The sequence below is a fragment of the Ipomoea nil genome, unplaced genomic scaffold, assembly GCF_001879475.1.
Source record: "Ipomoea nil cultivar Tokyo-kokei standard unplaced genomic scaffold, Asagao_1.1 scaffold2565, whole genome shotgun sequence".
NCBI classification, from domain to species: Eukaryota; Viridiplantae; Streptophyta; class Magnoliopsida; order Solanales; family Convolvulaceae; genus Ipomoea; species Ipomoea nil.
The window spans coordinates 1,171,718-1,315,896 of NW_017618993.1; the positions used below are offsets into that span (position 1 = coordinate 1,171,718).

Consider the following 144,179-nt stretch of genomic DNA (forward strand, 5'->3'; position numbering starts at 1 on the left):
CGCCAGAATAAAACATTGCGGGAGGTCAACTTAATGGAGACGAAGTGATGCGCTGAGGAGAAGGATACCCCCGACTGCAGTGGTGCAACAAGAGCAGCCTAAAAAACAGTCCGTTCGGAGCTACCAACAAAATCGTCATCAGAACCGAGTTGCGCCATGTAGAGAGAAAAAAAACTGCTGGTACCAGATGAGGATACGACATATCTGAATAATCAATGAGTCTGTACAAGAGTATATCTAGTAGAGAATAGTAAACCTATTACAAGACGAATACTAATAATAATAGACAACGAATACTCATGATAATAGACTTCTAATAGTAAATGCTTGATAAATATTCACCCCACACATATATAGAAGAGTTGAATTATGAACAGGACTTAGCTAAAAACTGCTACTAATATGATATTATGATTTGGGTAGATCAACAGTTGAAAGTTGTTAAAAAATAAGGGGGGAAATGATGGAATTAGTTTTATAAATATTATAAACTTAAAAATTTATAATAACTAGTATTTGTCTCGTGCGATGCACGGAAAATATGTTGTAAAAATATACCCTATATGAAGTTTATTCTTATATAAAATTTTTGTTATTTAATAATTATTATGTGTGAATTCCTATGATAAAATTATGAACATAAATATATTTACAATTAAAATAATATTTAAGGTGGGTGATTACTACAAATTTAAACTATATTAAAAATTTAGTACATAGTATTTAATATTACAAATTTTTAAGAACTTAGTAAACTACAATAGTAATTGAATTACAATTCTAGAGTCACCACGGATCAAAATTTTTAGACCTTTGATATTTTTAACTCTAGATGTAGCAACATACAATTGACCTTTAAAGACCAAACAATCACAATCTTAGTTCAAACATTGATTTTTTCTTCCAAATACTATCGAATTAAGTGTGTAATCAATAAAAGATGAGAACTAATAATTCGAGAATATAATCTTAATGTTACTAAGCCTACTTCACGTCAATTAAGTTGGAGAGTGTTGTTGGATAGTATCCGATGAATCCACGAATAACGCATCCGATGAATCCACAACCGTAGTCCTCGATATGCACATCAACAATCTTAAATATTAGGGCGCCTAGCTATGCTATATATTAATTTCAAACTTATGGACTTTGGGGTTGCATGTATGATGTGCATGCATGCTTCTTAAAGTCATATGGTCTTGTGAAAATTAAATATTATTAATACCAACAATTAACCATTAATATCAACATTTAATTTTCACAAGACCATATGGATTTATTATAATTAAGATTATGGCCCTGTTTGGTAAAAAATTGGCCTATAGGCCAATTTTGGCTTATTTGATCACTGTTAATTGTTTGATTTAGTTGAAATATCAATATAAATGTTTGGTTAGTTAGCTTTTTGCAACTCCGAAAGGCTAAAATTTAAAAAGCTACTCCTAGCAACTTTTTCAATTAGCTTTTTGAGAAAAAAGAAATTATACTAAACAGCTATCAGCTAACAGCTAATTTACCAAACATTTTTCTACAATCAGCTAATGTTATCAACTATTTATACCCTCTAATTAACACAATCAACTAACAGCAAACTGCTATCAGCTAACAGCCATTTTACCAAACAGGGCCTATAAAATTGAATCTGTGTTTTTTTATTAAAAAAAACGTCATCATTTTTTACTAAATGTTCTAGTAAAAAATAGTGAGAAAGAACTCAGAGAGAGAACCGAGCATAAGAGAAAGATCTAAAAAATATCTTTCTAGTAAAAAATAGTGAAAAATATTTTTTGCAAAACTGGGTCTCTTCTTGTTTGACCAAAATAGGTTGATTTCGTTCACTTCATTCCCCTTGAAAAGCTAATTCAACATTAAAAGAGTCTAGAAAAATGTTTTCAAAATTCAATTTTTATATTTTCAAACAGACCTAAACTGACATTATAATGAAATAGTTAAAATTCTTATTTATTACAAGTGGTTTGAGTTTTGTTCAACAAATTATGCCGAATGAACGTGGTTTGATGCTATCAAATCATAAGATATTTGGTCAAATAATTTGAGTTGATATCATTATAAATTATAGAAAATAACCGTTAGGTTTATTTCAATGACTTTCTATAACTGTAGAATATTCCAAAATCCAAATCTTTTCTTTTCTTATCAAATAAATTTTAAATGACGATGTAATTTCATAAAATGGATGGACAGTTAAAGTTATTTTATTTATTAAATATTAAATGCTTGAATGTGAATATTTTCATATTGATTATTGGATAATATGTTGTTTTATTTTATATATTTTAAATTTTTAAGATTACATGGTAGATCTAGACTCATGGTGAGACTCTCACCATGATCACACGTCCAGTAGCATTTCCTAAGTAGTTATTTTTTTAAAAAAAAATCATTCTCCACTCTCTCTCCGAGAAAACCTCTCCAAACATTCCATTTGTGTAAGAGTAAATATCCAAAATGGTCCCTGGACTATAGCTAAATTCACAAATTGATCCCCGACTTTCAATTTCAACCAATTAAGTCCTTAACTTTGTAATTTTGACACGATTTGGTCCTCCATCTATTTGACCGTTTGTTGACCGTGATCGACGATCTCCAGAAGAACCTTCAGCTCTCGTCGAGGCACGTGGAGGCCTCCAGGATGACGTTGCACTGGTTCGGAAACACGTCGTCTTCTTCGCTCTGTTACGAACTCAACTACATTGAATCCAAAGGGAGGATGAAGAAAGGCGGCCGTATTTGGTAGATTGCTTTCGGCAGTGGATTCAAATGTAACAATGCGGTCTGGAAATGCAACCAGAACCTTAAAAAACCGACGATGGACCATGAAATTACATATATATCCTCAAAAATCACAGTCAACAAACGGTCAAATAGACAGAGGATCAAATTGTGATAAAATTACAAAGTTAAGGACTTAATTGGTTGAAATTGAAAGTCGAAGACCAATTTGTGAATTTAGCTATAGTCGAGGGACCATTTTGGGTATTTACTCTTTGTGTAATCAATACAACTTTGAAAATGATCTGAAGAACATTTCCATATTTCATCATGTAATTTACAGATTTCATTTTCCCTAGTTCTTAATCAAAGCTAAGTCTTTTTTTTTTTTCTTTTGCATATTCTTTCTTCCAATTGTGATTGCAATGTCTCTTATTTCATTTGATGTTTTCATTTAAACACATTCTTATGATGAATAGCAAGATTCAATTATGGCCCGTTTGGTTCACGGAATAGGCCGGGAATGGCATAGCATTCCCAGGAATAGGGTAATAGGCCTATTCCTTTGTTCGGTAACCATTTCTATTACCAGGAATAATATTCCTGGTAATAGCCTATTACCTCAAATAAGGTAATAGCTATTACCAGCCCCCCCCCCCCCCCCCCCTTGGTATTAGCCTATTGCTGAACGCTCAGGAATAGATTTTAAAATCTATTTTCTTTATTACCCCTTTCTTTAACCTAATTTTTTTATCCTATATATAAATTTATCCTATTTCATCACCGTTGTCGCCACCATCGTCGTCGCCGTCGCCGTCGCCGCCACCACCACCACCATCGCCACAATCGTCCCCGCCCACCACCACCACCGCCCCCACCACTGCCACCGTCCCTACCACCACTACCACCCCAGCACCACCACCACCACCATCACCACTACCGCCACCACCATCGCCGCCGCCACCACCGCCACCACCATCACCGCCGCCGCCACCACCACCACCGCCATCAAAACCACCACAACCACCACCCAGCAACACCACCGCTACCACCACCACCACCACCGCCACAACCGTCGCCGCCCCCACCAACACTGCCACAACCGTCACCGTCAATCGTCACCTTCACCACCACCACCGTCGCCCCCACCACTACCACCGCCACCACCACCACTACCACCCCAGCAACACCACCACCGCCACCACCACTATCACCACCACCACCACCACCACCATCGCCACCATCACATATTTTTATAAGGGTATTTATGTCTTTTAAAACATATTTCATTTCTATTCCTTAAATCAACCAAACACTTTAATATAATTCATAAAGTCTATTCCTTCCGCGAACCAAACAATAGAATACAATTCATATTCTATTCCTTGCCTATTCCATTCCTTATGGAATAGCATTCCTATTACCTCAAAATTGATTCCATGAACCAAACGTGTTGTTAGGGATTAGATTAGGTCATCTTTTGTAAATGATGCTATGTGATTGAATTGAGTTATAATTAAGCTAGTGTAATGACTTGATGATGTCTATAGTTGTTAGTTTGGTGCAGTGGTTTGTATTGACTCTTGTATGGTTTTGGCCAAATTATGCAAGAGGTACATGGATAAAGTGTTGTCACTACGAGAATAGAGGAACACCTTAGCAAAACCTCTCACTAGTCCAATCTCGCTTGAGAAAAGGGAGTTACGTGGAAGGAGACATAAACATCAGATCACAAGTAATTTAAGTCACCAAGAGAGTGGAGCCAACTTCCAATTGAAAGTCCAATGTCCACGAGAGTGGCCTTGTCATTTAGTAGTGTCTCCCTATTAGTTCCCATGTCAGGCATTACATAGTTCAATCCCTTAGTTTTACTATGTCAATGCAGTACATAGTCCAAGGCCTTAGTTTTAGTATTGATTATTAATCGTTACTTGTTCTTACTCTTTGAGACGATATCTGATGTGAGGATACTCTTACACACACTCCATTCCATCCCCTACCATCAGGGACGGAGCCAGAAATTGGATTGAGGGGGGGGGGGGGGGGGGGCGAAGAAGTAGGACGGATTCAGAAATTTTTTTCCAGTAAAAGCGAAACATTAAAACAAAAGAGATAATTTAAAAAAATAAATAAATAAATAAATTACCTAAGAATTTTTTTTAAACCATTACTTAAGAAATATAGTTGTAAATATTGTTGGATATGTGTGAAAAATAAAATACATATTAAATATTAAAAAAGTGTCTGTGTTGAAGCCATAGGAGAAGGACTCAAAAATATGTAAAACTATGTTAATACAAGGATTTGAACCCAAGACCTTTCCCATTAACAAACACATGCTTTACCAACTAATCTAACTCTTTACTTGTTGATATTTACTAGTTTTTTTATACTAATACTAAAACAAATACTATATATACATATATACATACAAAGATTATATATGGGGTGGTGGTGGTGGAGGTGGGGTGAGGGGGGGCAGCTGACCCCTGCCCCCTTTGGCTCCATCCCTGCCTACCATACATTACTCAACTTAAGTAATATGTATAGGTAGGTAGTATCTATTCTTATTAATCGTTACGTGTTCTTTCACTTTACTATTTAACACGTACCCTTTTGGTGTACTCTTTGAGACGATATCTGATGTGAGGATACTCTCACACACACTCCATTCCATCACCTACTTTACTCAATTTAAGTAATAGGTATAGGTAGGTAGTATATGTTATACACTTTCTCTATCTGTTGCAGTCCAAAGAAGTATCTGTTCTACACTTTCTCTATCTGTTGTAGTCCAAAGAGTCAATACCCCACCACCGGGGTTCAATCCCGACCACCTGAAAGTGATCTTAAATCAAGTTGAAAGCAAAAAGTGGTCGGAAATAGCAATAAAGAATTTTCCAAATACCAAAAGTGGTCAGAACAAGACTTTGACTTGATTTAAGATCACTTTCAAGTAGTCAGAAATTTCATGTGAGCAAAAAGTGCTCGCCTGCTTCACAAAACAAATATTAATTAATTTCTAAAAAAATTATTGGTCTATTATTCACTCATTTAGATTTTACTAAAATCGATAGTGTTAAAGTGACATTGCAGTGAAGTCGTAGTTAAAAATCTAATTTATTATGGAGTATATACAAGTCACTCGGGTTCAACTTTTGAAAATTATGGTAGTACGCTACTTTTGTTACATTAGTTTATATAGCCAACTAGCGGTATTAATATCAACAAGTTGCATATATGAACCAATTGCCAGAAATTTATGGGCGAAGACTTCCGTAGACTACTAGTGAATAGTGAATACTTCTGTCGCATTCCACGCGGTAAGCTTGAAGATGTTACTTAAAATTTGCAGCTTTTCCTTCAAAGAAAATAATGAATTATATATATAATAATGTACCAAATTTCACATAGTATTATGGACCCTAGATCGAAACTACAAGGTACATAATCCATTCTTGTAACGTACATAATTTCATAATACACGACACAAAAAATCACAACACAAGACACATACACATGTTATATATTTACTTATATTTTTCAAATTTGATTTAGGTACATAATTTGTGTAATAGGAACAAAATTTTTTCACAACACAAGACACATAATTTCATAATATAAGCACAATTACTAATTTGTTTCAGGTATAGAATTCATACTCTGAAATTACAGAATTTTATAATACAAGACACAAAAACTCACAACATAAGACACATACACTATAGTCCACAGTGCACTGTGAACTTTGGTCCATGATATAGAGATTGAATGTTGGCCTACCCATGTTTGAGCGACAAATTGCAAAATTATTTGTTTTAATATTTTATAATCTTTTATACTAACTCACGAATTGACTTATAAAACACCAATCGGTATAAAGTGAATTAAGACTAGAGAAATTTGACCCACATATTTAACAGTCGTCCAACCAGTAAAAAACCACAGAAATGGTATAGCAACCCATCGTGAGGTAGATAAAAATAGGACATTACTGATATATTGTGCACCTAATGCTAATTAAAATGGTTCAGGAAATTTGGAGAAGTTGCCATTACTGTTATTAAAACTGCTAGCTAATACAGATAGGTTGAGACTTGAGATTATAGGTTTATTATTATGATAAAAGTTGTAACTAATAATGAAGGTATAATTGTACGTATAGGACATTGTTCAAGTATAGGGATGTTTTATGTGAAAGATGGAGTGAGATCTGAGCCGATAATCAAATATAATCTAGATCAATGGCTCAAATCAATGAAAATTAAAAAATAAAAACAAAAAAAAAAAACAAAAAACAAAGTGTAAACCACACACCTTAAAAAAGAAAACCTTGCAAGAAGGAAAACCAGACTGACGAACACATTAAGTTTCAACAAAAATGCACCTTAAGTTCTTAACTGAAGAACTGATGCACCTTAAGCACAGAAAACAACGCACCTTAAGAAGGAAAACCATGCGCCTTAAGTTTGACCTAAACGTAAAAAGACCAAATTGCCACCGCGTTTTTTTTTAATATGCGTTCAATCTGGACGGTCCTTTTTAGCGAGATCAACGGCTATCATTCAACTTCATCTTTCTCCTGAGCACAGTATCCACATGTGATCTCTTTATATATATATATATAGGCTTCGAATCTGATGCAACCCCTATACTAGATGAGATCATGATATCTATTGATTCATTTTCCATAAATGGTTGAGATTATAAGAGATTGTAAAAGTAATTAAGGATATATTTAAATCAAAAGGATTAAATAGTAATTGTAGATATATGTTTAATTATGGATATAATTCAATTGGAATCTTAAGCATTATATTAGGGGATTATGAATGAAAAATGATATTTTAAATTATGAGGGACCCTATCAATAGTAATAATTAATTATATTTTGTACATCTGAAATTTTAAATTATGAAAAATTTTACGGCGGTATGTGCGTGGATGTGGAATGGTGTGTGCGTTTTATAGTTTGCCATGGTGTACACCTCCTGTTACAGAAAACCACACACGCCATTCCACGCCCGCGCACACACCATCGTAAAATTTCCCACAATTTTAAAAAAAAAAAAAAAAAAAAAAAAAGAAGCCCAATACTATATCTACTACGCACTGATTAGCTACTCGAAATTCAAACGCCGATACCCAAATTAGATTCGTATATTTTTGTTTTCTTTTGGATACGTTTCGCACACGCCCGAAACTAGTAAAACACAAACCAAAATGTACATGCATGTATCACGAAACGCACATACCAAAACGCATAATTTTATGAAAAAACCAGCACGCCATGGTGTACGAGCCCTGTTACAGTAAGACGCACACACAATTCCACACCCACGCACACACCGCCGTAAAATTCCAAAGAAAATCACTAAGAGAGAGAGAGAGAAATATTGATTAAGGAGAGCTGAAATAACAGTACAAATCTTTATAAACATGGAAATAAATGAAATGGAAAGTAATATATAAATATAGTGCTTAAGGACAAAAAGACTCATGCTTCATCTAAAATCAGTATAACATGGGATCCAAGTGGTAATCAATCTGAATCATCAAAAAATTAAAATCAACGATCAGGGAGTGTGCTCACGGGCTCGGCTGACTATGGGGTGTGCACCGGATTCAAAATATATATATATATATATATATATATATATATATATATATATATATATATATATATATATATATATATATATATATACACACACACACACACACACACATATTTATATATTTCATATTGTACCCCTAATTAAATTTATTTCCTATTTCACTACCACCATCACCGCCACTGACGCCACCACCACCAGCATCACACCATCGTCGCCGCCACAACCACCACCACCACCACCACCTCACCACCACATATTTTTATAAGGGTATTTATGTCTTTTAAAAGATATTTCATTTCTATTTCTTAAACCAACCAAACACTGTAATATAATTCCTAAAGTCTATACCTTCCGCGAACCAAACAATAGAATACAATTCCTATTCTATTCCTTGTCTATTCCATTCATTATGGAATAACATTCCTATTACCCAAAAATTCATTCAGTGAACCAAACGTGCTGTAAATACTTGAATAACTAGATAAGACCACGTGCGGCCTAAAAAACATCTTTGGTACGAAAATTAACTTTTTGCCTACTTAATTATAATATCTATAATTAATGTTAATATGTAAAATCTCTTATAAGATCAATACGTGAGACTTGTCAAATTTTTCATATGTTAATTACATTTTTCTTCATAAGTTTTACAATTTTTCTCATGAGTAGCTGTGGGTGTCAGCTAGATTGGTCGAGTTTAGTCCTGCTCGATTCGATACGTGGCGCTGTGATTTACCATGGAATAATATGTTTAAGGCCATGTTTGGTAAAATGCTTGTTAGCTGATAGTTGTTAGCTGATAGTTGTTAGCTGTTAGTTGATTGTGTTAATTAAAGGGTATAAATAGTTGATAACATTAGCGGATTGTAGAAAAATATTTGGTAAATTAGCTGTTAGCTGATAGCTATTTGGTATAATTTCTTTTCTCATAAAGCTAATTGAAAAAGTTCCTTGGAGTAGCTTTTTGAATTTTCGGAGTTGCAAAAAGCTAATTAACCAAACATTTATATTGATATTTTAACTAAATCAAACAATTAATAGTGGTCAAATAAGCTACTAGTTTTAAGTTGGATATGGTAAGGAGATAGCGAAGGAAATTTGACAAGGAAATTTAAGGATGTTCGCCTATAAATACTAACACATTGAGAGCCTGCACATCCATCCTCATTAATCAAAACACATAAATCATTCCATCACATATACTAGCTATCTCCTATGGCGCTCAACTTTCATTTCAGATTAGTTGTTCTTGCAGCCCTTTCCTTGTTGGGGTTGTTGGCATTGGCATCTCAAGCCACCGCCCGTACCCTCGAAGAAACTTCCTTGCTCTTGCGCCATGAGAAGTGGATGACTCGCCATGGGCGTTCATATAAAGATGATGTCGAGAAAGCAAAACGGTTCCAAATCTTCAAAGAAAACCTAAAGTTTATCGAGTCTTTCAACAAGACTGGTAACCTTTCTTACAAACTTGGCACCAACAAGTTTACGGATCTAACTATAGAGGAGTTCCGAGCCACCATGCTTAATGAAGACAAGTCATCACCAGTCCCTAAGACTTCAAAACCTGCTTCCTTTACGAATGAGAGTTTGGCTCAAATTCCATACTCTTTGGACTGGAGAGAGCATGGTGCTGTGACTGGTATCAAAGACCAAGGACACTGTGGTACGGAACTATTAACAATTATTGCATAACTTTATTTAATTTTGGTTTTAATAAAATGTCATTTTCAATTGCTCAAGTGTGGACCACAAGTATTTTGGTTATTGTCTTACCAGTGCATTTTACATGGTTTTTGAAATAGTAGCAAGTTTTTGGCTGATGGAAACTATGATTTTTGGCCAATTTTACTTCCCGCAAAACAAGAATTTTTCTAGGAAGAAAAAAAAAAAAAAAAAAAAAAAAACAGCGCGCTAGCGCGAAATAGCGGGTTTAGGCGCAACTTCGCGCCTGCTGAGGACGCGTCAGAGTGGCCGCCTGACTGAAACTAACCCTTTTATATGCTGTTTTTTTTTTTTTTTTTAATTGTCAGAATATTTTTTTTTTCTTTTCACTTTCTCTCCTATTTTTGTCTCTCCTACATGACATTCTTAAAAATTGTGCAAACTCCTATGGATGCTCGGATTAGGTTGTTGCTGGGCATTTGCTGCGGTGGCGGCTGTAGAAGGAATAACCAAAATAAAAACAGGCCAATTAATTTCCTTATCCGAACAACAACTCGTCGACTGCGACCCTAACAGTAGCGGCTGCGGCGGCGGAAACAGAACGGAGGCCTTCCAATTCATAAAGGGCAGCGGCGGCCTCATGGCGGAGTCCGACTACCCGTACGAGGGTGTCGAGGCAAGTTGCAACACGCAAACCCTTGGCAACCCAGCTGCCACCATTGCAGGCTATCAAAAGGTGGAAGCCAGCGAATCAGCTCTCCTTGCGGCCGTCGCAAACCAGCCTATCTCAGCGGGAATCACCCTTGACGGAACATTGTTCCATGGCTACTCGAGAACAAACGGAATTTTCACCGGCTACGACAACACCGGTGATTGCGGGTCCGGACACTATCATGCTGTGACGATCATTGGGTACGGGACGAGCCATAAGGGAATGGACTATTGGTTGGTGAAAAATTCATGGGGGACCGATTGGGGTAAGAATGGTTATATGAAGATGGCCAGAGGGATCAATGCTGAGGGAGTTTGTGGCATTAACACCAGCGCTTCTTACCCCATTGCTTAAATTTTTCTAAGAATTATGTTACGTTTATGTCTGTCGTTTGTTGTTGTTTTTATTACCATAAAATTATCCTATGTATTAGGGTGTGCTTCCAATTGTTATTGCAAATGTCTTCAATTTCAATCTAGGTTTAGTTAGATTCAATTAGAGATTGGATTAAGTCATCTTTTGTGATTGATGCAATGTTATTGAATTGAATTATGAGCTAGTGCAATGACTTGATGATGACTCTAGTTGTGAGTTTGGTGGTTTGTATTGACTCTTGTATGATTGATTGATTGTGGCCAAATTATAAAAGAGGTACATGGATAAGGTGTTGTCACTATGAGAATAAAGCAATACCATAGTCATATCTCTCACTAATCCAACTCACCGCTAAGAAAAGGGGGGAAGAAAGGAGATGTGGACACCACACGTTTGATAAAACGATTAAATGGCTTTGAGTTACCATGAGAGTGGGGCTTGAAGCTAATTGAGAGTCCAACGGCAACGGGAGCGGTGTTGGCACCTAGTAGCATCTCCCTTGTTCCATTGTCAATGCATTACATGACCTCTAACCAATGATACACTATACCTTATACTTAAATGGCCTAGTCCAAACCTTAGTTTTATTATTGATTGTTAATTGTTGCTAATTGTTATTTCATTTATTTTGCTTTTATCACATTAACTAGCATTTTGTACGCGCGATGCGCGAAAATTCATGCCCAATATTAAAACATTGATAAATACAAATAATTAAAAATTATAATCGAATTATATATACACAAATAATATATGTATTTTGTACAGACACATATATGATTTACAATTCATAGAAATTTAATTGAAATATAATCCACCATTAAATTAATTTTGTCAAAAAAATCCATTAAATTAATTATATAATGATTTTAATAAAATGATAATTAAAGAATAGGAAAAATATATGATAGATATAGGTGCATGGTAATAATGATGTAGTTATAAATGTTAACGAATTAAAAAAGTAACGGTGTTATAACAGTGTAAGGGTAGTTTTGTCTATTAACATTGAAGTGTACAATATTTAAAGTAAAATGTATACATCTATTAGCATATAAAAAGAGGGACATAAATCAAGGGTATAACCTTGATTGAGACTTATTATGTTTTTAGATTAATCACATCTATTTCTTTGAACTAGCTTCCAAACACTCTACACTCTTGTGATTACTATTGCTCAATCACATACATGCGCATTGTGTGAATAGGCTAATGCCCAATGTTTATATTTAAATAAATATTTCAAAGCATATCAATACAAGATTAATTATTTAAGAGAAGTTCATACATAGGCAATTCAAACTATATGAATGCAAGATAATATAGGAAATTCATTATAATTGTCATTAAAATAAATGTTGGAAACTTTGTAAAATAGATAATCTAAATACTTAGTCTAAAAACGATAGTCTAAATAAATACTACTTTTGATTTTGAATTTCTCTAGGTCTTCTTAATTATCTTTTGGGTAGTATTGTCATCGTCTCCATCTTCACTATTTGTCTTTTTTTTTTTTTTTTGGTAGTGTATTATTTGCAATTGAGTTATTGGTGGTAGCATATATAGATTAGTAGCGTCATGCAATGAGAACTTAGTTGTACTATGAACACTTGATCTTGCAAGCGCAAGTTGATATTTTGTAGTGGTAGTTTTTTTTCATACACGTTTTATGTGGAAGTATTGAATAAATACTAATATTTATTATATTTGTAGAAGGTTCATGAGCAGGCCCGGTCCTATCGTTTTATAGGCCCAGGGCGTATAAAAAATAATGGGCCCTTATTAAATTAATATATATTTTTTATAACTAAAATTTAAATTAAATAAAGGAAAAATGCTAATGTCAAATAATTCACAAGTTTTTAACAATTATACATACACATGAAGACAATTCTATATGCATTCTTAAATCCAAAATAATCAATAATTGCATTGCTTTCATAAATAAAGAATTATACTTTATAAAAACGAATAAATAATTTAAAACCAAATGAGTTTATAGAGAATAAATCTTAGTTATTGGGAGCAATAAATCAAAATACCCTAAACGTACGTGATAAAAGATAAATAATATTCATAATAAAATATGAAATATAATTAATTGGATAAAATAGTTCGAATAAAAAAGACATAATAAATCACACATCTTCTTTATTGATATCAAATTTATAAATACTTTTTTCTTTTAGTTAAATTAATTTCATATTTTTCTTTATTAATATGAATACGATGACGCACAATAAGACTTCTAAACCACATTGACTAGATTTTTTTTTATTTTTTTTTTGAAAGGACATTGACTAGATAATTCATAAAAAAAAAAACTAAATTATCTTTTAAAATATTTTTCATAACTAAATCACAAAATATGTTACATATAAATAACTCATTATAAAGTTCACAAAATAACACATTTCTTAAATATAAGTAGTAAATTACTCGAATGAAAATAAATTCAAATTTTGATATTAATCATAAATCAATCTATATTATAAATCTCAATATATATATATATAATTATAGAAAGGAAATAAAATATTACAAAGTTACAAATTAAATTTGAAAAATACGAATTAGAAATATAAATAACTCATTATAAAGTTCACAAAATAACACATATTTTAAATATAAGTAGTAAATTAATCGAATAGAAATTGATTCAAAATTTGATATTAATCACAAATCTCACTATAATTATAGAAAGAGTGAATTCCATTTTTGGTCCTACTGTTATAGGGGCATTTCCAATTTTAGTGCATCTTAATTTTTTTTGCCACTTTATAACCACTATTATTGAATGTGTTCCACTTTTAGTCCCACCGTAAGTATTTTCATCAAGAGGCCGTGTAATCTAGGGTTATTTTGACCTTTCTTCTCATCCAAGACTATGTTTGACTAAAGAAATGAGAACATTAAACCTAAAACCTAAGAAACCTCGTTGGCCCATGTTGGAACGAACGAAACAATGTAGCTTTGGCTTCCCATTCTCGTTTTTCGAAGAGCCATCTTCGAATATCGGAGGAGGAGGACGAAGCGCCTGGATTAAAAGAGAAGAGACAAACATAAAAAGACCAAAATACCCTTTGATTATACGGCCTCTTGATCAAAATATTAACGGTGGACTAAAAGTGGAACACATTCAATAACAGTGGTTGTAAAGTGGCAAAAAAAATTAAAGTGGACTGAAATTGGAAACGCCCCTATAACAGTAGGACCAAAAATGGAATTCACTCTTATAGAAAGGTAAAACAAAAAATCGCAAAGTTACAAATTAAATTAAATAAAATACAAATTTAAAATATAAATAAATTTCATAAGTTATCATCTAATGTGGCTCGGTGGTGGGGGCTTATATTCTTTGGGCTGACAAATATTATCATATAAAAAATTATGAGTATTTCAAAAATTTCATAAGTTATAATTTTAATACTATATATATAATACGGAGTAATAATGTCCCAAATTGAATTTTAATACTATATAATATAATAATATCAATAATATTCCAAAATTTATCTACTAAAGAATAAGGAAGGAAATCTTAATGCAAAATTAGACATAAACAAGTTCAAACCATTTGACTTGACACATAGAAACCAAGAACTATACCAACTCAGCTAGCTTTCAATTCAATAACACAAATTATAATAAATTATTATAGAAACATCTACAGTATATATAAAAGGTAATTGGATAGCTAGGGTGGTGGGCCCCTTCCAAGTGTGGGCCCTGGGCAAGGGCCCAGCCTGCACTTGCCCAGGGCCGGGCCTGTTCATGAGTAGTACCTCTTGTTCTATTTTTATAACTTATTTACTTGATAGTAACAACAACTGTGCAGGTAGTCCGAATACTAATGCTGCAACGTGTCCAGTTTCATCAATAATTTCCACACCCATTTTGCGCCTATTCATTTTTAAGTTCATATTTTTGAAATTAGTATGAATGAGGGTATAGTAATATTTGATTTTGTGTGTGCGCTTTTTTTTTTTTTTTGTTTAAATTGTTTTTTTATTGAATTGATACTAACCTTGGAGTTAAATTGTTTGTCACTACATAAACATTTGTTAAACAGTGACTACATCCTATATACTAAATGTTTTTGTTGTCAAGATTGATACTGATTTTGCCTTTAATCTAAGCAAGTTGAGCCTCGAAGATGAAATTAAATGTAAATTTATATTAGTTCTAATATATTTAATGAATGCACAATAAGTATTTTACATACAGGATCAATAAATGCATCAACGACGGCTAGTTTGAAATTTCTTCATTTTCTAGATTTGTCAAATTGATTGCAGTATTGTAATAGTCTCGGCATCTTTTCAATGCGTCAATTAGTGTGTCACAGTGTTCTATTGCACAAGGATTCATTGAAAATTAAACAAGAATTCATCGGTATGTATTATTGTTATCGCACAACACCACGATCATTATAGGAATGATATTTTTATATGTGTTGGGTGGAGTCCGTTAAAAGGTCAAGTTCAACAATTGGTAGTTAAGATATCAATTGTTGGATGAAAGTCGGTGAAGGGTTAAATCTAGCACACTACCTCTCGAAATGTGGTAGCAGTATAAAGTTGTGCCTTTGTTGTGAGCTATAGCTTTTGGCGCGGTGATATATAAGCGCTTGATCTTAACAAGTACATGGTATCAAATTTAGGTCATTGGTTTGAGGCAAAGGCTTTGTAGTTAAGCTGCATAAGTAAGGCAACAGGTGGAGACCCATTCAAATTTGCTAATCTATTCAAAGAAAAGCTAGGAATTACTCTACAAAAAGTGGATGAAATGAATTACTCTAGAAACAGTGGATCTATTAAAATTTTCTGCTTGAGGTAGGCTTTTAATAGTAGGATGTATCTGGTTAGTATTCTGCCTTTGGTTGGTTCTCAAGGATTCCTCTGTGCAGTATCATCTTTTATTCTTTTGTTTTCTAGTTTATGTGTGTGTGGAAGAAACCTGGAAAAGCTGTTCTCGAACAGATCGAGTTCTTCGAGTTTGGTTAGCTTACCTATGCTCTCTGGTAATGAACCACTGAAGCTGTTACTAGAGAGCCTGAGGATTCTGAGATTGTGGAGCCGAAAAACGTTTTCCTCACCGCAGCCCCATCGGCAGAAGTAGTTGGTGACCGCAATGCCCATGGCGGTGTCATACCAGCAGCAACACAGCGGAGAACCGAAGCCGCAGCCCCACAGTCAGCAAACACAAAATCGGATGACTTTTTGCCCCCAGTTTAAAAAAGTTAGGATTAAATTAAGTAGGCTTAAATACTTAATACTTGGGACAAAATTGAGTATTATTAGCTAATAATCGGATGATCATTTTGGGTATTAACTTTAAATATTGTTATAATATTGCCAAGCACATTGTGCTTAGATGGTATGCATGTAATGACTCTTCTATATGGGAGGTCATGAGATCGAGCCAGTGTTGACTTTTTGTGTTAGAGTCAATAATGCTAAAAAAAAATTATTATAATGAAGTATATACTTATAATATGGTAATTTAAATTTTTTAATTTATAATATTTTTATTTACAAATTACTATTACTTTTACTAGATAGTATTTTCGCCCATGCGTTGCACGAGATGAATTTGTTATAATATTTTAAAAATATTTAGATCGATATACAATTGTATATATTATAATAACATTGAATATTATATAATATAATTGAAGAATTGAGTTGCACCGATTATGTTTTCTGATGTTGTCATTGCTTGAATTTGAGCAAATAATTACTCAATTAATAGCTAACGTGTAGATATACGCATTCGGTGCTGCAACTTTAGATATTTTATATATCAGCGTTTAGGATTTGTATTAATTGGGCTACTTAGCTCGTTGTCTAGCAATTTAGTTATAGAAATTATTTATATGGAAGATATATTCTCTATGTAGATATATAGCAATTTTGTCATCTTTGTATATATAAAAAAAAAAACATAATATCATTGGCTTGAATTACACATTATTGAATATCTTTGTAGAGGGACATTGATAGTAGTAACAGAATTTTATCCATCCCTGTCTAGAGTTAAAACCATCAGACCGTCAGGATTGGTGACTCGGGAAAAAAGCCATGTACAATTAACCGTGATTAAAGATTGATTTTCTTTCAGTAATAACTCAACGTGAGTTAGTGTTTGACCATGACTTTTGTTGATAGTCATGGCATATGCGAGCATCAACGTGAATTGTTTTTGTTAGAACTTGAACGGAAATCTCGTATCAAAAGGGTGAAAACATTTTAATTAAAGATTTTTACTTTTATTAATAGTATAGATATAGATTGGTGTAAATAATAATTAATAAATTATTATTTCCTTATAAAATTACATTGAATTTCAAATGGATTTTCTCATTTATTACAAAGAATTTGTTTCTGTTATTCTCACAATTATAATGGTTTAATTATTTTTAGAATTTGATAACCATTTTCTATTTTTAAGTACATATTAACTTTAATTTGTGATAGAAATTCATTAGATATTAGTTAATATTCATATAAAACTTTGTTACCAATTAAGCTTTATTATTTTTTTTTACCAATTAATTAATATTCATATTAATTTGGGCGGGAATGTGGAAGAGTAGGATTTTACTTTTATTAATAGTATAAATTGGTGTAAATAATAATTAATAAATTATTATTTCTTTATAAAATTACACAAAATTTCAAACGAATTTTCTCTTTTATTACGCAGAATTTGTGTCCATTATTTTCACAATAATAATAATTTAATTATTCTCATAATTTGATAACCATTTTCTATTTTTTTGTACATATTGACTTTAATATGTGGTAACAATTCACTATATATTAGTTAAGTTTCATATAAAATTTTGTTACCAATTAATCTTTATTAATTTTTTACTAATTAATTAATATTCATATTAATTTGGGCTAGAATGGTGTAAAAGAGAATTTTACTTTTATTAATATTATAGATAGATTAATTTCATTTTGAAATCATTGGTTCATATATTTCAATTATTTATTTTTTCTTTAATTATTCTCATTGTAATCATAAATGATATTGCAATAATTAATTTATGATATTTATCAAATTGTAGTAAAAGTATTATTTCGAATTTGAGACATCTGATTTAGGAAGCTAGTACTGCAGTAACACATCGGGAGTTTCGGAGCAAAATGGATAGAATCAGAGCGGATTGGCCAGCAACATACAATTACCTTGAAGCAATCGAGGTCAAGAAGTGGGCATTGTCGCACAATGGTGGTCATCGGTATAGCATAGTGACAACCAATTGATCAGAATCGTTCAACAATTCGTTGAAGGGATGTCGTATACTGCCGGTTGCTGCACTTGCAAGGCTCACTTCTCACAAAGTAAGGCTAATGTTTGCTTACAGGCGAACAGCGGGGTAGAGGATGCAGGAGAGAGGGTTGCGTTGGCCTACAAAAATTACTAAGCACTTGACAACACTAGAGCAACAAGTGTACAATGCCACCATTGAAAGATATAATGACTCAATGTGATTGTACGGGGTTGCTCTGGAAACCCGACATGTCACGCAACGTCCCAAACGGTTTTTTAGAGTTTGTTTGGCAGATCCTTCCTGCGACTGTGGACACTGGAAGGTCAACAGTTTACCATGTGCACATATCATTGCTGCATGTCAGTTTCAAAGAGTTACGTATGACTCATTCGTGCCGAACGTTTTCTCATTAGAGAACTACATAATGAGTTATGCAGGTAATTAATTTTATCCACCAAACTCTGAAATTGAATGGAGGAGTGAGCACATTATACTTCCACCATATTCTGCTAGGTGAGATTCGCGTCCTGGACAAAGACAAACTCGTCGCTACCCAATGGAAATGGACTATGGAAATACAAGATCCACGCGACGATGTAAGTAGGATAGTTATGCCATGGAACCGTGCACCGTTATCTTTTTTTTTTTCCTTAATTAACCGCACGACTTTTCTTCTTCATTTTCACATTTTGTGGTTTCACTTCCTCTTCGCACAAGCTTCTTCAACATAATCTCATAAAAAGAAAATTCATAATTTCATGCACATTCATAAATCCATGCCTGCACATTCATAATTGCGTGGATTTATGAATATGCAGTTATGAAATTATGAATTTTCTTTTATGAGATTATGAATTTTCTATTATGAGATTATGAATTTTCTGTTATGAGATTATGAATTTACAGTACATTCATAATCTCATAACAGAAAATTCATAATTTGACCAAACGCGCGCCGTTAACACCACATTAGCGAATTTTTTTTTCTCGTAAAAACGGCACCGTTTGGATCTGTGTTCACCATTGATGGTGAACATGTTTCCAGGGCATAATGCTGGCCTCAAACTCATGTTTCACACCAGTGCCCGACGTTAGTTAACCAATCGTAGTGATATTAACTAACTCCACTCCTTATACACATAACTTCAATGGAAATGCAGATGGTTTCAATGTTAACTTTTCTTTCGATCAAATATTATTTTTATAAGTTTCATTCATGATAATGTGTATGGTGAACTTAACGATTTAAATATATGATAATAATAATATTATTAACAGCTTTTGTATTTCATCTTTTTTATAATTATGTTTCATTTTTGAGTTAATACCCAAAATCGTCTTCGACTATAGTGGTTTTTCTCAATTTCGTCCTAAACGACTTTGGTGACCTAATATCGTCCCAGACTTTTGTGTTTCGCTCAATTTAGTCCCAGACTTTTGTGTTTTTGCTCAATTTAGTCCTTCATTTGTTATTCTGTCCATTTGGTGTTAAATAAATAGACAATTCAGTAATTTTAATATTGGTATCTCTTTACTCATAGACATGTGAACTGCGAAATCCTTTTTTTTTTTTTTTACGAATTACTCCCAGAATTACTCCTAAAACTACGAATATAAAATTTGATTTGCAGGTCCGGGAGTAATTCTGGGTGTAATTCGTACAAGAAAGAGGAATTTCGCACTTCACAAGTTGAAAGTAAAGAGAGATCAATATTGACATTACTGAATTGTCCCTTTATTTAACACCAATTTGACGGAATAACAAATGGAGGACTAAATTGAGCGAAACACAAACGTCTGAGACGATATTAGGTTACCAAAGTCGTTTAGGACGAAATTGAGAAAAACTACTATAGTCGAGGACGATTTTGGGTATTAACTCTTTCATTTTTACTTATTTAGTCAAACATCACTAAAAATTATTACTAATAATTACTTAATTATTACTAATAATTACTTAATTATTACTACAAAATCGGTCTTGATTTTAATTTCTTGTACAATTATATATACGTTCCTAGGGTCCGGATCCGGTGAGGACCTAATCTTAGGTGAGGACGTGAGGACTAATCTAGACCATTAAATCAGAATGATGTATGTCTGAGATTAAAAGGAACAAATCACACGGATTAAGAAAAAAAATCCCTTTAAACTATTAAAATATATAAATTTCGGGTAAATCGGTCTTATTAAAAGATGTGCATTCCTATACAAAATATTGTGCATTCTATACTGAGTGTTGTGCATCGATAACATTATTGTTGTGCATTCAAACCCCGCCAAAAAATCATAGTGGACATCCCAATGTCCCCTACGATGCACTGAAATATGTGCTATAATGCACAACTCTCTAGCCTGTAGTGCACAACTTACAACACTAGGTTGCACAATCAGCACACACGAATGCACAATCATACTACCCAGGCATTTATACATATACACGACAATCCAAATATATACAATATTATACTCAAAAGAACGAGCGAAAAAAATAAAAAATACTCATTAGTTTGCATGGGCGAACACTCAATCAATGATGAAGAAATCGCGGCTCCAAATTGCAACGGTGATGATCCAAGAAAATAGGAAACCAATTTGGCCAAGGATTACACATGCGTTCACACTTAAAAAAATAGAAAAAGACTCTACTACCCACTTTAACAAAAAAAATCAATCCATGTCATCTCAAGAACTCAAATCTGGGCCATTCAAATAAAAAACAAACGCACAAGATTAGTCCTCACGTCCTCACCTAAGATTAGGTCCTCACCTGATCCGGTTCCTACGTTCCTATTCTAATTGTATATACCTTTGTATTCTAATTATATACCGCTCGTATTCTAATTTTTTTTTCCAGTTTAAAATAATGTTGTCTTCCTCAAAGACATTATTATAGTATGATGTCTTCCCTAAAGACGTTATTCCTTTGTATGTTAGCCACAAAAGAAATTTCTCATTTTCGAATGCCGTGTGCAACAATATGCTGGTGAGGGTAGCAAATGTCGGGGCTTTTTGTTGGGTAATATGGTTGAAAAATCTCAAAATAATAGTTTTACAGAAAAATTATTATTGTATGGGAAACAGAAAAACTGGGAAGGAAAAGATGTGAAAAACTGGGTAAAGGTTAGCACGAGTTCGAACACAAAGTTCTTTTCCTTAAAACCTTATTTGCTACCTCCCACAAGTGCTAGGAGCGTTGTAGCCTAGGTTTCCCAGGATAAAACGTGCTACGAATATTTGTTTAAGCACCTAAACAAAGAACCCGGCAAACAAAGCAAAGCTGTAACACAGATTGGCTAAAGAAGAGAGTAGAAGCAGAGTTTTGAGAGGATAAAGCTACTGAAATTCCTTTGTTTCTCTACTGTGTAAAATGCTACTGCTCTACCTCTCTTTATATAGGGATGTTAGAGTGATAGCATTCAACATGGCCATTAAATTGGTATTAAAACCAATTGTGTAACACCTGTAACGGCCACCCACTAAGTAGGATTAAACTCAGATTTAAAATAGGAATTAAAACAGTGTTAATTCCAGTAACAGTTGAGTTTAATCTTCTGAACTTTTGGGTTTCAGACCGTTGGGGTGCAGGTTCACACGAGAGCACACGGACCAGGCAACACGAGAGTACATCTCTCATGCGCGCTGTGGTGCAACCCGAGAGTGCACCTCTCGTGATCACTGATGCACGAGAGTTGTGCTCTCGGTGCACCACACCCTCTCGTGCTCTCTGTAGCACGAGAGTAGGTGCTCTCGGTTTCGGTCGAACTCGGGCGAACCAAGTGAATATATCAGTTGGAAAATGATACCGAAGTTTGGCATAACTTAGCCCGCAAGGACAGCCAATTTCCGGACGACATTCGTGCCTGCAGGTGCCGGCGCACGCGAGCTCGGGCTTGAATCAAGCATTTTCGATCTCTTCTAGTTGGATTTTGATTTGCACCCCGCCCCCTCCCCCCGCGCGAGAGAGCCTCTATGTTATACAATTCAACAAGCATCAAAAGAGCTCTTGTACATAAGGGGGGAAAATCTTCTTTCCAAACCAATGTGGGACAAATACCACTATTTCCTTTCATTTCCCAACTCAAATGGGTCTACTTTGAGAATCAATATCTCATTCACCCATTATCCGTTTTGAGCGTACAATATATCAATCTTTTCGTCTCACTACGAAGAACCCGAATCCACTTTGACCCGACCCAAATCTGAAGTGGACCCCATTGATAATTGTACCACAAAATAGCCACTTAATATGTCATTTTAAGCTAATTTTTCCAACAATCCCCCACATGAATGAAAATTGATTTTCGGGGTAGTTTTAAAATCGGAAACAACTGTGTTCAACGGTCGATCCTTGCATAGGATAGGTAGGGTCACACCCTTTGAACCTTCCCTCGTGAAGATACATTTACTCTACTGACTGTACGGTAGAACGCGATGTCTTTAAATCGACTGACGTTTGTGTAGACGATGACATATCTCACACAGGAACCTCCCAACCATGCTTTGTTCTCATGACTGTGCCCATTTTGGTCGTGGGTCGCCATTCCTGGTTCTGCAAGAGTTTGTGAAGAATTATGCCCATCAATTCTCCTTTGAAGCTACCCTCATTTCTCTCTCACATAGGTGATTATTTCCCGAGTATCCCGCATACTCACATATGTCAACCGACATTCTGATAAGCAGTATTTATATATTTAATTTAGATTAATTCTTATAATAAATTAGTTTTATTTATTTAGTATTATATTTATTTTAAACTTTATTTTATATTTTGTACTAATATAATATTAGTTGAATAATTAGGCTTAATCAACAAATTAGTAAGTGTTGAGCTTAATTAGTTTATGGAAAAATTAAATAGGCTTAGTAGTTAATTGGCCCACTAAAATAAGCCCAAATTCTATAAACTAATCATCTTTTCTTTTAGGTGAATTATGTGCGCAAGAAATAAGACCAGAGAGCAGCTTCAACGGCACGACTTATTCTACGATTTCTCCGTGAACTTCAGTTACGTACGTAGACAACAAACGATGACTCCGTAGGCTGCTGCGATGAAGACAAACTGCGCGCTCCGTCCGTAAACTGCCGTCGACTCTTTCTGTGGATTCTTCAAATTGTGGTCTGCTGCTATACGGACAAATTAATTGAATTAGAGGTTGGAGCTTGTTCTACTAATTTTTTGTAGTTTCTTAGAAATTAGGAAAATAAAGATTATTTATTTTCTAGGTTCTATGTGGTTGAAAGAAATTGATTTTATTTGTGGATGTTAGGGAAATTAGGGCTATTTTGAGCTGATTAGGGAGCCTGAACTAGTATAAATAGGGATGAATTTTGCACTATAGCATAGTCAGTTTTGTTCAGAATCACTTTATTTTACTGTAAACACTCTCTGCAATGTACTGCTGAGTTCGAATTTTCCAATTCAAGGATTATTGAAGTTTGATTCTACAAGACCAGTGAGATTTATTTAGCTTAATTTTATTCTCTGCACTTTATTATTTATATATCTCCTGTTATCTGAGTTTAAATTATTGCTTGATTAATTGTTGCAAATGGCCCATTGTTCAATTGTCAAGTTATTATATTGCAAATTAGAACTTTGAATCCGTAATTGTTTAAGTGTTCTAAAGCTAGTAGCAAATAACATAGTTGATTATAAATTAGATTTTCAATCTTATGTTATGAAGATATATAGTCTAGTTTAAATGAACCATGCTTTTGAGTTTGTTGGCTAGAATTGGTAATCTTTCTAATTCTTTTAATGCTGTTAGTAAATTAAATCCTAAGAGCTTGTTTATGATTGTTTATTAGCTAGGGAAGTTATCAAAGAGCTTGTTTTGATTATCGACAAAGTAAGGAAAGATAGGTTATTAGAGCTTGTTAATAACCATAACCAATTTGGTAAAGCGTTAAGTAATTATTTCTTGGAAATCGATGATCTGTCTTGTTAGAATTGAATTGATATTATTCCTTGAGTTGGATACTAGTTGATATTGATTATTTAATATTTTGTATTGTTTGCCTTTTTATTGTTGCTATTTAATTTACAATTCTCATCTCATTCTTCATTGACTCTTTGATTAAAAATAAGTCTGACCAATCTCTGTGGGTACGACCTTACTCATCACTATTGCAAATTATAGAGTAAGTAATTTATTATTTGTTGATTTCGACACCCATCAAATTTTTGGCGCCGTTGCCGGGGATTGGTGTTAAATAGATTTAATTTTATGTCACGTTCTTCTCGTACAGGTCAACTGCAATACGATCCTGAAATCGAGAAGACTGCTAAAAGGTTGAGGAAGGAAACTAAGCTGCGCAAAAATCAAGCCCTTTCATCAACATCCCTTCAATCAAATACAACAACCGAATCAACTGCTTTTTGCTGCGATCCCGAAGTAGAGCAAGTGATGGCCGAAGAACAAAGAACGTTGCGGGAGCTTTCTGCACCAAATGTTAATCAACAACTGCTTTGTATTCAACATCCTGCATTAGAGGTTGGTTTTGAATTACATTCAGGTTTGATTCAATTACTTCCAACTTTTCGTGTACTTGAAAATGAAGATCCACATAAGCACCTAAAGGAGTTCCACGTGGTGTGTTCGAGCTTCAAACCACAAGGAGTAACGGAAGATCAAATCAAACTGCGTGCCTTCCCATTCTCACTAGTCGATAGAGCAAAGGATTGGTTATTTTACCTTCCTTCTGGCTCAATAACCACATGGAATGAAATGGTAAGATTGTTCCTTGAAAAGTTTTTTCCAGCGTCACGAGCTGCCAATATTAGAAGAGAAATATGTAGCATTAAGCAAAGAGACGTAGAGACCCTCCACGAGTACTGGGAACGCTTCAAGCAACTGTGTGCAAGTTGCCCCCAACACGGAGTTTTTGAACAACTCCTCATTAATACTTTTATGAAGGATTGCTTCCCATGGAGAGAAAAATGATGGATGCAGCTAGTGGAGGTGCTATAGTGAATAAAACTCCCCAAGAAGCTAGAGAGTTAATATCAATAATGGCTGCCAATTCACAACAATTTGGATGCAGACAGGTTACGTCTTCTAGAAGAGTGAACGAGGTAAACATTTCTTCTATTGAGAATAAACTATCTCATTTAACTACTCTTGTTCAACAGTTAGCTGTAGGAAATATGCAGCAACTAAAAGCTTGTGGGATATGTGCTGCTACTGGACACCAAACTGAAATGTGCCCAACACTTCAATACGATTCGTGTGAGCAAGCTAATGCAATTGGAGGATTCCCAGGCCAACCACAAAGAAATTATGATCCCTACTCAAATACATATAACCCAGATGGAGGGATCATCCAAATTTCAGCTATAAGCCGCGTCCACAATTTCCACAGTTTCAACCTAGACAACCAATTCAACAACCTTCATCTTCACAACAATCATCCTCTAATTCAGGTATGTCACTGGAAGATATTGTTAAATCACTTGCTACTAACACACAACAATTTCAGCAAGAAACAAGAACAAGTATTCAACATTTGGAAAGTCAGGTGAGCCAACTAGCATCTACCGTGAGTAGATTGGAGTCTCAAGGTAAATTACCCTCACAAACTGTTGTAAATCCAAAGCAAAATGCAAGTGCAGTTACCTTGAGAAGTGGGAAAGAGCTGCAAGAACCTACTCAAGTGAAAAGCAGACACAACCGGGATGAAGAAAAAGAAAAAGAAGTCCGTCCACCCCAAAATGATCAAAAGCTTGTCAAAGAACATCCGGAGGCTGTGGTAATTCCTCCCCCTTTTCCTAGTAGATTGGCAAAATCAAAAAAAGATGAAGAACAAAAAGAAATACTTGACACATTTCGAAAGGTTGAGGTAAATATTCCTTTACTTGATGCTATTAAACAAATTCCTCGATATGCTAAATTTCTTAAAGAGTTGTGTACAAATAAAAGAAAGTTGAAAGGCAATGAAATGGTAAGCATGGGGGAAAATGTTTCAGCTGTTCTTCAAAAGAAGTTGCCTCCTAAATGCAAAGATCCTGGTATGTTTACTATCCCTTGCAAAATTGGAAATGTTAATGTTGAAAGAGCAATGTTAGATCTAGGAGCTTCAATTAATGTGATGCCTTTATCTATTTATTCATCTTTGAATATTGGTTCCTTAAAAGAAACTGGTGGAATTGTTCAACTTGCTGATAGATCTAATGTTTATCCTGTGGGGGTTTTAGAAGATGTTTTAGTGCAAATTGATGGGTTGATTTTTCCTGCTGATTTTTATGTGTTAGATATGGAAGAAGATAATTCTACTAATTCTTCATTAATTTTATTAGGAAGGCCATTTTTGAAAACATCTAGAACTAAAATTGATGTGCATGATGGTACACTCACAATGGAATTTGATGGTGAACTCATTAAGTTTAACATTTATAATGCTATGAAATATCCTGATGATGTATCGTCTGTTTCTCTAGTAGATGTTGTTGACCCTTTTGTGCAGAAAATTTCTTATTTGACTTATAATAATGCCTTAGAGGTTGCACTAAACTTGAACCTTACCCCTGATGGGTTGAAGAAGATCATGAATAAGTTTTCTTTGAATTTTGATTTGCAAGATATTGTACATGAGTTGGAGTCACTTAAGCCAATGAAGTATAATGCTTATTATATTGAGTTGCCTATATCTGACACAAAACTCCTTCCTTCTGTTGTTCAAGCTCCAAAGATAGAACTGAAACCATTGCCAGATCATTTAAAGTATGCATTCTTAGGGGATGAAGAGACTCTTCCCGTGTTAATCTCCAAAAAACTATCTACATTGGAAGAAGAAAAATTGGTCCGAGTGCTTAGGGAATATAAGCAAGCGATAGGTTGGACTATAGCTGACATTAAGGGATTGAGCCCTTCTACTTGTATGCACCGGATATTGTTAGAAGATGAGTGTAAGCCTTCTAAACAGGCCCAACGCCGATTGAACCCACCCATGATGGAAGTGGTTAAAAAAGAAATATTGAAACTTCTTGATGCAGGTATCATCTATCCAATCTCAGATAGCAAGTGGGTAAGTCCTGTGCACGTTGTCCCAAAGAAAACAGGTATAACAGTGATTGAAAATGATAATGGTGAGTTGGTTCCCACTCGTATTCAAAATGGGTGGCGAATGTGTGTAGATTACAGAAAATTAAATGCAATAACTAGAAAAGATCATTTCCCACTCCCGTTTATTGATCAAATGCTTGAACGTTTAGCAGGTCATTCCCATTATTGTTGCCTGGATGGTTTTTCAGGTTTTCATCAGATTCCAGTTGCACCTGGAGACCAAGAAAAAACGACCTTCACCTGCCCGTTTGGCACCTTTGCATTCCGGTGGATGCCATTTGGTCTTTGCAATGCTCCTACTACATTTCAAAGGTGTATGGTTAGTATCTTTTCAGATTTTGTAGAGATTTTTATAGAGGTATTCATGGATGACTTTACAGTCTATGGTGATTCTTTTGATGCCTGTTTAGCTAACCTCACTAAAGTGCTTGAACGATGTATTGAAAAAAAACCTTATTTTAAATTTTGAAAAATGTCACTTCATGGTTGATCAGGGTATTATTTTGGGGCATGTGGTATCTTTTGAAGGGATTGAAGTGGATAGAGCTAAGGTAGAAGTTATTAAATCTTTGCCTTACCCTGCTAGTGTGCGGGAGATTCGTTCTTTTCTTGGTCATGCAGGTTTCTATAGGAGATTTATGAAGGAGTTTTCAAAAATTAGCAATCCATTGTGTCGATTGTTGCAAAAGGATGTGACATTTGAGTTCGATGAAGCATGCAAAGATTCTTTTGATACGCTAAAAGATATGTTAACATCTGCACCAATAATTCAGCCACCGAATTGGGATCTTCCATTCGAACTTATGTGTGATGCCAGCAATCATGCAGTTGGCGCTGTACTAGGCCAAAAAGTTGGAAGGGCTTCACATGTTATTTATTATGCTTCAAGAACACTTGATAGTGCACAAAGCAATTATACCACAACAGAAAACGAACTTTTAGCTATTGTATTTGCTTTAGAAAAATTCCGTTCATATTTGCTTGGTACTAAAGTGATTGTTTATTCTGACCATGCAGCTCTTAAGTACTTGCTTTCAAAGAAAGAAGCTAAGCCCAGACTCATTCGGTGGATGCTCTTATTACAAGAGTTTAACCTGGAGATACGAGATAAGAAGGGTGCAGAAAATTTAGTTGCTGATCATCTTAGTAGGATAATTACAAGTGAAAAACCTTCGCCATTGCAAGATGATTTTCCTGATGAACATCTTTTTTCTGTTCAAAAGATGATTCACTGGTATGCTGATATTGTGAATTATTTAGTTACTAGAACATTACCAGTTGATTTATCTAAATCTCAGAAAGATAAAATTAAGAGTGATGCTAAATACTATGTTTGGGATGACCCTTATTTGTGGAAGCATTGTTCTGATCAAATAATCCGAAGGTGTGTATCTCAAGAAGAAATTCCTTCCATTTTGAATTTTTGTCATTCATATGCATGTGGAGGACATTTTGGTCCAAAAAGAACTGCTCGTAAAGTGTTAGAATGTGGTTTATTTTGGCCATCCTTATTCCGTGATTGTTATATGTTTTGCAAAACATGTGCGCAATGTCAAAAAAACTGGAAATTTGGGTTATAGGGATCAAATGCCACTTACTCCTATACTTGTTTGTGAAATATTTGATGTTTGGGGTATTGATTTCATGGGTCCTTTTCCTTCTTCTTACAATAATGTTTACATTATTCTTGCTGTGGATTATGTGTCAAAGTGGGTTGAAGCTAAGGCTACCCGGACTGATTGTGCTAAAGTTGTTGTTGAGTTCGTTAAATCTAATATTTTTACTAGGTTTGGGATGCCAAGAGCAATAATAAGCGATCGTGGAACTCATTTTTGCAACAGAGTGGTGGAAGCATTGATGAAAAAATATGATGTTACTCACCGTGTTTCTACAGGTTACCATCCACAAAGCAATGGACAGGCAGAAATCTCAAACAAAGAAATTAAGTCCATACTAGAGAAGACTGTTAACCCGAACATGAAAGATTGGAGTACATGACTTGATGATGCTTTATGGGCTTATCGAACGGCCTACAAAACTCCAATAGTTGAAATACACAGTTTAGAGACCGGAAAAAATTTAAAAGTTAATGGACATCGTTTAAAGCCATTTTATGAAGGTTTTCAGGCATATAATGTTGAAGAAATTAGTCTGCAGTGCCCAGTTTATGAAGATTGAAAGAGATGATGTCCAACCAATGACATGCTACTTATGACAAGGGGAGTTTGTTCCATTCTTTTAAACACATTCTTTATTATTTACATGCCTTAATTTTTAATTCTATTTTAACATTTGGGACAATGTTAAGAATAAGTGTGGGGAGGGGACTATTATTCATGATTTAATTCTTCCCTTCTAACTAATAATAAATTTTTCAAAAAATATAGTATTTTTACTAAATTCATGACATAATTGAATAATTGGTCTTGCATATTATGATTATTTAGTTTAGTATTTTGTTTGATATGGTGGTGGCTAAACTAAACAAGCATGAACCTGTGAGATTTTTGAGCCTTTAACTGACACTTCAGTTCAATTATTTTGTTCCTGTGTGATATCTTCCATAGATTTGTATCTCTAGAACTTGCCTTGATTCTCTTTAAAGCTAATTTGATGCATGCATGATTTTTAATATGATTAAGGCCATCTTTGATTTTTAGCCTCACTAGCCAAATAGCCTATTCATACCATGATTGATTTATCCTTAGTCAGCCACTTTGAGGCTTTTTAACTGTTTGTTTTTGCTATGGAACCACATTATAAGCCTTATACTTGACATTGATTTCCTTAACCTTGCCTAAAAGATTAGGGGAGCTTGATTGAGGAATTGCATAAAGATTTGAGTGTGGGAAAAATGTTGACAAAGTATCTATGACTGAGAATAATGAATTGGTCATTAGACTTTGGTTGGTATTTTCAAAAAGAAAAGATGGTAGATAATGGGAAATGAGTTGATGTAATTATTTCAAATCGAGATTGTTCCTAAACTAAGAAGGTGAAGTATTCTATGGAAATTGTGATTCTACAAAAAAAAACAAAAAACAAAAAAAACAAAAAAAAAAAAGAAAAAAATGCAAAATACGAAATGGAAAAAGCAGAAAAAAAAAAGGAAAAAAGGATATGGAAGGCAGAATGAAAAAAAGAGAATTATTATTATTATTATTATTATTATTATTATTATTATTTTTCATGTTGAATAAGGTATAAATAGTTTATTATCTTATGGGGGGTGTGATAGTTTATTTGGTTGGAGATTGAAGTGTCGAAACAACAAGAGAGATTTGGTTCACTTGGTCTTTATTTTGAATTATTAGTTCATTCAATCATGCTCCTCTAAGTTTTTAAGGCTTTTTGAACTACTTTCCAAAATAATTCCTACCCTTTACCCTAGTCCCATTACAACCATGAAAAAGTCCTTATGATTTGATCATGCATGTTATCTTGTAGTAGAGAATGAGAAGATATGCAAGCCTATGGCAGAGCATTTCTATAGGTATTGATTTGAGTGAAATACACACACCCTTCAAACACTTGTGCGTTATGAGTGATATTCCCGTGAGAGCTTGGTTACTTAGTTCACTCTATTTTCAAATAAACTGCTAACTAACTATTTATAATGTGTTTGAGACCGATGTTCATGAAGTGTTATGAGTTATTACATGTTTATATTTTTCTTGAATAATGTTTGTGCTTGAGGACAAGCAAATGATTAGTGTGGGGAGTTTTGATAAGCACTATTTATATATTTAATTTAGATTAATTCTTATAATAAATTAGTTTTATTTATTTAGTATTATATTTATTTTAAACTTTATTTTATATTTTGTACTAATATAATATTAGTTGAATAATTAGGCTTAATCAACAAATTAGTAAGTGTTGAGCTTAATTAGTTTATGGAAAAATTAAATAGGCTTAGTAGTTAATTGGCCCACTAAAATAAGCCCAAATTCTATAAACTAATCATCTTTTCTTTTAGGTGAATTATGTGCGCAAGAAATAAGACCAGAGAGCAGCTTCAACGGCACGATTTATTCTACGATTTCTCCGTGAACTTCAGTTACGTACGTAGACAACAAACGACGACTCCGTAGGCTGCTGCGATGAAGACGAACTGCGCGCTCCGTCCGTAAACTGCCGTCGACTCTTTCTGTGGCTTCTTCAAATTGTGGTCTGCTGCTGTACGGACAAATTAAATGAATTAGAGGTTGGAGCTTGTTCTACTGATTTTTTGTGGTTTCTTAGAAATTAGGAAAATAAAGATTATTTATTTTCTAGGTTCTATGTGGTTGAAAGAAATTGATTTTATTTGTGGATGTTAGGGAAATTAGGGCTATTTTGAGCTGATTAGGGAGCCTAAACTAGTATAAATAGGGATGAATTTTGCACTATAGCATAGTCAGTTTTGTTCAGAATCACTTTATTTTACTATAAACACTCTCTGCAATGTACTGCTGAGTTCGAATTTTCCAATTCAAGGATTATTGAAGTTTGATTCTACAAGACCAGTGAGATTTATTTAGCTTAATTTTATTCTCTGAACTTTATTATTTATATATCTCCTGTTATCTGAGTTTAAATTATTGCTTGATTAATTGTTGCAAAGGGCCCATTGTTCAATTGTCAAGTTATTATATTGCTAATTAGAACTTTGAATCCGTAATTGTTTAAGTGTTCTAAAGCTAGTAGCAAATAACATAGTTGATTATAAATTAGATTTTCAATCTTATGTTATGAAGATATATAGTCTAGTTTAAATGAACCATGCTTTTGAGTTTGTTGGCTAGAATTGGTAATCTTCTAATTCTTTTAATGCTGTTAGTAAATTAAATCCTAAGAGCTTGTTTAGGATTGTTTATTAGCTAGGGAAGTTATCAAAGAGCTTGTTTTGATTATCGACAAAGTAAGGAAAGATAGGTTATTAGAGCTTGTTAATAACCATAACCAATTTGGTAAAGCGTTAAGTAATTATTTCTTGGAAATCGATGATCTGTCTTGTTAGAATTGAATTGATATTATTCCTTGAGTTGGATACTAGTTGATATTGATTATTTAATATTTTGTATTGTTTTCCTTTTTATTATTGCTATTTAATTTACAATTCCCATCTCATTCTTCATTGAATCTTTGATTAAAAAGAAGTCTGACCAATCTCTGTGGGTACGACCTTACTCATCACTATTGCAAATTATAGAGTAAGTAATTTATTATTTGTTGATTTCGACACCCATCACATTCGAATCACTAATACATTTAACATGCTAACCTTGTGCGGGAGCCACTGTTTCTAACGAGGAGTGGTTGGGAATCCGAGACCCCTACAGTGACACGCTCCATTCCATAATTTAGTTGTCCCATTGAACCTAGGTGCCAGCTAGGTTGGGTGCCCACTATAGAACTTTATACCAAGGGCTTTAGACCCATTCCTCGTCTCAACTTCTCCACAGCTACTCTACATAACCCTTTGGTTAGCAGATCCGCTATATTGTCTTTTGACTTTACGTAGTCAATCGAGACTACACCAGTTGTGAGAAGTTATCTAATGGTATTATGTCTATGACGCACATGTCTAGACTTACCATTATACATATGATTTTGTACTCTTCCAATTGCATTTGACTATCACAATGCACACACATTGGAGGTACAGGTCTTTCCCAATTAGGAATATCCTCTAAAAAATGGCGTAGCCATTCAGCCTCTTCGCAACACTTTTCCATGGCTATCAGCTCAGATTCCATCGTGGATCTAGCTATCACGGTCTGTTTAGAGGATTTCCATGCAACGACTGCACCGGCTAGTGTAATCACGTAGCCACTCGTGGACTTGGAGTTCTTAATATCAGATATCCAGCTAGCGTCGTTATACCCTTCAAGTACAGCAGGATATCTCCCATAGTGCAGTCCAAGGTCTCGAGTATACCTTAAGTATCTCAGAACCTTCACTATTGCCATCCAGTGCATGGCACCGGGGTTACTCGTATATCTACTGAGTTTACTAACCGCAAAGGCAATGTCTGGCCTAGTACAGCTCATTAGATACATCAAACTACCAATAACCCGAGCATACTCTACTTGAGAAATACACTCCCCGTGGTTCTTAGTTAGATGAACGCTTCGATCTAATGGCGTCCTAGCCCCTTGATGATTATCCTTGTTAAATTTTTTCAAGGATTTTATCAATATAATGTGATTGGCTCAACACAAGATCATCAGGTCTTCTAATGATTCTAATCCCGAGGATTAAATCAGCCAAACCCATATCCTTCATGTCAAATCTCGCATTTAACATGTTTTTGGTAGACTTGATCATCCGATCGTTACTACCAACAATGAGCATATCATCTACGTATAAACAAAGAATGACATAGTCGTCTACGTTTCCTTAACGTAGACACATTTGTCACTTTCGTTTATTCTAAACCCATTAGTCAACATCGCATGGTCAAACTTCTCGTGCCACTGCTTAGGCGCTTGTTTTAAACCATATAGCGATTTAACCAACTTACACACTTTCCTTTCTTGGCCCCGAACCACGAACCCTTCGGGTTGTTCCATATAGATTTCCTCATCTAATTCGCCATTTAGGAAAGCGGTTTTAACGTCCATTTGATGAACTTCCAGATTCCGCAACGCGGCTATGGCAAGTATCATCCGAATGGAGTTTATTCTCGTCACGGGAGAATACGTGTCGAAGTAATCAAGGCCCTCGCGTTGCCTGTAGCCCTTGATTACAAGCATAGCCTTATACTTCTCGATGGAACCATCGGGTTTCATCTTCCTTTTAAAGACCCACTTAGATCCTAAGGGTTTACTACCCGGAGGAAGATCAACAAGTTCCCAAGTGTGATTCTGTAAAATAGAATCCACTTCACTTTTAATAGCCTCTTTCCACATTGGTCCTTCTGTAGAAGTCACGGCTTCTACATACGTTCGAGACTCGTTCTCTATCAAACAAGATAGAAAATCGGGTTCATTTTCTAATAAACAAGTTAGAGTACTCGGATCGTACTCCAACAAGTAAGTTAGAAAATCAGGACCAAATGATTTTCCAACTCTCGCCAGCTTACTGCGTCTCGGCTCGAGCTCGGGTTCTCTCTCGGATTCCCCACTATCATTGTCCATAGCTTCGTCAAACGTTCGTTTTGACGTACTTGGTCCCTCGTTGGACCTACAAGGAAATACATTTTCAAAGAAAGATGCATTCCTTGATTCTATTATCGTGTTCTCGTGTATGTCCGGATTATGGGACTCGTGTACTAAGAACCGATAAGCACTACTATTATGTGCATAGCCAATAAAGCTACAGTCCACCGTCTTGCGACCTATCTTTACTTTCTTAGGTGTTGGCACCAAAACTTTAGCAAGACACCCCCACACTTTCAGGTACTGGTAGGAAGGTTTCTGACCGTTCCATAGCTCATAAGGAGTCTTATCGAGCTTCTTGCGAGGTACCTTATTTAAAAGGTAATTACTTGTCAAAATAGCCTCACCCCAAGCATCTTGAGGTAGGCCCGAACTTATAAGCATCGCATTCATCATATCTTTCAATGTACGATTCTTTCGTTCGACAACACCGTTCGTTTGAGGTGAGTAAGGTGTCGTGCACTCGTTTATTATACCTACACTAGCACAGAAGTCACCAATAGGTGCTTCGTACTCACCACCTCTATCGCTTCTAACTTTCTTAATCTTACAATTAAGTTGGTTTTCAACTTCATTCTTATAAAGAATGAATTTTTCCAAGGCTTCGTCTTTGCTTTTAAGCAAATACACATAGTAATAACGTGTGCTATCGTCGATAAATGTGATAAAATATTTATTACCACCTCTTGTTTGAATCGATCTAAAATCGCACAAATCACTATGGACTAATTCTAGTGGTTCAGTTTCCTTTCAACCGATTGAAAGGTACTTTCGTTAGTTTTGCCTCAACACAAACTTCACATTTGTTATTTGTGTTAAGTTGATCACCGGACGGCCGGCAAGCGCCAAATCCTCGATAAGCACCTGCGCACGGCCAAGATAGTCCGGGATGGAAGCATCCCCCTGCCGCAATCCCTGGAATTCGCCCACCAACCGGAGAGCACGAGCCCGTGTCATCGAGCCAAGCACTTGTTCAATCGCCAACCGTAGATGCCGAGAGGTGGACTTACCGTCGGACAAGGACGAGATCAACAAGGAGATCACGGCCTTATCTTGACGGAGCCATGCACTCCGACGTAAAGAGAATAGTAAACCTATTACAAGACGAATACTAATAATAATAGACAACGAATACTCATGATAATAGACTTCTAATAGTAAATGCTTGATAAATATTCACCCCACACATATATAGAAGAGTTGAATTACGAACAGGACTTAGCTAAAAACTGCTATTGATATGATATTATGATTTGGGTAGATCAACAGTTGAAAGTTGTTAAAAAATAAGGGGGGAAATGATGGAATTAGTTTTATAAATATTATAAACTTAAAAATTTATAATAACTAGTATTTGTCCCGTGCGATGCACGGAAAATATGTTATAAAAATATACCCTATATGAAGTTTATTCTTATATAAAATTTTTGTTATTTAATAATTATTATGTGTGAATTCCTATGATAAAATTATGAACATAAATATATTTACAATTAAAATAATATTTAAGGTGGGTGATTACTACAAATCTTAAACTATATTAAAAATTTAGTACATAGTATTTAATATACAAATTTTTAAGAACTTAGTAAACTACAATAGTAATTGAATTACAATTTTAGAGTCACCACGGATCAAAATTTTTAGACCTTTGATATTTCTAACTCTAGATGTAGCAACATACAATTGACCTTTAAAGACCAAACAATCACAATCTTAGTTCAAACATTGATTTTTTCTTCCAAATACTATCGAATTAAGTGTGTAATCAATAAAAGATGAGAACTAATAATTCGAGAATATAATCTTAATGTTACTAAGCCTACTTCACGTCAATTAAGTTGGAGAGTGTTGTTGGATAGTATCCGATGAATCCACGAATAACGCATCCGATGAATCCACAACCGTAGTCCTCGATATGCACATCAACAATCTTAAATATTAGGCCGCCTAGCTATGCTATATATTAATTTCAAACTTATGGACTTTGGGGTTGCATGTATGATGTGCATGCATGCTTCTTAAAGCCATATGGTCTTGTGAAAATTAAATATTATTAATACCAACAATTAACCATTAATATCAACATTTAATTTTCACAAGACCATATGGATTTATTATAATTAAGATTATAAAATTGAATCTGTGTTTTTTTATTAAAAAAAAAAAAAACGTCATCATTTTTTACTAAATGTTCTAGTAAAAAGTAGTGAGAAAGAACTCAGAGAGAGAACCGAGCATAAGAGAAAGATCTAAAAAATATCTTTCTAGTAAAAAATAGTGAAAAATATTTTTTGCAAAACTGGGTCTCTTCTTGTTTGACCAAAATAGGTTGATTTCGTTCACTTCATTCCCCTTGAAAAGCTAATTCAACATTAAAAGAGTCTAGAAAAATGTTTTCAAAATTCAATTTTTATATTTTCAAACAGACCTAAACTGACATTATAATGAAATAGTTAAAATTCTTATTTATTACAAGTGGTTTGAGTTTTGTTCAACAAATTATGCCGAATGAACGTGGTTTGATGCTATCAAACCATAAGATATTTGGTCAAATAATTTGAGTTGATATCATTATAAATTATAGAAAATAACTGTTAGGTTTATTTCAATGACTTTCTATAACTGTAGAATATTCCAAAATCCAAATCTTTTCTTTTCTTATCAAATATAAATTTTAAATGACGATGTAATTTCATAAAATGGATGGACAGTTAAAGTTATTTTATTTATTAAATATTAAATACTTGAATGTGAACATTTTCATATTGATTATTGGATAATATGTTGTTTTATTTTATATATTTTAAATTTTTAAGATTACATGGTAGATCTAGACTCATGGTGAGACTCTCACCATGACCACGCGTCCAGTAGCCTTTCCTAAGTAGTTATTTTTTTAAAAAAAAATCATTCTCCACTCTCTCTCCGAGAAAACCTCTCCAAACATTCCATTTGTGTAAGAGTAAATACCCAAAATGGTCCCTGGACTATAGCTAAATTCACAAATTGGTCCCTGACTTTCAATTTCAACCAATTAAGTCCTTAACTTTGTAATTTTGACACGATTTGGTCCTCCATCTATTTGACCGTTTGTTGACCGTGATCGACGATCTCCAGAAGAACCTTCAGCTCTCGTCGGCGCACGTGGAGGCCTCCAGGATGACGTTGCACTGGTTCGGAAACACATCGTCTTCTTCGCTCTGATACGAACTCAACTACATTGAATCCAAAGGGAGGATGAATAAAGGCGGCCGGATTTGGTAGATTGCTTTCGGCAGTGGATTCAAATGTAACAATGCAGTCTGGAAATGCAACCAGAACCTTAAAAAATCGACGATGGACCATGAAATTACATATATATCCTCAAAAATCACAGTCAACAAACGGTCAAATAGACAGAGGATCAAATTGTGTTAAAATTACAAAGTTAAGGACTTAATTGGTTGAAATTGAAAGTCGAGGACCAATTTGTGAATTTAGCTATAGTCGATGGACCATTTTGGGTATTTACTCTTTGTGTAATCAATACAACTTTGAAAATGATCTGAAGAACATTTCCATATTTCATCATGTAATTTACAGATTTCATTTTCCCTAGTTCTTAATCAAAGCTTAATCAAAGATAATTCATAAAAAAAAAAACTAAATTATCTTTTAAAATATTTTTCATAACTAAATCACAAAATATGTTACATATAAATAACTCATTATAAAGTTCACAAAATAACACATTTCTTAAATATAAGTAGTAAATTACTCGAATGAAAATAAATTCAAATTTTGATATTAATCATAAATCAATCTATATTATAAATCTCAATATATATATATATAATTATAGAAAGGAAATAAAATATTACAAAGTTACAAATTAAATTTGAAAAATACGAATTAGAAATATAAATAACTCATTATAAAGTTCACAAAATAACACATATTTTAAATATAAGTAGTAAATTAATCGAATAGAAATTGATTCAAAATTTGATATTAATCACAAATCTCACTATAATTATAGAAAGAGTGAATTCCATTTTTGGTCCTACTGTTATAGGGGCATTTCCAATTTTAGTGCATCTTAATTTTTTTTGCCACTTTATAACCACTATTATTGAATGTGTTCCACTTTTAGTCCCACCGTAAGTATTTTCATCAAGAGGCCGTGTAATCTAGGGTTATTTTGACCTTTCTTCTCATCCAAGACTATGTTTGACTAAAGAAATGAGAACATTAAACCTAAAACCTAAGAAACCTCGTTGGCCCATGTTGGAACGAACGAAACAATGTAGCTTTGGCTTCCCATTCTCGTTTTTCGAAGAGCCATCTTCGAATATCGGAGGAGGAGGACGAAGCGCCTGGATTAAAAGAGAAGAGACAAACATAAAAAGACCAAAATACCCTTTGATTATACGGCCTCTTGATCAAAATATTAACGGTGGACTAAAAGTGGAACACATTCAATAACAGTGGTTGTAAAGTGGCAAAAAAAAATTAAAGTGGACTGAAATTGGAAACGGCCCTATAACAGTAGGACCAAAAATGGAATTCACTCTTATAGAAAGGTAAAACAAAAAATCGCAAAGTTACAAATTAAATTAAATAAAATACAAATTTAAAATATAAATAAATTTCATAAGTTATCATCTAATGTGGCTCGGTGGTGGGGGCTTATATTCTTTGGGCTGACAAATATTATCATATAAAAAATTATGAGTATTTCAAAAGTTTCATAAGTTATAATTTTAATACTATATATATAATACGGAGTAATAATGTCCCAAATTGAATTTTAATACTATATAATATAATAATATCAATAATATTCCAAAATTTATCTACTAAAGAATAAGGAAGGAAATCTTAATGCAAAATTAGACATAAACAAGTTCAAACCATTTGACTTGACACATAGAAACCAAGAACTATACCAACTCAGCTAGCTTTCAATTCAATAACACAAATTATAATAAATTATTATAGAAACATCTACAATATATATAAAAGGTAATTGGATAGCTAGGGTGGTGGGCCCCTTCCAAGTGTGGGCCCTGGGCAAGGGCCCAGCCTGCACTTGCCCAGGACCGGGCCTGTTCATGAGTAGTACCTCTTGTTCTATTTTTATAACTTATTTACTTGATAGTAACAACAACTGTGCAGGTAGTCCGAATACTAATGCTGCAACGTGTCCAGTTTCATCAATAATTTCCACACCCATTTTGCGCCTATTCATTTTTAAGTTCATATTTTTGAAATTAGTATGAATGACGGTATAGTAATATTTGATTTTGTGTGTGCGCTTTTTTTTTTTTTTGTTTAAATTGTTTTTTTATTGAATTGATACTAACCTTGGAGTTAAATTGTTTGTCACTACATAAACATTTGTTAAACAGTGACTACATCCTATATACTAAATGTTTTTGTTGTCAAGATTGATACTGATTTTGCCTTTAATCTAAGCAAGTTGAGCCTCGAAGATGAAATTAAATGTAAATTTATATTAGTTCTAATATATTTAATGAATGCACAATAAGTATTTTACATACAGGATCAATAAATGCATCAACGACGGCTAGTTTGAAATTTCTTCATTTTCTAGATTTGTCAAATTGATTGCAGTATTGTAATAGTCTCGGCATCTTTTCAATGCGTCAATTAGTGTGTCACAGTGTTCTATTGCACAAGGATTCATTGAAAATTAAACAAGAATTCATCGGTATGTATTATTGTTATCGCACAACACCACGATCATTATAGGAATGATATTTTTATATGTGTTGGGTGGAGTCCGTTAAAAGGTCAAGTTCAACAATTGGTAGTTAAGATATCAATTGTTGGATGAAAGTCGGTGAAGGGTTAAATCTAGCACACTACCTCTCGAAATGTGGTAGCAGTATAAAGTTGTGCCTTTGTTGTGAGCTATAGCTTTTGGCGCGGTGATATATAAGCGCTTGATCTTAACAAGTACATGGTATCAAATTTAGGTCATTGGTTTGAGGCAAAGGCTTTGTAGTTAAGCTGCATAAGTAAGGCAACAGGTGGAGACCCATTCAAATTTGCTAATCTATTCAAAGAAAAGCTAGGAATTACTCTACAAAAAGTGGATGAAATGAATTACTCTAGAAACAGTGGATCTATTAAAATTTTCTGCTTGAGGTAGGCTTTTAATAGTAGGATGTATCTGGTTAGTATTCTGCCTTTGGTTGGTTCTCAAGGATTCCTCTGTGCAGTATCATCTTTTATTCTTTTGTTTTCTAGTTTATGTGTGTGTGGAAGAAACCTGGAAAAGCTGTTCTCGAACAGATCGAGTTCTTCGAGTTTGGTTAGCTTACCTATGCTCTCTGGTAATGAACCACTGAAGCTGTTACTAGAGAGCCTGAGGATTCTGAGATTGTGGAGCCGAAAAACGTTTTCCTCACCGCAGCCCCATCGGCAGAAGTAGTTGGTGACCGCAATGCCCATGGCGGTGTCATACCAGCAGCAACACAGCGGAGAACCGAAGCCGCAGCCCCACAGTCAGCAAACACAAAATCGGATGACTTTTTGCCCCCAGTTTAAAAAAGTTAGGATTAAATTAAGTAGGCTTAAATACTTAATACTTGGGACAAAATTGAGTATTATTAGCTAATAATCGGATGATCATTTTGGGTATTAACTTTAAATATTGTTATAATATTGCCAAGCACATTGTGCTTAGATGGTATGCATGTAATGACTCTTCTATATGGGAGGTCATGAGATCGAGCCAGTGTTGACTTTTTGTGTTAGAGTCAATAATGCTAAAAAAAAATTATTATAATGAAGTATATACTTATAATATGGTAATTTAAATTTTTTAATTTATAATATTTTTATTTACAAATTACTATTACTTTTACTAGATAGTATTTTCGCCCATGCGTTGCACGAGATGAATTTGTTATAATATTTTAAAAATATTTAGATCGATATACAATTGTATATATTATAATAACATTGAATATTATATAATATAATTGAAGAATTGAGTTGCACCGATTATGTTTTCTGATGTTGTCATTGCTTGAATTTGAGCAAATAATTACTCAATTAATAGCTAACGTGTAGATATACGCATTCGGTGCTGCAACTTTAGATATTTTATATATCAGCGTTTAGGATTTGTATTAATTGGGCTACTTAGCTCGTTGTCTAGCAATTTAGTTATAGAAATTATTTATATGGAAGATATATTCTCTATGTAGATATATAGCAATTTTGTCATCTTTGTATATATAAAAAAAAAAACATAATATCATTGGCTTGAATTACACATTATTGAATATCTTTGTAGAGGGACATTGATAGTAGTAACAGAATTTTATCCATCCCTGTCTAGAGTTAAAACCATCAGACCGTCAGGATTGGTGACTCGGGAAAAAAGCCATGTACAATTAACCGTGATTAAAGATTGATTTTCTTTCAGTAATAACTCAACGTGAGTTAGTGTTTGACCATGACTTTTGTTGATAGTCATGGCATATGCGAGCATCAACGTGAATTGTTTTTGTTAGAACTTGAACGGAAGTCTCGTATCAAAAGGGTGAAAACATTTTAATTAAAGATTTTTACTTTTATTAATAGTATAGATATAGATTGGTGTAAATAATAATTAATAAATTATTATTTCCTTATAAAATTACATTGAATTTCAAATGGATTTTCTCATTTATTACAAAGAATTTGTTTCTGTTATTCTCACAATTATAATGGTTTAATTATTTTTAGAATTTGATAACCATTTTCTATTTTTAAGTACATATTAACTTTAATTTGTGATAGAAATTCATTAGATATTAGTTAATATTCATATAAAACTTTGTTACCAATTAAGCTTTATTATTTTTTTTTACCAATTAATTAATATTCATATTAATTTGGGCGGGAATGTGGAAGAGTAGGATTTTACTTTTATTAATAGTATAAATTGGTGTAAATAATAATTAATAAATTATTATTTCTTTATAAAATTACACAAAATTTCAAACGAATTTTCTCTTTTATTACGCAGAATTTGTGTCCATTATTTTCACAATAATAATAATTTAATTATTCTCATAATTTGATAACCATTTTCTATTTTTATGTACATATTGACTTTAATATGTGGTAACAATTCACTATAGATTAGTTAAGTTTCATATAAAATTTTGTTACCAATTAATCTTTATTAATTTTTTACTAATTAATTAATATTCATATTAATTTGGGCTAGAATGGTGTAAAAGAGAATTTTACTTTTATTAATATTATAGATAGATTAATTTCATTTTGAAATCATTGGTTCATATATTTCAATTATTTATTTTTTCTTTAATTATTCTCATTGTAATCATAAATGATATTGCAATAATTAATTTATGATATTTATCAAATTGTAGTAAAAGTATTATTTCGAATTTGAGACATCTGATTTAGGAAGCTAGTACTGCAGTAACACATCGGGAGTTTCGGAGCAAAATGGATAGAATCAGAGCGGATTGGCCAGCAACATACAATTACCTTGAAGCAATCGAGGTCGAGAAGTGGGCATTGTCGCACAATGGTGGTCATCGGTATAGCATAGTGACAACCAATTGATCAGAATCGTTCAACAATTCGTTGAAGGGATGTCGTATACTGCCGGTTGCTGCACTTGCAAGGCTCACTTCTCACAAAGTAAGGCTAATGTTTGCTTACAGGCGAACAGCGGGGTAGAGGATGCAGGAGAGAGGGTTGCGTTGGCCTACAAATATTACTAAGCACTTGACAACACTAGAGCAACAAGTGTACAATGCCACCATTGAAAGATATAATGACTCAATGTGATTGTACGGGGTTGCTCTGGAAACCCGACATGTCACGCAACGTCCCAAACGGTTTTTTAGAGTTTGTTTGGCAGATCTTTCCTGCGACTGTGGACACTGGAAGGTCAACAGTTTACCATGTGCACATATCATTGCTGCATGTCAGTTTCAAAGAGTTACGTATGACTCATTCGTGCCGAACGTTTTCTCATTAGAGAACTACATAATGAGTTATGCAGGTAATTAATTTTATCCACCAAACTCTGAAATTGAATGGAGGAGTGAGCACATTATACTTCCACCATATTCTGCTAGGTGAGATTCGCGTCCTGGACAAAGACAAACTCGTCGCTACCCAATGGAAATGGACTATGGAAATACAAGATCCACGTGACGATGTAAGTAGGATAGTTATGCCATGGAACCGTGCACCGTTATCTTTTTTTTTTTTTCCTTAATTAACCGCACGACTTTTCTTCTTCATTTTCACATTTTGTGGTTTCACTTCCTCTTCGCACAAGCTTCTTCAACATAATCTCATAAAAAGAAAATTCATAATTTCATGCACATTCATAAATCCATGCCTGCACATTCATAATTGCGTGGATTTATGAATATGCAGTTATGAAATTATGAATTTTCTTTTATGAGATTATGAATTTTCTATTATGAGATTATGAATTTTCTGTTATGAGATTATGAATTTACAGTACATTCATAATCTCATAACAGAAAATTCATAATTTGACCAAACGCGCGCCGTTAACACCACATTAGCGAATTTTTTTTCTCGTAAAAACGGCACCGTTTGGATCTGTGTTCACCATTCATGGTGAACATGTTTCCAGGGCATAATGCTGGCCTCAAACTCATGTTTCACACCAGTGCCCGACGTTAGTTAACCAATCGTAGTGATATTAACTAACTCCACTCCTTATACACATAACTTCAATGGAAATGCAGATGGTTTCAATGTTAACTTTTCTTTCGATCAAATATTATTTTTATAAGTTTCATTCATGATAATGTGTATGGTGAACTTAACGATTTAAATATATGATAATAATAATATTATTAACAGCTTTTGTATTTCATCTTTTTTATAATTATGTTTCATTTTTGAGTTAATACCCAAAATCGTCTTCGACTATAGTGGTTTTTCTCAATTTCGTCCTAAACGACTTTGGTGACCTAATATCGTCCCAGACTTTTGTGTTTCGCTCAATTTAGTCCCAGACTTTTGTGTTTTTGCTCAATTTAGTCCTTCATTTGTTATTCTGTCCATTTGGTGTTAAATAAATAGACAATTCAGTAATTTTAATATTGGCATCTCTTTACTCATAGACATGTGAACTGCGAAATCCTTTTTTTTTTTTACGAATTACTCCTAAAACTACGAATATAAAATTTGATTTGCAGGTCCGGGAGTAATTCTGGGTGTAATTCGTACAAGAAAGAGGAATTTCGCACTTCACAAGTTGAAAGTAAAGAGAGATCAATATTGACATTACTGAATTGTCCCTTTATTTAATACCAATTTGACGGAATAACAAATGGAGGACTAAATTGAGCGAAACACAAAAGTCTGGGACGATATTAGGTTACCAAAGTCGTTTAGGATGAAATTGAGAAAAACTACTATAGTCGAGGACGATTTTGGGTATTAACTCTTTCATTTTTACTTATTTAGTCAAACATCACTAAAAATTATTACTAATAATTACTTAATTATTACTACAAAATCGGTTTTGATTTTAATTTCTTGTACAATTATATATACGTTCCTAGGGTCCGGATCCGGTGAGGACCTAATCTTAGGTGAGGACGTGAGGACTAATCTAGACCATTAAATCAGAATGATGTATGTCTGAGATTAAAAGGAACAAATCACACGGATTAAGAAAAAAAATCCCTTTAAACTATTAAAATATATAAATTTCGGGTAAATCGGTCTTATTAAAAGATGTGCATTCCTATACAAAATATTGTGCATTCTATACTGAGTGTTGTGCATCGATAACATTATTGTTGTGCATTCAAACCCCGCCAAAAAATCATAGTGGACATCCCAATGTCCCCTACGATGCACTGAAATATGTGCTATAATGCACAACTCTCTAGCCTATAGTGCACAACTTACAACACTAGGTTGCACAATCAGCACACACGAATGCACAATCATACTACCCAGGCATTTATACATATACACGACAATCCAAATATATACAATATTATACTCAAAAGAACGAGCGAAAAAAATAAAAAATACTCATTAGTTTGCATGGGCGAACACTCAATCAATGATGAAGAAATCGCGGCTCCAAATTGCAACGGTGATGATCCAAGAAAATAGGAAACCAATTTGGCCAAGGATTACACATGCGTTCACACTTAAAAAAATAGAAAAAGACTCTACTACCCACTTTAACAAAAAAAATCAATCCATGTCATCTCAAGAACTCAAATCTGGGCCATTCAAATAAAAAACAAACGCACAAGATTAGTCCTCACGTCCTCACCTAAGATTAGGTCCTCACCTGATCCGGTTCCTACGTTCCTATTCTAATTGTATATACCTTTGTATTCTAATTATATACCGCTCGTATTCTAATTTTTTTTTCCAGTTTAAAATAATGTTGTCTTCCTCAAAGACATTATTATAGTATGATGTCTTCCCTAAAGACGTTATTCCTTTGTATGTTAGCCACAAAAGAAATTTCTCATTTTCGAATGCCGTGTGCAACAATATGCTGGTGAGGGTAGCAAATGTAGGGGCTTTTTGTTGGGTAATATGGTTGAAAAATCCCAAAATAATAATTTTACAGAAAAATTATTATTGTATGGGAAACAGAAAAACTGGGAAGGAAAAGATGTGAAAAACTGGGTAAAGGTTAGCACGAGTTCGAACACAAAGTTCTTTTCCTTAAAACCTTATTTGCTACCTCCCACAAGTGCTAGGAGCGTTGTAGCCTAGGTTTCCCAGGATAAAACGTGCTACGAATATTTGTTTAAGCACCTAAACAAAGAACCCGGCAAACAAAGCAAAGCTGTAACACAGATTGGCTAAAGAAGAGAGTAGAAGCAGAGTTTTGAGAGGATAAAGCTACTGAAATTCCTTTGTTTCTCTACTGTGTAAAATGCTACTGCTCTACCTCTCTTTATATAGGGATGTTAGAGTGATAGCATTCAACATGGCCATTAAATTGGTATTAAAACCAATTGTGTAACACCTGTAACGGCCACCCACTAAGTAGGATTAAACTCAGATTTAAAATAGGAATTAAAACAGTGTTAATTCCAGTAACAGTTGAGTTTAATCTTCTGAACTTTTGGGTTTCAGACCGTTGGGGTGCAGGTTCACACGAGAGCACACGGACCAGGCAACACGAGAGTACATCTCTCATGCGCGCTGTGGTGCAACCCGAGAGTGCACCTCTCGTGATCACTGATGCACGAGAGTTGTGCTCTCGGTGCACCACACCCTCTCGTGCTCTCTGTAGCACGAGAGTAGGTGCTCTCGGTTTCGGTCGAACTCGGGCGAACCAAGTGAATATATCAGTTGGAAAATGATACCGAAGTTTGGCATAACTTAGCCCGCAAGGACAGCCAATTTCCGGACGACATTCGTGCCTGCAGGTGCCGGCGCACGCGAGCTCGGGCTTGAATCAAGCCTTTTCGATCTCTTCTAGTTGGATTTTGATTTGCACCCCGCCCCCTTCCCCCGCGCGAGAGAGCCTCTATGTTATACAATTCAACAAGCATCAAAAGAGCTCTTGTACATAAGGGGGGAAAATCTTCTTTCCAAACCAATGTGGGACAAAGTCCACTATTTCCCTTCATTTCCCAACTCAAATGGGTCTACTTTGAGAATCAATATCTCATTCACCCATTATCCGTTTTGAGCGTACAATATATCAATCTTTTCGTCTCACTACGAAGAACCCGAATCCACTTTGACCCGACCCAAATCTGAAGTGGACCCCATTGATAATTGTACCACAAAATAGCCACTTAATATGTCATTTTAAGCTAATTTTTCCAACAATCCCCCACATGAATGAAAATTGATTTTCGGGGTAGTTTTAAAATCGGAAACAACTGTGTTCAACGGTCGATCCTTGCATAGGATAGGTAGGGTCACACCCTTTGAACCTTCCCTCGTGAAGATACATTTACTCTACTGACTGTACGGTAGAACGCGATGTCTTTAAATCGACTGACGTTTGTGTAGACGATGACATATCTCACACAGGAATCTCCCAATCATGCTTTGTTCTCATGACTGTGCCCATTTTGGTCGTGGGTCGCCATTCCTGGTTCTGCAAGAGTTTGTGAAGAATTATGCCCATCAATTCTCCTTTGAAGCTACCCTCATTTCTCTCTCACATAGGTGATTCTTTCCCGAGTATCCCGCATACTCACATATGTCAACCGACATTCTGATAAGCAGTATTTATATATTTAATTTAGATTAATTCTTATAATAAATTAGTTTTATTTATTTAGTATTATATTTATTTTAAACTTTATTTTATATTTTGTACTAATATAATATTAGTTGAATAATTAGGCTTAATCAACAAATTAGTAAGTGTTGAGCTTAATTAGTTTATGGAAAAATTAAATAGGCTTAGTAGTTAATTGGCCCACTAAAATAAACCCAAATTCTATAAACTAATCATCTTTTCTTTTAGGTGAATTATGTACGCAAGAAATAAGACCAGAGAGCAGCTTCAACGGCACGACTTATTCTACGATTTCTCCGTGAACTTCAGTTACGTACGTAGACAACAAACGATGACTCCGTAGGCTGCTGCGATGAAGACAAACTGCGCGCTCCGTCCGTAAACTGCCGTCGACTCTTTCTGTGGATTCTTCAAATTGTGGTCTGCTGCTATACGGACAAATTAATTGAATTAGAGGTTGGAGCTTGTTCTACCAATGACATGCTACTTATGACAAGGGGAGTTTGTTCCATTCTTTTAAACACATTCTTTATTATTTACATGCCTTAATTTTTAATTCTATTTTAACATTTGGGACAATGTTAAGAATAAGTGTGGGGAGGGGACTATTATTCATGATTTAATTCTTCCCTTCTAACTAATAATAAATTTTTCAAAAAATATAGTATTTTTACTAAATTCATGACATAATTGAATAATTGGTCTTGCATATTATGATTATTTAGTTTAGTATTTTGTTTGATATGGTGGTGGCTAAACTAAACAAGCATGAACCTGTGAGATTTTTGAGTCTTTAACTGACACTTCAGTTCAATTATTTTGTTCCTGTGTGATATCTTCCATAGATTTGTATCTCTAGAACTTGCATTGATTCTCTTTAAAGCTAATTTGATGCATGCATGATTTTTAATATAATTAAGGCCATCTTTGATTTTTAGCCTCACTAGCCAAATAGCCTATTCATACCATGATTGATTTATCCTTAGTCAGCCACTTTGAGGCTTTTTAACTGTTTGTTTTTGCTATGGAACCACATTATAAGCCTTATACTTGACATTGATTTCCTTAACCTTGCCTAAAAGATTAGGGGAGCTTGATTGAGTAATTGCATAAAGATTTGAGTGTGGGAAAAATGTTGACAAAGTATCTATGACTGAGAATAATGAATTGGTCATTAGACTTTGGTTGGTATTTTCAAAAAGAAAAGATGGTAGATAATGGGAAATGAGTTGATGTAATTATTTCAAATCGAGATTGTTCCTAAACTAAGAAGGTGAAGTATTCTATGGAAATTGTGATTCTACAAAAAAAAAAAAAAAAACAAAAAACAAAAAAACAAAAAAAAAAAAAAAAAAGAAAAAAATGCAAAATACGAAATGTAAAAAGCAGAAAAAAAAAGGAAAAAAGGATATGGAAGGCAGAATGAAAAAAAGAGAATTATTATTATTATTATTATTATTATTATTATTATTATTATTATTATTATTATTATTATTATTATTTTTCATGTTGAATAAGGTATAAATAGTTTATTATCTTATGGGGGGTGTGATAGTTTATTTGGTTGGAGATTGAAGTGTCGAAACAACAAGAGAGATTTGGTTCACTTGGTCTTTATTTTGAATTATTAGTTCATTCAATCATGCTCCTCTAAGTTTTTAAGGCTTTTTGAACTACTTTCCAAAATAATTCCTACCCTTTACCCTAGTCCCATTACAACCATGAAAAAGTCCTTATGATTTGATCATGCATGTTATCTTGTAGTAGAGAATGAGAAGATATGCAATCCTATGGCAGAGCATTTCTATAGGTATTGATTTGAGTGAAATACACACACCCTTCAAACACTTGTGCGTTATGAGTGATATTCCCGTGAGAGCTTGGTTACTTAGTTCACTCTATTTTCAAATAAACTGCTAACTAACTATTTATAATGTGTTTGAGACCGATGTTCATGAAGTGTTATGAGTTATTACATGTTTATATTTTTCTTGAATAATGTTTGTGCTTGAGGACAAGCAAATGATTAGTGTGGGGAGTTTTGATAAGCACTATTTATATATTTAATTTAGATTAATTCTTATAATAAATTAGTTTTATTTATTTAGTATTATATTTATTTTAAACTTTATTTTATATTTTGTACTAATATAATATTAGTTGAATAATTAGGCTTAATCAACAAATTAGTAAGTGTTGAGCTTAATTAGTTTATGGAAAAATTAAATAGGCTTAGTAGTTAATTGGCCCACTAAAATAAGCCCAAATTCTATAAACTAATCATCTTTTCTTTTAGGTGAATTATGTGCGCAAGAAATAAGACCAGAGAGCAGCTTCAACGGCACGATTTATTCTACGATTTCTCCGTGAACTTCAGTTACGTACGTAGACAACAAACGACGACTCCGTAGGCTGCTGCGATGAAGACGAACTGCGCGCTCCGTCCGTAAACTGCCGTCGACTCTTTCTGTGGCTTCTTCAAATTGTGGTCTGCTGCTGTACGGACAAATTAAATGAATTAGAGGTTGGAGCTTGTTCTACTGATTTTTTGTGGTTTCTTAGAAATTAGGAAAATAAAGATTATTTATTTTCTAGGTTCTATGTGGTTGAAAGAAATTGATTTTATTTGTGGATGTTAGGGAAATTAGGGCTATTTTGAGCTGATTAGGGAGCCTAAACTAGTATAAATAGGGATGAATTTTGCACTATAGCATAGTCAGTTTTGTTCAGAATCACTTTATTTTACTATAAACACTCTCTGCAATGTACTGCTGAGTTCGAATTTTCCAATTCAAGGATTATTGAAGTTTGATTCTACAAGACCAGTGAGATTTATTTAGCTTAATTTTATTCTCTGAACTTTATTATTTATATATCTCCTGTTATCTGAGTTTAAATTATTGCTTGATTAATTGTTGCAAAGGGCCCATTGTTCAATTGTCAAGTTATTATATTGCTAATTAGAACTTTGAATCCGTAATTGTTTAAGTGTTCTAAAGCTAGTAGCAAATAACATAGTTGATTATAAATTAGATTTTCAATCTTATGTTATGAAGATATATAGTCTAGTTTAAATGAACCATGCTTTTGAGTTTGTTGGCTAGAATTGGTAATCTTCTAATTCTTTTAATGCTGTTAGTAAATTAAATCCTAAGAGCTTGTTTAGGATTGTTTATTAGCTAGGGAAGTTATCAAAGAGCTTGTTTTGATTATCGACAAAGTAAGGAAAGATAGGTTATTAGAGCTTGTTAATAACCATAACCAATTTGGTAAAGCGTTAAGTAATTATTTCTTGGAAATTGATGATCTGTCTTGTTAGAATTGAATTGATATTATTCCTTGAGTTGGATACTAGTTGATATTGATTATTTAATATTTTGTATTGTTTTCCTTTTTATTATTGCTATTTAATTTACAATTCCCATCTCATTCTTCATTGAATCTTTGATTAAAAAGAAGTCTGACCAATCTCTGTGGGTACGACCTTACTCATCACTATTGCAAATTATAGAGTAAGTAATTTATTATTTGTTGATTTCGACACCCATCACATTCGAATCACTAATGCATTTAACATGCTAACCTTGTGCGGGAGCCACTGTTTCTAACGAAGAGTGGTTGGGAATCCGAGACCCTTACAGTGACACGCTCCGTTCCATAATTTAGTTGTCCCATTGAACCTAGGTACCAGCTAGGTTGGGTGCCCACTATAGAACTTTATACCAAGGGCTTTAGACCCATTCCTCGTCTCAACTTCTCCACAGCTACTCTACATAACCCTTTGGTTAGCGGATCCGCTATATTGTCTTTTGACTTTACGTAGTCAATCGAGACTACACCAGTTGTGAGAAGTTATCTAATGGTATTATGTCTTTGACGCACATGTCTAGACTTACCATTATACATATGATTTTGTACTCTTCCAATTGCATTTGACTATCACAATGCACACACATTGGAGGTACAGGTCTTTCCCAATTAGGAATATCCTCTAAAAAATGGCGTAGCCATTCAGCCTCTTCGCAACACTTTTCCATGGCTATCAGCTCAGATTCCATCGTGGATCTAGCTATCACGGTCTGTTTAGAGGATTTCCATGCAACGACTGCACCGGCTAGTGTAATCACGTAGCCACTCGTGGACTTGGAGTTCTTAATATCAGATATCCAGCTAGCGTCGTTATACCCTTCAAGTACAGCAGGATATCTCCCATAGTGCAGTCCAAGGTCTCGAGTATACCTTAAGTATCTCAGAACCTTCACTATTGCCATCCAGTGCATGGCACCGGGGTTACTCGTATATCTACTGAGTTTACTAACCGCAAAGGCAATGTCTGGCCTAGTACAGCTCATTAGATACATCAAACTACCAATAATCCGAGCATACTCTACTTGAGAAATACACTCCCCGTGGTTCTTAGTTAGATGAACGCTTCGATCTAATGGCGTCCTAGCCCCTTGATGATTATCCTTGTTAAATTTTTTCAAGGATTTTATCAATATAATGTGATTGGCTCAACACAAGATCATCAGGTCTTCTAATGATTCTAATCCCGAGGATTAAATCAGCCAAACCCATATCTTTCATGTCAAATCTCGCATTTAACATGTTTTTGGTAGACTTGATCATCCGATCGTTACTACCAACGATGAGCATATCATCTACGTATAAACAAAGAATGACATAGTCGTCTATCGTTTCCTTAACGTAGACACATTTGTCACTTTCGTTTATTCTAAACCCATTAGTCAACATCGCATGGTCAAACTTCTCGTGCCACTGCTTAGGCGCTTGTTTTAAACCATATAGCGATTTAACCAACTTACACACTTTCCTTTCTTGGCCCCGAACCACGAACCCTTCGGGTTGTTCCATATAGATTTCCTCATCTAATTCGCCATTTAGGAAAGCGGTTTTAACGTCCATTTGATGAACTTCCAGATTCCGCAACGCGGCTATGGCAAGTATCATCCGAATGGAGTTTATTCTCGTCACGGGAGAATACGTGTCGAAGTAATCAAGGCCCTCGCGTTGCCTGTAGCCCTTGATTACAAGCATAGCCTTATACTTCTCGATGGAACCATCGGGTTTCATCTTCCTTTTAAAGACCCACTTAGATCCTAAGGGTTTACTACCCGGAGGAAGATCAACAAGTTCCCAAGTGTGATTCTGTAAAATAGAATCCACTTCACTTTTAATAGCCTCTTTCCACATTAGTCCTTCTGTAGAAGTCACGGCTTCTACATACGTTCGAGACTCGTTCTCTATCAAACAAGATAGAAAATCGGGTTCATTTTCTAATAAACAAGTTAGAGTACTCGGATCGTACTCCAACAAGTAAGTTAGAAAATCAGGACCAAATGATTTTCCAACTCTCGCCAGCTTACTGCGTCTCGGCTCGAGCTCGGGTTCTCTCTCGGATTCCCCACTATCATTGTCCATAGCTTCGTCAAACGTTCGTTTTGATGTACTTGGTCCCTCGTTGGACCTACAAGGAAATACATTTTCAAAGAAAGATGCATTCCTTGATTCTATTATCGTGTTCTCGTGTATGTCCGGATTATGGGACTCGTGTACTAAGAACCGATAAGCACTACTATTATGTGCATAGCCAATAAAGATACAGTCCACCGTCTTGGGACCTATCTTTACTTTCTTAGGTGTTGGCACCAAAACTTTAGCAAGACACCCCCACACTTTCAGGTACTGGTAGGAAGGTTTCTGACCGTTCCACAGCTCATAAGGAGTCTTATCGAACTTCTTGCGAGGTACCTTATTTAAAAGGTAATTACTTGTCAAAATAGCCTCACCCCAAGCATCTTGAGGTAGGCCCGAACTTATAAGCATCGCATTCATCATATCTTTCAATGTACGATTCTTTCGTTCGACAACACCGTTCGTTTGAGGTGAGTAAGGTGCCGTGCACTCGTTTATTATACCTACACTAGCACAGAAGTCACCAATAGGTGCTTCGTACTCACCACCTCTATCGCTTCTAACTTTCTTAATCTTACAATTAAGTTGGTTTTCAACTTCATTCTTATAAAGAATGAATTTTTCCAAGGCTTCGTCTTTGCTTTTAAGCAAATACACATAGTAATAACGTGTGCTATCGTCGATAAATGTGATAAAATATTTATTACCACCTCTTGTTTGAATCGATCTAAAATCGCACAAATCACTATGGACTAATTCTAGTGGTTCAGTTTCCTTTCAACCGATTGAAAGGTACTTTCGTTAGTTTTGCCTCAACACAAACTTCACATTTGTTATTTGTGTTAAGTTGATCACCGGACGGCCGGCAAGCGCCAAATCCTCGATAAGCACCTGCGCACGGCCAAGATAGTCCGGGATGGAAGCATCCCCCTGCCGCAATCCCTGGAATTCGCCCACCAACCGGAGAGCACGAGCCCGTGTCATCGAGCCAAGCACTTGTTCAATCGCCAACCGTAGATGCCGAGAGGTGGACTTACCGTCGGACAAGGACGAGATCAACAAGGAGATCACGGCCTTATCTTGACGGAGCCATGCACTCCGACGTAAAGAGAATAGTAAACCTATTACAAGACGAATACTAATAATAATAGACAACGAATACTCATGATAATAGACTTCTAATAGTAAATGCTTGATAAATATTCACCCCACACATATATAGAAGAGTTGAATTACGAACAGGACTTAGCTAAAAACTGCTATTGATATGATATTATGATTTGGGTAGATCAACAGTTGAAAGTTGTTAAAAAATAAGGGGGGAAATGATGGAATTAGTTTTATAAATATTATAAACTTAAAAATTTATAATAACTAGTATTTGTCCCATGCGATGCACGGAAAATATGTTATAAAAATATACCCTATATGAAGTTTATTCTTATATAAAATTTTTGTTATTTAATAATTATTATGTGTGAATTCCTATGATAAAATTATGAACATAAATATATTTACAATTAAAATAATATTTAAGGTGGGTGATTACTACAAATCTTAAACTATATTAAAAATTTAGTACATAGTATTTAATATTACAAATTTTTAAGAACTTAGTAAACTACAATAGTAATTGAATTACAATTTTAGAGTCACCACGGATCAAAATTTTTAGACCTTTGATATTTCTAACTCTAGATGTAGCAACATACAATTGACCTTTAAAGACCAAACAATCACAATCTTAGTTCAAACATTGATTTTTTCTTCCAAATACTATCGAATTAAGTGTGTAATCAATAAAAGATGAGAACTAATAATTCGAGAATATAATCTTAATGTTACTAAGCCTACTTCACGTCAATTAAGTTGGAGAGTGTTGTTGGATAGTATCCGATGAATCCACGAATAACGCATCCGATGAATCCACAACCGTAGTCCTCGATATGCACATCAACAATCTTAAATATTAGGCCGCCTAGCTATGCTATATATTAATTTCAAACTTATGGACTTTGGGGTTGCATGTATGATGTGCATGCATGCTTCTTAAAGCCATATGGTCTTGTGAAAATTAAATATTATTAATACCAACAATTAACCATTAATATCAACATTTAATTTTCACAAGACCATATGGATTTATTATAATTAAGATTATAAAATTGAATCAGTGTTTTTTTATTAAAAAAAAAAAGGTCATCATTTTTTACTAAATGTTCTAGTAAAAAGTAGTGAGAAAGAACTCAGAGAGAGAACCGAGCATAAGAGAAAGATCTAAAAAATATCTTTCTAGTAAAAAATAGTGAAAAATATTTTTTGCAAAACTGGGTCTCTTCTTGTTTGACCAAAATAGGTTGATTTCATTCACTTCATTCCCCTTGAAAATCTAATTCAACATTAAAAGAGTCTAGAAAAATGTTTTCAAAATTCAATTTTTATATTTTCAAACAGACCTAAACTGACATTATAATGAAATAGTTAAAATTCTTATTTATTACAAGTGGTTTGAGTTTTGTTCAACAAATTATGCCGAATGAACGTGGTTTGATGCTATCAAACCATAAGATATTTGGTCAAATAATTTGAGTTGATATCATTATAAATTATAGAAAATAACTGTTAGGTTTATTTCAATGACTTTCTATAACTGTAGAATATTCCAAAATCCAAATCTTTTCTTTTCTTATCAAATATAAATTTTAAATGACGATGTAATTTCATAAAATGGATGGACAGTTAAAGTTATTTTATTTATTAAATATTAAATACTTGAATGTGAATATTTTCATATTGATTATTGGATAATATGTTGTTTTATTTTATATATTTTAAATTTTTAAGATTACATGGTAGATCTAGACTCATGGTGAGACTCTCACCATGACCACGCGTCCAGTAGTCTTTCCTAAGTAGTTATTTTTTTAAAAAAAAAAATCATTCTCCACTCTCTCTCCGAGAAAACCTCTCCAAACATTCCATTTGTGTAAGAGTAAATACCCAAAATGGTCCCTGGACTATAGCTATATTCACAAATTGGTCCCTGACTTTCAATTTCAACCAATTAAGTCCTTAACTTTGTAATTTTGACACGATTTGGTCCTCCATCTATTTGACCGTTTGTTGACCGTGATCGACGATCTCCAGAAGAACCTTCAGCTCTCGTCGGCGCACGTGGAGGCCTCCAGGATGACGTTGCACTGGTTCGGAAACACGTCGTCTTCTTCGCTCTGATACGAACTCAACTACATTGAATCCAAAGGGAGGATGAATAAAGGCGGCCGGATTTGGTAGATTGCTTTCGGCAGTGGATTCAAATGTAACAATGCAGTCTGAAAATGCAACCAGAACCTTAAAAAACCGACGATGGACCATGAAATTACATATATATCCTCAAAAATCACAGTCAACAAACGGTCAAATAGACAGAGGATCAAATTGTGTTAAAATTACAAAGTTAAGGACTTAATTGGTTGAAATTGAAAGTCGAGGACCAATTTGTGAATTTAGCTATAGTCGATGGACCATTTTGGGTATTTACTCTTTGTGTAATCAATACAACTTTGAAAATGATCTGAAGAACATTTCCATATTTCATCATGTAATTTACAGATTTCATTTTCCCTAGTTCTTAATCAAAGCTAAGTCTTTTTTTTTTTTTTTCTTTTGCATATTCTTTCTTCCAATTGTGATTGCAATGTCTCTTATTTCAATTGATGTTTTCATTTAAACACATTCTTAAGATGAATAGCAAGATTCAATTATGGCCCGTTTGGTTCACGGAATAGGTCGGAAATGGCATAGCATTCCCAGGAATAGGGTAATAGGCCTATTCCTTTGTTCGGTAACCATTTCTATTACCATGAATAATATTCCTGGTAATAGCCTATTACCTCAAATAAGGTAATAGCTATTACTAGCCCCCCCCCCCCCCCCCTTGGTATTAGACTATTACTGAACGCTCAGGAATAGATTTTAAAATCTATTTTCTTTTTTACCCCTTTCTTTAACCTAATTTTTTTATCCTATATATAAATTTATCCTATTTCATCACCGTCGTCGCCGCCATCGCCGCCACCACCACCACCATCGCCACAACTGTCGCCGCCCACCACCACCACCTCCGCCACCACTGCCACCGCCCCTACCACCACTACCACCCCAGCACCACCACCACCACCATCACCACTACCGCCGCCACCATCGCCGCCGCCACCACCACCACCACCACCATCACCGCCGCCGCCACCACCACCACCGCCACCAAAACCACCACCGCCACCAAAATCACCACAACCACCACCCAGCAACACCACCGCTACCACCACCACCACCGCCGCCACAACCGTCGCCGCCCCCACCAGCACTGTCACAACCGTCACCGTCAATCGCCACCTTCACCACCACCACCATCGCCCCCACCACTACCACCGCCACCACCACCACTACCACCCCAGCAACAGCACCACCACCGCCACCACCGCATATTTTTATAAGGGTATTTATGTCTTTTAAAACATATTTCATTTCTATTCCTTAAATCAACCAAACACTGTAATATAATTCCTAAAGTCTATTCCTTCCGTGAACCAAACAATAGAATACAATTCCTATTCTATTCCTTGCCTATTCCATTCCTTATGGAATAGCATTCCTATTACCTCAAAATTGATTCCATGAACCAAACGTGTTGTTAGGGATTGGATTAGGTCATCTTTTGTAAATGATGCTATGTGATTGAATTGAGTTATAATTAAGCTAGTGTAATGACTTGATGATGTCTATAGTTGTTAGTTTGGTGTAGTGGTTTGTATTGACTCTTGTATGGTTTTGGCCAAATTATGTTAGAGGTACATGGATAAAGTGTTGTCACTACGAGAATAGAGGAACACCTTAGCCAAACCTCTCCCTAGTCCAATCTCTCTTGAGAAAAGGGAGTTACGTGGAAGGAGACATAAACATCATATCACAAGTAATTTAAGTCACCAAGAGAGTGGAGCCAACTTCCAATTGAAAGTCCAATGTCCACAGGAGCAAAAAGTGCTCGCCTGCTTGACAAAACAAATATTAATTAATTTCTAAAAAAATTATTGGTCTATTATTCACTCATTTAGATTTTACTAAAATCGATAGTGTTAAAGTGACATTGCAGTGAAGTCGTAGTTAAAAATCTAATTTATTATGGAGTATATACAAGTCACTCGGGTTCAACTTTTGAAAATTATGGTAGTACGCTACTTTTGTTACATTAGTTTATATAGCCAACTAGCGGTATTAATATCAACAAGTTGCATATATGAACCAATTGCCAGAAATTTATGGGCGAAGACTTCCGTAGACTATAAGTCGTCGATGAGAGGACTGAATAGTGAATACTTCTGTCGCATTCCACGCGGTAAGCTTGAAGATGTTACTTAAAATTTGCAGCTTTTCCTTCAAAGAAAATAATGAATTATATATATAATAATGTACCAAATTTCACATAGTATTATGGATCCTAGATCGAAACTACAAGGTACATAATCCATTCTTGTAACGTACATAATTTCATAATACACGACACAAAAAATCACAACACAAGACACATACACATGTTATATATTTACTTATATTTTTCAAATTTGATTTAGGTACATAATTTGTGTAATAGGAACAAAATTTTTTCACAACACAAGACACATAATTTCATAATATAAGCACAATTACTAATTTGTTTCAGGTATAGAATTCATACTCTGAAATTACAGAATTTTATAATACAAGACATAAAAACTCACAACATAAGACACATACACTATAGTCCACAGTGCACTGTGAACTTTGGTCCATGATATAGAGATTGAATGTTGGCCTACCCATGTTTGAGCGTCAAATTGCAAAATTATTTGTTTTAATATTTTATAATCTTTTATACTAACTCACGAATTGACTTATAAAACACCAATCGGTATAAAGTGAATTAAGACTAGAGAAATTTGACCCACATATTTAACAGTCGTCCAACCAGTAAAAAACCACAGAAATGGTATAGCAACCCATCGTGAGGTAGATAAAAATAGGACATTACTGATATATTGTGCACCTAATGCTAATTAAAATGGTTCAGGAAATTTGGAGAAGTTGCCATTACTGTTATTAAAACTGCTAGCTAATACAGATAGGTTGAGACTTGAGATTATAGGTTTATTATTATGATAAAAGTTGTAACTAATAATGAAGGTATAATTGTACGTATAGGACATTGTTCAAGTATAGGGATGTTTTATGTGAAAGATGGAGTGAGATCTGAGCCGATAATCAAATATAATCTAGATCAATGGCTCAAATCAATGAAGATTAAAAAACAAAAACAAAAAAAAAAACAAAAAACAAAGTGTAAACCACACACCTTAAAAAAGAAAACCTTGCAAGAAGGAAAACCAGACTGACGAACACCTTAAGTTTCAACAAAAATGCACCTTAAGTTCTTAACTGAAGAACTGATGCACCTTAAGCACAGAAAACAACGCACCTTAAGAAGGAAAATCATGCGCCTTAAGTTTGACCTAAAGGTAAAAAGACCAAATTGCCACCGCGTTTTTTTTTAATATGCGTTCAATCTGGACGGTCCTTTTTAGCGAGATCAACGGCTATCATTCAACTTCATCTTTCTCCTGAGCACAGTATCCACATGTGATCTCTTTATATATATATATATATATATATATATATATATATATATATATATATATATATATATATATATATATATATATATATATAGGCTTCGAATCTGGTGCAACCCCTATACTAGATGAGATCATGATATCCATTGATTCATTTTCCATAAATGGTTGAGATTATAAGAGATTGTAAAAGTAATTAAGGATATATTTAAATCAAAAGGATTAAATAGTAATTGTAGATATATGTTTAATTATGGATAAAATTCAATTGGAATCTTAAGCATTATATTAGGGGATTATGAATGAAAAATGATATTTTAAATTATGAGGGACCCTATCAATAGTAATAATTAATTATATTTTGTACATCTGAAATTTTAAATTATGAAAAATTTTACGGCGGTATGTGCGTGGATGTGGAATGGTGTGTGCGTTTTATAGTTTGCCATGGTGTACACCTCCTGTTACAGAAAACCACACACGCCATTCCACGCCCGCGCACACACCATCGTAAAATTCCCCACAATTTAAAAAAAAAAAAAAAAAAAACACAAGAAGCCCAATACTATATCGACTACGCACTGATTAGCTACTCGAAATTCAAACCCGATACCCAAATTAGATTCGTATATTTTTGTTTTCTTTTGGATACGTTTCGCACACGCCCGAAACTAGTAAAACACAAACCAAAATGTACATGCATGTATCACGAAACGCACATACCAAAACGCATAATTTTATGAAAAAACCAGCACGCCATGGTGTACGAGCCCTGTTACATTAAAACGCACACACAATTCCACACCCACGCACACACCGCCGTAAAATTCCAAAGAAAATCACTAAGAGAGAGAGAGAAATATTGATTAAGGAGAGCTGAAATAACGGTACAAATCTTTATAAACATGGAAATAAATGAAATGGAAAGTAATATATAAATATAGTGCTTAAGGACAAAAAGACTCATGCTTCATCTAAAATCAGTATAACATGGGATCCAAGTGGTAATCAATCTGAATCATCAAAAAATTAAAATCAACGATCAGGGAGTGTGCTCACGGGCTCGGCTGACTATGGGGTGTGCACCGGATTCAAAATATATATATATATATATATATATATATATATATATATATATATATATATATATATATATATACACACACACACACACACACACACACATATTTATATATTTCTTATTGTACCCCTAATTAAATTTATTTCCTATTTCACTACCACCATCACCGCCACTGACGCCACCACCACCAGCATCACACCATCGTCGCCGCCACAACCACCACCACCACCACCACCTCACCACCACATATTTTTATAAGGGTATTTATGTCTTTTAAAAGATATTTCATTTCTATTTCTTAAACCAACCAAACACTGTAATATAATTCCTAAAGTCTATACCTTCCGCGAACCAAACAATAGAATACAATTCCTATTCTATTCCTTGTCTATTTCATTCATTATGGAATAACATTCCTATTACCCAAAAATTCATTCAGTGAACCAAACGTGCTGTAAATACTTGAATAACTGGATAAGACCACGTGCGGCCTAAAAAACATCTTTGGTACGAAAATTAACTTTTTGCCTACTTAATTATAATATCTATAATTAATGTTAATATGTAAAATCTCTTATAAGATCAATACGTGAGACTTGTCAAATTTTTCATATGTTAATTACATTTTTCTTCATAAGTTTTACAATTTTTCTCATGAGTAGCTGTGGGTGTCAGCTAGATTGGTCGAGTTTAGTCCTGCTCGATTCGATACGTGGCGCTGTGATTTACCATGGAATAATATGTTTAAGGCCATGTTTGGTAAAATGCTTGTTAGCTGATAGTTGTTAGCTGTTAGTTGATTGTGTTAATTAAAGGGTATAAATAGTTGATAACATTAGCGGATTGTAGAAAAATATTTGGTAAATTAGTTGTTAGCTGATAGCTATTTGGTATAATTTCTTTTCTCATAAAGCTAATTGAAAAAGTTCCTTGGAGTAGCTTTTTGAATTTTCGGAGTTGCAAAAAGCTAATTAACCAAACATTTATATTGATATTTTAACTAAATCAAACAATTAATAGTGGTCAAATAAGCTACTAGTTTTAAGTTGGATATGGTAAGGAGATAGCGAAGGAAATTTGACAAGGAAATTTAAGGATGTTCGCCTATAAATACTAACACATTGAGAGCCTGCACATCCATCCTCATTAATCAAAACACATAAATCATTCCATCACATATACTAGCTATCTCCTATGGCGCTCAACTTTCATTTCAGATTAGTTGTTCTTGCAGCCCTTTCCTTGTTGGGGTTGTTGGCATTGGCATCTCAAGCCACCGCCCGTACCCTCGAAGAAACTTCCTTGCTCTTGCGCCATGAGAAGTGGATGACTCGCCATGGGCGTTCATATAAAGATGATGTCGAGAAAGCAAAACGGTTCCAAATCTTCAAAGAAAACCTAAAGTTTATCGAGTCTTTCAACAAGGCTGGTAACCTTTCTTACAAACTTGGCACCAACAAGTTTACGGATCTAACTATAGAGGAGTTCCGAGCCACCATGCTTAATGAAGACAAGTCATCACCAGTCCCTAAGACTTCAAAACCTGCTTCCTTTACGAATGAGAGTTTGGCTCAAATTCCATACTCTTTGGACTGGAGAGAGCATGGTGCTGTGACTGGTATCAAAGACCAAGGACACTGTGGTACGGAACTATTAACAATTATTGCATAACTTTATTTAATTTTGGTTTTAATAAAATGTCATTTTCAATTGCTCAAGTGTGGACCACAAGTATTTTGGTTATTGTCTTACCAGTGCATTTTACATGGTTTTTGAAATAGTAGCAAGTTTTTGGCTGATGGAAACTATGATTTTTGGCCAATTTTACTTCCCGCAAAACAAGAATTTTTCTAGGAAGAAAAAAAAAAAAAAAAAAAAAAAAAAAAACAGCGCGCTAGCGTGAAATAGCGGGTTTAGGCGCAACTTCGCGCCTGCTGAGGACGCGTCAGAGTGGCCGCCTGACTGAAACTAACCCTTTTATATGCTGTTTTTTTTTTTTTTAATTGTCAGAATATTTTTTTTTTCTTTTCACTTTCTCTCCTATTTTTGTCTCTCCTACATGACATTCTTAAAAATTGTGCAAACTCCTATGGATGCTCGGATTAGGTTGTTGCTGGGCATTTGCTGCGGTGGCGGCTGTAGAAGGAATAACCAAAATAAAAACAGGCCAATTAATTTCCTTATCCGAACAACAACTCGTCGACTGCGACCCTAACAGTAGCGGCTGCGGCGGCGGAAACAGAACGGAGGCCTTCCAATTCATAAAGGGCAGCGGCGGCCTCATGGCGGAGTCCGACTACCCGTACGAGGGTGTCGAGGCAAGTTGCAACACGCAAACCCTTGGCAACCCAGCTGCCACCATTGCAGGCTATCAAAAGGTGGAAGCCAGCTAATCAGCTCTCCTTGCGGCCGTCGCAAACCAGCCTATCTCAGCGGGAATCACCCTTGACGGAACATTGTTCCATGGCTACTCGAGAACAAACGGAATTTTCACCGGCTACGACAACACCGGTGATTGCGGGTCCGGACACTATCATGTTTTTTTTTAATATGCGTTCAATCTGGACGGTCCTTTTTAGCGAGATCAACGGCTATCATTCAACTTCATCTTTCTCCTGAGCACAGTATCCACATGTGATCTCTGTATATATATATATATATATATATATATATATATATATATATATATATATATATATATATATATATATATATATATATATAGGCTTCGAATCTGATGCAACCCCTATACTAGATGAGATCATGATATCCATTGATTCATTTTCCATAAATGGTTGAGATTATAAGAGATTGTAAAAGTAATTAAGGATATATTTAAATCAAAAGCATTAAATAGTAATTGTAGATATATGTTTAATTATGGATATAATTCAATTGGAATCTTAAGCATTATATTAGGGGATTATGAATGAAAAATGATATTTTAAATTATGAGGGACCCTATCAATAGTAATAATTAATTATATTTTGTACATCTGAAATTTTAAATTATGAAAAATTTTACGGCGGTATGTGCGTGGATGTGGAATGGTGTGTGCGTTTTATAGTTTGCCATGGTGTACACCTCCTGTTACAGAAAACCACACACGCCATTCCACGCCCGCGCACACACCATCGTAAAATTTCCCACAATTTAAAAAAAAAAAAAAAAAACACAAGAAGCCCAATACTATATCTACTACGCACTGATTAGCTACTCGAAATTCAAACGCCGATACCCAAATTAGATTCGTATATTTTTGTTTTCTTTTGGATACGTTTCGCACACGCCCGAAACTAGTAAAACACAAACCAAAATGTACATGCATGTATCACGAAACGCACATACCAAAACGCATAATTTTGTGAAAAAACCAGCACGCCATGGTGTACGAGCCCTGTTACAGTAAAACGCACACACAATTCCACACCCACGCACACACCGCCGTAAAATTCCAAAGAAAATCACTAAGAGAGAGAGAAATATTGATTAAGGAGAGCTGAAATAACGGTACAAATCTTTATAAACATGGAAATAAATGAAATGGAAAGTAATATATAAATATAGTGCTTAAAGACTAAAAGACTCATGCTCCATCTAAAATCAGTATAACATGGGATCCAAGTGGTAATCAATCTGAATCATCAAAAAATTAAAATCAACGATCAGGGAGTGTGCTCACGGGCTCGGCTGACTATGGGGTGTGCACCGGATTCAAAAATTAAAATCAACGATCAGGTAGTACCTCTTGTTCTATTTTTATAACTTATTTACTTGATAGTAACAACAACTGTGCAGGTAGTCCGAATACTAATGCTGCAACGTGTCCAGTTTCATCAATAATTTCCACACCCATTTTGCGCCTATTCATTTTTAAGTTCATATTTTTGAAATTAGTATGAATGAGGGTATAGTAATATTTGATTTTGTGTGTGCGCTTTTTTTTTTTTTGTTTAAATTGTTTTTTTATTGAATTGATACTAACCTTGGTGTTAAATTGTTTGTCACTACATAAACATTTGTTAAACAGTGACTACATCCTATATACTAAATGTTTTTGTTGTCAATATTGATACTGATTTTGTCTTTAATCTAAGCAAGTTGAGCCTCGAAGATGAAATTAAATGTAAATTTATATTAGTTCTAATATATTTAATGAATGCACAATAAGTATTTTACATACAGGATCAATAAATGCATCAACGACGGCTAGTTTGAAATTTCTTCATTTTCTAGATTTGTCAAATTGATTGCAGTATTGTAATAGTCTCGGCATCTTTTCAATACGTCAATTAGTGTGTCACAGTGTTCTATTGCACAAGGATTCATTGAAAATTAAACAAGAATTCATCGGTATGTATTATTGTTATCGCACAACACCACGATCATTATAGGAATGATATTTTTATGTGTTGGGTGGAGTCCGTTAAAAGGTCAAGTTCAACAATTGGTAGGCCAATTTCCGGACGACATTCGTGCCCACAGGTGCCGGCGCACGAGAGCTCGGGCTTGAATCAAGCCTTTTCGATCTCTTCTAGTTGGATTTTGATTTGCACCCCCGCCCCCCCCTCCCCCCGCGCGAGAGAGCCTCTATGTTATACAATTCAACAAGCTTCAAAAGAGCTCTTGTACATAAGGGGGGCAAATCTTCTTTCCAAACCAATGTGGGACAAAGTCCACTATTTCCCTTCATTTCCCAACTCAAATGGGTCTACTTTGAGAATCAATATCTCATTCACCCATTATCCGTTTTGAGCGTACAATATATCAATCTCTTCGTCTCACTACGAAGAACCCGAATCCACTTTGACCCGACCCAAATCAGAAGTGGACCCCATTGATAATTGTACCACAAAATAGCCACTTAATATGTCATTTTAAGCTAATTTTTCCAACAATCCCCCACATGAATGAAAATTGATTTTCGAGGTAGTTTTAAAATCGGAAACAACTGTGTTCAACGGTCGATCCCTGCATAGGATAGGTAGGGTCACACCCTTTGAACCTTCCCTCGTGAAGATACATTTACTCTACTGACTGTACGGTAAAACGCGATGTCTTTGAACCGACTGCCGTTTGTGTAGACGATGACATATGTCACACAGGAACCTCCCAACCATGCTTTGTTCTCATGACTGTGCCCATTTTGGTCGTGGGTCGCCATTCCTGGTTCTGCAAGAGTTTGTGAAGAATTATGCCCATCAATTCTCCTTTGAAGCTACCCTCACTTCTCTCTCACATAGGTGATTCTTTCCCGAGTATCCCGCATACTCACATATGTCAACCGACATTCGAATCACTAAAGCATTTAACATGCTAACCTTGTGCGGGAGCCACTGTTTCTAACGAGGAGTGGTTGGGAATCCGAGACCCCTACAGTGACACGCTCCGTTTCATAATTTAGTTGTCTCATTGAACCTAGGTGCCAGCTAGGTTGGGTGTCCACTATAGAACTTTATACCAAGGGCTTTAGACCCATTCCTCGTCTCAACTTCTCCACAGCTACTCTACATAACCCTTTGGTTAGCGGATCCGCTATATTGTCTTTTGACTTTACGTAATCAATCGAGACAACACCAGTTGTGAGAAGTTGTCTAATGGTATTATGTCTACGACGCACATGTCTAGACTTACCATTATACATATGATTCTGTACTCTTCCAATTGCGGTTTGACTATCACAATGCACACACATTGGAGGTACAGGTCTTTCCCAATTAGGAATATCCTCTAAAAAATGGCGTAGCCATTCAGCCTCTGCGCAACACTTGTCCAAGGCTATCAGCTCAGATTCCATCGTGGATCTAGCTATCACGGTCTTTTTAGAGGATTTCCATGCAACGGCTACACCGGCTAGTGTAATCACGCAGCCACTCGTGGACTTGGAGTCCTTAATATCAGACATCCAGCTAGCGTCGCTATACCCTTCAAGTACAGCAGGATATCTCCCATAGTGCAGTCCAAGGTCTTGAGTATACCTTAAGTATCTCAGAACCTTCACTATTGCCATCCAGTGCATGGCACCGGGGTTACTCGTATATCTACTGAGTTTACTAACCGCAAAGGCAATGTCCGGCCTAGTACAGCTCATTAGATACATCAAACTACCAATAACCCGAGCATACTCTACTTGAGAAATACACTCCCCGTGGTTCTTGGTTAGATGAACGCTTCGATCTAATGGCATCCTAGTCCCTTGATCATTATCCTTGTTACATTTTTTCAAGGATCGATTTTATCAATATAATGTGATTGGCTCAACACAAGACCATCAGGTCTTCTAATGATTCTAATCCCGAGGATTAAATCAGCCAAACCCATATCCTTCATGTCAAATCTCGCATTTAACATGTTTTTGGTAGACTTGATCATCCGATCGTTACTACCAACGATGAGCATATCATCTACGTATAAACAAAGAATGACATAGCCGTCTATCGTTTCCTTAACGTAGACACATTTGTCAGTTTCATTTATTCTAAACCCATTAGTCAACATCGCATGGTCAAACTTCTCGTGCCACTGCTTAGGCGCTTGTTTTAAACTATATAGCGATTTAACCAACTTACACACTTTCCTTTCTTGGCCCCGAACCACGAACCCTTCGGGTTGTTCCATATAGATTTCCTCATCTAATTCGTCATTTAGAAAAGCGGTTTTAACGTCCAGTTGATGAACTTCCAGATTCCGCAACGCGGCTATGGCAAGTATCATCCGAATGGAGTTTATTCTCGTCACGGGAGAATACATGTCGAAGTAATCAAGGCCCTCGCGTTGCCTGTAACCCTTGATTACAAGCATAGTCTTATACTTCTCGATGGAACCATCGGGTTTCATCTTCCTTTTAAAGACCCACTTGGATCCTAAGGGTTTACTACCCGGAGGAAGATCAACAAGTTCCCAAGTGTGATTCTGTAAAATAGAATCCACTTCGCTTTTAATAGCCTCTTTCCACATTGGTCCTTCTGTAGAAGTCACGGCTTCTACATACGTTCGAGGCTCGTTCTCTATCAAACAAGATAGAAAATCGGGTTCATTTTCTAATAAACAAGTTAGAGTACTCGGATCGTACTCCAACAAGTAAGTTAGAAAATCAGGACCAAATGATTTTCCAACTCTCGCCAGCTTACTGCGTCTCGGCTCGAGCTCGGGTTCTCTCTCGGATTCCCCACTATCATTGTCCATAGCTTCGTCAAACGTTCGTTTTGACGTACTGTCCCTCGTTGGACCTACAAGGAAATACATTTTCAAAGAAAGATGCATTCCTTGATTCTATTATCGTGTTCTCGTGTACGTTCGGATTATGGGACTCGTGTACTAAGAACCGATAAGCACTACTATTATGTGCATAGCCAATAAAGATACAGTCCACCGTCTTGGGACCTATCTTTACTTTCTTAGGTGTTGGCACCAAAACTTTGGCAAGACACCCCCACACTTCCAGGTACTGGTAGGAAGGTTTCCTACCGTTCCACAGCTCATAAGGAGTCTTATCGAGCTTCTTGCGAGGTACCTTATTTAAAAGGTAATTACTTATCAAAATAGCCTCACCCCAAGCATCTTGAGGTAGGCCCGAACTTATAAGCATCGCATTCATCATATCTTTCAATGTACGATTCTTTAGTTCGGCAACACCGTTCGATTGAGGTGAGTAAGGTGCCGTACACTCGTGTATTATACCTACACTAGCACAGAAGTCACCAATAGGTGCTTCGTACTCACCACCTCTATCGCTTCTAACTTTCTTAATCTTACAATTAAATTGGTTTTCAACTTCATTCTTATAAAGAATGAATTTTTCCAAGGCTTCGTCTTTGCTTTTAAGCAAATACACATAGCAATAACGTGTGCTATCGTCGATAAATGTGATAAAATATTTATTACCACCTCTTGTTTGAATCGATCTAAAATCGCACAAATCACTATGGACTAATTCTAGTGGTTCAGTTTCCTTTCAACCGATTTGAAAGGTACTTTCGTTAGTTTTGCCTCAACACAAACTTCACATTTGTTATTTGTGTTAATTTGAAAATTAGGAATATGGTTCATGTTAATTTCTACGCATAGAATTATAATTAACGTGACCTAGTCTACCATGCCACAAATTGGAAGACTCAAGCAAGTAAACGGAAGTAACTTTGCTTTTATTCATGATAATAGGCATTACATTGAGCTTAAAAAGCCCATCAGTTACATAACCTTTGCCTACAAACATTCCTAACTTAGACAAAACAAGCTTGTCTGACTCGAACACCATGCGAAAGCCATGCTTGTTCAACAGTGAGCCAGGCACCAGATTCTTCCTCAGCTCTGGAACATACAGCACGTTGTTCAACGTCAGTTCCTTCCCGGAAGTCATCTTCAGAACCACCTTGCCCACGCCTTCCACAGCAGACTGAGCAGAGTTTCCCATCCAATCCTTCTCGCCCTCAACGGTCTCAAAGGTATTAAACATCTCTCGGTTGCAACACAAATGCCTTGTTGCACCAGTATCGATGAACCACTCTCGTGGGTTAGAGTCCACAAGGTTCACCTCGGTCACCATAGCCGAAAGGCTAATCTCGACCTCCTTCTGACTGTTTTCCTCAACCATGTTGGCTTCAGAACTCTTGTTCTTCTTCTTTGGAACTTTGCATTTAGAGGACTTGTGGCCAGTCTTGCCACAATTGAAGCATTTTCCATGAAATTTCTTCTTGGTAATGCTTCCTTTCGGACCTAGCTTTTGCTTGTCCTTCTTGGAGCTTTTAGCATGCTCCACAACATTGGCCTTAGCGCCAACAGTGACAGGATTTCTCCCATCATTCGTCCTGTTCCCCTCCTCAATTCTGAGTCGCTGGATCAGGTCCTTCAGGTTCATTTTCTTTCGCTTATGCTTAAGGTAGTTCTTGAAGTCCTTCCACCCTGGAGGCAACAAGTGGATAACAGATCCCACTATGAAGGCTTCACTCAACGTCATGCCCTCGTCACGGATTTCATCAAAGATTAGTTGTAAATCTACAACCTGACTTAGCACGGTCTTGGAATCAACCATTTGGAAGTCAAGGAATCGGCCAATCACAAATTTCTTTGCGCCGGCATCCTCACTTCGGTATTTATGATCCAAGGCTTCCCAAAGCGCTTTCGTTGTGCCAATCTTGCGATATACATCGTATAAAGCATCACATAATCCGTTCAGGATGTAGTTTCGGCATAGGAAGTCCGAATCCTTCCAATAGCCAACTGCCATCACGGACTGGGCATCCTGTTCCCTTAGTTCGGGAACCTTCTCGGTCAAGAATCTCGCCAAGCTGAGAGTTTCCAGGTAGAACAACAACTTTTGTTGTCACCTCTTGAAGTTCGATCCACTACGGGTGAACTTCTCCGGTCTTTCGGCCGAACCACTCGGTACCGAAGGTACCCGAGTCATGGGAATATATCCCTCAGTGCTTCCACCATCTTGTGAACCAAAGTTCACTGGTGTAGCTTGGGAATTAGCAACATTGTTGCCATTCCCACCACTGTTGTTCTCAACAACATTCTCCTCCCCTGGATTAACGATAGACACACCAAGGTTCTCCATTTCTTCTAGAAAATTAGAGATAAACAACCAACGGGAAACGAGAATAAGGTTTTAAGATTGTTGGGTAATATGGTTGAAAAATCCCAAAATAATAATTCTATAGAAAAATTATTATTGTATGGGAAACAGAAAAACTGGGAAGGAAAAGAGGTGAAAACTGGGTAAAGGTTAGCACGAGTTCGAACACAAAGTTCTTGTCCTTAAAACCTTATTTGCTACCTCCCACAAGTGCTAGGAGCGTTGTAGCGTAGGTTTCCCAGAATAAAACGTGCTACGATTCTGTGTTTAAGCACCTAAACAAAGAACCCGGCAAACAAAGCAAAGCTGGAACACAGATTGGCTAAAGAAGAGAGTAGAAGCAGAGTTTTGAGATGATAAAGCTACTGGAATTCCTTTGTTTCTCTACTGTGTAAAATGCTACTGCTCTACCTCTCTTTATATAGGGATGTTGGAGTGATAGCATTCAACATGGTCATTAAATTTGTATTAAAACCAATTGTGTAACACCTGTAACGGCCACCCACTAAGTAGGATTAAACTCAGATTTAAAATTGGAATTAAAACAGTGTTAATTCCAGTAACAGAAGAGTTTAATCTTCTGAACTTTCGGGTTTCAGACCGTTGGGGTGCAGGTTCACACGAGAGCACACGGACCAGGCAACACGAGAGTGCACCTCTCGTGCGCGCTGTGGTGCAACCCGAGAGTGCACCTCTCGTGATCACTGATGCACGAGAGTTGTGCTCTCGGTGCACTACAACCTCTCGTGCTCTCTGTAGCACGAGAGTAGGTTCTCTCGGTTTCGGTCAAACTCGGCCGAACCAAGTGACTATATCAGTTGGAAAATGATACCGAAGTAGGTGCTCTCGGTTTCGGTCGAATTCGGCCGAACCTAGTGACTATATCTGTAGCACGAGAGTAGGTGCTCTCGGTTTCTGTCGAACTCGGGCGAACCAAGTGACTATATCAGTTGGAAAATGATACCGAAGTTTGGCATAACTTAGCCCGCAAGGCCAGCAAATTTCTAGACAACGTTCGTGCCCGCAGGTGCCGGCGCACGCGAGCTCGGGTTTGAATCAAGCCTTTTCGATCTCTTCGAGTTGGATTTTGATTTGAACCCCCCCCCCCCCACCCCTCCCCCCGCGAGAGAGCCTCTATGCTATACAATTCTACAAGCTTCAAAAGAGCTCTTGTACATAAGGGGGGCAAGTCTTCTTTCCAAACCAATGTGGGACAAAGTCCACTATTTCCCTTCATTTCCCAACTCAAATGGGTCTACTTTGAGAATCAATTTCTCATTCACCCATTATCCGTTTTGAGCGTACAATATATCAATCTTTTCGTCTCACTACGAAGAACCCGAATCCACTTTGACCCGACCCAAATCAGTAGTGGACCCTATTGATAATTGTACCACAAAATAGCCACTTAATATGTCATTTTAAGCTAATTTTTCCAACACTTTTCGCCCCCAAAGTCGGCGACCCATCGTTGATAAACGAAAGCTGGTCCTGCAGCTGAAACTCGTTAATCAAATCCACTTCCCCGCTGCCATAAAACGGATGTGCGGCGGAGTTCATGGATGACGACAGAGAATTAACTCCATTAGCAGTAGGACTGGGACATAACCAGCCCCTCCGGGCTCTGAAACTCCGAGAAGCTCGAAGCAGCCCACGAAGAAGATGCATTCGACTGGGTATTTATGCTGAGCGGAGAAGGAAGGTTGACGCCGCCATGAATCCTCCCAGAGCCGTCAGAAGAAGCAGAGTTCTGCCGGAAAAACGGAATGAAATACCCATGAATCCTCCCATACCACACTACTGGAATCTCTCACTCCCTACTCTCTTATTATCATGTTTTTCGAAATTGAAATACCCATTAAAGAAAAGTTGCAATTAAAAGAACTACAGATTACCAATTGACACTACGGGAAATTATGTAATTTCCGACCACCTGAAAATGATCTTAAATCTTGTTCGGATCACTTTTGGTATCCGGAAAAAACTTTTGTTGCTATTTCCCGACCACTTTTTACTTTCGACTTGATTTAAAATCACTTTCAGATGGTCGGAAATTCAATAATTTCCAGTAGTGTGAAGATCTGCACACAATCTTACACCTTTGACCAGAAAAAACAAATATTTTTCTCATAATTGATCGCTATATTGAATGTCTAATTTAAAATTTCGTTTAAAAAAAATCCATGTAGATTATAATAATAATGAAAAATAAAATAAAATAAATATGTGATAACTCAATCAGCATAAACTTGAAGGTAACATGTTAAAAATGTCAATTACTCTTTTTTTCAGAGTTCTGGGGCTTATTTTGAAGTTATTTGTATTTGATAGCTTAATTTATGTTTTCCAAATAATTCACTGACTTATTTATACTTTATCTTTAAGTGACATCAAGCATTCAAGATTTCGGTGTAAAATACGACAGGAGTATTGACTATTTAGTCCTCTCATCGACGACTTATATTCTACGGAAGTCTTTGCCCACAATTCTCTTGTAATTTGTTCATGCAACCTGTTGTTATTAATACGCCTGCTTAATTGGCTGAGTTGGCTCTATAAATAGAAATGGATATGTAATTTAGAAATTAGAATCTTTACTAAATTATTTATTGCATTTAGTTTGTTGTTTTTCCTTTTAGTTCTTTTATTGCATAATCTTTTATAATAAAATTTTGTTTAAAATAATGAAATATCAACTGAATTTGAATTGACTTTATTCATTGAATAACACAATAATAGTCTAAAATATGAATTACATTCAAGATGAATGGCATTTTGAAAAAAAAAAAATTATATTCTAATTCTTTTTCTCTATCATACCTATTACAAGTTCAAATTTCATTACTACTATTAAACACGAGATTCACCATGGCATCAGTTGATACGCTTAAAAATCAAAAGTAATTATTCGGGTGTTTAATTAGTGGTAATTAATTATATTGTTAATTACTATTATAATTAGGGAATGTTAGAATGGTTAGACAAGTGTATATATCACCTCTTGTGTTGTAAAGATTATAACAGACAATGAAAATATCATTAATCTCCATTCACTGCAATGAGCTTGTGATCTAGTGGCACGAAGTGACTCTCCCAAATGAAAGTTCATGGGCTCAGTTACTACATTGTAAGTTACAATGTTGTAAGTTACAATGTAGTAACAGAGCCAGTAGTACTCAAAAATAAAATCAAAAACTTATAAAATGACTGGTAGTTAATTCAGTTCCATTAACCGATAGATAGTGTTCAGTACAATAGATGGATTAAAATGTAGAGACCATACAACATAAAAATACCAATTAAGAAATAGGAACATTTACGACAATTTACTTCCAATATGGTTTCATGCAGAAGAAGAACCCATGCAAGTACGAGGATAATTCATGAGAGGAGATGATGATAACAGAGAGACACTGCGATTATGACCGCAAACCAGCCCCCAAAAGCTCTGTCATTTCCATCTGTACATTGCCGGTGGTATATATTAGTCATCTATATATATAATCAAGTTCACATAGAAACACCGGGATTAGTAGACAAATCTAATATGTCCAATTATATGAAAGACTGAAAATCAATGAAAAAGAAAAGAAAAAAAAATCACATTTCTGTAATTTTATGTAATTATGAATATATATTGTGCATCTAAAAATGTTTCACCGAGCACGCAAAGCACTACCTGATTCTCATTACCTCCCTTCTCTATGTCTATCAAAACAATTTCTAAATGCACTTTCACGAATGCACAACTTTAATGTCATTGTATTTTTTCATGTTTTATTTATTTTTAGCCCCTTTCAATATCCTAGATGGACGGATCATATTTGTCCGCTCTGGAGTTGTTCTCATCGTTCAGATGAGATCAACACCTCTTGAGAACATCTGAACATGCGAACTTCTTCAGTAATGCATGACAAGTTCCTCATGAATGCACAATAAAACTACTGCACGAATGCACCAATACTACTACATGAATGCACAGAAAGTAGGAAAGTTATTATATAGTTACCGCAGGCTCCAGATGATTCAGGCGGCGGCGGAGGCGGAGGTTCGGCCATAGCTTCAGTGGTCGTCTCAACAACATTGTTTATGGCATCTGCAGTGTTCACAACATTATTAAAGGATGGATTCGGCATTTGGGTGGTCGGATTTCCACCATTATTGTTGGAATTGCCGCCGGAGCTTTTCGGTGACGACTTCTTCGGCGGTCTGGAATAGGGATTGCGGTTAGGATTATCGGTCATATATTTCAAATTAGGCTTGTTGACATGATTATTATGGGCAGTGGCTTGAGATGCCCAAGCTTCCAACAACAAAAGGGCTGCAACAACAACCAATCTGAAAAGGGCCATTGGAGAAATAATATAGTATTTGATGAGAATAATGCATATATTCTCTCAATGTGTTACCTATTTATACCAAAAAAGTAACATCTATCGATTAAGGTTGGCGAGTAGATCAGAATGCGACAAAGAGGCAATTATCAACATTAGCTTGCAGCTTTAACTGTAATGGCAACTTGTCCAAATTGCCTCAACCATTTTAATTAGCACTAGGTGCACAATAAATAAGTAATGTCCTATTTTCATCTACCTCGCGATGGGCTACCATTTTTGTTGTTTTTTACTAGTTGAACTGTTAAATCAGTGAGGCAAATTTCTCTAATCTTAATTTACTTTATATCGATTGGTGTTGGGCGGCGGTCTGGTTGGTCGAGTTCAGCCCCTGCTCGATTGGAGACTCGGCGTTGTGGCTTACCATGGAGAGATATGGTTAAAAATGGTAAATGTCTACCTACTTATTACCAATTGGTTTTGAGTAGGATATGACAACCAGGTACCATAGAACTATGTGGTTAAGCGTGCTTGACTTCTGGAAATCTCGGGATGGGTGATCCCGATGGATGACCCCTGGGAAGTGAGCATAGTGCAGTGCTGAGATCCAACAATTGGTATCAGAGCTGAGGTCATGGGTTCGAATCGATGGCGAGGTGTAAGGATCGAGTCAGGCATGCTGTGCAACTGGGCTGTGTTGGGAGGCGGAATGTTGGGTGTCGGTCGGGTTGGCCAAGTTCAGCCCCTGTTCGATTCGAGACGTGGCACTGTGACTTACCATGGAGAGATATGATTTATAAATGTCGTGGTGCTTTTAAATGTATCCTGCAAATATGCGTACACAGTTCAAGGCATGACAAATTGACAATCAATTACGGCATATCTTCATCTTTGCCCTTTCGAAATAGAGTACTCATCACCATAAAAATTTACAGATTTACTCTATAGTACGTAATTTGTAATTATTGAATCCAATTTTATTGCATAGAGGCTACATGTTTTGCTTTAACACAATAAATGCATCCTTTATAATGCAGGTTTATAATGAAGTAATATTTAGATTAATTGTAGATATTAGCACGGGCAGCTTAGTGGGTTCTTGGGTGTTGAATTGTAGATAATGACACATGATCGAGTTTTAACAGTCATAATGTAAAGATTTCACTTAATGTGGTCGGTTACATGTTCCGATTCTCTCATTTCATGAGCGGTTGAGTCACTGTGATTTACTATTCTAATATCCTTGCAAGCCGAGATATTAAGGTCTTGGTCGATTGAATTTCATGTTTTGTAGGCAAAATAAATGGTAGAGGCTATAATTTTGTTTATTGCACACAAGGAGGCCTTCATTTGAGAGGTTGCCCTTATTATACACAACCACTAATAAATTTCGTCCTTTGATATTTTGTGAAAATTTTCATCTTTGTGATCTGTTAGGGCGTTTGACGCCCTTGTTATTTACCCGAGTAGAAGGGGATCGTAGTAACTACAAACATCAAAGAATGCACTTTAAGGATGGCAAGTGGCAACTGAGATGCAGTTGCTTGACCCCATTGTTATTTTGCCCGAGTAGAAGTTTGAAGTGGTCAATGGTTGAAGTCGTGTGAAGTAATTTTAGTAATTTATATTTTACAACTTATTAAGAATATATTTTGTTGTTTTCAAGTTATCTTGCTTAGTTTTGCACAATGTTGCAAAATACGTTACCCGCCCCCTAGGCATCGAGGGGGCGCCTAGCGCCTAGCACACCTAGGGTCCCTAGGTGCCCGATTTTTTAATTTTAATTTTTTTTTAAAAAAAAAAGACTAAAATTATAAAAATTCACTAATAAAACATAAGGTTCTTCCAGTTATTTCTTACAAACTATTTATATAAGTGATTGTAAAATTGTTCAGAGTATTATTGAAACCATCTAAATACATACAAAATTAAAATTAAGAGCAAAAGAAACATTGTTTTGAGAAATTGGCGGGACAAACCGCCTACGAAATTTGAGAAAAAATATGCGATTTGATTTTATTTTTTTTTAATTATCTAAAACGGATAACCGAGTCGAAAGTTATGCCTTGACAAAGTTTCTACACTTTACAACAACAAAAAAAAAAATATATCGATTCAGCCGGCTAGGCAGTCTAGCTGGCCGCCGCACCGTCCAACCGCGGAGGAGGCCGATTCCGGCCTCCCTCGTCGCGGCCGGGTGGCGCCTAACACCTAGGCGCAATTTTTGCAACACTAGTTTTGCATGTAATTAGGGTTTCTTGGATGATGAAAATACTTAATGATAGGATTTAGATTTTTTTTTTTTAAATAAACGAACTGCCTATAGTAAAGTTATATATAGGGACCATTGGACCAAGAGTCTTTTATCAAGTCATTCACAATCTGATATACATTTTTGAAATATTTACTTTTATGAAAATTTTGATAATCTGGTAATGATATGCGTCAGGATATATACAAGATGATACTTTGATAAATTCTAAAATATTAATTTAAAAATATATATTGGCATTAGACTATTTGTGCAATGGACATATGGTAACTGTAACAAAAGTGGAGTGCTACGTTCCACACATTGTTTACACCAAGTCTTACTTTAAATGGTGATATGATGTAAAGTGTAACGTAAAAATAGTTTATAAATTAATTGACTTTATTCTTTGATTAATGAGAGAAATTTGTAATCACTATTCAATAGTGTGTACTAGTTAGACCTTACTTCTAAGATAAGTAAATTGTATTAAGATGACCCTTGTATCACGAGCTTAACTCAGAATATGCTTATAAGAATTAATTGACTTTACTGTCCATCAATTTGATGAAATTACATCATTATTATTTAAAATATAATTTGATATGAAAGTTTTGGTCAATTAGTTTATCAAGCTAGCTTGCAGCGTAGAATGCGACCCAAGTATTCACTATTCATTCCTCTCATCGACGACTTATATTCTACTCAAGTCTTCGCCCAAAATTCTCTTGCAACTTGTTGATATTAATACGGCTGCGTGGGTGAGTTGGCTCTATAAAGTAAGAGTTCTATGCATATTCTCACTTTTACTTCTTGACCTGACAAACAATCAGTGGTGGATTCAGAAATCTTTTTCAGTGGGGGCGAAAAATTGAACTTAAGTAGATATTTTTTTAAAATGAAACACCTAAAGACCGAGTCATAAATATTGTTGACTAGAGATAAATAAAAAATAAAAAATACATCAAGATAAAAAAAAATATTTAAAACAAAATATAAAACATAATTAATTAGATAAAATAGTTTGAATGAAAAACGCATTATAAATGATTGTCGGATCCACAAATCTTCTTCAGTGGGGCTAAAAATTAAACCAAACGAGATATTTTTTTAAAAAATGAAACACCTAGAGACCGAGTCATAAATATTGTTGACTAGAGATAAAAAAAAAATTAAAATACATCAAGATAAAAAAAATATTTAAAACAAAATATAAAACATAATTAATTAGATAAAATAGTTTGAATGAAAAACACATTATAAATCACACATCTCACTTAGGGGTGTAAATGAGCCGAGCAGCTCGCGAGCGGTTCGCGAGCAGCTCGCGAGCGGTTCGCGAGCTGCTCGGTCAAAATCGAGCTCGAGCGGCTCACTTAGTAAACGAGCCGAGCTCGAGCTCAAATATTCTAGGCTCGTGGCTTGTCGAGCCTCTCACGAGTCATAATTAAATAAAAAGATAAATTATATATATATATATATATATATATATATATATATATATATATATATATATATATATATATATATATAATACTTAAAACTCGCAAAGTAAGAAAACCCTAAATCTATTGGACTTTTTGGATTTTTTTAAAGATTTTATTATTTATGTATGGATAAAATAATATTTATTATTAATTGTTATATGAATTCAAATAGGTCAAACTCGAGCTCAAATCAAGCCTATATATATATATATATATATATATATATATATATATATATATATATAATACTTAAAACTCGCAAAGTAAGAAAACCCTAAATCTATTGGACTTTTTGGATTTTTTTAAAGATTTTATTATTTATGTATGGATAAAATAATATTTATTATTAATTGTTATATGAATTCAAATAGGTCAAACTCGAGCTCAAATCAAGCCCGAGCTTGAACAATCGAGCAACTCGAGTCGAGCTCGAGCAGCTCGAAAAATTGTCGAGCCGAGCTCGAGCATCATTTTTCAAGCTCAATCGAGCTCGAACTCGAACTCGAGTCGAACCACGCTTATTGAGCTCGAGCTCGGCTCGGCTCGTTTACACCCCTAATCTCACTATTAATATTTTTTTAAAAAATACAAATAAAAAATATGCTAGTCCTCTGGCCAGCTTCTTTGCTCCCGACCCCAGGCGCGCCTTCGGCCCCCAACCTCGATAGCGTCGGCCGACGCTAGGACTGTGCTTGGTAGAGCTCTGGCTAGGCGGCGCCCGGGGCGCCCTCCGGGAGGCCTGAACTGCGTGAGGCGCCGGCGCGTAGGTTTGTTGAGGGTACATTCCAAGGATCGGTTGGAAGAGATATGCTGGATGGTAAAATCGCTGTGGACTCTGCCAGTACTGGAACACAGGATCAAACGACCCGGTCTAGTACATTGGGGGCTGAAACGGTCCCTGCCTAGCCATTCCGACCATCGCTGGGTAGGCTGGTCCCTGTTGAACGAAGATGACTTACTCGGGGGTCTGTGCTCTCCCCGGCACGTGGTTGAGGTCAACGCGGGAGTTGAGGCATGACTCGTGAGCCAAGGTCAGAAGATGTGCTCACCTAAGCCTCCAGGTCTCCCATAAACGGATACATTATACTTTAGAGCGGTATTGTCGCGCTAGGCGGCTTCTCGTACCGTTCCCTAGGGACGATACCAAAATGAAGTACAAATGTGGATCGGATGAGTGTGTATGTAGAGTACTGAATACGGGCACTCGAGCTCGGGATCCTATGATAGTGGGTCAGGAGTCTCCGATCAAGTTGTCTAGGTGTCAAGTAGGTAAAAAGTCCTTTCATCGCCTTAAATGCGCGTATTTATAAGAAAGACAAGGGGACACGATCCGGCCCTCCGACATTGGGGGCACGTGGCTCACATGCACAAGGCGGTACCTCAGTCGAAGGAGCTTGCGACACGTGGTATTAGCTCTCTAACAAGCGCCCTGCCACCGCCCCACCGATAGGCTCCAAAGTGGTCGGGGCGAGACAGGCCGGTCGGTTATGGTTGGCGACGGTCGGTCTAGGATCGGCGTGTCGGCGCGATGCGTGACCGAGCACTGTACTGGCCGTAACCTGCCGGATGCGGTAGGTATATTCCTATCACTCCTAATCAATAAAAATTACCAAAACATAATAATGCATTTTAACATAAACTTTCAAGTGGTTCAAAAACTTGAACTTATTATTTAAAACGAAAAATATTATATTATTCCTCAATTTGGTATCAAATCAATATGTGACCCTCCAATTACATTCAATAAGCTAAGAGGCAACTCGGCCAGCATGCATACTTGTGTTGATCATCACATGATGGTGCAAGCACCAAGAGTACTGGCAATTGTCAGAACCGTGGCACCAGCGTTGAGTATTGCCTGTCCTACCTTCAATACAGCCACCACTTTATCATCACGCGGATTCTACACCACAATAATTAAGCCTCCATTAATTTTAACAAGTAAACAAACAAAACAACAAACAACGAGGTGCTCAAACTCTTCACTTTGAAACCATAATATTATAAATTTGACTCTCAAGAAAAGTGACTTATTAACATTCTTGGTTTGAGTTGGTAGCTCAGAGCCATAAAAGCAGACGGGGGAGATGGGCTAAAAATTCGAATTCTACTACATGTACTCCCAAATTTTACTCTCTCAAATTTATTCCCTAATGTGGCGGACACTGATAGACTATTTTTTTCGTGTGAGCCCCAATAAATGACTGCATCAAAATGTTAAGTGTGGAGTAAAAGTTAAGAGTGGAAAATGAGATTACATATAGTATTTTCCCAATCATTATTGTGTGGACCATATTTAGTATACTGTAAAATAATGTACATTCAGTACAAAAATAATATATATTGTATTCAGTAGATGTACATTAGTTTTGTACCGAGTGTACATTATATTGTATAATATACACTCAATACAAAATAATATACATTCAGTACAAAAATAATTATTATTGAGACTTATTATGTTTCTAAATGTTAGTAATTTACTGAGCAAATACAAATTTTAATCCCACAAGTATTAACAAAATGACAATTTTGATCCACATGTTTAATTGCTACCAATTTTCATCCATGACTATTGTTTTAGTACCAATTTTCATCAACGACTATTGATTTAGTGCAAAAATTCATCATGCCGGTCACTCATCTTTTTAAGACATGCCGAAATCTAAAATTTGTAAAGGTATTTTTATTTTTTTCAACTTTAAATCCCAATTTGAGCATAAATAAAGGAATTTAAGCTCTTAGATCAATCTCAATTTGCAATTCTCCTCTTCATCATCATACATTAATTTGAGGAGAAAAACTGCGAATTGAAATCGATATTATAGCTTAAATCCATTTATTTATGCTCAAATTTAGATTTTAATTTGTAAAGGACGAAAATACTCTTAATAATTTCATATTTTAGCATATCTTAAACGAATGGGTGACCGACGTGATGAATTTTGGCACTAAAATAATAGTCGTGGACTAAAATTGATACTAACACAATAGTCGTGGATGAAAATTGGTACGAATTAAACATGTGAACCAAAACTGTCATTTTGCTAATACTCGTGGGACCAAAATTGGTATTTGCTCTAATTTACTCATACCAGGCTGCCCTACTGGCTCGGCCCGCCAAAACCCATCATTTTGGGCGGGCTAAAAAGATAACACCTCATTTTAGGTGGGCTTTTCTTTTTGTGGGGTAGGATAACTAGCTTGGCAAACGGTGGAGCGTTATGCTCTGGACCTGTGTTCACTATGTGTATGGTTGACATGCTATACATTTATAATTTTTATACTATAGATTCATAATTTCTATACTGTATATTTATAATTTTTATATTATAGATTCATAAAATTTATAATGTAGATTCATAATTTCTATACTGTACACTCATAATTTCTGTACTGTAGAATTATAATTTCTATACTGCACATTCATAATTTCTGTACTGTAGATTTATAATTTCTATACTGTAGCATAATTTTTATACTGTAGATTCATAAAATTTATAATGTAGATTCATAATTTCTGTACTGTAATTATGCTTTCATAATTTGATAACTGTACAATTTAGAAATTATGAATCTACATTACAGAAACTATAAATGTACAGCATGTCCACCATGCACATGGTGGACACGGACAGGGACGGAGCTAGAATTTTTGTTCAATGAGGGTGAAACATTACAACAGAAAGATAGTTTGAAAAAAAATGAAACACTTAAGTTATCCATAAATATTGTTAGATATAGGAAAAAAATAAAACACATCAAAGCATTATAAAAATATTTATAACAAAATATGAAACATAATTAATTTGATAAAATAATTTGTATGTGTGTAAAAATCACACTATTAATTAATAATAAAAAGTAATTTTAAAAAACTGACTCACTATTAATAATAGTGAAGCGGTAATAAAACAAACAACTATTAATAGTAATAGTGGAAATCTATGTTGAAGCCTTAGGATGGATTCAAACCAAAGCCTTTCATAGTATAACCCACATTCCTTACTACCTAATCTAACTCAACAATTGTTAATATTTTATGTTTTATTATACTTATACTACAACTTACTATATATACATATATAAATACAATGGTTATATATGGGGTGGGGATAGGGGGAGTGGGGGCAGCTGCCCCCATTGCCCCTATTGTAACTCCGCCCCTAGACACGGGTCCATAGCATAATTTGCCTCAAACGGCAAGATAAACCGATTTTGAAAGAGTTAGTAAGTTATAGAGAATATTGAGTGATTTATCTTTTATTGGGTGTACACTATTTATTACTATAAAGAAAAATAAAGAACGTAACCTAATTAACCTGCTATGCGTGGGATTCATGGTCGCGGTCTAGCTTACCCTTTTCACGATTGCCTTAGAGGATGATCCGCTTTCCCTCGGTCTTGACGTAGCTTTGATGGTATTATGCAGTACAGTGTAATCCAAGAAGAAGACATCATCGTCCCCGTAGTGCCTATGCTTAACATACGCTTTGTTGGAGTAACAGTCGAGACACAGAGCGTAAGAACGGGCGGAGCATTTAGAGCAGCAGAAATATATGTCAGGGATGAAGGTTTTACACCAGCTGCAGAATGGCCTTCCACTCAGAACGATGTAGTATAGAGTCCTGGATTCTTGGAGTATCATTCCCTGCTTTCTATCCTTCACTACCATTTCGAACAGCTCCGGGTAAGCATATTCTGGATAACTCTTTTCTTTCATGAATTTCAAGAAAGCTTCCATGGTTACACTCCTTTTTCCTTGCTGCTCCACCATATCCCAGAAAAACTTATCTGCAGAGGCCCTAATGTTATCAGGGGCGGCATGGTAGTGAGCATCTGCGATTTGTGCCAACTTCTTTATACCATTTTCATCTATCATAATCGTCCTCGCCTAATAAGATCACAAAATTTTATTCAACTTGTTACCATACTATATACAACAAGGTACCAAAAACAGGGGGTGGGGGTTAGTATCAAGGTCATTCTGTAAAAGAAAAAAAAAAAAAAAAAAAAAAAAAAAAAAAAAAAAAAAAAAAAAAAAAAAAGAAGAAGAAGATCGGAGGAGTTTAATTTGACCTTCTTCTTTTTTTTTTTCTTTTTTTTCTTTTTTTTTTTTATAATTATTATATAAGTACAAATATTACAAAAAAAATGCAATAATTTTTTTTTTTTCAAAATGTTATGCATAAAAATTTAACAAAGAAAAAAATAGAATTTAAAATTTAACTAAAAAAATAACATTGGTATTAAAAAAAAAAAAGGAATAACGGTCAAATAAGTCACTGAACTGCACACCAAACTACAATTAGGTCATCCAACTCAAAAACGATACAATTAGGTTCCTTAACTACAAAAATTTATACAATTAGGTCTAAAATGACCTGTTTACTTGCTATGTAGGTTGCGAGTTTTAAAAATAAGTTTTAAAATAATTTTAATCAAAAAATTATTTAAAAAAAAAAAAAAAGAACGGCCGGAGACGACGTTTCCGGCCGTTCTTCGTCTCCATGGCAGGAGACGGAAGAACTTCGTCTCCAGCCATGGAGACGATCTTCGTCTCCTGCCATGGAGACAAAGAGGCCGGAGACGAAATCGTCTCCGGCCGTCCTTCGTCTCCGGCCATGGAGACGAAGAGACCTTCGTCTCCTGGCCATGGAGACGAAGGGTCTTCGTCTCCATGGCCCTTCGTCTCCAGGCCATGGAGACGAAGGGTCTTTGTCTCCATGGCAGGAGACGAAGATCGTCTCCATGGCTGGAGACGAAGTTCTTCCGTCTCCTGCCATGGAGATGAAGAACGGCCGGAGCGTTCTGTTTTTTTTTTTTTTTTTTTTTTTTTTTTTTTTTTTTTTTGTTTAAAATTCACAACCTCAATGTCAGCAAAGTATTAGGAAAATAGGTTATTTTAGACCTAATTGCATTAATTTGTGTAGTTCAAGGACTCAATTGTATTTTTTTTTAGTTCAATGACCTGGTGCTCACTGCGCACAAGGAGCCCCCCTCACTTTGAGAGGTTGCTCCCACACTTCCGTTGGTGAGACTCGATCCCTGGTCATTCTTTCAAAGTTTCACCTCTATGACCAGTTGAGTTACTCATGCGGGCAGATACAAATTATTCACCAAAATTGTAATGCGTGCATGCAAATACTGAATTATATTTTTTGTGATGGTTAGAATTGAAGTTAGCGTAACGTACCGAAACACTGCAGATCGACCTTGAACGACATAACTCTCTTAAATTTGGATTTGAAATGATCGACTTCGAATTATTTGAGTCCGTTGAATCTGGGATGTGCAGTAACAAGTTAGAATGACTTGAGTCTTTTAAATTTGAGTCATGGTTGTAGAGTTGGAATGATTACCTGAGTCATGTTGTGTTGACTTGGAATTACTACTTGATTCTTTTAAACTTGAGTTATGGAGTGTCGTCTTGGAATGACTACTTGAGTCTTTTAAACTTGAGTTGGAATGACTACTTGAGTCTTTTAAATTCGAGCCATAGAGTGTCGGCTTGGAAAGACTACTTGAGTCTTTTAAACTCGAGTCATGACGTATTAACTTGGAAGGGCTACTTGAGCCTTTTAAACTCGAGTTCTGGCGTGTTGACTTGGAAGGACTACTTGAGTCTTTTAAATTGGAGTCATGTTGTGTCAACTTAGAATGACTACTTGAGTCATGATGATGTGTCAACTTAGAATGACTACTTGAGTCTTTTAAATTTGAATCACGGCGTATTGACTTCGAATCACTACTTGAAGCATCGCGTATGGAGTTGGAATTTAGCTTGCCTTTTCCGTTGTTCTACATATATATAATAAAAAAAAAGTTAATTAACTTCAATTCCAATCCTAAAATTAAAAAGTGCATATATATATATATGCAACTATAAATCTAGAACTAAAAATAGAGTTAACTCTACCTAATTGCTACTTATGTAATGTTTCCTTTTTTTACCAAGTTTTTCCCTCCACTTTCATGCCATAAACCCATGATGAATTTATAGTACAGAAATTACGAATCTACAATAAATTACGTACCATACTCAGGTGGCAAATTATGTTGTGAGCACGTGCCCACCTTACAAGGTGAGCACGATTCCATATCCATAATTTTTATACTGTAGATTCATAATTTCTATACTGTTAATTCATAATTTCTATATTATAGATTCATAAAATTTATACTTTAGATTCCAATTGTTGAACTATGTTATCACAAATCAGATAACTATATATTCATAATTGATAACGATATAGTTTAGAAATTATGAATTTACAGTACAGAAATTACGAATCTACAATAAAGATATTATGAATCTGCATTATAGAAATTACAAATCTACTGTATAGAAATTATGAATCTACTATATTTAAATTATGAATCGGTTTAGAAATTATAAATCTAAAGTATAAATGTTATGAATCTACAGTATAGAAATTATGAATCTAAAGTATAAATGTTATGAATCTACAGTATAGAAATTATGAATCTACAATATAAAAATTATGAATCTACAATATAGAAATTATGGATATAGAATCGGCAAGGTGGGCACATGCTCACAGCATAAAATTTTATTAATCTTTTTTTTTTTATCCCGTAATCTGAGTAGCTCTAACTGTAGGAAGAGCTTTAAACCCGTAAGTGTTTATTAATCTTTACAGGGCGTTTGGTTGGAGGGATTTTAAATTCCCTTCCCACTTAATTCCCACCTAATTCCAAAGGCCATTAAATTCCGTAGTTTGGTTGGAGGGAATTGCAATTCCCCCATTTTCATGGAATTAAAATCTCATGTCCCCTTGGTATTTTAATTCCTGGAAAAAAAAGATAGCGATGAGTCAAAATTACCCCTTCCTTTTTTAACCTAAAATTAATGTCTAACAACAATAATGGACATTTTTGACTTTATACTACTTATTCCCTTTCAATTCCCATGTATACCAAACATTGGAATTGAAATTTCCAGTAATTCTATTCCTATCAACCAAACACTGGAATTTAAATTCCTACTTTATTCCCAGTAATTCAACTCCCATGGAATTACAATTCCTTTCCCACATAATTCCCCCCTCCAACCAAAAGCCCTGTTAATTCAGTATTTAATACTATGTATCAAAATACCTTTTCAATTACACAAGAGGGTTCGGAACGTTGCTCGTTTAGCATCATCATTACACTGTGGTTGTCGGCGAAGGTGTCATGATTGTGTTGGAATGTTCCTCCATAAAAACACTCGACGCAGAGGTTGTAGTTATACCCCTGGAATAACTCACATTTGGTGCAACAAAAGTAGAAACCAACCAGAAGCTTCGTGCAAACATCGCACTTACGTATGCGTCTCTTCGTCTCTCGTACGTAGAAATCCTCCAGGGATTCTCCGCCGCCCAAAGCACTGCGTGCCCGCTCATTATAATCCTCAGACCCTGTTTCCAAGTAGTATTTTGCAGCTTTTCTCAAATCTTCCATATCTCTTAGCTTTAGAAAAAAATAAATAAGTAAAACAAGTGTGTTGACACACTAATAACAAATAATTATAAATATATATGATAAAGCGAGTTAGATGAAAGGACGAGTACTACATTTAAAGTACGAAGTTATGAGTATTCAAGAAGTTTAATTTTAACTAACAATAAAAGTATAAACGAAAGAAATAAATTAAAGAGCAGAGAGTTTGATCTTACCTGCTTGATCGAAGATCAAAAGGGTTTTGGTGGGAATTGGGAGGGCAATAGGCGGGTTTATATAGGACTTGCTTTGACAAAGAAACTGGAGAATTGAAGGTGCTCTGCATATATCACATGCGATAGCATCTTTCACATGAAAGGGAAAGTTGAGAATTATTGTACGGAGTGAGGTGAGCTTTATAGTTGATACCAGTATGTAGGGTCTCCCTCATTATTGTGGTTGAGTATTTGTCGGTCAATCACCTTTTGTTAATCACGGTTCGGTCAAATTATATCGTGCACTGACGAAAAGGGAAAAACTGAACGTGAAAAAGGAAAAGTTTAATGCATTGTTTCATACGTTGTTGCGTAAGTTACAGCTGGAGGGAAAATGGCTATATCTATATACAAGAAGCACATGGGGAAGAACGGTTGAAACAGAATAGAAATGGAAAAGGACTTTAGTGCCCCTCTTGAGTTTTGTCCTCAATGCCCTTCTTGGCTTCGTCTTTCAACACCCCCCCCCCCCCCAACCCCCACCCCCAATAAGTTGGCACATGCATATCCTGAATGTCCAACTTAGAGGAGAAGAATTTGAACAGAGTAATGGGAAGAGGCTTTGTGAAGCCGTCTGCAACTTGGTTTGAGGACGAGATAGGTAGGAGCTTGATCAAGCCGTTAATACTTTCTCCATATCCAAGTGGCAATCTATCTCGATGTGCTTCGTCCTTTTGTGAAAGACTTGGTTCTCTGCTATAGCTACTGCTGACTTACTATCGCAGAATACGGCTGCTGCTCTTTGCATAGGTATTTGTAAGTCTGATAGTAAGTATGTGATCTATTGAACTTCACAAACAGTAGAGGCAAGCGCTCTGTATTCTGCCTCGGAGGATGAACGTGAGACTGTCACTTGCTTCTTTGATTTCCAAGAGATAATAGCGGAGTCGAGAAAAATGCAATAGCCTGTTATAGAGCGTCGTGTTTCGATACATGAGGCCCAATTCGAGTATGAGAAGACATTGAGTTGCAAGTCATCCCCTTTGGCGTAGAACAGCCCTTGCCCAGGCGCACTTTTGATGTACCGGAGGACTTTATGGGCAGCACTCATATGTTTATCGGTTGGGGCATCAATGAACTGGCTCAGTTGATGTACATCATATGTGATATCTGGCCTAGTGGCGGTGAGGTATAAAAGTCTACCAATGAGCCTTCTGTAACTACTAACATCGCTGAGTAACTCCCCATCACTATGCTGTAAATGGTAGCCGGGCACCATTGGCGTGTTGGATTCAAGGAATCCTGCATCGGAGAGGATGTCAAGGGCATAGTTTCTTTAATTTGTTTATTCTTTTGAAGTGGACTTTATGTTGCGAAAATATTCGAATATTATAATAATAATCAGACGAAAAATGATTATTATTTTTTTGGAAAAATCTAAAAAAAAATTGGAAAAAAATAACCACAGGGACGAAGGGATATTTGGGTAGGTTTTAGTACGATTGGAAAGGATTATTATTCTTTTGGAAAAAAATAACCACAAGGATATGTTTTATTACGAGTGGAGCATTGCGGCCTGGGGAAAAAAATGTACAGCTCGACGAACTAGCATTGTCCATTACCTAAGAATTCAATAAGCCTTAGAAAAGTTATTGTATAAATAGTGGTGCAAACCCACTTTCCAAACCAATGTGGAACAAAAGTTTCTTTATAGTCGGGGACACTATGATCTGATGACCCGTGGTGGTTTGCATCCCCGATTGACTAGGCAGCTACGAATGGACACTATGATCTAGTCAGGGAAAGTGAACTCAATCATTATTGTGTGGACCATATTTTGTATATTCGTCGCCTCACCTCACTCCGTAGAATTCGTCGCCTTGAGACTGTATAGGATGATGAAGCACAATTTCACGATGTTGCCAAGCTCACCTCACTCCATAGAATTCTCAACTTTCCCCTTTTTTTAAAACCTGGAATGACCGTATTGCCCACTGAATTAAACAAATTAAAAGATTTCGGTGACAATTGGCAAGCAAATTGATCTGATAGACCAAAATTAGTTTAAAAAATACGGAGTAATAGTTAAGATACTCAATTGTTAGTTTTTAAACTCGTGAATTGAAATTAACAAGATCCCAATAATCATATGACTAAAGGTTTAATTTATATATATATATATATATATATATATATATATATATATATATATATATATATATATATATATATATATATATATATATATATATATATAGGGATGCACTCAGGTGCGAATAAGTGCTTAGGAGGGAAATGCGAACGAATCAGCACGTGACACGTGTCCAGATCTAATAACTTAAAAAAAAAACGCGGTGGCATTTTCGTAAATAATTGAACATCGAAGTGCAAGTAAAATCACTTACAAGTGCACCTACTTTCACCTATAAGTGCATGTAATTTTGCCTTGTTAGCATTCACTTTCCGCAAACATTCATGCACCTGGGTGTGCTTATAACTATATGTGCAACTATTTATAACTATAGGTGCAACTACTTATAACTATAGATGCACCTACTTTCACCTATAAGTGCATGTAATTTTGCCTTGTTAGCATTCACTTTCCGCAAACATTCATGCACCTGGGTGTGCTTATAACTATAGGTGCACCTACTTTCACCTATAAATGCATGTAATTTTGACTTGTTAACATTCATTGATCTGAGTTCAGCGGGTAGTAATACCCCTGAAAACCACTCGCAAACATTCATACACCTAGGTTCAACTACTTATAACTATCTGTGCAACTACTTAGAACTATAGGTGCAACTAAGTATTGATGCTCAATGTAAATTTTTACTTGCACCTATAATACATTTTACATGCATTTGTAATACATTTTACTTGCACTTCGATGTTCAATTATTTACAAAAATGCCACCGCGTTTTTTAAAAAAATCAGTGTTTCTCATCTATTAGATCTGGACACGTGGACGAACAGAATTCATTCTTATTTCGCGCCTGGGCGAAGCGTTCGCACCTGAGTGCGATTCTATATATATATATATATATATATATATATATATACACACACTTTACAAAGGAGAAGGTGGCATTAACTGCTCGGGATAAATGCTCTCCACCAACTCAATTCAACAGCATTGAATGCCAACTGAAAGGGAAGAGGAATGAAAGAAGCTTGTCAAAAAGAACAAGAGGAAGAAAACTTGTAAACATGAACAAGAGGGAGAATTAAAGAAATTTTTAGAAATAGAAATTAGAAGTCAAGAAAAAAAAAATAGAAGTCAAGAAAGGCAGCGTAACTTTCCAACCAGTCCCCACTTACTCCGTACATAAAATGCTCTAGATTCCTCCCAAATGCTCTGTTGGATCGCGATATAGGAATCCTTATGGTTGAGATTCAGCCTTTTGAAAAAATAAAATGCTCTAGACTATAATATTACAATAGTGCCAGATTACGCGCTAATCATTTGTTTCCCCAATATGAGCCGCCTTTGACTATTGGTCATCCTAGTAGACTTTGTTTTCTACTTGAGTACGTGGTGTCGATCTTGGATTATCCATTTTGTGATTGAGTAACATGACTATAATATTTTTAAATGGGAAATTCTATTTGCAGAATCCTATTTGCTATTTACATCACCCATTTAATATGTTTAATAATTTTATAGGTGTTGCAAATCGAAAAGTACTATTTACAAAACCTCATTAAATGTAGACAAATATTAATATTTATTATTTTTATTTAATAATCAAACTATTAATTAAAAAAAAAAAATTTCTCCTATGAAAAGGCAGTGAGCTGTCTTCTCACTGGATAAGGCAACCCAGGTAGAAGGCTACACGGGTCGCCTTCTCCGGTGAGGAGGCAGCCCCTCGCTTTCTCACCGGAGAAAAGAGAAGAAGAAGCTTGCATTTGCTCGAATCTTGGTGGATATTGATTGTTCCGTGGATCTACCTGAACACATTACCGTCAAACTCCTAGATGGCAACACTTTTGAGCAACCTATTTCAGATTATCAATGTGCGGTGATTAAGGTGCGTCAGTTTTGTACTTAAGGTGCATGAGTCTTGTGGGTTAAGGTGTGTGAGTTTCATGCTTAAGGTGCGTGAGTGTGTACTTAATATGTGTAGTTGTTGAAACTTAAAGTGCATGAGTTTTGTGCTTAAGGTGCGTGAGTTTTTTACTTAAGGTCCGTAAGTCTTGTGCTTAAGGTGCGTGAGTTTTGCGCGCGCGCGCACACACACACACACACACACACACACACACACACACACACACACACACACACACACACACACACACACACACACACACACACACATATATATATATATATATATATATATATATATATATATTAGAAACGGACCCGAATCAAACCAACCCGAGGAAAAGTGGAGGTGACCCGGTGGACGACCCAGCTTGGGGCGCCTCAACCCGAGAAGGCCTTAGCTTGGGGCGACCTCAGCCCGGGGTGTCCCGGCGGGAGGCGAATTTAACCTGGGGTGCCTTGGCTAGAGGTGGCCTTGACCTGGGGTGCCTTGACCTGGGCCCATGACTAGAGGCGACTTCAGCTTGGGGTGTCCTCGGCCCGGGGTGTCCTTGGCCTTGTGCGCTACACGCGCGGACGCAGTTAAAAGGAGATCTAACCGCCCACCTTATTCTCATGGGGGCGGTTAGGAGGAAGCTTAGTATAATTTAATGCATTATTATTTTGTTTAGGACAACGACTCACATGTTCAATCATTACAACTACTTGTAATTTTCTTACAAAACTATTATTAATACAAGAATTGTCCCCCTGACTCTTATTCCTTGTCTTTTCTCATTTTATTATCCATTTACATATTCTTTATATATCCAGTTTAGTAATTCGGACTATCCGGGTTATTAATTAAATCCATATATATATATATATATATATATATATATATATATATATATATATATATATATATATTTTAATATTAATGAAATTGACATGTCATTTTTCTCATATTTTTTAGCCATTGATCATCCTAGATGAAAGGATAAGATTAGTCCACACTTTTGTATATATTGGTAGAATCAGATTCAAATGAGAATTAAGATTTCCGAGTATTTAATTAGTTTCATATCTTCATCTAGGATAATCAATGACTCAAAATATTTTTTTAAAAAATGATGACATTTATGTAATTATTATGGTACATAGGATCACAAGACATGCGTTATCTAAAATACACATTCAATAATAGAAATAATTTTCCCATAAATCAATGAATAGTTTTAAGAGCCTATTTTTTTTTTTTTACTGTAAATCAATTAATACTCGATCGGATCCGCGTCGTATTTGATTGATCACACATTATCATGCATGGAGGGCTGCCCATGACAAGGCGAGTTACAGTACCAATCCTTATACATGGATCAGTGTTCACAATTCAACGTAGACACTGGTGCATTTGTATGTGTCTTATGTTGTGAGTTTTTATGTTTTATGTTATGAAATTTTATACTTTAAGAGTATGAATTTGGTATCTGAAATAAATTAGTAATTATATTTTGAATTTCTGTGCGCTGAAATTCTGTTTCTATAAACACAAATTATGTACTTAAATCAGATATGAAAAATAAATAAATATGTAACATGTGTATGTGTCTTGTATTGTGATTTTTTGTATCGTGTTATGAAATTCTATATTTTACAAGTACGATTTCTATACATCGTCGTTTTGATCTAGGGTCCATAATGTTACGTGGATCCTGGCCCATGACGTAAATTACGTTACGGTACAAGCGCCGACGGCTAGTTGAAGTGTTGTCCATGCAATATTTTGTTTTTCCTAATTGAAACACACAAAATGGTCGTGTTATATACTAAGCTAAGCGAAAGGAAAAGTTGCATTTTTCGTCTCTAAACTATAGGTTAATTGTAGAATTCGTCTCTATTTGTTGGCTGCGCTCATTTTTCTCCCCTAAACTATAAATGGTATTTCAAATTTCATCCTATTTCTATGCCAATTGCAGTAAAGTTCGCAACTGCATTATTTAAAAGTGTGCGTTCTAAGTGAAAATCATATTGTAACCTTAGCTGGTAAATTATCCTAATAAGATGAATTCTTTTAAATTGTTCATAATTTATCAATTTAAAAGAAGACAAATGAATAATTATTATAAAAAATCAAACTTACAGTCTGTGGAGTGTGGACAAACTCCATTATTGGAGCTTAAAAGTCAACATAAACATTGATTGTGTCGCGATGACAAAGGACAAATGTTAGGCACTGTAGGGTACTAGGGTTTGAAATGCTTGCAAAAAGCAAATTGGATTTTGGTTCAGATAAACTCTCTGAGGCTGCAATTAAGGGAGAAGCAGGATCTCTGACAGGACTACAACTGAATAAGGGGTTCTTATTAGCAGATATAATAGCGGGTAAGCCTTCCGCTTCTAATCCTGATTGAATAGTCAATGAGTGTGTTTAGTGTAGCATGTGCACCAATTGATTGTATAAATGGGAATGGGAATTTGGGTGTAGCATTGACTGAATCTGGAAAACCTAGCAATAAAATTTCATACCTGCAAATTGTTTGTAAAAATGTTAAGATGAATTCTAGAAATAATTTGGTCAAGGAAGGGAGGATGCTACACAATTAACAAAGAATCTTGATCGCATTGTGCTGCAAGGGGAAACACATTGCTGCAAATAGAGGTAAAATCTAAATGTATACCTAATTTCAATCATTTAATTTAACTAATACATTATACTTATTTCAATCATAATCATAATGTAAAAGCATTGTGTTTTGATATGTAGTGAAAAAATATTAGTTTCTACATGGAATTGTATGTAAAATTATCTATGTTTATAGATGTTATGTATTCTTCATTTTATAGTTAAATTCCAACAAAGTTCACAATGTTTGGCATTTTTAAATATTTTTGAGCTATATGAAAGTTCACTATAATAAGAACAGCAGTACATGTGTGCAAATTTATAGAGCTCCCATTCACCAGTTAAGGGGTTAATGAATATCTGAGAGGATTGGAATAATATTTATCTACTTATCATTTATTTACTTCATTACTACTAATAATGTGTATTATATATATATATATATATATATATATATATATATATATATATTTAGCAGCATTTGCTTTGTCATCTCTGGATCAATTTTCAAAAGCACTACATTGCAACAACCACATGCTGTAGAATGAAGAAATTAGAGAAATCAATTACTATGCGTGGAAAGAGAAAACAAGTTCATGAAGATAAATATATTTTAATCGCTATTTTACTTTCTTAAGTGCTCCTAATCACAATGATATATAAAATGGAAAACATTCCACTGAACAAAGTTAAGGATCAAGTACCTGGAATTTGTTTATTATTATTGCCATAGAACTTAATACCATATAAATATTGTTAAAATAGATTATATAACAATCTGCTCATGTTTTGTTAACTGGGTGAGTTCTCATAAACTCTAACTTCAAAGAACAAAGCACTTGTCAGAGTTAGCTTGAAGGAGAAAAGTGAAAAAAACACTTTATAATGGGTCAAGTGGACAATGGTGGATGTTTGCAATTTATGTTTTTTTCCTGTTTATCCTGTGATGTTTTTGCTTTACCTATGACAATTGTGCATTATATTATTGCACATGTTTTTGCTTAACTTGGTGTGTGCATTATTGCACATGTTTTTGCTTAACTTGGTGCCTATTGTTTCATTGCAGAATTGTTGAATCGCAAAAACAGCTATACAACTCCGACGAACAAATATGGGTCGCAACTTAACATAAACAATTCCATTGATAATCTTACCGCACGTTTGTGATGTTATCACATTTGTGCATGCATTTATAGCTATTCTAATTCATTTCAGTAACAAAGTTATTAAATCGTGTTTATTTAATACTTATTTTCCTTGCTTTCTCGTTAGAATATAGTTTTACACTTGTTTTGAATGTTTTACGGTGTTTGGTAGTGTTTTTTCACCACTACAGGCTAAGTGTAAAAGCAAGGAGAGAATTTCAAGCACGAAATGATCAAAAGAGGAAGAAGTTGAAGTATCAAAGCCTCGACGCGTCGACAATTTCCAGTAGCAATAGTTCGTGCCGGATCACAAGCTCGACGCGTCGAGCATATTCTAGACGCGTCGAGATCGAGGAATGCTAAATTTTTAGAACCTTCCTAAATTAATCCCATTGGGTTGCTACTATAAAATGATCATCTTCCATCAACCCTAGAGTTCTTTTTTTCCCAGATTTTGGTATTTGGAAGGCAATCAAGAGCAGAACAAAGAGGACCAATTTGAAGATTTTGCAATTAGCTTTGGAATAGAGAACTGGCTAGGAAGATTCGGGAGAATTCTTTCACTCTTTCTCTTATTCCTTTTGTTATTTTATTTATCTTTAAAGATTGTATTGATTATTATTATGGCCATGAGTGGCTAAAACCCTTAGGGATTTTTGGGTGAATTTGTTTATGAACCTATGTTCCTAGTTCGTTAATTTCTTAATATATTTTATGTTTGGTTTTATGGTTTGTGTTGCAATATTGTTTTAACCTGTAGTTGTTGGTAATTAAAGGTCTAAATTACTTGTTTCATAGCCATGTTCATGTCATAACGAGAGTTAGGCACAAACTAGGGGCACACACGATTGCACCCAATGGTTGGACCTTGAGAAAGGGATATTCTAGATTGTTGCGCATCGAGAGATGGTAGTAGTAATTATGAATAATTGAATGATTATCTTCGATCTTATCGGGTGTTTAAGCCACGAGAGTGGAAATTCACTAGGGGTAGAGATTACGAGAGTAATTCTGTTCCACTTTGCATTCCCATACAAATCTTAATTCCAAACTAAATATTACAAACGTTAATTGACACTAGGTGATTAAACATTGTGATCCCAAGAATCATGTTTTGCTCTATTGTTTACAAAACCTTGTTATTTATTTTATTCTGCTTGTTATTTTCTGCAATTACCCAACCTTCATGTTTCGTTCAGATTAGTTTCATATGAGTAACCTAGTAGCTAGTGCTTAGTACCCCATCTCCCTATGGTTCGACAACCCGAATACTCCGGGTATTATTTGTTTGCCCCAAATTACCGCAATCAGTTTGGTTCACGGAATGAATTTTGAGGTAATAGGAATGCTATTCCATAAGGAATGAAATAGGAAAGGAATAGAATATGAATTGAATTCTATTGTTTGGTTCGCGGAAGGAATAGACTTTAGGAATTATATTACAATGTTTGGTTGATTTAAGGAATAGAAATGAAATATGTTTTAAAAGACATAAATACCCTTAATAAAAATATGCGATGGTGGCGGTGGCAGTGGCGGCGGCGGCGACAGTGATGGTGGTGGTGGCGGTGGCGGTGGTGCTGCTATGGTGGTGGTGCTGGTGGCCATAGGTGTGGTGTGGTGGTGGTGGCGGCGGCGACGACGGCGGTGCTGCTGGAGTGATGGTGGTGACGGTGGCGGTGGCGGTGGTGGTGGTGGTGGTGGTGGTGGCGGCGCCGATGGCAATGGTGGTGGTGGCGGCGCCGATGGCAATGGTGAAATAGAAAATAAATTTAATTGGGGGGTAAAATAGGAAATAGAAACTTTAGGCTATTCCTGTGAACTCAGGAATAGCCTAATACCATGGGGCCCCCAGGAATCTCTATTCCCCTTGCAAGGGGAATAGTCATTTCCGAGAACAATGTTCGTGGGAATACACGTGGTTACCAAACAAATGAATTGGCCTATTACTGAGAATGCTATGCCATTCCAGACCTATTTCGTTAACCAAACAGCCCATTAGTGTTATAACTAATGGTAATTTGAATAATTACAATGACACTTATTACGTATGAACTAATATATCGTTTTCAAAATAAAAAATAATAATAAAGTTATAATGTAATTACAGGTTATACATGCTGCAAGTGAGCAATCTAAACGGATTGAAATCTTAATTTGTACTGACTCTAACAATGTTGTTGGTACGTCAACTACTAATGTTTTTTATCATGAAATGTTTAATAATGTGTAATTTTTAGGTATTTATATAGAATACAATGCAAAGTAGTTGCTAAAATAAAACTATTGTTATTCATAAAAACTATTGTTATTCATATTTTGTTGTGTAGTTCAAATTAATTTAAGACATTGACTCTAATAAGTCAACTCATTTTGCACATTTCAATGGTTAAAAACAACTTATTAAATATTATCCGTGCGACAATACTAGTATAGTATACAGTTATACACAAACTCAGTAAAAAAGAATTATCATTCCAAAATTGATATTTGTCCTAACATCAGAGAAGACTTGGACAACTCAAGGGATGATGATGAGAACTCAAATATGGACTGAATTAATGGTGGATGAAGTAACTGGGAAGAAGAGAACTGAATTCATTGAACTGGAATGGAGAGCTTACAAAAATCAGTCTTTCCAAAATGAAGAAAGCACTGTTATATCCTTTGCTACACATTAACTACCAAAAGTAGTTATAAAAGGGAAATTACAAGAAAGCCCTTGGCTGTTTTCCTAAACAAAAAAAATAGATTTTGTTATCTATTTTACCACCCCCCCCCCCCCCCCCCTCCCGGTAAGCTGGAGCATGAATGTGTTGAAGGCCCAGCTTAGAATGGAAAGCATCAAACAGCAGCCTTGGTAGCCCTTTTGTGAAGCCATCAACAACTTGTTTCTGTGAGGATATAGACACAAGCTTTATCACCTTTTCATGGACTTTTTGCTTGACAACATGGCAATCTATTTCAATATGTTTGGTCCTCTCATGGAAAACATGATTTTCCCCTATTGCAATAGCAGATTGGCTGTTACAAAAAAGAGTAATAGGACTGTTAGGCTTAACCTTTAGATCATCTATCAAGTATAGGAGCCACTGTATTTCACAGATTGTGGATGCTAAAGCTCTCTATTCAGCTTCAGAGGATGATCTTGACACAATAACCTGCTTCTTAGTCTTCCATGAGATCAATGACTGTCCAAGATAGATGCAAAATCCAGTTATAGACTTCCTAGAATCTGCACAGGTGGCCCAATCTGAATCAGAGAACCCTTGTAGTTTGATTGCAGAATTAGCTGGGTAGAATAATCCCTTCCCTGGGGATCCTTTCAAGTATCTAAGTATCCTATGAGCAGCCATAAGATGAGTATCCCTAGGCTTATCAACAAATTGGCTCAGCTGTTGTACAGCATAAGTGATATATGGCCTTATGTTTGTCAGGTATAACAGTTTACCAACCAGTCTTCTATAAACTTCTAGTTTATCAAGAAGAGTTCCTTCCAAATTGCTGAGCTTTTGTCCTGCACTGATGGGAGTATCAACAGGCTTAGCCCCTAGAAAACCACTCTCCTTTAGGATTTCCAAAGTATATTTTCTTTGACATAAGTTGAGACCATTAGCTGTTCTGAAAGCTTCAAGCCCCAAGAAGTAGTTTATATGACCAAGATCTTTTATTTTAAAAGTCTTGTCCAGAAACTCTTTCATTCTATCTATCTGTTGGGAATCAGATCCTGCAACTAGAATATCATCAACATAGATTAAGAGAGCCATAAATGACTTATCTGATACTTTGGTGAACAAGGATGGATCTGCTGCTGATTGTTGAAATCCATTGTTTTGCAAGGTTGTTGTTAGCTTGGCATTCCACTGTCTACTAGCCTTCTTTAGGCCATAAAGAGACCTTAACATCTTACAAACCTTATTCTTGTTCTCAACCTGATATCCAGGGGGTAGGACCATATAGACTTCCTCTTCAAGGTCCCCATGTAGGAAGGCATTGTTTATATCTAATTGCTGAATTTCCCATCCTTTTACAATGGCCACAGCTAGGAATGTTCTTATTGTAGTCATCCTAGCCACAGGGGAGAATGTTTCAATGTAGTCTACCCCTAGTTGTTGGGTATACCCTTTAGCCGCCAACCTAGCTTTGTACCTTTCCACAGAGCCATCTGTCTTATGCTTCACCTTATATACCCATTTGCATCCAATGGGAGTTTTGCCTGATGGTAAATCTGTGAGAGTCCAAGTGTTATTTTCAATCAAAGCATCCATTTCACATTTCATTGCCTTCCTCCATGATTCATCTTGGACTGCTTCTTTATATGACTGTGGTTCATGTGATGAAAGAATAGAGGATGCACACAGTTTGTAATTGTGGGGCAAACAATCATATGATATGACTTTGTCAAGTGAGTGGGGAGATGACATATGCTTGTCTAAAGTCATTGTCTGGCAGTAATAATCTTGCAGTTTTGTAGGTGCTTGCCTTATTCTGTCTGATCTTCTAGGTTCAATTGGCGCCAATTTGATGCGTAGTATATTTGCAAACAAATAATACCCGGAGTATTCGGGTTGTCGAACCACAGGGAGATGGGGTACTAAATACTAATTACTCGCTTACTTATAAGCGCTAGTCTGATCGAAACTTGATGGTTGATTGGTTGCATAAAATAACGAGCAAGAAATTAAACAAATATTAAGGTTTCGTAAACAATAGAGCAAAATGGGATTCTTGGGATCACAATGTTTAATCACCTAGTGCCAATTAACGTTTGTAATATTTGGTTTGGAATTAAGATTTGTGTGGGAATGCAAAGTGGAATCGAATTACTCCCGTAATCTCTATTCCTAGTGAATTTCCACTCCCGTGGCTTAAACACCCAATAAGATCGAAGATCAGCATTCAATTATTCCTAATTACTACCATCTCCCGATTGGCAACAATCTAGAATAAACTTCCCCTAATAAGTTCCCCTTTCCCAAGGTCCAACCATTAGGTGCAATTGTGTGTGCCCTAATTTATGCCCCAATTCCCATTGGTGGCACAAATATGACTATGAAGCTAGTAATTTATGCCTTTAATTACCAACAACAACAGGTTAAGACAAGACTGCAACACAAATCATAAAACCAAACATAAATATATTAAGAAATTAACGAACAAGGCACATAGGTTCATAAACAAATTCACCCAAAAATCCCTAAGGAATCTAGCCACTCATGGCCATAATAACAGTAAATTCAATGCTCAAAGATAAACAAATAACAACGAGAATAAGAGTAAGAGTGAAAGAGTTCTCCCGAATCTTTCTAGCTAGTTCTCTATTCCAAAGCTAGTTGTAAATCTTCAAGTTGGTTCTCTTTGTGCTTTGCTCTTGATTGCCTTCAAAACACCCAAAATCGCAGCAGAAGGAGAGACTAGGGTTGATAGAAGATGATCTTTTTATAGTAGAACCTTGATGGCATCAATTTAGGAGTCCTTTAAGTTAACATCTGTCCGCGATCTCGACGCGTCGAGCCTCCAACCCGTGCGATGTTTGAAGCTACTGGAATTTTTCGACGCGTCGAGGCATGGGCTCGACGCGTCGAATTGCTGATGCTTCGACTTCTTCCTCTTTTGATCATTTCGTGCTTGAAATTCTTCCCTTGCTCTCACGCTCACCCTGTAATGGTGAAGAAAAACACTACCGAACACCGTAAGACATTCAAAACAAGTGTAAAAACATAATCTAACGAGAAAGCAAGGAAAACAAGCAATAAATGGACATGATTCAATAACTTTGTTTCTAAAATGAATCAGAAAAGCTATAAAAACATGCACAGATGTGATAACATCAGTCCTCATCATCCTTTTTATTTCCATCAACCTCATGACATTCATTTGGCAAAAGCAACTCTTCTAGAACCTCTCCATTAAATGAATCTTGAAGTGGCTCTTGAATTGTCAAACCTTGCCATATAGCCAGCGTGTGATCAAGTTGAGCTATCATGTGATCCATTCCAGCTTGTCGCTCCATATATTTCGAGCACAATTGCATTAACTTGGTCTCTATGGACTTCATCTCAATTGTTTGGTTAAGTGGTTGGCAATCTTGTTGAAACACTTGGTATAGAGACTCTTGAGCTCGCCCTCGATACTCGTAATTAGGATCTACGATGAAGCAATTTTCTGCCTCATGAGGTCCACCACAAATCATGCACCATGACGGTTGTGGAGTAGGTGGTGTGCATCTTTGATAAATGACTTGACTCATGTTGGCACAAAATCCTTGAGTAGGCTGTTGAGGGATATGGTTGGTGGGGTTGAGCATGTAACAATTTTCCACAAAGTGATTCCCACCACAAAATGAGCACCATTGGGGTTGTGATGTTTGATATGAACTTTCTTGAAAATATCCTTGTCTTGAGTTAGCAAAATTTGAGAAAGGGAATTGTTGTTCCATTCCCCCATATTCTTGATTCATATTCCAACTCATCTCATAACCCTGAGAATGAGGGTAGAATGGTGGCATGGTTCCTTGAAATTCATATACATCTATAAACTAAATCACACTCAAAACAAGGAACTTGTTATGGGTTAGCAAAATAAATAAATAAAAAAAAATGGACTAGTCTCCTAGAATAAAGATTTCACTAATGATAATACTAAAACGCCACTTCCCCGGCAACGACGCCAATTTGATGCGTAGTATATTTGCAAACAAATAATACTCGGAGTACGAGTTATAGATCCACAGGAAAGTGGTTGTATCAAACACTACTTACTAATTTATTCATTAGAGCTAATCCTAACAATTATTCAGATGATTGATTTGCATAAAATAAATAAAATTAAACAGAGATTCAGGATTTTGAAAACAATTAGAGAGAAGATGAGATTCATGGGATTCAAGTATTTAATCACCTAGTGCCAAATCTTAAGGACAATATTAACAAGTGTGAGGGTGCAAGGTGGTATAGAGCTACTCTCGTAGTCACTAACACTAGTGAATTTCCACTCTCGTGGCTTAAACACCCAATAAAACAAGATCAAGCATCATAAATTCTCAACTATTACCATCTCTCGATGCGCAATAATCAAGAATTAAATCCCCCTAATAAATTCCCCTTTCTCAACGTCCAACAATTAGGTGCAATTGTCCGTGCCCTAAATTATGCTCAACTCTCGTTGGTGACACAAACAAAGAAAACGAAACAAGTAACTGTGGCCACTAATTATAAGCATCGAACAATAAAATCACAATCGCAACACAAGTGAACCCAAATAATAATAGTATATTAAGGAAACTGAGAGCTCAGGCACATAGGTTTATAAACACTTTTACCCAAGAATCTCTAAAGAATTTAGCCAAGCATGGCTATATTATACATAGCAAATATAAATAAAGAATTACAAATCATCAAAAGAGTACAAGAATTAACCAGACGATTTTCTCAAATCTCCCTAGTCTTCTTCTTGCTTCCCAAGACAACCTGTGGCTCTTGATTTCTCTCCTTCTTGTCTCCAAGAATCTCTGAATTCTAAACTATGAATTGTAAATTATCTATTCTAAATTATTTACTCGAAAAATTGTCTCTTTAGAGTTGAGGAAGGTGGATTTTATAGTAGGTACAAAGCTAGGGTGGAATTGAAATTTTCCTAAATTAATTAGGAAATTGCCGCTACTTAATCTTGGAAAATTGTCACCTTTATAATCTTCTAATGCAAATCAATGTGCTGCTTTCTTTTGGGGAATTGTTTCCTTTTTGGAATTTAGAACATTAATCAATGCCGCACTTCCCTTTTAATTGCAAATAGCGCTGCTTCTTTGGAGATTACTGTCGCGTCTTTCTCGACGCGTCGAACCCTCCTGGTCTCGACCACAAAATCTTTTTGGAAATTTTGAACGTGTCGAGCCTTTAGATCGACGCGTCGAATGTACTTTGTAGGCATCTTTCGGTCTACTTTTTTACTCCAATTTTGTCCTAGGACTTCCCTTGCTCATAACTTTGACCTACAATGGTTCAAAAACACTAACAAACACTGCAAAACATTCAAAACGAGTGTAAAACCATATCCTAATTGGAATAGCAAGGAAAACATGTATTAAATAAGCAAAATTAAAGAACTTAGTTACTGAGATGATTCAAAATAACTATAAAAACAAGCACATATGTGAGTACCATCGAATATAAATTAAAATTGTGTGTACCATCCTTCAACTGAATAGAGATTTTACCTTTTCCCAAAATTGGCACTTTTGATTTATTGACTAATGTCACTTCAGACCGGATTGATTCATCTAGTTCAGAAAACAATTCTTTCTTCCCACACATATGGTTACTACACCCAGTATCCAAGAACCATATGTTTTTTTTTTTTTTTTTGCAGAAAAACTATCGTTGGCCAAAAGTAAGGTTTCAGAACTCTCACCATACTTTTTAGCAGTGTTTTCAGCAATGTTTGCTTGATTTCCACGATTGTCCTCATTATACCTGTAATGTAGTGTCCATACTTGTCACAATTGTAGCAATGAAATGGAAATTTACCTTGTTTGGTATTACCTCCCCATCTTTCTTGGTTGGAGTTACCACGTCCTTCTCCTTGGTTGGAGTTACCACGACCTCTTCCACTAGAACCTCCTCTTCCTCTTCCACGACCTCTACCAGATCCTCCACCTCTTTGATTAGTGCCAGTCATATTAAGGGTGACTTCGCTCTTCAAAGCTTTTTCTGCTAGTGATTTCGATTTTGACGCAATTCTGTCAATATGACTTTCTACCATACCTTTCAGCCCTTCAATTGATAAGAGCTCGGTTTTGTGTGACTGTGATTGATGCCATCACATGATCATACTTCATTGGCATAGTTCGAAGAACTTTTTCAACCACTGCACCATTTTCAATTGTATCTCTGTATAACCTCATCTTATTCATCATATCAATAAGACGAGTGAAATACAAATCTACTGATTATGTAAAGTTCATCTCACAATAATCATACAACCTTCTCAACGACTGCAACTTAGACTTCTGTGCCTGATCGACTCCTTTGTGTGACACCTTTAAGATGTCCCAAGCTTGCTTTGCTGTTTGAGCACGAGCTAATTGCCCAAAAATGGAGTAATGAACACCTTGGTGAATCTGTCCTAAGGCCAATTGATCTCGCCTTGTAGCGGCTGCATCAGCTCCTTCAGGTAGACCAGGATCAACAAAGCTCCAAAGATTTTGAGTTTTCAAATGTGTGGACATCATAATTTGCCAATAATTATATATAATCGAGTTTTCCATCCAATTGGGACCCGACCATACAATTCACTACGAAAAATATCTCAGGGATTGAAAGGTTGACTGGCTCTGATACCAAAAGTTATATATATATATATATATATATATATATATATATATATATATATATATATATATATATATATATATATATATATATATATATATATATATATATATATATATATATATATATAGGGTCAGGTTCCAGTGAGGTCAGGTCTTCCCGTGCGGTCAGTGCGGCATACACCATTAGGTATGTAAAAATGCACCACACAGTGTTCGTAAATACACCATTATGTGTGGTGTATTTTTTTTTTTTTTTTTGTGGTGTATTTTTTGACATTTCATTCTGGTGTATTTTTGAACACTGTATGGTGCATTTATACATACATAATGGTGTATGCCGCACTGACCGCACGAGAAGACATGACCTCACAGGAACAAAATATATATATATATATATATATATATATATATATATATATATATATATATATAACTATGAATATTTATTGCGCTTGCTTGACAATTTAAAATGTTTTGAAATAGAACATATTCATAGTAAATGAAAATAACTAAATCTTAATTTAATGCTTCACATACTCCATGCTGCAACCCACGTACAACACATTTCCACGTACTACATTATTGCTACATTCCATGTTAACACACACGTACCCACGTAATGCTGCATGCTCCAACAACTTGATTTAATTAATTATAGTAATGATATTATTATAACAGATGGAGATGGAGATGTAGATGTAGATGTAGATGGAGATGAGATGTAGATTTAGATGTAGATGGAGATGGAGATGGTGATGATGATGGTGATGGTGATGGTGATGATAACTTTACTAACAATTTAGTATTATATTTCAAAATCGACTTACCTCATATCCGATCTGATCTGTAAGTGAATGGGCAGAGAATTGAATTTCAGAGCGACCATCCAATATATATCTTTAAGAACAGAACCGCTGATTACTTGAAGTAGAAAAAGGGAAAGAAATGGAGATTAGAGAATAAACTAACGAGGGAGAAATTAAGGATTATATTTTATGAGTTTGATTTTTGGTATTAGATGATTGAGGGGAAGACTTTAGAGGATGGAGGTCTTTGTTAGTAAAGATGCTGTTTAATCTTTTGGTTTTATTGATTGATTTATTTTGGTAAGAATATCTTTTTTGGTCGATCCAAGTTAAAAGGAAATTTTGTTGCAGCTTATGGGATGCTAATGCTATTTATACCCATGAAATCTAGCTTCTCACATTTAAAATGTTATATCACTAAAGTAGGTGTACTCAATGAAGACTTTTATAAACTTTTAAAGATTTTTAACTACTTTTATGGGATGCTAATGCTAAACTTTTTGGTTACTTGGGGTTTTATTTGGTTGAGAATTGCTTTCTTTGCACGGCATAAATATATGAAATTGTGGAGAAGGGAAATTCTAAGTACTGAGATTTATGTTTAGCTACTAAAGGGAATTGCTAATTTTCTAGGTGCTGAGGATTGACTGGTAACTAACTCTATGGTAATGCTTTTCTTTTATTCTATAGGAACTTCGAGAAGCAGAAGAAGAATTTGCTAGTGCATGCTGGTAAAGGAGACCAAGAAAACCAAAATGTGAAATTACATATTTATCATTGTACTAAACACCTTTTTGACGGATGACTTAACGGAGGACAATATTGAGCAATAACACAAAAGTCTGGGACTAGTTTATGACACCAAAGTCGTTTAGGACAAAACTGAAAAAATTTACTATAGTCAAGAACAATTTTAGGTATTAACTCAGAACAAAACTAAGGGGATGTAAGCTTCAGAATGTCACATTCTCATGTTTGGTTCAAATTATCTTATTTTTCCAAGAGAATACACTACTGAAAATTATGAAATTCCCGACCACCTGAAAGTGATCTTAAATCAAGTCGAAAGCCTTGTTTTGACCACTTTTGGTATCCGGAAAAACCTTTGTTGCTATTTCCGACCACTTTTTGGTATCAACTTGATTTAAAATCACTTTCAGGTGATAGAAAATTCCATAATTTTCAGTAGTGATATAACTTTCTCCTAGGAATAAAACATGCCCTGCACATAGAATTTTGAAGGGAATATAATTCCCTCACATCTCTTACGTATTATTAGATTCCCATGCATATTCACTACTTTTGCCATTTAACTATTTAAGGTAGTACTCCAGTACTTTTGTTACACTACTTTATAGAGCCAACTAACTAGATTCCCATGCATATTCACTACTTTTGCCATTTAACTATTTAAGGTAGTACTCCAGTACTTTTGTTACAATACTTTATAGAGCCAACTAACTCAGCTAAGTAGCGGTATTAATATCAACAAGTTGCATGAACCAATTGTAAAGGTTATGAACTATATCATATATTGATCTAAATACACCAGCTATATATAGTATACAGAGGAGAGAAGATAGCAGGAAGTTAGTAGGTTGTTGTAACAACTAATCTAACACTCCTATTCAACATGAGCATAACTACAACTTATACAAAGAAATAATACCAGCCACATATATTCTTATCACGCCCCCGCAAGATTAAGGATCCTTCGGAGACTCCAATCTTGGAACGAAATAGAAGGAACAACGAACGACCCAACAGCTTTGTGAGAAAGTCAGCTAGTTGAGCCAACGAAGGAATGTGCCGCACCACCAGTGAACCATTAGAAACTAAGTCATGGACAAAGAAATAATCTTGCGCCAGATGTTTCATATGCGAATGCAATACCAGATTTTTTCACACATATGTCACGTTAAGGTTGTCACAGAACACAACTAGGGGTTTCACCAGTTGTAGCCGCAGCTCTCGGAGCAAATTCTTTATCCACAAGACTTCTGCAGCAGCATTCGTCGAGGCTCGATAGTCAGATTTCGTCGACGAGCGTGACACAGACTTCTGGCGGGTGGACTTCCAAGAAACGAGATTAGCACCAAGATACAATATGTACGTGGTGGAACATGCCATTAAGTGTTGGAACTACTTCAATGCCCAGAAAATGATGCAAGGAACCAAGGTCCTTAAGAGCAAACCGAGCTGACAGAGTCTTAACAAACTTATCAAGCCACACAACATCGTTTCGTGTTAGTATAATATCATCCACATACATAAGGAAATAAACAATAACATTATCAGCAGAATAAACAAATAAAGACGCATCTGCTTGTCAATAGCAGGAAGTTAGCAGGTTGTTGTAACAACTAATCTAACACTCTATTCAACAGGAGCATAACTAGAACTAATACGGAGAAATAATGTCAGCCACATATATTCTTAATACCAATTGCAAGAGAATTATGGGCGAAGACTTCCGCAGATTATATGTCGCAAGTTATGCCATGGATCAGGATTCACCTTACATTGTGAATCCTAGTCCAAAACGACATTCAGATTATATACCTGCATCTAACATGTTATGAACATTCAATTAACAAATTATTTACTTATAAATAAACTGAAGATACATAATATGTTAATTGTAATAGGTATATAGTTTATTAATCGGGGGTATATAATACATTAATTGTTATAGATACATAATTTATTAATTGCAGTTGCATAATAGGTTAACCGCATGTACATAATATATTAATTGTAATAAATATGCAATTTATTAGTTAAAAATACATAATATGTCAACTGAAAATAAATAATTTGAACTGATCAGAGCTGTAACTTAATCCAATATAACAAATAACAAATCGACATCTCTAGTACGTGATGGAGGGATCACAAATGCATCATTAGTGTAAAAAAATTTTAAAGACATTTTTCATCAAAAATGGACATTTTTCTTTGAAAAATGAATATATTCAATTGATTGTTTTATTTTATTGATATTAGTCCATATTATTTGCTTTAATATTTTTTTTTATTTACATAAACTCAGGGACGAACTTATAAAACGCACATTAATATGCGGTACCTGAGTTATAATGATGCACATCTCAATGTGCGTTTGACCCTCATATTTCACAATTCATGTCGCGTTGGTAGATGAAAATAGGACATTATTGATGCACATCTTTATCTTTATCTTTTCTTATCTTTTCTTCTTTATATATATATAATAAAGTAGAATCTAGCCACAAAATTTTTCCTCCAAAATGTGAATGCATTTTAATAGAAACAAGATTAGCAAATATGAATGCATTAATTGTGTGGATAGATGTATTTATACATATTTTTTTTGAAGTTATTGTGTATTTATATTTTATAAATTATACTTTATTATTATAGCTCTCTCTATCTCTATCTATATCTTTATATATATATATATATATATATATATATATATATATATATATATATATATATATATATATATATATATATATATATATATATATATATATATTAGGGAAATTTTTTGAAGGGGTTATAGAATTTTTTTTTTTATAATAAAAGTAATAATTGGACTTGCAAAATGCATTTATTTTTTGTTAATTGCATTTTTTGTTCTATATTTATAACCTTATAGGTGATATTCAACAAGGGGTGTAAATGAGCCGAGCTGCTCGCAAGTGAATCGCGAGCGGCTCGGTCAAAGCTCGGTCAAAATCGAGCTCGAACCGAACTCGAGCGGCTCGTTTACTTATCGAGCTCGAGCCGAGCTCACATATCCTATGCTCGTGGCTCGACGAGCCGCTCGCGAGACTTATATATACTAATAATAATAATAATAATAATAATAATAATAATAATAATAATATTATTATTATTATTATTATTATTATTATTATTATTATTATTATTATTATTATTAAAAATTAAAATTTTACTTCCTTCTGGATTACCCTACTCCAGTACTCTCGCATTCTCGCCCCCATTCCGCCCAAGCCTTAACTCTGGAGTCTGAAAGACTGTCGACAACGACGACATGGAGATGAGATACGGAGACACCAGAAGACTGTCGGCTGATGATGACGAACCTTGTCTCTGGTCTCCACCTTTACTGATGTCGAACTGATCTGACGAAGCTGCTGCAGTGCTGCCCGATAGTTGACTAGTCGAGACCGGGCGAAGCGGTTGCCAACGAACGGACGAAGCTACGCGGATTTCCATCGAGCCTGAACTCGAGCTCGAACAATCGAGCTGCTCGAGCTATTCGAAAATTTTGAGCCCGAGCTCGAGCATCAATTGTCGGCACGATCGAGCTCGAACTCGAGCCAAGCCTTTCTTAACGAGCTTGAGCTCGAGCCAACCCAGGCTCGAGCTCGGCTCGACTTGTTTATGCCCCTATATTCAATTTTTATTTTTATTTTTCCTTCCAAAACAATCCTTTCTTATTATAATATTATTTAGACATGATCATTTTTCTACCTCCATCAACAATCCAGTTTAAATGATTTAAAATATTAAGGCATTTCAATGTATTCGGTCCTAAGTGTTAATATTTTTTTTGTTCTTAGATTTATGTGTGATTCCAATGCTGCGGAGGCTTAGGTTGTGCTGACGCTACTGTGGAGACACAGATTGCGATTGAAGAAGACATGAGACTCAAATTGTGAATTAGGCATTTTTTCCAAAAAAATAAAAATAAAAATATAGCGAGTCAACCCACTTTGTATTTAAAAAAATCGAAATGCCTTTGTATTTATTATCATTTAAATAGGTGTTAACGAAAGACTAAAAATTGTCATGGCACAATAATACTACGACCAATAGGAAAATGATGAAAAAAAGACTAAAAATGAAATTAGACCTATAAATCTAATAACAAAACGGAATTAATTCCATTTATTTTTATTGATATTAGTCAAAATTATTTGTTTTAATATTTTATACTCTTTTACACTAACTCACTAATCGACTTATAAAAAATACAAAGAGAATATAATTAAGACTAAGAGAAATTTGACCCACAGATTTAACCGCAATTTATATCCTGCACCAGGGCGCGCATTGCATTGTGCGCCATGATGCAAAACGACGTTGTTTCATATTTTTTTATTTTTATTTTTTTAAATTTCACTACCTTGTGTTTGCGGTTAATTTTCTTTAAAAAAAAATCTCATGTTTAAAAATATACATAATTTTATACTAGAATATACATAATTGTATACATGAGTGTACATAATTGTATAACAAAATACACATACTTTAAAAAAAAAAAGATAATACATATAATCTAACATAATACATAATAATATAATATACATAAACTTTTAACATAATAAACATCAACTTTTAACATAATACACATAAATTTTCTGTTTCGGATGTACATAATTGTTTAAAAAAGATGTACATGATTGTATAAAAAATGTACATAATTGTATAAACAAATACACATAATTGTATAAATAAATACACATAATTTATAAACAAATACACATAATCGTGCCAACTCACTACATAACTTACCAAACGACGTCGTTTTGGGAGGCGCGGGGGGCACAGTGCTATGCGCGCCGTGATGCAGGGTATAACGATCGCAGATTTAACAGTCCACCTGGTAAAAGACCACAAAAATTGTAGCCCATCGTGAGGTACGGTAGATGAAAATAGGACATTACTGATTTATTGTGCACCTAATGCAAAAATGGTTCAGTCAATTTGGACAACCACTGACCAAGTCAACCGTTTACTCGGGTAGAAGACCAAGTTGCCATTACTATAATGTTTATGTTTATGTTTATAGTTGCCTCTCTGATCTGTCCTTCAACTTTTATTGTCAACAATACCATAGTGGTTTTAAACGCATCTGACCTGCTTTTCTAATACAGATGGTTGGGATTATAGATTTATTATTATAATAAACGTTATAACTAATAATAAAGGTATATGAAAATACTATTACTACAAAAAAAAATACTATTACTTAAGTTGACATTGTAGTCAACTTGTTAAAATTCTTATTAAAAAAACAAAAAACATATTATTGTACCTTGCAATAATACATCAACTTGGCTAGTTGGCAAGGTTTATGTTACTCCTTCCTTACCTATAAATAGCTATCAAATCAAATGCATTCTCATCGTACTCATTCTCATCACTCATTCCATACATCATCATACACTAACTATATATCTTCAATGGCCCTTAGTTTTGATTTCAAATTGGCTGTTCTTTTTGCAGCCCTTTTCCTATTAGGGGCATGGGCATCTCAAGCCGCTGCCCAAGAAACATCCATGTTTGAGCGCCATGCCAGGCGGACCGCTCGCCATGGGCGTTCATACAAAGGTCACGTCAATAAGGCAAAGCCATTCAAGATTATTCAAGAAAATGTGAAGTTTTCATCAGATGTTAGGCCAGAGAAGCCAATTAAAACTACGCGTTACAGAACCGGCATGGATTCCGAGGATGAAACTAAGACGGAGACCCCCGTGGTTAGTTCATCACCGGCGGCGCCCACTACGACTACTACGCCACCGGTTCAGAGTTCAAATTCAATTCCTGAATCTGTGGACCGGATACACAATCGTGCTGAGATTACTGATTCCATAGTCCAACCCCACTCTCAAAACTGCGGTAACTATTAACAATCACAGATTACCTTCTAAGTTTGAACTCTAGGCAGTAGTCATCTATTGATCTTCTTAGTTTGATCTGGTCAACTATGAACAACATAAACTGATTTATTATTGCTAATTAGGGTCACAATGCAATTTTAATTTAATTTGCACACTCTCATAGTGATTGCGGGTTTCCCATGTTAAGTTACATGGATATAGTTGTATAAATGGCGTACTAATTGTATATTGGCAATTTATAGATGAAAACAAAAGATTCATGGATGGGTGGTCACCGTTGGTAATCGGAGCGGTGCTCTTTTATCTGTTGCAACCCGGTCTGATTCTCCAGTGTCCGGGAAACGATAAAAGGTTTGAGTTCAAAACCATGAAGACCAATGGCAAGGCTATGTTCAATCACACTATGATATTTATTGCTATCTACGCTATTATCATTGCGCTCTCTCATGGTAAAATCTGATCTGTATGTACCCACTGATACATGGCGTCTGAATTTATTTTTATTTTATTTTATTTATTTTATTTTTATGTTTTTTGGATTCTACATTCTAATCCATCTAATGTACTCATAAGTTTATGTTGCTCTGCAATTCTATCCTAGTTGGCCACTCTGTTGAATTAGTAATCAGAAACGAATTTGACTTTTAACTAAAACAATCTATTGACCTTCTTGATTTAGACTGGTTTACCTTCTTAATCCTTTATCCCTTAGTGTTGAATAAACTAGGGAAAATGACACTTTTTCCCCCTATGTTATATACTTATAGCACTTTTTCCCCCTCAATTATTTAAGTGGCTCTTTTTCCCCTGAAATGTTAAATGGACATATTTACCCTTAAAATAAATATTTCATTTATTTTTATTCTCCAATAAATTATTACTATAATTTGGTTCAAACCAGATACTATAGTAACCAAACCAAAATATTCCAATTACAATTTATAATCAAAACGCGATATTTAGAGTTTATTAAAATCACGAACTGGAATGGGCGGTTCATGTTCCAAACTGAAAAAATAAAATACATTTATTGTTGAATTTAAACTATTTTAAAATAAAAAATAAAATTTTAAAATAAAGACGGTTCAAAATCGCGAACGGGATCCGGAACCGTCGGTTCATGATCCAATTTTTTTTTTATTCTTAAATTTAATAAATTGAAATCCAAATATTGGGTTCTAGGTCTGAATCATAACTGAAAACTTTTAATTCGATTGCTATAGTGTCTGGTTCAGTTCGAACCGAACCGTGGTAATCGCTACATATACGCAATAATTTGTTGGAGAAGTAAAATAAATAAAATGTTTACTTTAGGGGTAGAAATGTCAATTTAATATATTAGGGGAGAAAATCACCACTTTTAAAATAATTGAGGGGGCTAATGTGCTTACATAAATAATTGAGGGGGAAAAAGTGCTATAAGTATATAACATAGGGGGAAAAAGTGCCATTTTCCCAATAAACTATCAATCTTTTGTATTGGTTTGTTTTTATTTTAAATTTTTTATTTGGCTTGGACTGATTTGCAATTTTTCCAGTGGTTCATAATTGAAAAATACTACATGCGCTCCCATTTCTTACTCCCAACTTTTACTCCCTCTCACAAATTTTTTAAGTAGACACATTTCCTGGTACCCACATGATGAAAATAGCCATCTTTGTTTGCCATGTCATAGAGTAAAAGTGAGAAAGTAGAATTTGGGAGTATATGTTGTAAAACTCGATTCATAATTGATCACGCCCAGTTTTAAACGTTCAATGTAAAATTAAAAGTTATTCATAGAAGCCAGTCTGCATTTAAAGCAACTCATTGCGATACTTTGTCAGCTATGATGACAAGGTAAAATTATCCAAATCATACCATCCACCAGATTTCTCTCAATACTCTAAATAAAATATAAAAAAAAAAAAAATCAATTGTACAAAATGACCCAATTAATTAGGTGATTTTAGGAATATGTTATTTTTAAAAACAAACCTTTAAATTGTTCACATATAAAATACGAGACTTTAGGCATCTAATCTTACGAAAAATAAAATCCTAAACTCTCTGTTCACACTTAAAAGAAATAAAAAAAAATAAAATTAATCGCATTCCTCCATTTAACATATTGAAGATTAAGGAAAAATACGATCGCATTTATATAAATATGACTGTACATTTGTAAATGCTTGGCAATACATTCACCACACATACATATATAGAAGGGTTGAGTTAAGAACATGTTTTAGTTAAAAAGTTCTACTGATATGAAATATATGATCTATTCATTTGTAGATCAACGGATGAAAGTTGTTAAAATAAGGAAAAAAACGACGGGATTAGTTTTATAAATATTATAAACTTAAAAATTTGTAATAATTATAAAAATGAAATGTTTTAAAAAACAATGAAAAATAACTCAAAAAAAAAAAAAAAAAACTTAGAGAGATAACGGAGTATAAGAGAAAGATCTGAAAAATATCTTTCTAGTAAAAAATAGTGAAAAATATTTTTTGCAAAACTGGATCTCTTCTTGTTTGACCAAAATAGGTTGATTTCGTTCACTTCATTCTCCTTGTACAAAGAGTCTAGAAAATCATTTTCAGAATTCAATTTTTAATTTTTCAAACAGACCTAAGTTGACATTATAATGAAATAGTTAAAATTCTTATTTATTACAAGTGGTATGAATTTTGTTCAACAAATTATGTCGACCCTGGTTTGTTGCTATCAAACCACAAGATATTTGCTCAAGTACTTTAGGTTTATATCTTTATAAATTATAGAAAATAAGTGTTAGGTATATTTCAGAGACTTTCTATAAACCATACATTTCTGTACAATATTCCAAAATCCAAATCGTTCTTATCCAATTCAATTTTAAATGACGATGTAATTTCATAAAGTGGATGGACAGTAAAAGTTATTTATTTATTAAATATTAATTAAATACTTGAATGTGAATATTTTCATATTGATTATTGGATAATATGTTGTTTTATTTTATATATTTTAACTTTTTAAGATCACAGATTTTTTAAATATAAAGTTATAGATGGACATGTAGACTGAATTTACTTTTACATCACATTTGATTCGTAGAAAATTGATGATTTTATAAATTTTATCGGGACTGGTTCCAAAATAAATTGAGAATAGAGAATATATATGATAGGAGGATAACACTTTTATTACCGGGGCGTGAGACACAATAGAAATGCGTACAAAGCCCAAAAATGGGAGCCCGGAGAATAAACAAGCTAATAAATGAGGGACTAATAAATAAATAAATATAATATAATTTAAGGCAACCTAATTACATTACCACCAGGAATTGAACCCAAGCACACCAGCAGGGAAGGAAAAGATCAAACCACTGGACCAAGAGTGCAGATGGTGTTTAAGGGATGCTTTACCTTGACCAGCCCTCCCCCCCCCCCCCCCCCCCCCCCCTTTCCCTCTTTTATAATGCTACTGTTAGTGGATGATCCCCCCCCCCCCCTTTCCCTCTTTTATAATGCTACTGTTAGTGGATGATCCTGCACCTTCCACGTGTATGGCACCAAGGTGGTGTAACCTCCCACTAGACAAGCGTCTCACGCCTTCTTATGTCATGTAGCTGCCACAACTCCGTCTTCACTCACCAGGCGCCACGTACCCAGGGTCGCTCACCAAATTCGCAAGGAACCCGGTGAGACAGACACGCACCCGGGGCACGATAGGGCGACCGTATCCGAGGAGTACGCCACACACCCGTCGCGCCCCGCGGGCCCGACCGCCCGTGGAATGGTAATGAATGATGAGTATAAAGAATAATATGTCCATATTATATATTAAAAAATAATTAAGAAATGGAATTTGAATTTCATGGAAAAAAATTATTGGAAAATTGATTCCATTTTTTGGTTAGTAAAAAAGAAATTAATGAAAATATTGTTTCCATTGTTTGAATGTGTTTGGAATGGTAATGAATGATGAGTATAAAGAATAATATGTCCATACACCATAATAATAATAATAATAATAATAATAATAATAATAATAATAATAATAATAATAATAATAATAATAATAATAATAATAATAATAATAATAATAATAATAATAATAATAATAATAATAATAATAATAATAATAGTAATAATAAAAGTAATAGTAATTTATTCTAAAATGAGAGATCTTGAGTTTGAGTCTCAGTGGTGGCGGTATTGACTCTTTGTACTTCAGTAGGTTGAGAAAGTAGTTATGAATAGATGCTATATTGTAACAGAGCCAATAGTAGTAAAAAAAAAATATGTTCAATACAATGAAGTAATATGAAGGTAGTTTGGTAATTCTAGGTGAACTTTGTTCCCAAATGTCATGAAAATTAAAAAGATACCTAATTTAACTAAAGAAAATATTATCATAATATTTTAAGAATTCAAGTTCTTATTAAAAAAAAAAAAAAAGAAGAAGAAAATTAATGAACAAAACAAAACATAATTTAATTTTCCTCCACTTTGAGGAATTAGTTAGTTGGAAAAATTAAAAAAAAAATGTCACTTTTAGTCCTATGATTTTGGATATTTTTAATTTGTGTCCACGAGTTTAAAAGTTGTCAATTTCAGTCTATAACTTTTCATAATCCAAAGGAATAAAAAAGATGAAGAAACATGCATTTTAGAGTGAAGAACTGAAGATCATGCCTCATGCTGTCATTCACGCCATGAGTGTCAGTGTAACTTCATTATGCTTTACATTATATTTTTCTTTCTCAGGCGCTGTTTCGGTACTTTAAACATATCTCATAATTGAAATGTCCAAATTAAGTGATTTCAATGGCATTGGATAGATATTTCAAAAAGTTGCAACTATTATGAACACAACAAAGTCAAATTTTGACGTCTACAAGGTGATAATAAATGACTTAGAATCCAGAAGTTTTGTGTAGAGTAGATCAGGGCTCATGGTGGGACTTACACTAAGTAGTTATTTTTAAGGCAGAAGTGTCAAATAGCCCCATCTACTATCACGAAGTGCTCAATTCCCACCACGAACTAAAATAAAGTCTAATTAGCCACACTTACTAACTAAAATTGTGCGATTGGCTTTTTTAATAGGTTGTCAACGGGTTCCCTATCCAGGTGGATGACGTGGAAAATAATATTATTAATGAGAGATAATGACATGGAATATATTCTTTGCAGCATTCGTTCTTCAACAGAGCTTGGGTTCGACAAGCTCACCATTCTGCAATCTTCAAATGCGATAGCTTAGGTTTCCATTTTCATGGGCTTCGTCAACAGAGCTGCGTTTCTTCAACAGAGGTAGGGTTCATCAAGCGTAAAGTGTATAACGCCATCCCCGACTTCTTCAATCGCGATAACTTAGCTACGGTTCGTCAAGCTTCAAGTGTATAATGTCAACATCTTCGGCTTCATCTAGCGTGCGAACTAGCTTGGAGTATGAGCCTTCTATGTACTGTAGGTGTGGATTGAAGGCTCCAATCTGCACAACCAGAGATTCTGGGAAGAAATTTTATGGATGTCAAAGGTGGAAGGTGAGTTTAGATCCTTAATTTTTAATCTAAGATTAAATTTGTTTTTGATTCTGAGAAAATTTATTTTGAATTGGTTCTGGAGGGTCTTGGGTGTGGTTTTTTCGTTTGGAAAGAAACTGAAAACGCATGTGGAATGGAGGAATTGAAGAAATTGGTTGCAAGCATGAGGGCTGACTTTATGAGTGAAATAGTAGTTCTACGTGCAATGATTGAGAGTGAATTGCAACGGAGGAAATTGAAGAAGAAGAAAGCTGTAAAGAGAAAGTGGATTTTGATTTGTTTTTTAATTGTGTTAGTTTTAGTTAAGATTATGTTGTAGTGTGAATATGTAGACAATTCTGATGGTTTTGTAGTGAATCTTGTTGTAGTCAATCGAATGACATCTATGGTTTTTGTATGAATGCGAATAACATTCTGCTAATGCTAATTGGTATGTCCAGATTTGTGTAAAATTTTCAGTGTAATGCTAATGCTAATTTTCAGTGTAATGCTAATTTGCAGTGTAAAATTTTCAGTGTAATGCTAATGCTAATGCTAATTTGCAGCCATGGCTGGTGTCAAATGCTTCAATGCCTTTATATATATAGATTTGAGCCAATGGTCTTTGTACATTTGTTTGTGTTTTGCATTTGCAGTGGAAATAATGTACTGGAGCAGTGATGATAAGTCCATTCAAGAAAAGTAATAAGGCCACGTTGACAAGAAAAAAATCCCAGAACTTTGCACTTCTACATTGCCAAATATTGAGGCATTAACACTGCCATCAGAGTTGCCAAAATTTGGATTTGCCAAAATTCGGATTTGCCAAAATTCATCAGATTTTCCAACAGAGAAAACATACATTGCCAACAGAGAAAACCCAGAACTTTGCACTTCTACATTGCGAAATATTCAAGCTTTGTTACAAATAATATATTAACATTCAAGCCATCAGATTTGCCAAAATACACAGAAAATATACTAACATCTCTTGCCAAATTCAAGCTTTAGCCATCAGATTTGCCAAAACATACTAACATCTGTTTTAAGGCAACAAAAACATTGATACACTGCCCAGCCAAAACCTACATTAACAGTAAGAGAAATATAATAGACTCAAGGCACATATTTAATTCACTCCACTTGAACTGTTGGCAATGCTACTTGTGTTAGGTGCGTTGGTCCTCCCTCTTCTAGGTTTGTATATCACTCGTTGAGTTGGTAGTCCACGCTATACAAAAAGTAAAACAAGAAGTTAATTATTGTCAAAATAAGACAACAATTGTGCAACTAAATTAGTAAATAATGCCTTACATTTAGTGTTACTTCTCCAGTGTGTAGGTTTGTATATATACCAAGTCCAACTTGTCTTCCACCTCTTGTAGCAAAAGTGCTTCCTCCTCGTGCATTTGAACTTCCTCCTCTTGCAGCTCCAACATTAGAACTCCCTCCTCTGGGTTGAGTAGGACAATAACGTTTGTTGTGTCCCTTTTGCTTACACAATGCACAAGTCATCACTCTTCCCTTTCTAGTCAAATGATTAGTGGACTGTGAAGGCCTAGGTTCTGATTCCTCTTACTTTCTTCTTTTCTTAGGCCTTCCAGTCATCTTCTTTGGAGCAGGTGCATGTATCTTCTCACAAACAATTTTTGGCCAAAAAATCTCACCATTTAAGGGTTGAATCACATGTGTATATGTTTTGATATACAAATCCTTAGAGTACCAGTCATGCACAAACTCTTCTAGTTGTCTTCTTTTGTCAAAAATAGCACAAACTGCATGTGCACTTGGGATACTAGTGAGATCCCAAGACCTACAAGAACAACTCCTTCTTTGAATGCTGACCTTAAACTGATGCTTCCCTTTCTTTATCTCATATCCATCATCACCATTGAAATCCACCTCCCATCCAACACTTTCAACAATGTTTAATTTGCATTTAATTTCTTCATAATAAATGACCCAAACTGGCCATTCCACTTTCCAACAAAAACCTTCTTTGCAGCAATCCTCTTCATCGTTCCAACTCTGATGTCCTCTAACATTGCAACTATTGGTTTTGACCTAGCCTTTAAGAGTGTGTTGTTGAAGGCTTCAGAAAGGTTATTGTCCACTATGTCACACTTTACCTCGCTGTCCTAAAAAACGCTTTACACCACATCTTCATAGGGTATTTGTCCAAGTCTTTCCTTGCATTCAAGTCTATCTTTTCTAATGCCTTGAGTTCTTCTTCAAGTTGTGCTTCTGTGGTAGCCTTAGCAATTTGTCAGAAATATTTTTTCATAACCTTGCCTCTATGGTTTTTACTCCAGTTAGCATGGACGTGCCTTGCACAATTCCTGTGCTCAATACCAGGAAACAATTCTACAATTATATTACTTAGACCCTGCAGAATATAAAATACATAATCATTTATAGAATTATAGGAAAGAAGCAGTAAATTAACAAACAAATATATTACTTAGACCTTGAAGTTCATACCTTTTGTTGATCACTCATAATTGTCCAATCACTGCTGTCCCACATCCCTAGATCTGCCTTCAGCATCTTCAGAAACCAACTCCATGATGAATTGTTCTCTATCTCAACAACAGCCCAGGCAATAGGATACATCTGGTTGTTTCCATCCCTACAAACAACAGTTAAAATCTCTCCCTTCAACATACCTTTCAAGAAACACCCATCTAGCCCAATCACCTTCCTACAACCTTCTAAAAGCCCTTTTTTAACAGCAGCAAAACACACATATATTCTCTGAAAAACACATGGGGCATCAGGAACAACCTTATTTGTTTCTATTTTAACAGTGCTACCTGGATTGGAGTTCAGACATTTGATGTAGCAAAAATAAGTGATGGTGAGTGTACGGGTGTTATATCGTCCTCAGGGGATTGGGGGATATGGCACGCAATATGCAATCACAATAAACTAGGCACTAGCATAAGGAAATCAACAAGAAGCTAAGCAAACTACAAGTTTAAGGAAATGATAAGACTAACACATATACACAAAGATAAACACAAAATAAAGAAATAGGACTCAAGCTAGGGAGCATTATCATCTAGATGCATAGCACAACCTAAGGATTGGGGAAAATCACACAACCAAGGAATAGAGGGGATGCACGTAGGAATCCTAGTCTATAAGTCACTCACGTGAGCAAATTAACAAGGATTAGAACAAGGAATTGCCCACTCTCGTGGTGAATCAACTCCAAGTTCTTCAAGAACACAAAGCATCTAAAACCCCCAATTTCTCCCATTTTCATAGGAAAAATCGGGTTTATGCAAGGAGTGGCTTGGAATCTTGACCCAACTCTCATTGAGGCCAATAATCCTCCAAAACATGTCAATGAATGTTGTACACCAAGCATTAACAAAATACAAACACAAATCCTTCATAAACTCAAGAACCCTAGGTAGGCAAAATCCCCTTTATGCAATAATCACAAATCAAGCATCAAGATATATAATACAACCCTAACTCAAGTCCATAAACTAACTACTCATGATTAAATAGCATAAAGAACACAAAAACACAAGTGTAAAGCATAAACATTGCAAGATAAAGAGATAAAAGGGAGAAGAAAACTTCTCTAAAGAAATTGATGCTAAATCTTGAAATCCAAATGTTGAATCCTTGAATACAAGCATGAAATATGATAAAGAACCTAAATCTACACCTAATCTAACACTAAAATATGAAAGGAAAGAGTAGAAAAGAGTTTGGGTTCGAATGGGATTCAAAACCGAGTACAAATGAGTGAAAACTCAGCTAAAATAGAGCAGAGACGGGGGGCTCGACGCGTCGAGCGTAATTCTCGACGCGTCGAGAAATTACAGAATGTAAATCGCGACATTCTGCCAAGATTCGACGCGTCGAGAGTAATTCTCGACGCGTCGAGTGCTGATCTGCAACAGAACTTCGACTTGCAGGCTAATTTTGACCCTTTTGTCTTCAGAATTAGGCTTCAGTGTCTTCATGAAAGTTGTAGATCTTCAAGTCTTCTTTCAAATGGCGCAAGAATCACTTAATTTGGATATTTGTAGCTCGAGATATGGTCCAAAAACTAAGACATCGACGTACAGGTCAGGAATTGCATTTGCATGATCTTTTGCTTCTCTTTTGCTTTGGTTTGCCCAAATGACCAAGACCATTGCAAGCACCACTCTTAGGCTTTCTTGGAAGTGTTTTGCTCATCACCTTAGCTTCTCCTTGGCTCCCATGAACCCTAAATGTATCCATAATGCTCCACTTGACTCCAATGTCCTTCAAAATGCATGAAAATATTCATTTTTGCTTCCAAAGCTTTTCAAACCAAATTCCTTGCAAAATAACACAAATTAGTCCTAATCTAATGAAATTTGGAATGATCAATAAACAAAATGGCTTAGTGAAATGAGCAAAAATATAGACAAATAAGCACTTATCAACTCCCCCACACTTAAACCTTTGCTTGTCCGCAAGCAAAAACAAGAAATAAATCACCATCCTAGCAATGAAATTGATCACACTCCCACTTTGCACAACCTATCAAACCACAATCCAACTTGCTACAAGACAACTTGTTTCAAGAATCATTTTAGCCTTCCACACAAGTTCAATTCTCAAGCCAATAACCAAGCACCAAAACTATTTAAGTGTGTGATGATCAAGTGTGCACAAATGCTAAGTTGAGATTATGCAAAATTTGGCTTTGAATGAGATTCCATAGGCTTGCCCTTCATACTCCCACTAGTTCAACTCTATGATTGCATGCTAAGATCAAGTAGGACTTTTATTTGGCTTGTAATGGGGCTAAGGGTGAATGGTTAACAAAGAAGGGGTAAGGAAAATAAACAAAGGAGAGAACTTCACATTTATTCACAATTGGAGCTAGAAGAGATATGACATTTATGAACAAAGGAGCAAACGAGACCTAAAGGACGTACAAAACAAACCTCTAAAGTGGTGGGGGTTGAGTGCAACTCTCAAAACAAACTTCAAACTTTTATTCTTCTTCTTTTCTTTTCTTTTCATTTTATCTCTTTTTCATGACTTTTTTCTCAATTTTCTCATCATTCTTTTTTTCTTTTCTTTTCTTTCATTGCAAAACAATAAACAAACTTATTCCATGAACCAATACCCCCACACTTAGACAAAATTATCAAGAGGATTGCTAACAAAACAAGCTCCAATAAAGATCTCTTCAAAGAAAAAGAATAAATGCTCTATTCTCTCAAGGGTGGAGGGAAATATTTTGGCTAGGGGTTAAGGGTTAAATGATGAGGGTTAACACAAGGAAAAACAATCACAATGAAGAGACAAGTGCTTAGCACTTATTAAACAAACACAAAAGGCTCAACGGGGACAACTAGTGGTAAACACATGTGTAAAGGGTAGGCTTGAAAAGCTCGGGCTAAACAAAAATGGCCTAAATCATTTCTAAACATGCAAATCTTAGACTTCACTTGGAGAGTAATGAGGCAAGTTCTAGCAAAACAACCATGACCGGAATCTCACATAAGCCTTCACTAGCAAAGCATAACACACAAGATCAAGAATTTATTCATTTATTAAGTGGTTAACAAGGCAATTGGCAAGAGAATAGATCAATCATGTGTTATACCTCAAATCATCAATCACAAATTGCATCGCAACAAGCACCACCAAATCAAACCACAAACCAACAAAGAGGGAGTGATCACAACTTCAAGCAAAGATGAGAAATTTATCCAACATTATGCACAATGACTCATCCAAGCAAGGTTTCAAAAATTTTCAAAATTTCAAAATTTTCCAATATTTTGTCCACCCCCCACACTTAGAAATTACATCGTCCTCGATGTAAAAGAAAATAAAGCACAAGGGAGAAATGGTAGCACAATAAGCACAAGTGAGAGCATGATATATCAAAAATGAAAGTGCTATGAAAAATAAAGAAGAAAGTAAAGTGCAATAAAATTAAAGATAACATGGGGTGCCTCCCATGAAGCGCTAAGTTTAACGTCGCTAGCTCGACTCAACCTCTCAAGTTTCAACCATCATTGGATTGGAGAAAGAACATTCCATCCTTCCTAGCAAACTTATCCTCAAGATAGTGCTTCAAATGGTGGCCATCAAAAAATTCCTTTAAGATCAAGTTCGCCACATCATTTGCTAGGATTCCATTTCTCTTCATTCCAAACTTCATGCCTCTTTCCTCAAATCCATTCTTGATCCATAAATCAACCAAGGATTTCTTCCTAAACTTTGGGTCAAGATAGTAGCCATGAGCTTGATTCTTTTCTTGATCTCCACATTTTTCATGTTCTTGATTTTCCTTTCCTTGAGCAAGTAATGGAAACCTTGGGTCTTCGTCATGTACCAATAGGAAGTTAGAATCCTTGGATATGAATATAGGCCAATGAGGGCCTACACTTTCAAGAATATTGACTCCTCCCGGTTCCCAAATCACTCTAAAGTCCTCATCCAAGGGAGTGTCATCCATTGAAGGGCATTCCTCATTTGTGCCACAAATTTCATCAATTTTGTCATTCTTGAACACTTCTTCACTCTTACCATCTTCAAGTTGCTCCTTATCACCAATCCCTTGCAATTTTACACTTCCCCAACTTGGTGTCTCCATCTCAATGCACTCATCATAAACCTCATCATCTTCATCTTCATTTTTATCTTCAAGGTCCTCACCCTCCTTTTCATTTCCATCAACCACATGACTTTCATTTTGCAAGAGCAACTCTTGTAGAACCTCTTCATTGGAAGATGAATCTTTAATGGGTTCTTGAGTTGCCAAACCTTGTCTTTGAGCCATCAAGTTGTCTAGTTGAATTTGTAGCTCATTCAATTGCATAAGCATGTTGGACATCATAGACTTCATCTCGGCCTCTTGATCAAATGGTTGACATTCTTGTTGAGGTTCTTGGTAATGGACTTCTTGAAATTGGTCTTGATATTGTTGTTGAGGTTCTTGATGTGGAGGTTCTTGAACTTGGCCTTGATATTGGAAATTAGGATCAAAGATGTAGCATCCTTCGGCTTCATGTTGTCCTCCACATATGGCACACCAAAGAGGTTGTGGCATGAACATTGGTGGTGTACTTCCTTGAAAAGCTTCTTCATTGACATTGACATTATATTCCAAAGCTTGTTGGGGATCATCTTGATGAGGCATTTGGTAAGTGGGAGTCAAAATATGGCAACTTTCCAAAACATGGGAACCACCACATATAGCACACCATGGAGATTGTGGCTCCAAAGCTTGAAAAGTGTTTTCTTGAGGAACTTCTTGACTCATATTGACACCACTTTCTTGAGGGAAAGGTTGACAATCTTGAGGTGGTATTGGACTTGTGGAGTTTAACTTGTAACAATTCTCCAATGCATGAGCTTCACCACAATAGGAACACCACTTAGAATAAGAAAGGAATGATTGAAGTGGACCACCTTGAAAGGTCTTTATACCCATTTTGATGAAATCGGGCAATGACATTCTTTGCTCTTGGAAATCATACCCCTCCATGATTCAAAATTCTTGATTGAGTGGTGAAAACTCTTCCTTTTCAATTAAGAGTGAATGCACAAAGAAAAGATCCTTCAACCAAATCTCAATCAAGGTAAGACAATTAGATCTTTAAACAATAAAAACAAACAAAAAGAAAGAAAAAGCTTAGTCTCCTAAGATTCCCTAAACTCTAATGCTAGCAAAATAAGCAATCACATAGAACCACCAAATTTCCAATCCCCGGCAACGGCGCCAATTTTTGATGTAGCAAAAATAAGTGATGGTGAGTGTACGGGTGTTATATCGTCCTCAGGGGATTGGGGGATATGGCACGCAATATGCAATCACAATAAACTAGGCACTAGCATAAGGAAATCAACAAGAAGCTAAGCAAACTACAAGTTTAAGGAAATGATAAGACTAACACATATACACAAAGATAAACACAAAATAAAGAAATAGGACTCAAGCTAGGGAGCATTATCATCTAGATGCATAGCACAACCTAAGGATTGGGGAAAATCACACAACCAAGGAATAGAGGGGATGCACGTAGGAATCCTAGTCTATAAGTCACTCACGTGAGCAAATTAACAAGGATTAGAACAAGGAATTGCCCACTCTCGTGGTGAATCAACTCCAAGTTCTTCAAGAACACAAAGCATCTAAAACCCCCAATTTCTCCCATTTTCATAGGAAAAATCGGGTTTATGCAAGGAGTGGCTTGGAATCTTGACCCAACTCTCATTGAGGCCAATAATCCTCCAAAACATGTCAATGAATGTTGTACACCAAGCATTAACAAAATACAAACACAAATCCTTCATAAACTCAAGAACCCTAGGTAGGCAAAATCCCCTTTATGCAATAATCACAAATCAAGCATCAAGATATATAATACAACCCTAACTCAAGTCCATAAACTAACTACTCATGATTAAATAGCATAAAGAACACAAAAACACAAGTGTAAAGCATAAACATTGCAAGATAAAGAGATAAAAGGGAGAAGAAAACTTCTCTAAAGAAATTGATGCTAAATCTTGAAATCCAAATGTTGAATCCTTGAATACAAGCATGAAATATGATAAAGAACCTAAATCTACACCTAATCTAACACTAAAATATGAAAGGAAAGAGTAGAAAAGAGTTTGGGTTCGAATGGGATTCAAAACCGAGTACAAATGAGTGAAAACTCAGCTAAAATAGAGCAGAGACGGGGGGCTCGACGCGTCGAGCGTAATTCTCGACGCGTCGAGAAATTACAGAATGTAAATCGCGACATTCTGCCAAGATTCGACGCGTCGAGAGTAATTCTCGACGCGTCGAGTGCTGATCTGCAACAGAACTTCGACTTGCAGGCTAATTTTGACCCTTTTGTCTTCAGAATTAGGCTTCAGTGTCTTCATGAAAGTTGTAGATCTTCAAGTCTTCTTTCAAATGGCGCAAGAATCACTTAATTTGGATATTTGTAGCTCGAGATATGGTCCAAAAACTAAGACATCGACGTACAGGTCAGGAATTGCATTTGCATGATCTTTTGCTTCTCTTTTGCTTTGGTTTGCCCAAATGACCAAGACCATTGCAAGCACCACTCTTAGGCTTTCTTGGAAGTGTTTTGCTCATCACCTTAGCTTCTCCTTGGCTCCCATGAACCCTAAATGTATCCATAATGCTCCACTTGACTCCAATGTCCTTCAAAATGCATGAAAATATTCATTTTTGCTTCCAAAGCTTTTCAAACCAAATTCCTTGCAAAATAACACAAATTAGTCCTAATCTAATGAAATTTGGAATGATCAATAAACAAAATGGCTTAGTGAAAGGAGCAAAAATATAGACAAATAAGCACTTATCAACATTCTTGAGCATAATCTCTCAATCTTTTAAACTGGCCTTCATATCTGGCATCTAGTTTTTGTATAATTCCTTTGATAGTCCTTCTAGCCATGTTTATTGAGATATTGAGCTTTAAATCAGCCTGTATGTCATTCTTCAGTTGAGTAAAACCAATGCAAGGATCCTTCCTCACTTTGTCCTCTAATTTATCTACAAGTCACTCTTGACTTACAACCCTTAGCTTGAACATTGAATTGCATCTATGGTCCAGATTTATTGACTTAACTTTAAAGCATTTGTATCTATCTTCCCACCCTGCACTACAGTAAAATGGACAACCCTTTCCTTTACACTCAGTCCTGACATATTTATGTTCATTTTTTTCCAATAAATGTCTCTTTTATTATGTACAGTATAACTAATCATTGCATTTTTAACGCACATTATCATCAAACAACATTCCTAGCTCAATCTGAGGTGGGTCAGACTTTGAATTATATATAGGATATCTAGATTTCATCCTACTAGATTGGACCTCTTCACCAACATCATTGTCATTCTCTTCTTCAATGGTAGGAGGATCATCAGAATCATAGTAATCAGATCCATTCCCTTCATGCTCATCAGCAGTAGTAGTTTCAAGTTGCCTACCCATAGTTTCTGCCCCATCATCAGCCCCATCATCAGACCCATCATCAGCCCCATCATCTGTTTCTCCATCACTATCTGCCCCATCATCAGACCCATCATCATCCCCATCATCAGCCCCTCCTTTTTCTGCCCCAACACTACCCTCATTTCCAAATTCAAAGCCATCAAAATCCAATTCAATATCACTCAAACACCCAGATTGAGCCCTATCATCTATTTCTATTTCTGCAGTTTCAGGGCCAGGTAAGCTCATAATAGAAACCAACTCTGGATCATCTAACCCATGTTCAACATATATTTCACACCTCTTACCCTTCAAAGTAATATCAACTAAGTGCATACTGCTAGCATCATTACTTAAAAGTTTCAAGCACTTAAAAGATTCTTCAGGTAATTTGTATGTTAATGATATAATCATTCCATATTTTTGCTCTTTTATGTACTTCATAAGATGTGGATAGCATATGTAATTTGCGTCAATTTTTACAGATTGTACTTCTCCACCGACATACTTAAGGCAATAATATCTGACATCCTGAAATAGAATAAGCAAATGCACAGTATAAAAATCACAACTAGACAAAAGTCATATGTTTCACATGTTCTCACCATTATTCAATACAGAAATTGAAAATCACAACAAACAAACAAACAATTTCAGCCAAGTGTTTTGTAGGACCCCCCACAAGACCTTTACCAGACATTGTATACACAAAAGCAGGACCACATTACACACTTTAAATGGCAGAATACTGTCTGGACCACAAAACAACAAGCATATTTGTTTTACAATATTCATAGTAGGACCACAACACTTTTACTTTTATAATACTGTCTAGACCACAGAACAATAAGCATAGCATATTTGTTTTGAGATTTAGAGCATGACAGCAAAGCAAGAAATCAAAGTAAAGCAAAGCAATACTGTTTGGACCATTTGCTCATCTATTTATTTCAAAGCACAGCAAAGCTTACCTAGTTGGTTGTCAATGGCGTCGACGGGTAATCCAGAGTCGTTAATGGCGTCGAGGCTTCTCCACTATCGTCGAGGAGTACTCCAACGCAACTCGTCAATCAACGCTCTCCAGTGTTGTCAATGGCGTCAACTTTGGCTTCTCCACTGTCGTCGAGGGGTACTCCAACGCAGCTCGTCAATCGTCGGGTAGTCCAGTGTCGTCAATGGCGTAGGGCTAGGGTTTGGGTTTTACAAATTGGGATTTTGGGAAATTTGATGAGTTGTATAGTCAGCCTTAGTGGATTGATGAGTTGTAAGGAAATTTTATTCAATTTTGCCATGTAGACAAGCCACCTCAGTGTAACCGGGAGAATGGATAGGCAACGTGCTGGTAACCTGCGAAAAAGGCTATTAGAAGAAATTTGGATGGTTAATGTGGCTAATTACACTATATTTTGGTTCGTGGGGGGAATTGAGCACTTCGCGATAGTAGATGGGGCTATTTGACGCTTCTGCCTATTTTAAAAAAAACTTTTCATTCTCCACTCTCCCCGAGAAAACCTCATCAAATATTTCATTTGTGTAATCAATACAACTTTGAAGAAGATTTGAAGAACATTTTCATATTTCATCATGCAATTTAGATATTTCATTTTCCCTATTTCTTAATCCAAGCTAGGTCTTTTTTATTTCTTTTGCATTTTATTTCTTCCAATTGCATGTGATTGCAACGTCTCTTATTTCAATTGATGTTTTCATTTACAAACATTCCTAAGATGAATAGCTAGATTCAATTAAGGATTGGATTACATCATCTTTTGTGATTGATGCTATGTGTGATTGAATTGAGTTATGATCGAGCTAGTTTAATGACTTGATGTTGACTATATAGTTGTGAAAGCTTGGTGATTTGTATAGACTCTTGATGGTTGTGGGCAAATTATGCAAGATGTACATGGATAATGTGTTGTCACTATGAAAATAGAGGAACATCATTCATAGCGACACCTCTCACTAATCCGACTATCCATTGAGAAAATGGAGTTGGAAGGAGACATAAATATATATCACATATTTGATAAAATGCTTCAATTGACTTGAGTCACCATGAGAGTGGAGCAGAATTCCAATGAGTGTCCAATGTCCACGAGAGTGACATTGACATTTAGTACTGTCTCCCTAGTTCCCTTGACAATTCATAAATTCACTACATTAGCTGTAAATAAGGGTACAATATATAATCCGCAGTTAAGTAACATAATATAGTCCAAATACTCTACACTTTTGTGCTTAACCACCTCCTATTTAACACGTACCCTTCTGGTATATTCTTTAAAATGATATCTGATGTAAATATACCTTCTCACACAATCCATTCCATCACCTACTTTACTCAACTTAAGTAATATAGCACTTGGGTGTACTGCTGAGTAATTAACTTACCACGACAAGTATTAATAATTTCTAAAAGATTTTAAGGTCTATTCACTCATTTAAATTTTACTAAAATCAATACTGTTTTTTTTTTTTGGGATGAAAAGGGAGGGGGTAACCCTGCTAATCTAACACCTAGTGGCCCAGCACATGAGACACAGTATCCATGCTCATCATATCACCAACTTCCCTCGGTGGGCAGTGAAAGTCCACCCACTCACATTTTCGTCTCGGAGCTTCCTTAGCCAACCAATCCGCAACGCCATTTTTCTCACGGGGGACATAGTCGATGATGACTGTCCAATCCTTTCGTAACCATTCCTTACACCATTTAACTAGCGTGTTGCAATGACCCAGGATATTTGAGTGTCCATTTAACCAAGTCACCGCTTGTTGTGAATCGGTTCTTAAGTAGATACTCCTTATCCCCTGGTCCCAGGTCCATTTGAGGCCCAAGTAAATCGCCCATAGCTCAGCTTCTGTTGAATTACTTGTCTTCATCATACAACTGAACCCCTTGATCCAATGTCCTCCATGGTCTCGCAACACTCCTCCACAACCAGTCATGGAGCTTCCGGGTGAGAAAGAAGCGTCAGTATTCAACAGAGTCCACGCTTGTGTAATCGGTCTGTTGCCAGCAACATCCATCTTAGTCCTGATGTGGAGTTTTTGACGTAGGAAGGCTCTCGTAGTGCTCTCCACCTGCTCCTTTATCCAATCAATCCTCCTTGTTAAGCTCCAGCTGTCTTCGTTAAAGGTTTTTTTGCACCGCCAGTTCCAAATCCACCAGGCTATTATTGCGAACATGGATTTCCAATTTCCTTCCTTGTTTTCAACAAGCTTACCTGTTACATTACGAGTAAACCAAGTATCAACATTTAAGCGGAAGAACCACCTTTGAGCCCCAGAAGGTAAGAATACTTCCCATATTTCCTTTGCTGCTGCGCAGTCTCGTAGACAATGGAGAACATCTTCCTCGTACGCATGGCAGTTGATACACCTTGCGTCAATAGTGAAGCCTCGGCGTTTGCGTTCCACATTAGTCATCAGTTTCTTGTGTCTAAGGAGCCAAAGAAAGCTGTTGATTCTTCTTGGCACCTTCAGGCTCCAGATTACCTTCCAAGTATTGTCATCATCCCCTTTATCAGTTTTTAGCGCGAGTCGATAAGCCGAAGTGACCGAGCAGTGACCATTCGGCTCCAACTTCCAGAACATACCTTCCATCTGTGTCTGACGACTTGTTCCTTCTGACAGAATGGGTTGCGCCTCACAAATCCCTCGCCAAAGATTAGAGCACGCCTTCTTTTTTGTGTAATTGCAGTCTTCGGATGTACCATGCATGTATTTGGCCAAGACAACCTTTGCCCAAAGGTTCTCTTTTTCTGTATGCAATCTCCAACCTAGCTTCGTAAGGAAAGCTAAATTCATTTCTCTCAACCGTCGTAGCCCCACGCCTCCTTGTTCCTTCGGCTTCGTTATGGTTTCCCAGTTTACCAAGTGAATGTTTTCCTTCCAAATAAATTGTCTGATTCTCCTTTCAATAGTGTCGCAAACACCTTTTGGTAAGTACATGGATTGCATCATGTAGTAAGGCATTGCATTCAGAACACTTTGTGCAAGGGTAATACGGCCTGCCAAAGATAGGTTTTTGCCTTTCCATCCTTCCAACCTCCCGTCGATTTTTTCGATTAAGGGTGTGAAGATGTTGCTCGTGACTCTCCCATGAATTGATGGTACACCTAAATATCTGCCAAGGTCCTTTGTACATACAAAATCCGCCTCTCGGGTAATGTCTTGTGCCAAAGCAGGTTCAACATTTCTCCCAAAGTGAATTTGAGATTTTTGTATACTAACTTTTTGTCCTGAGGCTTTTTCAAACTTTTGGAGACAACCCTTTATCACCTTCATTTGTTCTAACGAAGCCTCTGCAATCAACACCATATCGTCAGCAAAAAAAAAGATGTGTTAGTTCGGGACCATACCTTGACAGTTTGACACCTTTCCAATTTTTTTTGTGCACTTCCTCTTTAATTAGCCGGCTAAGCCGTTCCATACAAAGAACAAACAGATACGGGGATATGGGATCTCCCTGTCTGAGGCCTCTTGTTGGTGTAATCCAATCCAATTGAGAGCCCTTCCATAGAATCGCCAGTTTCGGTGTTGTGACACACTCCATGATTATATTAACCCAGTGTCTTTCCATTCCCAGCCCATATAACGTGTCCTGAAGGAAGTCCCAAGATATGCGATCATAAGCTTTCTCTAGGTCAATCTTTAGGGTCATTGCTTTAAGCCCACTTCTCTTGGTTCTCATAGTATGAAGGAGCTCTTGGTAAACAACAATATTATCTGTGATCTGGCGTTGTGGGACGAAGCTACTTTGTTCTTCCCCCACCACTTGAGTCATAAGGCTCTTGAGGCGATTGGTGATGACCTTGGTAACAATTTTATACTTTACATTACATAAGCTGATCGGTCTGAATTGAGTGATCAGCTCTGGATGGTGAACTTTAGGAATTAAAGCTATCAAGGTGTCATTCCAATGATTGTGCATCTTAGCGGTTTGGAAAAACTCCAAAATCTTGTCTGTTAAATCCATCCCAATTACGCTCCACATTCTTTGATAAAAAGCAGCATGAAAACCGTCAGGCCCTGGAGCTTTGTAAGGAGCCATCTCAAAAAGGGCTATCTTCACTTCATCGCTTGTGACTTTCCTGCACAAAACAGATATTTCATTATAATCTTTACTAATTAAGCTTGGGCATACAAACCTTTCGTTATTGCTGGTTGTTGCTGACATGAAAAAATCCCGGAAATGGTCCTGGACCATCTGCGTGACTTGATCTGCATTCGAGACCCAGTTTCCATCGCCATCTTTCAGACTTGATACTAGGGTCCTTGTCTTTTTTATTTTTGTGACAGCGTGATAGTATTTTGTATTTCTATCACCCAAGGCTATCCAATCTTCCCTCGACCTTTGGAACCAAGCTAGCTCCTCCATGTGTAAGATGTCATCCAGCTCGATTTTTAACTTTGCTTCAAGTTTGATTAGCCCACCCCTCTTTCCGTAATTCTTTGCCCTTTGTATGCCATCAATCCTAGCCATAATCTGCCTCCTTTTTCTTTCTAGATTACCTATAGCTGCTTTACTCCATGTCTTTAGCGCAACTTGCGTTGCCTGGAGTCTATCATCAAAATCTGCCCCACTGGTGGTGTTCCAAGTATTGTTTACAACATCCCCAAAATCAGCATGCAAACCCCACATGGCCTGATACTGAAATCTTCTTGGCATTGCATTCTCGATCCTATCAACCAGAGTCAGCAGGATTGGATTGTGGTCCGAAGAGAAATTCGAAAGGTGAGTGACAGCCGCCTCCGGGTAAATGTCTAGCCAAGCTTCTGTACATAGACACCTATCAAGACGGGCTGCTTTGAACGTGCCCACGGTCGTTCCTCTCCTCCAAGTGAATTGAGAGCCTCTGAATCCTAGATCAATGAGGCTCTCTCTGCTAATCCAATCAGTGAAGTCCTTGCTACGTCTCATATTAAAGTTGTCCGGGCAATTTACCTCTGTACTACTTTTAACGGAGTTAAAGTCCCCAAGGGTAACCCAGGCTTCATTCAACCCACATTGTTCCCTACCTAGTTCCAACCAAAGATTACGTCGGAGGCTGTGGGAGGGACTACCATACACAACCGCAATATTCCAGGTCCTGCTGTTATTGTTTTTAATTTCCATAGACACGAACTGTGGATTCGTTCGAATGTTGTGTAAGCTTAGAGAGTCATTCCAGAGGATCCAAATTCCTCCGCTCATCCCCACCGCTTCCACCCTCAACCATTGATCGAATCCTAACTTAATGCAAGTTTCATCGGCCCCGGTACCTGAGGATTTTGGCTCAAGAACACAAAAACAATTAGGCTTGTGTTGCCTAATGATTGTCATGGCAGCCCTAAGAAACCTCTTAGAGGCTGCGCCTTGGCAATTCCATGTTATAATCTTCATGTGAAGACACAACAGAGGCAACAACACAAACGAACAAAAAAGACAAAAACACGACAAACAGAAGCCTAGGCAGCAACCTCTTCCGAGGTGCCACTCCGGCTCTCATCCTCTGCGCATTCGTGCCATGGATCATCTTCCATATTGTCAATATTAAGGTCAGGGGGGTCCCCAATAAGCTCAAGACACTCTACCTCCATATTTACTTGGGCGGCAGGTTCATTGCTATTAAGGCAGATAGTGGTCACCGAGTTTTTCTCATTCATGCTACCCCTTGCGACTGTGTATGTATCCCCTGCGGCTGCTTGGTTTCTTCTGTAATGTGGTCGGGACGTGCTCGCCTCAGTTACAACATGCGTACGATTCTTCTCCTGTGCATGCATGGGAGTTGGTCTCGTATCCCTCATATTTTCAATCTGTTTTTTTGAAACCTGGACATTAGGGCGTTTGGCTTTCTCCTTATTTTTTGACTTAGATTTCTCAACTGGACGCACGTGATTCTCTGCATGGGTTCCCTTGTTCAGCTCCACATTCATCTCATTTATTCCTTCTTCATTATCTTCACTCAGCACCGCGAACATGGAATCAGTTCCTATCCCTTGATCATCGGCCTCTTTTCCTTTTTTATTCCCATCTTGCGCTTCATTCCCGGTGTTTTTAGAGACGTTGGTGCTTTGTACTCCATTGTTCCCCTTACCATTCTGTATGATATTCTTGCCTTTATTAGTCTGATTTCCTCGATATTTCCTTGTTGGAGCCAACATCCAAGTGCCGTACCTCTCCACAAGTTCCGGTCTAATTAGCACCGGTTGATCTGTTTCCTTATTTGGTTCCGTTCCCCCTTCGCCCGAAGCGCCACCAGTGTCTGCCGCTGCACCGCCTTCCTCCGCCATTCGTCGAGGACATTTTTCAGCCGCATGGCCGTATATGCCACAGTGGAAGCAAACCTGGTAGATTCCTTCGTACTCAATCTTTCTCACCTTCAGTTTGGCTGTAAACTTACACAGGAGTGGTTTGGTGATATCGACTTCGACACACATTCTCGCAAATCGTCCCCTTGATCCTGCGCTCGTCAACTCATCAATGTACTTTGGTTCACCAATCCTTTTTCCCAGTTTCATTAGATAAGGGTAGTCATAATATTCCATAGGAAGATCAGGAAAACGTACCCAAACCAAAACGCGTTCAGTTTTGTCCGATTTCGGATCAAAGTTTGGTTTCCAATCTTGCACGATCAAGTAATGGTCCATCACTGTCCAAGGTCCTCCATACTTTGCAAACTCATAATCATCAACAGACCAAAACCGTACCACATGATAGATATCATCCAGTGCTACTACATCCATTTTTGCCTTTGGTCTCCAAATGGCGTTGAGTCGTTTCGAAAGGTATGTATACCCCACCTTTCTGCCTAGGACTTTCACGATCACGGATTGACGCCATGGCTTTCTCATCCGAATCTTATCTTCTCTCGTTAGGGGGATTTCAGGGCACTCCGGGTCCTCATCAAGGTCTACTTCATCATCATCTGATTCAAGGTACTCAGGCACCTCCCCCTCCTTAGGTGTTTGGCCAGCCAACATGTCTCTGAACGTAACAGCCCTTGGCTGTGTCAAAGGTGGCTGTTCTTGGCTTTTACTCGTAGCATTGTTCAATTGAGGCGCTGTGATCTCATCGTTTCCTCCGGTTGACAGTTCAACTCCATCCATCGCGACCCCTCCCTCGAAAGCTGGTGGATTGTCACCGCTCGTCTTCGATTTCTTCGTGCTACGTTCCAGTAAATCTTGATCCTCCGTTGTGCGTGAAGCCGCCGACGCGGCCCTTCTTTGTGTCTCCGGTGGTGTTGACGCTGAGAGCATTTTCTTTAAGTGACACAAAAAATAAATGATAATTAATACTTGAAAATACTAAAATCAATACTGTTAAAGTAACGTTGCAGTGAAGTCGTAGTTAAAAATCAAAGAGTTAATAATCAAAATGCTCCCTTGACTATGTCGTAATTATTAATTTAGTCATCGACTATTATTTTTATCCAATTTAATTCTTTGTTAATTTGACTGTTTATTGACTGTTAAAAGTGGGGGTAAATTTTAATTTTACCAACTTTCTCCTTCCTCCTCATTTAGCAACGTCAAACCATGCAGCAATAAGCTCCGGTCGGCTTCCAAACCTGTCAGTGTCGAAGTACTGGTTGTGCATCGGAGAGCACAAGAATTTGATTTCCAACGATTTTTTGACGGTCGGAAGCCAATCAGAGCATATTGCTGCATGATTTGGTGCTGCTAAATGAGGATAAAGGAGAAAGCTTGTAAAATTACAATTTTATCCCTACTTTTGACAATCAACAAACAGTCAAATTAACAGATGACTAAATTCGATAAAAATTGCATAATTAAAGACTTAATTAGGTAAGAATATTAATCAAGGATCAAATTGGTAATTATAGTATAGTCGAGGGACCATTTTGGTTATTAATTCAAAATCTAATTTATTATGGAGTATATACAAGTCACAAGGGTTCAACTTTTGAAAATTATGGTAGTACTTTTGTTACATTACTTTATATAGCCAAGTAGCGGTATTAATATCAACAAGTTGCATGAACCAATTGCTAGAAATTTATGGGCGAAGACTTCCGTAAACAATAAGTCGTCGATGAGAGATTGAGAGGACTGAATAGCGAATACGTCTGTCGCAATGTCGCATTCTACGCAGCAAGCTTGATGTTACTTAAATTTTGCAGCTTTTTCTTAATAGAAAATAATAAATTATATATAATTTTTTTTAAAAAGGATTCCTAAAAATTGGGGCCTTATGATATTCCCTTGACCGTACATGGTCAATGTTGGCTGTAATTTATACATATTTCATCTCATTTTATATGTCTAGTCGGTTAACGAGACTTCACCCAAGTTATTTTTAATTCAATTTTTCATAATATTAAATTTATCATTAGTATGCAAAATTTATATATTTATTAACTATACTAAAAATATTATTAAACACAAAAAAAGTCAAATTTGAAAATAAATAAATAATATATACTAAATAAAATAAACAAAGAAGAAAAAGTTGGATTGACCAATTAATAGTAAGTAGGGCTGATAATATGGGACAAATGGCTACAAGGTACAGAATCCATACTCGTAACGTACATAATTTCATAACACAAGACACAAAAAATCACAGCACAAGACACATAAACATGTTATATATTTACTTATTTTTCAAATTTAATTTAGATACATAATTTGTGTTCATAGGCACATAATTTTTCACAACACAAGATACAGAATTTCATAACATACTAATTTGTTTCAGGTACAAAATTCATACTTTTAAAGTACAGAATTTTATAATACAAGACACAAGAAGTCACAACATAAGACACATACCCATATACCATGGTCCACACTACATTATAAACCCAAGTCCATGGTATAAGGATGGAATGTTGGCCTACCCATGTTTGAGCGTCATGAAGCGCAAATGGCTCATAATGGACGTTCGTACAAGGATGACGTTAGCTCAGCCATCAATGCCCGCTTTTCAGCTTTTCAATGACCCGTCACGAGCTAACCCATATGGGTCAAGTAGGCATGTATTGGCATCTCTCGAAAATTATGTCATAAATTAAGATTTACTTTACATTGTGAATTTTACTGGTCCAAAACGATATTCAAATTATGTATCTGTATTTAACATATTATGTACATCTAATTAACAAATTATTTACTTATAAATAAACTGAAGATATATAATATGTTAATTGTAATAGGTACATAATTTATTAATTGGCAATATATAATACATTAATTGTTATAGATACATAATTTATTAATTGCAGTTACATAATAGGTTAACTACATTACATAATAAATTAATTGTAATAAGTATGTAATTTATTATTTGAAAATACGTAATATGTTAACTGAAAATAAATAATATGAACATATCAGAGTCCACCATGTGTATGGTGTATCTTGATCCAATCTAACAATTAGGGTCCGTTTGGAAAGCAGGAAAATGACTTCTGGAAATTGAGTCATTTTCCAAAAGTTATTTTCCTTTCCTGTGTTTGGCTGCAAAATGAAAAAACTGTCTTTTGGTATTTGGCTGATTTTCTGAAAATGATGTAGAATTGTATAATTAAACATTTTATATAATTAATTATTTTGTTTAAAATATATAAAATTTACAATAATATTCTAAATAATAATATTTATTTTTAAAATCAAATAACATTATTTATTAAAAAAAGTAAAAAAAAAAAAAATATTAATTGGTTTCCGGCGGAAACCAAATCTTGGTTTCCGCCGGAAACCATGTCATGGTTTCCCGCCGGAAACCATGTCATGGTTTCCGCGCAGGAAACCATGTCTGGTTTCCAACTTCCACGTTGGAAACCAGATGGTTTCCCTGCGGAAACCATGACTTCCGCACAAAAACCACATGGTTTCCGCGCTTGAAACCAAGATCTGGGCGGAAACCAGATGTTTTTTTTTTTTTTTTTTTTTTTTTTGAACCTCTGGTTTCCGGATTTTCGCCGGAAACCAGTGCTTAGGTTTCCGGCGGAAACCTGTCGGAAATTAGTGAGCCTAAAAGTTAGAGGATGAAGATGCCAATGAAGATGAAGAAAGTCAATGTTTTTGACGTGAAGAAATGAAGAAGGCAATATCCAGAAAATGACTTCTCTTTTTTTTAAGGGGAAATTATTTTCCTTAAAAATGGGTCTATTTTCCATTGACCAAATTCTATTTTCTATTGACTTGAGCATTTTCCTTCTTGCCAAACACAGAAAACCCGGAAAATGATTTCCAGAAGTCATTTTCTGGGTTTCCAAACACACCCTTAGACATCTCTAGTACGTGATGGAGGGATCACAAATGTATCTTTAGCTAGCGTAAAAAAAAATTAAAGACATTTTTAATCTAAAATGGACTTTTTTCTTTGAAAAATGAATATATTCAATTGATTGTTTTATTTTTATTGATATTAGTCCATATTATTTGCTTTAATATTAATTTTTTTTTATTTACATAAACTCAGGGACTGACTTATAAAACGCACGTATTAATATGGGTAAAAACTTGTGTGACACCGTCTCACGGGTCTCAAGCCGTGAGAAGGTGTTGGATCTTTGATTAATGATGTTAAAGATTCGACTCATTAATAAAAAAAATTGACCAATGAATCAAAGATCTGACCCGTTTCATGGATTGAAATCCGTGAAACGGTCTCACACAAGTATTACCCATTAATATGAGGTGATTACTTATTGATGTACATATAGATATATAGATGATAGTGGTGGCCTATTGAAAATACTTTAGTTTCATGATTTCCATCAAATTTTTAAAAGAGTAATGTTATTCACCCTTTTAAACTTTTTTCTTTCTATGACATTTTCTAACTGGACAATTAACTTGTTTTTTAACCAATGGTGAAGTTACCCAATTTATGGGCACCAATGATTTTAAGCTACATCAAGAGGGGATCGGAAATTTGAAGGAAATTTTTTGAAGGGGTTATAGATTTTTTTTAAATAATAATAAAAGAAATAATTGGACTTGCAGAATGTATTTATTTTGAGTTAATTGCATTTTTTGTTCTATATTTATGGGTGACATTCAACTTTTTTAGTTTTTTTTTTTTTTTTTTTTTTTCCAAACAATCCTTTTTTATCCTAGTATTATTACTAGTATTATTATGGCATGACCATTTTTCGTCCTCAATCAATAATCCAGTTCAAATGACTTTAAATATGAAGACATTTCATTCTATTCAATTCTAACTGTTTATTCTTTGTTTGGTCCTAGATTTATGTGTCATTCCATTACTGTAGATGCTTAGGTTGTGCAGACATTGCTGTAGAGGCACATATTGCAATAATTGAAGAAGACATGGAACTTTAATCGTGTATTAGTCATTTTTTGAAAAAACAAATAATAAAAATATAACGAGTCAATCCATTTTGTATTAAATAAGATCGAAATATCTTCATATTTTTATTGATTAATCTAGTAGCAAAAATGGAATTAATTCCATTTATTTTTATTGATATTAGTCAAAATTATATGTTTTAATATTTATACTCTTTTATACTAACCCACGAATCAACTTATAAAACACCAATCGGTATGAAGTGATTAAGACTAGAGAAATTTGATCCACAGATTTAACAGTCGAACCAGTAAAAAATTAAACCACAAAAATAATAGCCCATCGTGAGGTAGATGAAAATAGGACATTACTGATTGGACCATGGTCCACACAATAATAATTGAATTTATTGTGCACCTCATGCTAAAATGGTTCAGGCAATTTGGACAAGTTGCCATTACAGTTAAAGCAGCAAGCTAATGTTTATAGTTGCCTCTTTGTCCTTGAACTTTTATTGTCAACAATACCATAGTACGTAGGGATGGCAATTTCAATTCGTCCCGTGGATATCTATCAAAATTCACCCCGTGTGGGTCGGGATTTTTGGGTGATAGTGGGTGATGGGTCGGTGGTGGATCTTAACTAAAGTAAACCCTCGGTGGATCGGTTGGATTTGGGTTCTATGTACAAAATCCGCGTAGAATCTCATCCGACCCACCATGTGTGTGTGTGTCTATATATATATATATATATATATATATATATATATATATATATATATATATATATATATATATATATATATATATATATATAATAGTAAAATAAATACTAGTAATAGTTATTTATAAAAGTTTCTATAGATTTGTGTAACTTTTTATTACTATTTTTATATATATCTATACTATTAAGTTTAATTTTAAAAATTAACAATTTAGTTATTAGGAATCCTAGACCTATATACCTGTTAGGAATAGAAAGTAGGTCTTTACTATTCAGACTCTGATTAGGACTCCTAACTCTATAAATAGGGGATTAGTAAGCAATTAGAACTCTTACCACCCATAGTTATATTACACGAAATTATTCCAGAGAGACTCCCCACCACCAAGCCTAGGGAGATCAATCGGAGGGAAATCTTAGAGAAGAACCTTAATAGCCATGGGAGGATTAATTAAGGCTAAGAGGTAACCCATGTCTTACAAAACTTATTTTCCTTGCTATATCTTATTTATTGGCTCCTTTGATAATTGTATGGATGATTCTGTGATTGAGTCTTGATAGAGCCTTGCCTAGGATTTATATTGTGTTTATTTGATAATCTTGGTGATCTTGATGTTGTGAATTGATCATATGTGTAATCTTGTATTTTAATTATGTCTAGAGCTTGTCCCTAGGGTTTATATCGTGAATCTCGTTGTTGTAATGTTCTTGGTATATTTGGGTGGGTTTATGGATGATCGGGTGTTGAGTCTAGCCTAGGACTTATCTTTAGGGATTTGCTTATAGATTTCTTGATGTTCTTGAGGTTCCGGATGCTCCTGAACCGTTATATGATTGACGTTGAGTCCTGGCATGTTTAGGAACCGTGTTAGAGCGTATTTGGAAAGATTCTTGATTTAATCCCGTTAATTGAATCCGTGGTATTATCGTTATGTGTTGGAGTGTGTCTGCACATGGTTTTGGGTTCCACGAGAGATCATGGGACCAAAAAGTTGCATGTGTATCAGTGGGGGGTAGGTGGGGGGACGAACGCCCACCACCTACCTGCTGCTCGTGGCCCTCTTTCCAGCGGGCAGCCGGGCACCCGCTGGAAGTTAGGACCGCCGTCGGCGGGTGGACACCCGCTGGAAAATTGATGTGGGTCATGATGTTTTTTTCCCGTTTGATGTTTCCTCGTGTCCTGTTGTACCCCGTTTGACGTGTATGAGTCTCGTTTGATGTTTTGAAAACCGTTCTAGGAATAAATGTGTAGTACGTGTCGTTGTTGTTATGTCTTGATTGTTATTGATTGATTATGTGTTGATTGATGGAATGATGATGAGTATCGTGGTCATTGCGCAATGATTGGTGTGACTGATGATGATGAGATTGTGACTGGTGGAGATGAATTGTTGGCGGAAAGCACTACGTGTAACACCCCCGATTTTACCAACATTTTTAAAACTTAAAATTTAACGATAAACAACTAATCATCAAAGCAATCAAAAGGCGGAAGCTATTTAAAATCGGAAGGCGTTATGCCAAACCCATAAACCATGGGTGCACAGGCTAGGTGTAACACCTCGTGTTACGGCCTTCAAATCCGAATTAATTATGAATTAATTCCATTAACAAATAATTAAAAGAATTTAAGTTAGTTAGAATTCCCTTGATTAATTAATGTGATCCACAATGGACCATGGACCCTTATCTCTAATTAAGCATTTAATCCTGTTAGGAATAAAGAAAGTAGACCTTTTTATTAATCAGATTCTAATTAGGAATCCTAAACCTCTTACCCAGCTAGATTCATATTAGGGATCCTAACCTATATAATGGGGGGATTAGAAGGCATTAGAACCCTATCACCCATATCTCACTCTCCCCAACGAAATTCCCTCCAGGCCAAGGAATTCCCCATCACCCAACTTAGGGAGGATCGATTGAGGAAAGACCTTAGGAAGTTGTAAGGAGTTTTAATTAAAACTACCAGGTAACCAATGTCTCGACAAAACCTATTTTCCTTGCTATATCTTATTCATTGGCTCCTTCGATATATGATTCTGTGCTTAAGTCTTGATAGAACTTTGCCTAGGGTTTATATTGTGTTTATGTAATAATCTTGATGTTTATGTGATAATCTTGATGTTTATGTGATAATCTTGATGTTCATATGATAATCTTGATGTTCTTGACACTATGATTGATTATACGAATGATCTTGTATTTTGATTATGTCTAGAGCCCTAGGTTTATATCGTGAATCTTGTATTATGATGTTCTTGGTATATTTGGGTGGGATTATGCATGATCGGGTGTTGAGTCTAGCCTAGAACTTGTGTTTAGGACTTTGCATATAGATTTCTTGATGTTCTTGTGGCTCCGAATGTTCCTAAACCGTTATATGATTTATGTTGGGTCTTGGTATGTTTAGAAATCGTGTTAGGATGTATTTGGTGTGATTCTTGGTTTAATTCTGTTAATTGAATACGTGGTGTTGTTACGTGCTTGAATGTGTTTGGATATGGTTTCGGTTTCCACGAGGGATCCCGGGACCGAAAGTTACCTGTGTATCAGTGGGGGGTCGGTGGGGCGCTGACCACCCACCACCTACCCGCTGCCCGCGTTCACTATTCCAGCGGGCCACCCGCTGGAATAGTGTATGGCCACCGGCGGGTGGTCCACCCGCAACCTACCCGCTAGAAATTGGTCGTGGTTTGTGATGTTTTTCCCCGTTTGTTGTTTCCTCGTGTCCCGTTGTGTCCCGTTTGTCGTGTAAAAGTACGTCTCGTTTGGTGTCTTAGGCATTGTTCTAGGATTTCATGTGTGATACGTGTCATTGTCATCGTGTTCTTGCTTGTTATGTGATTATGTGTTAATTGATTGGATGATGATGAGTATCGTGGTCATTGCGCAATGGCCAGTGTGACTTATGATGATGATGATGATGATGATGATGATGATGATGATGATGATGATGAGATTGTGATTGGTGGAAAATAAACTGTTGGCGGTTGGCACCACTTATGCCCGGTCATTGTACTAAAGGTACATGCCATAGCGGTGACTTTGCTAAAGGCACACACCCACCTTAGACTTGCTTGCCGTTGAGCATGGGTCAGGTTATAAGTGTTGCGGTGTCATGTTAGAGCTACATGCGTTAACCCCTTGATATTGGCACTAGAGGTGCGGATCATTGAATGGCACTGCGGCACCATCTTGATATGTTATTGGTGGTTGAAAGGTGGTTTGTCGATGGGGGCATGTAGTTGCCCGGAGGCATAAGGGGTGGGGATATAAGGGTGGCCTGGAGGTATAGGTTGGAACTGATATAAGGACGGAGGGTAGCTACAAGGTTGGAACTTGGTATAAGGTTGGAGGATGATTTGTGTGCTTTGATGACTACTTGCTAATTGATTATCTTGAATGCCTTCGTTGCCTCTAATTGTTATTTATATGCTTATCTGCCTGTTATGTCTTGCATTGCATTCCTAGGTTGCATGTTAGTCTTTATGATTGTTCTATACTGTTGAGTCTGTTAATGTTCCTTGAGTCTTGATCTTGGATTTAAATTAGAGTCTCGTAGGTATATATGTATTCCAGTTTCCAAATGAGTTTCTTATATCTACCTATATTGTACTTAATGCGTTGGAGTGGGTTACCAGCATTATTCGTTGACGGTTGTTACACCGAATGTTTTTCAGGGACAATAGAGTAGCTTCGGAGCGCACTAGTTGGATTCGTGAACTTACTTTAGATAGTTCTAGCCTTGATGAGATGGCCTGCGT

General features: G+C 35.7%; 6 protein-coding genes and 2 long non-coding RNA genes across 12 annotated transcripts; 4 read left to right on the forward strand and 4 right to left on the reverse strand.

Annotated features, from left to right (window-relative positions):
- Positions 1-8,634: 8,634 nt before the first annotated feature.
- On the reverse strand, positions 8,635-31,975 carry LOC109153902. Its single transcript, XR_002049632.1, has 3 exons — positions 31,880-31,975; positions 13,243-13,246; positions 8,635-8,649 (listed from the first exon to the last, which is right to left on the reverse strand). It is a non-coding gene; the product is annotated as an uncharacterized LOC109153902 (long non-coding RNA).
- Positions 9,552-11,110, forward strand: LOC109153901 (ervatamin-B-like). The gene is made up of 2 exons (XM_019301797.1): positions 9,552-10,014; positions 10,478-11,110. The coding sequence occupies exons 1-2, from the start codon at positions 9,567-9,569 to the stop codon at positions 11,077-11,079; spliced, it is 1,050 nt and encodes a 349-aa protein (XP_019157342.1). The 5' UTR covers positions 9,552-9,566; the 3' UTR covers positions 11,080-11,110.
- A 951-nt stretch (positions 31,976-32,926) lies between the features above and the next one.
- On the forward strand, positions 32,927-50,887 carry LOC109153903. Its single transcript, XR_002049633.1, has 3 exons — positions 32,927-32,937; positions 45,521-45,526; positions 50,757-50,887. It is a non-coding gene; the product is annotated as an uncharacterized LOC109153903 (long non-coding RNA).
- Positions 50,888-62,226: 11,339 nt separating this feature from the next.
- On the forward strand, positions 62,227-63,440 carry LOC109153938 (senescence-specific cysteine protease SAG39-like). The gene is made up of 2 exons (XM_019301828.1): positions 62,227-62,689; positions 63,154-63,440. The coding sequence occupies exons 1-2, from the start codon at positions 62,242-62,244 to the stop codon at positions 63,438-63,440; spliced, it is 735 nt and encodes a 244-aa protein (XP_019157373.1). The 5' UTR covers positions 62,227-62,241.
- Positions 63,441-73,821: 10,381 nt separating this feature from the next.
- Positions 73,822-74,997, reverse strand: LOC109153908. The gene is made up of 2 exons (XM_019301805.1): positions 74,635-74,997; positions 73,822-74,086 (listed from the first exon to the last, which is right to left on the reverse strand). The coding sequence occupies exons 1-2, from the start codon at positions 74,975-74,977 to the stop codon at positions 74,007-74,009; spliced, it is 423 nt and encodes a 140-aa protein (XP_019157350.1). The 5' UTR covers positions 74,978-74,997; the 3' UTR covers positions 73,822-74,006.
- Positions 74,998-80,344: 5,347 nt separating this feature from the next.
- On the reverse strand, positions 80,345-87,467 carry LOC109153907. 5 transcript variants are annotated; one of them, XM_019301803.1, is made up of 7 exons: positions 87,379-87,467; positions 86,819-87,172; positions 85,222-85,498; positions 85,070-85,173; positions 84,894-85,037; positions 83,058-83,591; positions 80,345-80,600 (listed from the first exon to the last, which is right to left on the reverse strand). In XM_019301803.1, exons 2-7 carry the CDS (start codon positions 87,161-87,163, stop codon positions 80,487-80,489), a joined length of 1,518 nt encoding a protein of 505 aa, XP_019157348.1. In that variant the 5' UTR covers positions 87,164-87,172; positions 87,379-87,467; the 3' UTR covers positions 80,345-80,486. The 5 variants fall into 5 exon arrangements, with proteins under 5 accessions (XP_019157348.1, XP_019157346.1, XP_019157349.1 ...); XM_019301801.1 differs by having other exon boundaries at positions 84,894-84,982; positions 85,013-85,037; positions 85,070-85,498; XM_019301804.1 differs by having other exon boundaries at positions 84,894-84,982; positions 85,093-85,498.
- A 731-nt stretch (positions 87,468-88,198) lies between these two features.
- On the reverse strand, positions 88,199-88,636 carry LOC109153939 (uncharacterized mitochondrial protein AtMg00240-like). Its single transcript, XM_019301829.1, has one exon. It carries the CDS (start codon positions 88,634-88,636, stop codon positions 88,199-88,201), a length of 438 nt encoding a protein of 145 aa, XP_019157374.1.
- A 22,829-nt stretch (positions 88,637-111,465) lies between these two features.
- Positions 111,466-112,539, forward strand: LOC109153954. The gene is made up of 2 exons (XM_019301839.1): positions 111,466-111,935; positions 112,180-112,539. Exons 1-2 carry the CDS (start codon positions 111,500-111,502, stop codon positions 112,395-112,397), a joined length of 654 nt encoding a protein of 217 aa, XP_019157384.1. The 5' UTR covers positions 111,466-111,499; the 3' UTR covers positions 112,398-112,539.
- Positions 112,540-144,179: the final 31,640 nt, after the last annotated feature.

Excerpts from the sequence above, each read along its gene's own strand:
- LOC109153901 (XM_019301797.1), top strand. The coding sequence starts at position 9,567 with ATGGCGCTCAACTTTCATTTCAGATTAGTTGTTCTTGCAGCCCTTTCC. Across the intron at positions 10,015-10,477 it reads CAAAGACCAAGGACACTGTG|GTTGTTGCTGGGCATTTGCT; the intron begins GTACGGAACTAT and ends TGCTCGGATTAG.
- LOC109153938 (XM_019301828.1), top strand. The coding sequence starts at position 62,242 with ATGGCGCTCAACTTTCATTTCAGATTAGTTGTTCTTGCAGCCCTTTCC. Across the intron at positions 62,690-63,153 it reads CAAAGACCAAGGACACTGTG|GTTGTTGCTGGGCATTTGCT; the intron begins GTACGGAACTAT and ends TGCTCGGATTAG.
- LOC109153908 (XM_019301805.1), bottom strand. The coding sequence starts at position 74,977 with ATGGCCCTTTTCAGATTGGTTGTTGTTGCAGCCCTTTTGTTGTTGGAA. Across the intron at positions 74,087-74,634 it reads TGAATCATCTGGAGCCTGCG|ATGGAAATGACAGAGCTTTT; the intron begins GTAACTATATAA and ends GGCAATGTACAG.
- LOC109153907 (XM_019301800.1), bottom strand. The coding sequence starts at position 87,163 with ATGGAAGATTTGAGAAAAGCTGCAAAATACTACTTGGAAACAGGGTCT. Across the intron at positions 85,499-86,818 it reads CCTCTTGTGTAATTGAAAAG|AACAACGGAAAAGGCAAGCT; the intron begins GTATTTTGATAC and ends ATATATATGTAG. Across the intron at positions 85,038-85,069 it reads GTAATTCCAAGTCAACACAA|CATGACTCAAATTTAAAAGA; the intron begins CATGACTCAGGT and ends CAACTCTACAAC.
- LOC109153939 (XM_019301829.1), bottom strand. The coding sequence starts at position 88,636 with ATGGTGCCCGGCTACCATTTACAGCATAGTGATGGGGAGTTACTCAGC.
- LOC109153954 (XM_019301839.1), top strand. The coding sequence starts at position 111,500 with ATGGCCCTTAGTTTTGATTTCAAATTGGCTGTTCTTTTTGCAGCCCTT. Across the intron at positions 111,936-112,179 it reads ACCCCACTCTCAAAACTGCG|ATGAAAACAAAAGATTCATG; the intron begins GTAACTATTAAC and ends GGCAATTTATAG.